The sequence below is a fragment of the Leuresthes tenuis genome, unplaced genomic scaffold (genome assembly GCF_036924035.1).
Source record: "Leuresthes tenuis unplaced genomic scaffold, fLeuTen1.0.hap1 SCAF_5, whole genome shotgun sequence".
Taxonomy (NCBI): domain Eukaryota; kingdom Metazoa; phylum Chordata; class Actinopteri; order Atheriniformes; family Atherinopsidae; genus Leuresthes; species Leuresthes tenuis.
Genome location: NW_027325359.1, coordinates 17,483,612 through 17,624,846, shown reverse-complemented (window position 1 = coordinate 17,624,846; position 141,235 = coordinate 17,483,612). Strand labels below are relative to the sequence as shown.

At 41.1% G+C, this 141,235-nt stretch overlaps 6 protein-coding genes across 10 annotated transcripts; 4 read left to right on the top strand and 2 right to left on the bottom strand.

The window, feature by feature from the left end:
* Positions 1–1,505: 1,505 nt before the first annotated feature.
* On the top strand, positions 1,506–6,957 carry rlbp1b (retinaldehyde binding protein 1b). Its single transcript, XM_072385263.1, has 8 exons — positions 1,506–1,679; positions 2,380–2,423; positions 3,800–3,928; positions 4,997–5,201; positions 5,420–5,598; positions 5,710–5,868; positions 6,044–6,154; positions 6,358–6,957. The coding sequence occupies exons 2-8, from the start codon at positions 2,412–2,414 to the stop codon at positions 6,484–6,486; spliced, it is 924 nt and encodes a 307-aa protein (XP_072241364.1). The 5' UTR covers positions 1,506–1,679; positions 2,380–2,411; the 3' UTR covers positions 6,487–6,957.
* Positions 6,958–7,661: 704 nt separating this feature from the next.
* Positions 7,662–17,505, bottom strand: LOC140307441 (monoacylglycerol lipase ABHD2-like). Of its 2 annotated transcripts, XM_072386336.1 has the most exons (11): positions 17,489–17,505; positions 17,086–17,134; positions 16,353–16,586; positions 15,115–15,290; positions 14,610–14,777; positions 14,214–14,397; positions 13,921–14,013; positions 12,004–12,105; positions 11,840–11,909; positions 11,492–11,576; positions 7,662–9,204 (listed from the first exon to the last, which is right to left on the bottom strand). In XM_072386336.1, exons 3-11 carry the CDS (start codon positions 16,562–16,564, stop codon positions 8,978–8,980), a joined length of 1,317 nt encoding a protein of 438 aa, XP_072242437.1. In that variant the 5' UTR covers positions 16,565–16,586; positions 17,086–17,134; positions 17,489–17,505; the 3' UTR covers positions 7,662–8,977. The 2 variants fall into 2 exon arrangements, with proteins under 2 accessions (XP_072242437.1, XP_072242438.1); XM_072386337.1 differs by lacking the exon at positions 17,489–17,505 and having other exon boundaries at positions 16,353–16,583.
* Positions 17,506–21,938: 4,433 nt separating this feature from the next.
* On the top strand, positions 21,939–42,455 carry mfge8b (milk fat globule EGF and factor V/VIII domain containing b). The gene is made up of 10 exons (XM_072386335.1): positions 21,939–22,107; positions 29,972–30,100; positions 30,378–30,509; positions 36,141–36,254; positions 36,511–36,692; positions 36,992–37,147; positions 37,404–37,548; positions 38,660–38,844; positions 38,953–39,108; positions 40,366–42,455. Exons 1-10 carry the CDS (start codon positions 22,038–22,040, stop codon positions 40,507–40,509), a joined length of 1,413 nt encoding a protein of 470 aa, XP_072242436.1. The 5' UTR covers positions 21,939–22,037; the 3' UTR covers positions 40,510–42,455.
* Positions 42,456–56,238: 13,783 nt separating this feature from the next.
* Positions 56,239–62,059, top strand: hapln3 (hyaluronan and proteoglycan link protein 3). Its single transcript, XM_072385262.1, has 5 exons — positions 56,239–56,344; positions 57,016–57,217; positions 58,079–58,477; positions 60,393–60,695; positions 60,779–62,059. Exons 2-5 carry the CDS (start codon positions 57,085–57,087, stop codon positions 61,054–61,056), a joined length of 1,113 nt encoding a protein of 370 aa, XP_072241363.1. The 5' UTR covers positions 56,239–56,344; positions 57,016–57,084; the 3' UTR covers positions 61,057–62,059.
* Positions 62,060–64,579: 2,520 nt separating this feature from the next.
* On the bottom strand, positions 64,580–80,608 carry acanb (aggrecan b). The gene is made up of 18 exons (XM_072386334.1): positions 80,484–80,608; positions 76,621–76,699; positions 75,548–75,931; positions 75,122–75,296; positions 74,192–74,319; positions 72,692–72,985; positions 72,332–72,577; positions 71,702–71,876; positions 71,301–71,428; positions 70,890–71,183; positions 70,436–70,546; positions 70,193–70,297; positions 69,268–70,086; positions 68,872–69,030; positions 68,601–68,683; positions 68,257–68,401; positions 67,711–67,893; positions 64,580–66,579 (listed from the first exon to the last, which is right to left on the bottom strand). The coding sequence occupies exons 2-18, from the start codon at positions 76,691–76,693 to the stop codon at positions 66,488–66,490; spliced, it is 3,594 nt and encodes a 1,197-aa protein (XP_072242435.1). The 5' UTR covers positions 76,694–76,699; positions 80,484–80,608; the 3' UTR covers positions 64,580–66,487.
* An 11,879-nt stretch (positions 80,609–92,487) lies between these two features.
* On the top strand, positions 92,488–137,472 carry ppip5k1b (diphosphoinositol pentakisphosphate kinase 1b). Of its 4 annotated transcripts, XM_072386327.1 has the most exons (31): positions 92,488–92,670; positions 97,168–97,693; positions 98,412–98,607; positions 100,072–100,162; positions 101,669–101,754; positions 101,966–102,120; positions 102,378–102,479; positions 102,607–102,768; positions 104,046–104,167; positions 104,749–104,850; positions 105,517–105,603; positions 105,924–105,999; positions 106,382–106,491; positions 108,645–108,730; positions 109,490–109,615; positions 111,385–111,429; positions 113,272–113,393; positions 113,832–114,014; positions 114,239–114,380; positions 114,550–114,773; positions 114,936–115,063; positions 115,190–115,304; positions 115,501–115,608; positions 115,719–115,835; positions 116,813–116,953; positions 117,171–117,279; positions 119,472–119,621; positions 122,969–123,031; positions 131,144–131,281; positions 132,346–132,459; positions 134,279–137,472. In XM_072386327.1, the coding sequence occupies exons 2-31, from the start codon at positions 97,517–97,519 to the stop codon at positions 134,368–134,370; spliced, it is 3,669 nt and encodes a 1,222-aa protein (XP_072242428.1). In that variant the 5' UTR covers positions 92,488–92,670; positions 97,168–97,516; the 3' UTR covers positions 134,371–137,472. The 4 variants fall into 4 exon arrangements, with proteins under 4 accessions (XP_072242428.1, XP_072242429.1, XP_072242430.1 ...); XM_072386328.1 differs by lacking the exon at positions 122,969–123,031; XM_072386329.1 differs by lacking the exons at positions 119,472–119,621; positions 122,969–123,031.
* The last annotated feature ends 3,763 nt before the right edge of the window (positions 137,473–141,235 follow it).

Here is a 141,235-nt window from a genome sequence, read left to right as displayed (position 1 = left end):
CCGTGACTTATGGGTATGAAACACAGAAGCACATGAACATATGGTTATTTCCTTTATATATGTTCAAATAGCTTTAAATTTAAACCCATTCACCCTCAGTCTCCTGCTTGAAACTCAGGTGTCTATCAGAGACGGACCTTAATACATTCCATCTTACTTAATGTGCAAGATACTTATATCTTTGCCATTTCTATCAAAGAAAAGTCAAGGAAAGGACAAATTACTGGAGCCCAGACGACTGAATCATGCTCATGTGACATCGTTTTAACTGAGGACAAGAACCACTGATGAGTAGATGCATCCCTGGAGAATAACAGTTTTTTTTTTTCTCTTTTTATCCTGTTCTCCAGTGATACTGTTATAGGTTTGAAATGATTGGACAGTTTTGCAGAAAGAAAAAGGACGGTTTCTTTACAGGAAGAAAGTAAGCAGAGTTTACCACATTATACAAATCTTTACTATCCGCTCATGGTAACCCCCCCCCACAGTGCAGCTATCGAGACGACTGTCACGTGCGCTGCGTTCCAAACAGTGTTCTGAGCTCAGATATAATGCATATGTGAGAACTAATCTGATCACAGGGACCTGTGGATAGTTTAGGGGCCATGTTTACTGATATGAGTGCGCCTGAGTCATAATCCAAATCCTGGAGAGGTGGTGGATGTTCTATGTCATGTGCATGTATAGATATCCATAAAGAATGAAGTGAGGTTTGAGGGTTTTCATAGCTTCATGATCTAAGGCATATTGGCTGATCGGTTGCCTTTTCCGCTACTTTTCTTCCCTTTTTCCCCTCTGATGCGTTTTCGTCGGTCAGCTGGAGTAAACGTAACAGTAGCTTGCGTTTCCTGTCGGAGGAAGGAGCGGACAAACACACTAATTCAAGTTTGATGGTAGCTAAGTACCAGAATATGCCAAAAGTAGCAGAATCTATCCACATTCTAAACTAAAAAGCTAATTTCATTCTTTCTAAAATGAACTGATGATGAGCTATTTTGGCACTTATTCGGCACAATATTAAAAAATAGTTAGGGTACACTTGCATGACACAGATACAATTCTGCAGAGCATTCAACCTCTTTTGTAAGCAATAAATGGGTTTACGGCCAGTGGATGAAATGCTTAATAGAGAGACGTCTTTGACGAAAATAAAAACATCTGTGGTATTGATACTGCTAAGATCAATAAATTTACTGATGAGTAACCAGACTGACCTCACTCTCGCCATTATTCATCTAAATGTGAGCAGATCATTGGAAAGGAGGCTCCACCTCCCCTCTCACCTGAACATGTTCACGTTGCTGAAAACACACAGTCACAATGGTCACTTGTCACTCCATTCAAGTCCTCCTGGAATGCCATCAAATCCCTCCACCTGCTAAAACCACCTCCTGCCTAAACTCTATACTTGACATTACATCATCCAAAATGTACCTTGGCTCTGCCTTTCATCACAGGAGCGCCGTCGTCATTGGCCAGACAGTGTCACCCTCACCGCCCCACCCCTCCTTCACACCCGCTGCCACTTTTATGCTGATTGAAACAGGAAAAAAAGGAATCTGTTGGGTGTAATCTGGTGTGACGCCACTAATCCCGGCACTACAAATCACCGGTCCCGTCCACCTCTGCTCCACACAGACCCCTGCGACTCCCCACCAGCTACTTCACATCTGCCTCAGGTAGGACTTGGGAGATGCCTCTCAGCCTCTTTACTGTCTTGGATGCCGTACAACTCTGAAACTCCTGCTGTAATTGTTTGGCAATGACTTAGATTTGGGACACTGTGTTTGTTTTTCCAAAAATACTTGATAATCAATCTAAATTAAAGACTATTGCTGCTCTCATTGTAAGAGGTACAGCTAGGTAATATACTTTAAAGTATATCTTAGGGCTGACACCTGCAATGTGTGAGCCACTCATGCGTTTCAGCATTGAAAAAAATGCCTGCACTCACTGTTTCACAGCTTTGGTTTTTACGATGTACTTAATAATATGCAAACAGCATAAATGTCCACCTAATGGAACATGGTTTTCTGCTAATGGTTATAGACTTTATTAAATGTACATTGATATAGGAAACAATGCAGTAATTAGGTGTAAAGATGCCATTTCTGAAGTTCTGTGTGCATACCAAACACAGTTTAGTCCACGACAGCCGCTGTGAGCCTGTTCATAATTAAACCAAATTACCGTCAGCCACAAATCTCCCAGTAAATCACCCAGAAATGGGCAAGTTCCAAATATAGCATATTCAAAGGTACCCTGTGAGAGCAGAGAGGATGGGATGAAGGGGGATTAATATGGAGCACAACGTTGCAACTGTTCTTTACTGGGAATCACAAATTCCCTCTTTTTTTTTTTTTTTTTTTTTTTCCCCAGACCGTCCAAAGCTGATTTGAAGAGCAGAAAGCATGGCTGTAGTCGTAAGTACTTTCACTTTTACCTGGTTGAAACAGTGTAAAACCGATCTCATAAGTGGTGTTGTGTTTTTTTTAACAGCCGTCTTTAAAGGCTCACCCCATCTCCCCCCTTCACAAACATCTTCCTACAGCTGCAGCTCAACATTTCCCAAGGCCAAAGCCCTTTGTTGTGGATGCCGTCAACAGCTACAGTTGCCTTAGCTGCTAATCTTTGAGCCCTGTCTCAGACCCACAAGTTGTCCTTACTACGTATTTACAGGCTTTACTGGACTCATGTGAGGAAGATTAAGCAAACACTGAGGCCTATTGATTATGGTCCTGCAGCAACTGGTGGACAGGCATTCTGATCATGCGGATTAGAAATATCCTAAAGCTCACACAGCACAACCAAGTCATGTGATAGAACTGACATGCATTTACTGACTTTTACTCAAAGGTTTAAGCCATCTTAAGGTTTTCTTATTGGACAAAGTAAATGGAAATATTTCTGGGCTTGTGTGGAAAAGGTTTTGGCATGGAGGTGTTTTTCCATGAGCCATCAGAACAGCTACCGTGACTTCATTAAAAAGCCTTCACCAGTACATTCACTTTGTCTTCTCGCTGCAGGAAAGGCGCAAGTGAAACGCACGACATCAAATATTAACGGGTTTCCTTTCAATGTGCCACTGAGCAACTGCCAAGGAGTATGAAACCGCAATATCAGTGTCGCAGAAGTGGGAACACCCAAAGGTTTCCATTCATAATTACCCCAACTACAGCTGTACTCCAGCTACTGAAAAAGCATTTTGGTGTTTTCAAAAGTGCAGCAAAGAGTTTTCACCTCAGAGAAAGCACTACAGAACCTTATATTCAGTTACTTTGTCTTTGTCAGTTCCAACAAACCGAAAGGGGAAACCACTAGTTCCACTTGAACCTACTCTAGAATTTTAATGTAAAGCTAAAAAAAAAAAACGTTGGCTCACTGGACTTTATCAGCAGGACGTGAACCACACGTTGTGCACAAATAGTTGGAAAGTTCAATAAAAATGTGGCGATTCAATTTGAATAACACACAGATATTTGAATTACAGTTGTAAAAGCTGGATCTGGTGTCGCTCTGCCAGTGATGGGGCCTTCCAGATGTCCCAACAGCTGAAAGAGGCATCTGTAATCCGTTAAGATTTCCCTGCAGTGACGAGTCAAAGTGTTGGCAGAAACATAGATCATCGTTTTAATGTTTAAAATCTCAGTTTCTTAATGGCTGCTGGGTAACTTACGTGTCTGCGTCATGTATGGAGCAGTGGATGTTTGAACAAGGACGTGTTTGTTGTTCTAAAAGCATTCGCTTTATCGTTTTTATGTGCAGTTAATGACTGATTCACTGCATTGTCTCCCGTCAGAGTGGAACTTACCGTATGGTGTCGGAGGAGGAGCAGGCTCTCAGGGCCAAGCTGGAACGTCTCACTGTCAAGGATCACGGGCCGGTGTTTGGACCATGCGCCAACCTGCCAGATCACACCACGCAGAAGGTAGCCTGACCCGTTTTCTCACCGCTACATACAATTCTGTGAAAAATCGATGAGTACGGGGCAGTGAGTGATACTGTGAAATCACATCACTGTCACATCAGGACATAAAATAGTTCAACAGGCCAACAAAGACGTGCTTTCTTTGGAGTCCAGTGCGCCATCACGTGCTCGATGTTAAATCATAAATAATACGACACTCAAGGTAGAATAGACGAAGTTAGCTGCCTCATTCAGTAATGCTGAGGTTAGCTTCTAGATGCAGTATTTGTGTTTTCACAAGTACAAGAATTGAAATTTGAGATTTGAGACTGGAATAAGTAGATTAAACTAAATTGATCTCTAGTTTTCTTTTTAATGGGTTCCAGGTTTGAAAAGCTAGGTTTGAATAGTTTTGCCATTGTCGGTAAGCTTGGTGTATTGTGGCCTATGTGGAAAAATAACTTTTTAAACTGTCCCAAGGCTTTAAATATCCAGAGAGCAGAGAATGTTGGGTCCACTATAGCCCACATTTGACTCAGCGTGACTGTTCAGCCGCTGTCCATCAGACATGGCTCAAATCTGCATTTTCTTTGGGCCTTAGAGGTGCATCTGGCCAAAAACAACACTCGCCATTACCCCATGTTAGGCCCTGCTCGGGTCATAACTGAGCCATAAGTGCCCAAACTAGCTAAGGTTATGGACAAACTTGTCTGCTATATGGGTAACACTCCCAATAACCCTTCAATACAAAAAGGTGAACCAAAAATCAGTAACTGGGTCACTTATTTTTGTAACTTAAGTTTCTCTTAATATTCCCCTTTAGTACTTAAATGGAAGCCATGAATCAGAAGCTAACTTCAACATAGTATTTACTTTGCTATACAGCTAGCTTGCTAGTCTGTTGCCTTTTCTGGAAAAAGAACACAATAGCTTTGACAGATACAAGGGAAAATATCTAATGTGACACCTAAATGATTTTTTTTTTCTATTTCAAAAAGACATCAATTGCTGAACAAACATTTATTTTTTTTGACTTCATGAAATCATGAGAAACTGTAAACTAACTGTCTGCTCCGGCTCCCCCTGCAGGCCAAGGATGAGCTGAACGAGACAGATGAGAAGCGGGTGTCTGCGGTAAAGGAGCTGCGAGGAATGATTAAGGAGAAGGCAGATGCAGGAGATGAACTGGCTAAGGGGGTGCAGGACACCTTTGGGGAGAAACCAGACAATCTGCTAGTCCGCTTCATTCGTGCCAGGAAGTATGATGTTCCCAGAGCCTTTGACCTTATGAAGGGTAAGCTAAGGTCACCAGTCACTGGCCGACTTGAATTTGCTAACTGTATTTTCATCCTTCGTACATAAAATACAATTATGGCGTCAGTTTTACCTTCAGTTGGGGTCATTAGGGCCCCCATCCTCAGCTGAGGAAAAACTGACAAAAGGGCAGATACTAACTCATGAAGCTAAGTTTAAAGACAAAAATCAAATAATCCTCCCCATGACTCCATCCAGGGTACGTGCGCTTCAGGAAGGAGTATCCCGAGCTGTTTGAAAATCTCACCCCAGAGGCTGTACGGAGCACAATCGAGGCCGGCTACCCAGGCATCCTGCAGAGCAGAGACAAATACGGCCGTGTGGTTCTGCTCTTCAACATCGAGAACTGGGACTACGAGGAGATCACCTTCGATGAGGTACAGGGTTTCACTTCTCATGTGTGAGGGGAGGATTCAGCATTTGTTTTCCTTTGATGAGGTTTAAAACACACCTTGGATAATACTGAATAAATGACTACGTGTGCTCAGATCTTGCGTGCCTATTGCGTGATCCTGGAGAAGCTGCTGGAGAATGAGGAAACTCAGATTAATGGCTTCTGCATCATTGAAAACTTCAAAGGTTTCACCATGCAGCAAGCATCAGGAATCAAACCAACTGAGCTCAAGAAGATGGTGGACATGCTGCAGGTGAAAAACAAAGTCATTCTCGAGCTGTTGAAGAATGGGTGCCGAGTGGTAAAAAGTTTGGTGTCATACAGGTCAAAAAGTACATCAGTGAGGAGGAAATAAAACCTTCTTCTCACATCTCCTGGACTTTCTTAGGGTTTATTACCAAAATGTGTTGCTTTCCGTCTTCCTCCAGGACTCCTTCCCAGCCCGTTTCAAAGCTGTGCACTTCATCCACCAGCCCTGGTACTTCACCACCACCTACAATGTGGTCAAACCACTGATGAAGAGCAAGCTGCTAGAGAGAGTGAGTCAAAAAAAGACCATAAAGGAAAAAAATTACGGCTTCGGCTTCTTTAGACGTACTTAAGAGGTAGAAACAAGGGGTCTAATGTAGACACGATTACTACTGCTGCTCCAACTTAACCGTGAAATAAAACTGTGAAAACCTCCTCTTAGTTTTTAAACACGATGTTAAATGCCATTAAACGTCTGCCATCTTTGCTTCAGGTGTTTGTCCACGGAGACGAGCTGGAAAATTACTACAAGGAGTTTGACGCGGACATCCTTCCCTCCGAGTTCGACGGAAAAGGCTCCAAGTACGACGGCAAGGCCACGGCGGCCAAGTTGTTCGACTGAAAAAGCCTCCATCCTCCTCCCAATGAGGCGAAGAGCCGCTATATATTACAAGCCCTATAGACTGTGGAGAATCAAAGCCCAATCTAGCTGTGTGGTTGTAGGAGCAAAAGTTTTGAATGAAAGACCCGAGTGTGTGCGGAGTTTGAAAAATGCTGTTTCCAGAGGTCCCAATAAAGCACAGTCATACAGGACTGAGTCTGTGGCTTGCAGTCAGTACTTCACTCTACAACACATGACGCTCTGTATAATTCCTTAAACTGACACTAATGGTTACGATGACCACTGGGAGAACTTCAAGGTTTAAGCCACAAACTACAGATGCCACACACTCCACGTATATTTGCCGATCGTTTTCTGAAGCGCATGCTTTTTAAACCGGTTTGGAAAAGCAAATGATTTCATTTCACACCAGCACGGAATGGAAATCACTCTTACAACTAGTTTGAAACCGCTCATTTGTCAGTGTAAACATTTAAGTGCTTTTTTTTTTTTTTTCTATCAATCTTCTTTTTTTTTTTTTTTTTTTGCTCAATAAATAAAACGAGTTCAGACCAGGGTCTGTGTTATTGCCCACACGCAGACTGCTCTTGGGACAGTTTTCTTTTGTTCCCCGGATTCACAACCACAGGATTGTAAGAACAACCTGAAAATTCACCAACACGGAGAAGTTTAAAGGAAAAAAAAAAAGAAAGAAAAAGAGTGAACACTCACAACTGCAGAACAGTGACATAAACAAAAGCCCAACAAAAACTTAAAACCACAAATGAGTCAATGTTCACTGTGGTGGATTTGCAGTTTTAAGCAGATTTTGTCTCACATTCCAATCCAGTGGCTGCCCTTGAGGTAGTACTTAATCAAAAGATTCATGGCATAATTTGTGATAATTCCAATTTCTCCTTCTGGGATTCTGTGAACAACTGATTTTCTGTCTCTCTCCTGTGTTAAATTGTGCTTTGTTTGGACTGAAGTGAACCCACGCAGCTTGTTTTAACACGGGCAGGCTCCAGCTTTCTCAGATCCCACCCTCACGGCTCATATTCCAACAAGTGCCTGTCCTCTTGTGTGCGAGTTGTTTTCCTTTAGATTGTTCTTCAGCACGAATATCGTTAAGTTTGACCCATTATGCTACCACGTGCGCTCATAAGGATGTCAACAAATGTACAATAAACTGTATATAAATGCAAGCTTTGCTCATTTTATTGATCCACAAATTTACAAGAGAAAAAAAACTGGAATGCTATGAACACATAAACAGACAGTGCTGATGAAGATGTTTTATTAATGGAGTAGATTGGGGTCTCTGCTGTTCACCACATCAGAGAACAGCACTTTATCAGATTGAAATGTTAACCCTGTAAGTTTATGTAGGTTATAAAAAGTGATCAAATCCAAAAAAACTGCAAACTAAACAGCTAAACAATCAGGACATATTGCACATACAGATGCAGCGGTGGGGATAGTGCAGGTGGAATTTGAGCTATGCAGGCCGATTGAAGTTGCCACAAAGAACTGGTTGGAGTAGGCTGTGGGTTGAAGGGTGTGGCAGGATGTTTTTACAGGAAACCAATAAATATCAAACCAGCACATGACAGAGACCAAGAAAGTGATGGAACAGGCCAACAAAAAAAACCCTAAAAAAAACAAAGGTCCAACTTCTGCGCGCAAGAAGTCTGCTGGAGTCCTTTATCAGTACATTTCTGATGGAAAATTACATGTTTCATGAGGCACAGCAGAGCTTCGGGCCTTTGATTGCTGCATCTTTCGTTTTTACGTGGTAGAATCCAACTATGTGATATGCAAGAAGCAGCATAAAATACACAAAAACAAAAAAAAAACCCTCTCATTTTCACACCTTTTCTTTTAACTGTGACCAATAAGCTATATATACACACGTGTTTTTAAGGAAATGAGAAGTAGTCAAAGGTATGGACCAAGCTGACAGAACAGTGCAATGCCTAGATTCAGTTAAAGTGCGTGTATAGTTTTAATAATTCAGAAACCTCCTTAAATAAAAGCCCTCAAACAGATTAAGATTTGTTGTTTTTTTTAAATCACTTATAGTAAGGCACTTTTATTTTAGCTGATTTAACGAAAAACTAAACTTAAAAACTTCAGGTATACTGTGTTTTTAAGAGGGATTCATGGAGAAAAATGGTACAGATAAAATATAACCTTTCCAGTGTAGCGGAAGTTCTCCTCACTTTGCTGTTCAAACGCTGCAGCTGCCAAAACGCAGCAGAGGGCAAACTACTGTTTGACTGGAGGTTAAGTAGAAACAAAAGATGGACCGACGATTCCGAACGAGGTCACATTACACTTGCAGGTATTATTTCCAAGACGGTTAGCCGACCTCTTCTCCAGCAGCCTGGTCTACTTCGTCCATATTTTCCGGAATTATTGACTGCCATCAATGCTGAGGTAGAGCAGACACGCAGGGCTTTGTTTGTGCATGTGCTTGTTTGTCTTTGTGTGTTTGTCACTGGACTCGGTGTTACCCACTGAGTGTTACCCCTTTGCTTTGCCGGCAGGAGTCCTCGTCCTGGTGGCTGCTCCTCTGACAGACCGGCTGCTTCTTTTCCCAGTGGCAGATGGCGTCGGTGTACTCCACTATGACTTTGTCCATCCAGGTGAGGGGCTGCGGGAACAGCACAGCTCCTTCAAAGAAGCCCATGTGACCTCCGTGCTGGGTGAGGGCAAATATGACATTGGGCATCTTTTCTAAAAAGTAAGACAGTAAGAGATATGTGTGAGGTTTCAGCTCACCAAATAAATCTGTAAACTTCCAGACAAACTTATGTTCATGCATTTGGCAGACGCTTTTATCCAAAGCGACTTACAGGTAGGCAGTTAGGGTAAAAGGGTCTTGCCTAAGGACCCTACTGCAGGAAGTACCTTTCACGCAGGGGATTTGAACCCAGGTCACCCACACGGAAGGTGGCAATCATACCTCCATCTATCTAACTTTTGTAACAGTCTGAGGGCATCAAAAACAACTGCAATTTCTCCCACTCTTGTCTCACTGACTTGCAACTGGGAATTCCTCAAATTGAGCAATCCTCACTCCCTCGGAGCGCTGACAAATCCTCTGACCGCTGCTAAGAAATATGCGATCCACAGCAATAAAAAGGAGCACAAAATTAAATCCGTGTCACATGTCTGCGCAACGCCGCTCCTGAGTGAGCAGCACAGGACCAGAGTCCCTGAACTGCTTGAAGCTGGTGGGAGAAATGCAGCCTGATGAAAGGATATCAGTTTAGCACCTGGAGCTTTGGTAACACTTCTGAGGCCACAATTCTAGCCCAGCAAGATCCGCTGCAATCATATTGCTGCAATCATATTTCAGCAGCATCACAGACCGCTGCGGTTCACAGAAAGATGACCAGAAGAGGCCGTGATAGCACGTTTTCTCTTGACCAAGTTGTCATCGTCCTGCTACTTCTGGTTTCTGTGTGAATATAATGTTCAGAAGCATCTGCTTACTCTTCTGAAGCTTTTTTGCTTGCAGCTGTTCAATATTCGCTCTCCTCTTGGCTGTGTCTTACATTCCTCAGACGGCTGAGGAAAATGTCTGATTCTTAAGCTGCTGGTGGAGCCACCAGCTTGTTGCATGTTGTCTGTTTGGTGCTAAGTGGGTGCTACAGTGAGTGTAGCAGGTTGTGCAGACAGTAACTGCTGAATAATGACATTTTTCATGATGACGGTGCTTATATTTCTCAAAAGGTGCAATTTTTGGCACTTCGTTGTCTCACTTTGGTTCCTGGATAACCGTCTGCAGCCATTTCATTAAAGCCATCTTGAGCTGGTCCATGTGACGATGAATAATTGAGCCCCACCTACTTTCAACAGGGAGGCGTCTCAGTGACTCACCGTGAGGTCAGCAGGCAATGCGGTTGGTTTCCGCACAGAAATACACCCCCGTCCTTTCCTGCTGTTACTCTACACCACCTTTCCTCCCTCTCATGTCCAACACCCTTTTTATCTTATATTCTGTAAAATACTGAATATTGGTAAGGAAACGTTCAAATCTATTCCCAGGAATGCCTCTATGATGTAAAAACAGATGTGTGCTGCATTTTTTTGTCCACTCGGTTCAAAATGCTTGACTTCAATAAAAAAAAATTAAAAAAAAGGTCTGTGACCTCACAGATCATAACTTGATGAGTTTTGATTTTGAACATCTGAGAGACAGAGAGCGTAAAAGTGGCAAAAGGTAGGGGAAAAAGAGCCAAAATTCTGTGCTCTAGTTTCACTGAAGTACTTGTCAAGTTTAGAATTGTCAAGGTCTAAGTGTAACACACACTGGAGCCACTGCAAGTGAACTAGTGATGCAAGACAAGGCAGCATGCGGGGGCCAGGAAGACCTTCACACACATTGCACGACATACATAACCCAGCAGCCACAGCAGATCACATGGCCCTGAAAAATTCAACAAGACTGCCTGGGCTGAGTTGTGTTGAAGAGCCACTTAATCAACACTCAAAACACTGTCCCCAGGATCCAGCCCCAGGGGAAGGACAACAGGTTTGTTCACTTGTCGATCCAGTGCCACGGTGAGGGAAATATCTTGCCATTCCAGTAATTGTTCTTTGAGAAACGTGTGGAATATGCACAGCTCAGTGAGTATCAAATGCAGCTACTATCCTAACCCATTCAAGTAACAGCGACTTGTGACTCTCATCCGTGAGTGTAGGGTTCCTACATTCATTCCTTTGCAAAATTCCATCATTTTCCATAGGCGCGTGTGTTGAGTCACATGCCGCACCTCCAGCTTTGAATAGCAACACCACTAAAAACTTTTAGTTTCAGTTTTCAGAGAATCTTCTATTCTAAAAATCAAGAAAGGGGAAGAAGTCTGGAAACTAATATTTTTTAGATTCTATTCTTCTTCTTTTATCCATATTAATTCCTACCGAGAAGACTCTAAGATCTAAATTTCAAAGCATTTTTTTCCACTTCTTCACACTGCCTGCTAACCCCGAGGGAATTCTGGAATTAACCACCAACCTGCAAGTGTGCGTGGAATAGCCAGAAGCGACTGATGGACCAGTGGGTCGTCTAAGGAATTTACCAGGAGGAGGGGGACAGACACCTGGAGAAAAAAAACAAAAACACTTCAGTTTATTCCTCAACTTTTCCACACGGCCTGGTTGAACAAGCTGTTCAACGGAATTCTTTAAACCATTTGTCTTGCTGGATTGCCATCTGTGCACTCTGTACCAAGCCATCAACAGATCAACGCTTTCAAACAGTTGCAGTGAACTGGCATTCCAGGATTAGTATTTACAATAGTAGTTAAAGTATAGATTTCAACCGTGGCGGTGGTAATATTAGAGAGAAATACTCGCTGCTTACTTTGTGGATGTAGTGCACACAGCTCTCCTTCTCATAATACTCCCTCAAGGAGTTGTGACCATGGAATTTTCTGCAGTTGAGATCGTATGATCAGCGAATAAGAAAGGAATTCTGAGCACGTATGTTGCAGCGCAGCCAAATTCATAATCTACACAGTATTTCACCTCATTACTTCATCATCAATCTGCATCAGAGAAGTGGCTGCATACAATCTGTTCAGATCTGCATCGCCAATGTTGCTGGAGGTCAGGCCCGACAAGCTGCCCCTGTTGAACAATATGAGCATTCAGACAAATTAGGGCATGAAGCTAAATCCTTCTTTGGCTAAAAGCGCAACCATCCATCTCCATCCGACTCTTACAGACCTTTTCAAAAGAAGCAAAGAAATCAAAGCATGGATAACGGAGTAAAGACATCTGGTCAAATATTTGAGGATTAGGTGGACATCAAAAAGTCTGCCTAGTCTCGTATGGGTCAGAAAAATATTGAGTTGTTGTTGTCACCAACCGTAACAATCAGCAGAGAAACAACTTCAAGCATCTTTAAAGGGGAACTCCAGTATTTTCAAACCGAGACCTTATTTCTGGCATGAAATACGTTCATCTACTCACCGAGAGCAGTTTTTATATTCCTCGAGATCCATATAACGGAGTGAACGGGGGCATTGACAATACAGCCTCGTCTACTGGGCAGGCCCGCATTAAAGCACCATGGGCCCCGGGGCTAACCACTTTCTCAAGGCCCTCCACGCCACCGGGAATACATACTTATAATACATAAAATAATGCTTCAAGAATCACTGCAGGATAACTTTGACTGTAACAATTCATATGACACTATGAGCGCTTTGTTAAGTTATTTTAAAATACACAGTAGAGCCCTGCGCGGGACTGTTTTCTTCATCCTGCTCCCGCTGAATTTCTGACCATTACCGCCTGCTCCCGCAATGTGTTTGTCCACTCCCGCCCACATCTGCAAAACTTTGAGAATTTATGCCCGCACAATAATAGAAATGCATTGATTTAGTGTCTTTTCCCGTCCTGCAGGAGAAAACACGTCATTTTATAGGCTATTAATAAGATTAATGGACAATTGAGAAACTTCTCCAAATGTCAGACTTGCCTTGCTTTGTCTTTGTGTTGTAAAGACCTCCTTTGCGCTTCCTGTCCACATCATTTATTGACATCCTGTCACTAGGCTACATCCTGATTCCGTAGTGTTTTCTTTTTTTTTCAGCCGCCCGCTCCTGCCCGCAGCAAAGTTCATACCGCCATCCCTCCCCTCCCCCTCTCTCACAACTGTACACAGACAGCAGTCAGAGCAATGTGCAAGATTTTTTTCCGCCTTGCATTGGGCCCCCTACGTCGTCGGGCCCCGGGGCTCGACCGTGCATTAATAAGGGCTTACTACTGGGATGATGTCATCGACGCCCGCCGCTGCAGCACAGCTCATTCACTCCGGTAAGGACGTCCATCGTACTCAAAGTTGTCGTCCACGTCATCAAAATCTGATGAATATCCTGCCATGTTGCACAAAACTATCAGTAGCAAACTACTGTGTGAAGTTAGCCGACTGTCACAGAGCACGGAGTAAATAAGCTGTGCTGCAGCAGGGCGCGTCGATGACGTCATCCCAGTAGACGAGTGTGTAGAAAGCCCTCTATAAGGCCCCCGATAGCCGCCAATAACAACAACACAGCAGCTATGAACTAACAGTGCAATAGTATGCATTCATTCATTCATTCGTCTTAAAGTATTGGTGAAATAAAGACAGATAATGCCTTATTTAGAGGCTGTATTGTCAATGCCCCCGTTCACTCCGTTATATGGATCTCAAGGAATATAAATATCTTCCGAAGGACGCCGACTTTCACCAAACTGCTCTCAGTGAGTAGATGAACGTATTTGATACCAGAAATAAGGTCTAGGTTTAAAAATAGCGGAGTTCCCCTTTAAGGAAACAAGATCCAAGCTTTTTTGTTCAGTGACCTACAGAACAGAGTCAAGTGATGCAGCATTTTCTATTTGATGACGGACCCCGTCATTAACATCAATCTGTATCTCAGTGTGTTGTTTCCGCACCTGTGTGAAAGGATGAGTTTCTTCATATTGTCTGCCAACACGAAGTTGTAGAGCCTCCGACACTGGTCCCACTGAAGGAATGTCTCCTGGGCCCTGAATTAATTCAAACAAGCACATAAACGCACGCACAAACAGAATTAGACAAGAGGAGGAGGAAAATCCAAACGCATTTACGCTTAAGAAAAAGTTTTAAAGTGATATCATCTATATTAAGTCAGTTAGTTAATAACAAAGAACCCCCACCCCAGGATCAAATCCAGTCTTAGCTCAGTTCATTTGTCCGGTCTACCAACCTGAGAGCACTATATCCCTGACAGACGCTCACACAGCACAGGACTCGGTCCTGGTTGGAGCGGTTTTCTCCCAGGAACTTACAGACGATGTTTCCTCCAAGACTGAAACCCACAACCACCAGCAGTGTCTGGGGAAAAGCACGTTTGATGTAGCCGACCATGGCCCCAAACTCCCAGGTACAACCTGAATGCAAGAGACACTTTTCAAAATGTATGGCACTGTTTTTTCTTTCACGGGTTTAATTGGACTTATCAGACTTAGAGATGTCAAATGTCTATTGATTTCTGTTAGTTTTGGTTTTAAACAAACTCTTGGTTCTCGTGTAATTAGTTTAACTGAGCAGTATATCAAAAATGCACAAAACAACCAAAACCGCAGTAGTATTCCCTCTTTACCACAAGTGAACATGCGGGGGGAAGTGAGCTCCATGTTAGGCAGAGCTCCCAGGTGGTTGAGGACAGCGCAGCGGTAACCCTGCCGCTGGGAGTAATCCACAAAGGTCCGAATGTAGTTCTTCTCGCTATGGTTACCGATCCCAGGGCAGATTACCATGGTTATGTCATCTGAATCACATACACACACAAAGAAAGTGGGAACACACATGCAAAAAAAAATAAAGTGGAGTCATGAGTGAGTGTGAAGTGGGTACTGTGTGTGTGTGTTGATTTAATTGGCTGTTGTAATGCATGGCATCTTCCTCATGGGAGTTCATTAGAGTTGATTCTGCTCGTGCATTCTTGAGGCTGATATACTCATGATACAAACAAGCACACAAAACTCAGAAGGAGACACATGAATCCACATAAAAAAAGAATAAATTTGCTTTTTAAGATAGACCTTAGTCATCTGATTAAATCCCCAAAGCCATCTGCTTTGGTGGAGTAACTGAAACAGACTGACCTCCTGTGCTGTGGTCCCCAAGAGCCTCAAAGAGGTCAAAAGTCGCTGTGGCTCCATCTTGCATTGGGAGGAACTTGCGAACCCCGTAAGGCGTTGGAGTGTTGATGCGGCCCATTTTGCCGTAAAGTGCCGTCTGAAGATGACCACTCTTCCCCCAAAGCAACGGAGGAACGTATCTGAGGAGGAACACAGACCCCATATTATACAACCTACCCTGAGGATGTTTCAGTAGTCTCAGCAAGAGATAATCCCCCCATAGACTGGCGCACACACCCCTCCAACCAGTGGAGGAGGAAGAGAAATCTAAAAGACCTTATTTCTGGTTGACATTTACATGTTACCAAAGTAAACATCACCAGAGAAACAGTGAGCTCCAAGGTGCGTGTAAATTCGTTAGAAAAGACTGAGTAACCTTTTAGCTTGTATTTAAAAAAACAAACACGTACAGCCCATTCAAGTTCAAAAACCAGCAGCAGTTATTCATTTGGCACAAAGCCTGAACTTTTTACGACCTCTATCAGACATATTCCGGTGTAGATAAAAAAAACGAAAAAAAAAACAACCAAACATCTACAGACTATGTAAACAGAGGGTTCACAGTAAAAAAGAAAACCGTCTCTGCAGGACTCTGCAAACAACTGCTCAGTGTGTTTCAGTTCATATTCATTAGGTTTCTACATTTAGGTTCGGCTCAAATGGAATTCAGTCAATTATTCTTAAAAATTTCTAACTTCTAACACCGTTTCACAGTATAGACGCAAGTTAACCATGACAACACCGATCTGTTATCACCCTTCTGTTGGAGGTTCTAATACTGAAGTCTTCTTACAGACTTCTAACTACCCAGATGATCTTGAGTCAGGCATTACACTTGGGATACAAATAAATCTACCAGCCACAACATCAAAACAACTGATAGACGTGGACAACAGCACTGATATTTTTTAGTCCAGTCTTCACGGAACCTCGGAACCTGGCATTCACATGGATGACACTTTGATACATACCATCCACCCAAAACAAGCAAATATTCCAAAGGGTCAGAGCGGTTTTGTCGGCATGAAGGAGGTCTACACAGTATTAGGGCAGTAGTTTTAAGATTGTGGCCGATCTGTGCATGCGGCAACTATATATAAGACGAAAAGGAGTGCGAAAATGAGAAGCCAAATCAATATTTACGCCATCCATGTTGCAGTCCAAGTCTTTAAAACTCTGAGTAGATAATAAGTAAAGCTCACTCTTTGGTCAGCATTGGGCAGGACTTGAGCAGGTAGCGACTAAGAAGCGTGTCCTGGTAGGTGATCTCTGGTGGCGCCGTCGGGCTCTTTAGGTTCAGACATCGGACAATGACGTAGAGGGCAGCAGCCACTGCTGCCAGCTTCACGCCATCAAACATAGCTGGCAACTCAGGGCCGAGGGTGTGCACGTCACTGTCCTCGAGGATGGTCATTTTGGTTTTGTTGGAGGACCTGCTGTGTGCACAGTGAGTTAGGAAAACATACATAAGTCATGAATTGGAATATCTTTTAAACAACATCCTTGTACATGTCTAATTTAAAAAACTTGACACACATGATCAATAAAACCTGAATGATTTGCTTCTCTAACAGTTTTTCTGCCTTCAATATAAGCTTTCAAGCAGTTAGCAGAAGTTTCTTCCAATTGAATTGCATCTAATCATGGCAGTTCATTTATCTAATTGGAAACCGGTGCCGTCACTTATCACAGGGTCAAAACAAGAGGGAGAATGGAGTCTACTCATTCTTCCACTTCTTCTTTTATTAAAAGGCTCCGGAGTCCAAATACAGACGCATTCGCGGCCCCCTGCGACCTCCGCAAGCTCGGACACAAAAAGATATTTGCTTAAGTCTACAGTACTCATCAGGCTAATGTTCAACTCATCATGAGGAACTTCTTCTAAATAGCTGACCAAACAGCGTTAATCAGCAGTGTTTAAACAGTTTTACTCACCTTGCTGTACGAGTTTGAAGAATGTACAGTTTTATGTGTCCATTCAGAGCTGGAAAATATACAAGCCAACTTTTAAAAATGCATATCTATCTATCATTGAACAAGTGACTGAAAAAACCGCAAATGACTAAAACGCCTCACTGGCGCCAGGTTATTTGCGGTTACGTCGTTCATGTACTCATTTACAAAGCTAGAATAAGGTAGAAGAGGACAGACAGCTCTGCTTCAGTTAGCTGAAATTAGCCTCAACAAGTTTCTTGCTCTCGTTTTGTCTCCCAGGTAAAACTGCTCCAGCAAGTCTACAGTGAAACTTGGGGCTCCAACTAAATAAATGTATCAAGAAAGTACATGGACATCAACGAAAATATACAGTTCTTGTAAAAAAAGACACTTCCGGACTTACCGTGGTATTTTCTTTTTTTTAAAAAAAGTCTCCTCAGGGTTCACACCTACTCGCTCAGTCTCAACGCCGACTGTTTACAGCGGAGAGGCTGACTGACCAGCAGCGTACACAGGATGCCTCCAAGTACCTCCCACAAAGCTCAGACTTTTAGCATCTAAAACATATTTAGTCATCAATTAAAAATGTGACCCTTTTGCTTATTCAAGATATGCTTAACATGCTTGCTTTTCGTCTTCCACACATTGAATTTGTCTTACAAATTAAAACGATAATTCACGTTTACTTTAAATTTCCGATTTATGTCTTGTAGTCTTCGTAGCGTGACGCCAGAGAATCCGACAGTTTGTGAAGGCATCACCACAAACAGCAGTGGACCTCCTTTTTATCCGAAACTTCATTTACAGTAACTGCCCTCCCAACTTGCATTGGTCAAACATACGCCCCCTCTCTGCAGAACAATGGTGTCACAGATACGCAGACTGCTTAACAGTAAATACTTGCATAATCTCCTTTAATGATAGTCAATACCAAAAGTATGAGGGCTGATTAGGATCAAACAACCTTCTAAACATACACTCCTTCGTGGTTATAAGGTTTATTGAATGATTGTAGTAGGATGTAGTTGGTAACAACCTTACTTGCAAAAAAAAAAAAAACAGAAAAAAGACTTAAATGTATATTAACCGAAATGGAACAAATGTTTTTTGATACATTTAAATAAGGTTTAAACAGGTGCAACAAAAGACTGAAAACTAACAAAAGGTTATGTTAGAAAAAGGAACATTTTACAACTAATAAAGTTAACTGACAGCAGATTAGTAATATGGCTGAATGGAGATGGGGAGTGGTTCACAACTCTGCTAAAGATTGAGGGGGTAAGAAATTCAGCAGTCTGTGAATGATATTTCTCAATGTCAAAAAAAGTAGGTATTTCATCACTTACTGAACACAATATCATCACAAGATTTAGTACATGAGGGACATGGGTATGAAGCAATATGGGCCCTCAGACAGCACTGCACCAAAATTAGAAAAGATTCTATTGTCCACAAATGTAAATAATGTAAATGCGCTAAAAACATAGCACACATGGTCCAGAAACACCTTCCTTAATCTATCTATCTATCTATCTATCTATCTATCTATCTATCTATCTATCTATCTATCTATCTATCTATCTATCTATCTATCTATCTATCTATCTATCTATCTATCTATCTATCTATCTATCTATCTATCTATCTATCTATCTATCTATCTATCTATCTATCTATCTATCTATCTATCTATCTATCTATCTATCTATCTATCTATCTATCTATCTATCTATCTAATCTATCTATCTATCTATCTATCTAAAACAAGGTTGCAGATCTACCAAATAAACCTCTGCTAATACAATAATTGTAAGAGGGTAGTGCAATATTAGAAGAGTTACAAATAAACAGTTAGTTCTCATATGGAAGTTGACCAAAATAACAAGTCTTAACAAGTAAGTGTGCACTTACTGTGTCAGCATGCAGTCAGGTCATTGCAGTGAAAACTTTAACCACTGGAGGGTACCATCCACTAACAGACTGTATGACACGTTGTGTCCTTTTTATTTTGATAAGTTTAATTTAAGCTGTATATGAAACTGTTACACTTCATTTGTTAGATAAAATAAAGCATTGTTGCTCATCAGAAACATATCTTTTGATCATTTTGTTTAATATTTTGGACAAAAGCCACTATTCAGGAAACTCAAGCACATGATTACCTACTTAAGATCCGCTTGATAACCATTTGGAAACACAATTAGTTGAATAATGCAAGCTTTGTTGAGGTACAGATGCATTAGTGGTATTCACTCACTTTTACCTTTTGGTATCCACTTAATAAACATACATATTACCTCTTTTTCTGACATAAATACTTCAGAGTCTATGGCACAGCCCAGGTGAACTTTGGGTGATAACGCAGCTGTGCAAACAATGAACGTCAATATGAACACTTCTATACAAATTTTTTCTTTCCCTGTGATGTTTGTGGGTTTATTTAAAAAAATTTTTTTTATGAATGCTGACTCCTGTTTTAAAATGGAATAGGGAAGTGAAAAAAGGTCTGGGTGGATTAGTCTTGTTCCTGCGTGTGAAACAGAAGGGAAACTTCTCTGACACATACATGTGAAACATTTATGGATTTCTTCAGGAGATTCACTTTCAAGAGTAACACATGCTCCTCAGGTTTGTATTTAAAGGATTATACGATATTCCACATTGAGGATTAGGATTAAACAGACCCCTGTCTCACTTAAGTTCCATTTAGCCATCATCTTGTGATTTACATCCGCATTCTCTGGCTCTGACTTTGCAAAGGTCAGTCATGAGAAGAAGCTTTGTCAGATTGTAGAGGAACATATGAAAGCTCTTCCATTGTTTGGTCTCACCACATATGACTGCTGATACACGTAAACCTGACAAATCTGTACTTACAGTTTCATTAATGCACAGGCTTCTGCTTTCTTGAAAAAACGAGACTGTAGTTTTTTTTCCCCTGACCACATCAGATTTGTCACATTTTTCAAAGCATTCATTCAGCCTATTGTCACTGAATGTTTTTTTTTTTTTTAAGGTTGCTCAAAAGTTAGAATTAAATGATCACATTTCTTAACTGGAAGTGAAATGCATGAAGAAGTCATTTTGCAGTTTGTTTCTAAAAGCCTGATATTTACTTTATTGTGAAACGATCATCTTGAGAGGGACTGTTTTTTCTCTGTCCCCATCCATCACAACGTTTTAAAGACTTATTAATCTAAACATACATGGGGGGAATGTCATGGAGATCTAATGAGAACGTACCCTCAAAGTACAGCAGCTTTTCTCTATGTTTGAGCAAGCTGCCAAGTGTGAGACCAGTTTAAGCCGCATTTAAATCACTTTGGCTTGTTACTAGGCTACAGAGGGGTTAGTTTTACTCTGCCAATCAAAGTGTGTTGAGTTTATCTGTGGACACTGTAACTGCTATTGTTAAATGTCTAACTGAGAAACGGAGGGTATCAAATGTGCCAGGAAGTCATGTCCGAGGCAGACATTTGAGTGTGTCTTTCTTTACTGTTGCAAACAATGTAACTGTACTCCTATGTACTTTTGTCTCCATTTGGAGCATGATGAGAAAAAACACAAAGTAATCATGTTCATCCAAGCAAGAGAAGAGAGCTCAGAGATTCAGAAATAGAAAGGGTCTGACATTCTTGGACATCGCTCCCAGACTTGGACCCATTAAAAACAATTCTTCAGCTCTCGCCCACTCCCTCTGACAGAATCTGAAATCAACTCTGACCCACTGCTGGATCTAAGCTCAAGAAACGCCCACAGATGAACCTTTTTGTCTTTATACAATAAAACACTGGCCTTCATCTGCATTTCAGAGGAGGATTTCATGCATGGTGTCAGCATGGGAATTTTCCCAGAACTTTTTAATAAGACAACAAGCACGTCCATAACTAGTGACTTGCCTCTTTGGTTACATGTAAATACATTTTGGATTACTTGCTTAAAAAAGGATGATATTGACAAAAGGCAATTCATACTCCTTGAAAAACATTTCACTGTACAGACAATTTAGAATGATTTAAATTGCATTCATTTGGCTACATACACGATTGAAAACTCTTACTTAACCACTATAGTCAAATGCCAAATGAATTTCAGAGAAAAGTGCACCTGTGAGATCTGGCAGGTGTGTTGAAATTAACACTAACATATAATTAACTTCTTCATATGGAAAAGTTGTTAGCATGTTACTCATCACTATCATCATTATCATTATAACTTTATATCAGTCAAAAGACTGATAAAAGCAATAACTACCTTGTTAAAGGAAGGTCAGTATTCTCTGTTGTTTCTTCTTACACCCAAGAGAAACATATTTTTCTAAATTTGCTAAATGCGTTACCACAGCCAAAATGTTTTTTAAAAAACAACAACAAAATACAGTAAACCAAATCAGCTAACTTTAGGGTTAACATCTTTACAATGAACTAGAATCCATCATTATCTCCTAAAGCAGAGGGAAGCAACATATCTTTGGAGCTTCAGCAACATGAGTAGCCCCTTACGCTGTTGTCATGACAATATCTCAAAGCTACTTAAAGTAAAAACTCCGTGACAAACTGAGTCACCGGTAATGTTTGACTGTAATTGCAAAAGTTGGGTAGCAATTATTTTTCTCTGGGGTACTTTATATTAGATATCTAAATCAAGTTACAGGAGTCAAACTAATGCAACCCATTTACCCTAAGAGCTTCTTGTTTCCAGGCTAATTTACTGCTTTAAGTGATTTTTTTTTTCAACAGAGGGAAGAAGAGGGTGGAGCTACAATTAAATAACACACTGTGATTGGATGAGGGCTGAGGCGCGCGTGCTCCTTCTCTACGCCTGCTGCCTAGGAGTTTTAGTGCTCGAGCCACCGCAGCAACAACGTCCAGACCACTGCTGTGCTCAGACCGCATAGTTACCCCTCTGACTAACGAACTACAGCTTTTGTACGACTAACTAAAACAGCAGTAATGGAGGAGAAGGCGCGTTTCTTCTTTTGGCTGCAACTTTTCACAGCTTGTCTGGTGTTTGGGGTGGAAGGTAAGTTGCCTCTGGGGATTTAGTTTTAGTTTGTTTACAGTTAAATATGCCACCTTTAACACCCGGGCAGTTGGTATTTGAGTTTGCTCTTTAAAGTTGTCCCGCCTGTTTTTATTTTTATTTTTTAAATTGTTACCATACTGTACACCTTATTGAGGTAATTTATCGACCAAGTGTGTTTGGTATGTGATGATTCAGTCACAGCCAGGCACAAGTGGCACCGTCACTTCATCACTAAAGTAACGGAGGGGTGAGCATGTGAGGGTGCACACAAGTTCAGCCGACCGTCGAAAATGTGTACAAGACGTGTGAGACTGTAGGGAGTGAGACGCTTTTTCAATTTTTTTTCCCCAGAAACAGCATGCTAAGGTAAATGACATACATGAAGTACACACATTAACCTTACAAAGACGGTGTAACTTTGACATTATCAGGTTTTGTTGACACTTACGTGACATAATGTATGGTTATAGAATCATTGCCCAAAGGCAGTTTTATTTAGTTGCCCTCTTTTAGGAGTCAGCACGCATATGGGTTTGTTTTTATACTTCCTCTGTTAACCCCATGCCTTTGGCGCCTGGCTTTGTTTGCATTTCCATGCATGAAACACTATTAGGCCAGTGGACAAAAGGTAAAATGGCCTGACTCCGTAGCCTTAATTTCTGCCCATATACCAAAGGAAATGGAATCACATGTCACACTAATGTTTTCCTATGATGATGGATTTTCCAAACGAAAAAATGTTCCTGTTTTTTCATACTTTGCTTTGGGATGTGTGTATTCTTTACCAGTCGTTTGCCTCTGATATTTCTTCCCTCAGGGGCCAAAAGCTCAGGATCAGGGGTCGGGTATATTTTCTGTTTGTTTTTCTATTTCTATGAAAATGTACAATAAAGTGAAAATGGATAACCAAATTCCACAACAGATTAAATGACAGTACTTTTGATTGAAATTGTTCTTTGACACTTCTTTAATTGATTCATACATTTTGCATTTATCTTCGGGTTTGTTGACGTTTGAATTTCCGTGTACAAGTTCGTGTCGTGTATGCAAGTTTGACTTTGCAAGAGAACCGCTTCTTTTTCTCTTCCTCAAGGAGTGTAATTGATGACCTAACACTAAATGATTGTAGTGAACTTAGACTTGGACTGCATTTCTTTTCCTCTTCACCGGTATACATCTCTACCTAAATGTTCGGTGCACTTTTATTCAGCTTTACTTGAATTTGTAGTGAAAACTGCAGAGCCCTAAGAGATGAGCACATCTCAACCTCCAGTTGTGGAGAATAGGTGTGGTTGTCCTGGTAGTGATGATTAGTCACATTTCTGGAGTCAAGTGAACTTCCACCCATAACACAGTTCTCCGAGGCCTTTCCTTTACTTTGCTGGAGAGATGGAGGGGATTGTAGACTTTCTGCTGTGTCCTGCAAAAATGTTTAAAGGGTGTTAAAAGAGCTGAGCGGATGGTTGACCTGATTGGGTTCAATTGACCAGGTTGTGGCTTGCTTATCTTTTCCTTTAGCTGCTGAGTGGAGAGAAGTTGAAAATGGTGCTCTGTGTCAGGGCTGAGGCAGTCTTTTCTCACAACAGGACCACTTAGTGAACCAGGGCTAAATATAGCAGAGCACTGGACCAATGGCATGGCTTGAATGCGTGTATGTTTCTTTGTGTTTGCAGGCAGGTGCACATGAACTGTTAACTGTAGAAACTGGTGCACATGCACTTGTGGGTTAAAGATTTGCAATATGCCATCCGGATATTGGATATCAACTGGGAATTTCCTGTTGATGAATTAATGGTCCTTATCCACAGTTGCACGAAAAGCCGAATCATTCAGATTTTTTTTTTTTGTATGTTCTAATTTGGGGTGTATTTAGAATAATTGGGTGAACTTTTGGGTAGTTTGTTTCTTCTGATTGTCGTGGTCCTTGTTATGGAACACTTGTTACGACTTATTCTGTTGTTTTTCTAGGCTTTAGAGCAGATATGTAGAGGTTTTACTCTACAGAGAGAGAGTTTTTACTCTGAAAACAACAAGATTCTGGGAAGCAGATCGGGTCCAGCTCAGTGGAGTATGTTGAAAATCTATACAAAATGAATAATAAAAACAGAATGCAATAATTTGCCACTCTCATAAACCAATTTTCTAAAATGCACAATAGAACTTGGAAATCAAATGTTGAAAGTGAACAGTTTTTACGGACCTGTGGCCAGTTGACCTTATTGGTTGGAACATGTTCTTCCAGGTTTTTCTTTTTAGCACCGCTTACTTTTCCAGACTTTTGTAGCCCTGTCCCGACTTTTTAGAGACGTGTTGCTGCCATCAGTTTCAAGATGAGCTAATACTTTCTCATCGAATAGTGAAATGTCTCACTTTCAAGCATTTGATATGTTTTCCAGGCTCTATTGTGGATCAAACATGGGTTTATGAGAAGCGAAAGATATTGAATCATGTTTTTATTTTCCGTTTTACACTGTGTCCCAACTTTTTTTGAACTGTGGTTCTATAAACCACACCGGGAAATAATGTCCACTTTGTTCACCTGTGGCAGTGGTTTGATTTTTGTTCAATCTTGTTGTTTCCAGGTTCTCCCATCACTAATGATGACTTTGTTACTTTTCCCACCAAATCCCCCCAAGAGAGGAAGGGTTCTTTTTATTCCTGCTGAACTTTGAATAGCTTCCTTAATCTAATGTTTCATCGGAGTGTGGAGTATCTTCTAATTTGGGCCGCTTTATTAGTGTCTGTCGCCCCACTTCCCAATCTGCTATGTTGAATTTTTTACATGCTGCCTTGTGAGCTTAAACACTGTGCCAAGGAGGAATCTGGCAGCAAATGATACAAGAGCACGAAATGTTTCCACAAACTCTTTGTGTTTGTATGATCCGAGAAAAAACTGGCAAACTAATGACAGCGCTAGCATATGCTGTCGGTGAAACTCTATTCAGTTTACGCTGTTGTTGCTCTGTTTCAGTTACAGTTCATCGGTGTAAAGAGGTGTTTTGTTCGTGGTGCGTGACTCCAGTGTGTATTTTTAGCCTTTTGGAGCGGCAGCAGATGGCTGAGCTCTGGAGTAGCAATTGCAGATCACAGAAAGCTCACCTGCAGCTGGAGTCCTGCTGATCTCAAGATATATATATATATATATATATATATATATATGTTTGTTTAATAAAATATGAAAAAAGACATCTTAAGTTATCAAAAGCCTTTCAGCCTGGCCCTCATCATTCCACTTCCTGTTGAACTTCAGGTTCTTATTCTCTCCTGCACTCAGTATTGCAGTTCAGTCGCTGATCGTCAGAGAAAATGAGCACCACAGGCTCTTTAAACGTACTTCAGCACATCCTTAACCGTTGTAACAAAGCCTGGGAAAGGAAGGGTTACGTTTGTATGTGACATAACCTTCTCTCCTTGGCTTTCTGGAACGCTGAGTTCCCACATTAGCTGCGAGCTCATATGCGCTGTTGTGCCTGCTTGTGCATGACAGGGCAGACCATTTATTGTTGTCAGGTCTTAGGATACAACACGACAAACACACAAACTTTATGTTTAAACCTTTTGAGGGATACCTTTCTGCTGTGATGACACAGTCAGCAGACACTCCCTGTTTTTATTTGGGAGGGGGGTTTCTCCCACCGTGCTGACTGTAAGCAACAGAAACGGTACAAGACACACTGTGTGAAGATCCTTGTCCTAACTACCCCTGAACTCTCAGATCTCAACAACAGAGTCATCACATGCACATATCTCATGACACTCATTGACCCCCCCCTCCTCCCTCCCTCCCTTCAAGTCCACATTTGAAATGATTTACATCTCACTGCAGTTACAGAACTTTAAAATGAAGGAGGAACTTCTTTGGTGGGAGTTTTTTTTAGGCTGATATTTACGACTGTGTCTGGGTAACCTCAACTGATGGTTGGGGAGGAAAGTTAGAAGAACAATCAACTATACCCAAAGACAGATGACCTGATGAGCGGGCAATATAACTGTGTGTTTTTGCTTCAGTGGTCAGAGCAACTCTGTATTCTGTACTGTGTTGTTCTCTCTTGCAAGATATTATTATTAAAGCCTCTTATCTCCTCAGAAGAAAATAACTGACTCAGTGCGTTACTAAATTTCCACCACAGTATCCTTCCACCTATCCTCTCCTGGACATTTGATTGCCCCAACCAAACCGGTAGGTATTGAGCAGACAGGTGGAGTCGTCAACTTTGACTTGGCAAACTTTATTTTTTTATTGAAATCTACACTTTTCCAAAGTTCAATTTAGCAAGCTAATTCTTCATAGCCTTCTCAGTCTGTCTAAGTGGATTATATTTGGTGACCCAGTCATTTTCTCAGTGTCATCTTTGCTAACTCAGGAGTGATTTAGATGAAAGAGATTTTTCTCCACCGTTATGCGTTGCACAGCGAATGGGACTCTTTCAACTAATGATTTCTATGACTTTATTTGGCCTTCGGGGTGGGTTGAATGAAACGAGTCCAGCCCCACCCTTTATGTCCTAAAATGTGTCACCCATCCTCATCCTCACTGCGCTCAGCCCTTCAGTGATTTGTTAGAATGGGTTTAACAATGTCCTGATGTGTTATACCCAAAATGTTTGTCATTGTTTTGTTTTTTTTCTATCATTGTGGCTTGTGAGGAAGTATTTTGATTCCGATATCTGGTTGTAATTTGTAATGACATCTTCTGTGAGTTTCAACAGGAAGTGTTTGCATAGTTTTGTGTTACATTTCATTCAGTTAGTGCAATCATCACAGTGTCTCAAGCCAAACTCAACTCCCTGCTGTAAACTTCCAAAATATGAGCCCGCATGAACATAATCACTCCAGTTTGAACTTTGTACAGAGTTCATGCTTTTCCAGAATCGCATACACCTCTTGTTGGTAGGGTCGCTTTGGGGTCGTGAATCATTTCGTGAAGCTGGCTTTTACAGCTTTTTGGTCTGGTATTTGAGCCTCACTCTTGGGCTGAGGCATTATGGGAAAGGCGCAGTCTATGACTCATAAGGAAAGAAGGAAAAACACAATGCCCTCTGGAAATGGCCTTTCCTGCCAAACACAACTCTGCATATCTGCCTAATCTTTCACTGCGGTCAGGGCAAAGAGGGGCACTGGGCCGGGTACCTTTAACACTGGTATCATTTTGACAAATGCATTATAGATTTGATTTCTTTTCCTTTCTCTTTGCAATTCTTGGTCAAAGGATGTGGAAGTTCACAGGAATAGTTCTTTTTTTCTTTTTTTTAAAAAGCATGCAGAAGACCAGATAGACAAGTGGTTAACTAGTACTTGTAACCAGGAGAGTCTTAAATTGAAGTAATCTTGAACACAAACGTCCCTTTTCTCACATATATCTGTGTGCAGATAGCTTGGGGTTAATAGGCTGAGGTCACAATATCCATTTTTTTAACATCCTTATTTCAGTTACCCTAAATTTGTCAGGAAACTGAAACTCGAAGCTTGGACATTCTCTAAAAATCTGAAGTTGCATTTATTTGTCAGCTGTTAATGCAGATAACATGACAGAACAAGACTGTGGTTTTCCTCTGCAAAGATAACAAACCATAGAGAAAAACACAATTCAGATTCATACTTCAGTGTGTGTATGCTTTATGACACTTTGATTATCAAACAGACTATAAATAGAGGTATATTGTGGGGAAATTAGCATGCCTGTCATCATTCCCCTTAGAATTTAATACACGTGTGGCTTTTGGGGAATTTTGAGCAAAGTTTTGGTGGTTAGATCACTGTCTCTTGACTATGTCGTCACTAATTTAATTTTCTCAATAAATCCAGGCAGGCTTCCAGCTACATTACCCTGCAGTCAGGACAGACAACAAGCAACATTTACAGAGACGGTTAAATGGGATATCCATCTATGTGGTTCTTCTTTTCCTGTACGATTAATGTCAACAATTATCTGAAAGACAGCTGAAGAAATATATATATTTTTTTTCTTTTAGTCGATTTGCTCAGCTTCGTTATCTTTTGGCACTAAGGTTTCCTGAATGGAGCTGATTTCCTAGCGAAGGAAGGGGAGTTTGCATTCCTTCCCGAAGATAAACACGCTGTGACTTTTTGGATAAGGACGTATTGGTGATGCCAGGCAAGCTGGTTGTTTAAGAATCCCACGAGACGCGAAAGTGCTCAAAGGCCTTGACACTGGATACAGCACTGATAACATTTGACACTCCTAGGAAGAGCAGTTCATGGATAAACAGCCCGGCAGGATGTTTGCAAAGCGATTCTCTTCTTTTCCTTTCTTCCTTCTCTCTCAGTGAATGTAGCGCAGATGTACCCAACATCTCCGTGATTGCTTATGAATAATAGATATGATTCACATTTTGAGGCTAAAGATAGAACTGCCAGATGCTATCCATAAACTACACTCTCCTCATTTGTGACTCAACTTAATATCTACGTATTTTGTCTCTCTTTGAAGTTCAGCTAGTGCTTCACTGTAGGCCAAAGTTAGCAGTGCTCTAACCCCTAAATGTTTTTTTGAAGAAGAGGAAAAGATTTATGAGCGTGCATGACAAGGGGAGAGGGGACGGTAATGCACAAAAAGCTTTTTAAATGTTTTTTTTTGTCTCTCTGAAATGCTGTTTTCAGCTGTAGCCTCTGAGAATTACACCCCAAACACAACTAAAACACCCCCTTTTGCTTTTGAGTAGAGGGCGAAAAAGATTATTTCTGTACTCCCATGAGAATGTTTTTTCTTTGTTCAAAAGTGGGGAAGAATTACCCACATCGACACGCTGAAAAACATGGTCTTTAGTCTGTATTCTGTACATCTGTGGTGTGTAAAGGCACCACTTTCACAGTTGGAATCCAACCTCAATTTCCTTAACAATTATCTTAATGATGAGTGTCGCTTTAAAAAAATTTTTTTTTTAAATCCCTCTCTTCCTGGGTGTCGAAGAGCTCTCGGTTATTTAGCTCCGAAACGATCAAAATGGAGTGTAAGGATATAATTAAAGAGTAAAATTAGCTGAATTGTTTGTATCCGTTTGCAGTAAATTTTGATCACGTGTGATTTAGCCTTGCATATAAAAGCACTCGCCGCTTTGCAAGGAACATTATCGCCTAATTGAAGTAGCATACGTAACTTCCATTTGGTGCTCTGTATCGTTTGAATTGTTTCCAAAGAGCAGAAAACTCCTTTTGGAATAAGAATCATTAACAGTGGATTGATTTCGTCCACATGCTTTTCTCTATTTCTTTTCTACACCCAGCTCCAGCTGACACCATTTCCCTGGTGCCCAGAGAGCTGCCAGATTGTCAGGTTCAGGCCACACAGCAGTTGCGTGTGCTGCTGGAAGCTTCCAGTGTTTGTGTTGTGTTTACAGTGTAGCGATGGCTTACTCAGCTGTTCAGGCCATCGCACTCGGCCCGCAACAGGCTGTTTGTTAGTCATCATGCGGCAGCAGGACGAGGCAGTGGAGGAGAAAATGCAATGACGGCCGACAACACGATTTTTATCACTGTTCTCTCAAACGTGTTTTAACACATAAAAAAAAGAGAAAGAAAAACTGCATAAGGAAGAAAAATGGCTTAAACAGCGTGACGAGTATCGTGTCAAATCTGCCTCCATGTTTCAGATGCTGCAGTGACTAATCGGCAGGAAATATCAGACCGTGTTTGACAGGAAGGCATTTCTGACCACATCTGGGTCAAAGCTGTTGTCACACAATAACTTTTACACGGTATTTCTTTTTTTTCCAGTCCAGTTAAAAACAAACTGGAGGTTTTTTTTGTTTGTTTTTTTCAGAATAAAGTTGAGTTGCTTTGGTGTGTTGGTTGTTTAAATGTATGCTCGTACCCAACTTGTCCCTTCACCCTCTGCCTGCAGGTGATCCCTGTGAGGTGAATGTGTGTTACAACGGGGGAACCTGTGTGACTGGGACAGGGACAGGGGCTCCGTTTATCTGCATCTGCCCTGATGGCTTTACTGGAGAAACCTGCAATGAGACGGAGACCGGTAAGCTTCCACCACTAATGTCAATTTATTTCTAACCTTCTAACCTAAAACAGACTTTTCTCACATTTGCTAGTTGCGATTGCAGGAATTTAGATGAATTAATGACATGTTTGTGCTTTAATTTGAGCTACATGGCAGTTTTAAATGGTCACACTGCAAAACTTTCTGTTAATCATACATGCAGTACTGCTTAGTCTCTCTCTTGAATTGGGCTGTCTGCCTCACCTCCATTTATGTTTTGCCACCTTTTGTCATCTTAAAAAAATAATAAAAAAAGGACCTTGCAACCCCAACCCATGTAAAAACGACGGCATCTGTGAGGCGACAGGCAGCTCCCGCCGAGGTGACGTCTTCAACGAGTACGTCTGCAAGTGCCAGCCGGGCTTCGAGGGAGTTCACTGCCAGACCAGTACGCCTGTTCTCCTTCTTTAAAAGTTTTGCCAGTTGTTTCACAATACACAAGAAATATCAGCGCGTTCTACATGTGGGATCATTTTGACAGACTTTTGTGTTCCTACGGTGTAATAAATGCAGTCAAAAAGGTTCTACTTCAGTTGGAACACGATTAATGATTACGAAAAGGAACCTTGATTCTCTTAGCAACACTCCATTACTGTCTATTTGACGCTAAAATGTCTATTTGCTATGGTGCATCTGAACTACTTTTGAGCAAAACTATAGATGCTCACTCCTTTACGACTGATTGAGACATGTTGTGAGGTCCCTGTTTATTTGTGTAACCTGACACGCTTAACATGAAGCTGCTGCGAGTGCTGGCCACTAGACAGACAGCTGCCGTCCAAATGGGAGCTTCGTTCATGCGCCACTCAGACCAGGTTGGTTCAGTCAGGGTCAGCCGGAGAGAGGGAAGCAATGGTGGGAACATGTGCTGCACTCCTCCAAGTGCCTCCAGGCCTGCTCACAGAGACAGATGGCTACTGTTTACATGAGAGGGCATAGAATAGCAGTGGCCAAATGTGCACATTGAACTAATGAACCAACAAGAATAATGTGCGACTTTTCAAAAGAGACTGAGTATATTTTGTGTTTGATTGTGTCTGCCTTTTTATTCTAGGTGTCCAAAGGGCAGATTTAAATTCAAAGAAAGGTAACGATGGAAACGGGACCCGATGAGAGAATTGCTTGTGTTTTGCACTCTTGTCTCTTTTCCGTCTTTAGATCCAGGTGCTCTTATGTTCCTTTTGGCTGCATGCAGAAGCTCATGAAATCAAGAACGCACACAAAGAGAGGGAAGGCTGAGTTCAGCCTGATCTCTGACAACGGGGAGTTGTTTCTGTGTCAAGGCCAGCAACCAAATCTACAGTGAGATCATGTCAGGATTAGGTGCACCACCTTTTCATTGATTCACCCAGACTGACAGGAAGGGTCATGTTTTACCGACATTTTTTACCGTCCTCCCTCATTCCTCAAAGCTTTACTAAACTACACATGCAGCCAGACTGAGGCAGCCAAGCTGTTTTAAGGTTCTCATCTGTTCTGATCCAGAATCCCAAGAGTGTATTTCTGCTGCAGGCGCTCTAATTTGACTTAGAAAATACAGCCAAGTTATTTGTTTGTGTTCGGGTCTGACCCTGAAAGCCACAAATCACAGCTCATCAAATTCTATACATTCAGAAAGTAATTTGGCTGTAATGTTTGCTGAGCTGTCAGAGCGAGAGCCTTGAGCAGAGCAAGCATTTATACTAATAAGCTAATGTCTCAAGGATGATAACGAGGCGAATTAATTCAACTGTGCTGATTTATGACAAGCCTCCTGAGGGCTGTTTGGTCAGAGAGGCCCCTGCTTTTACATGTAATGACAACTGATGTGACAGCTAAAGTGCTCTCTAAGGTTTGTGTGGAAAAGCTATGAGAATGGCAGCAGCCAGCTCCTACGGTTTGTGTGCAACAGAAGAAGACTGGCTGTAGAAAACCAGCACCTGTGGTGAACTCGGGGGGTGCGTGTTGTATTCAAACGTTTAGCCAACGTCCTCACACTCCACTCAAATGTGATAATGCTTGTTTGAGGCAGACGTCTTGCATCAGAAATGATATTTTTAGAAATATCGCGGTCCTTTGTCAAGGTTTTCTGGGAGGTTGTGTTCGGAGGATTGTTCTTAACGGAAAACAGCCAAAATTGGAACCTGGCAAGTAGGTGTGAGCGGACTGGAGCCAAAAGTAGACAAAGCTGTAGTTTTCACACATATCAGTGCATCCACCAAACTATAAATAGAAACGGTAAAGACTTGAAAGGTGGACTCGAACAGAGAGAGGGGAAATGCACAATCTAATCTCTTTCAAGTTTGTGGGAAAGAAGTTTAAATGCAATTTGTCATAGTGAAGATCGTATGTATTACTTCATTGTTGAATGCTGAACTGAATTCCCTTTTGAGAAACAGATGAAGGGAAAAGGCAAGTCTCTGATGGAAAAAGCCCAATCATGTGTGCAGCCTCGCATCCCACATGAACGACCACACATCTCGTGATCTCATATTCTGACTGTTTTGCATAAACATCCACACATGGCTCATCCCTCGTGCCAGTCTAGCCAACAGAAAGTGGCGGTCCACGCTGAGCGCGAGAAACGTCAGCTCCGCTACTGTTGCCGGGCGAAAAAGTGAACATGGAGGCGGAACGTTGAATCAAGTCTGCCCTCCTGACAATGTCACACTCGCTACTCAGGTCTGACTGCAGCATTTCTAAGTGTCCTGTCAAATTGGCCTAAAAGCATTTCTGGGTGGCAGAGGAGGAGTGCGTTTGAGTGCGTGTAGGGCAGCGGAACCTCAAATATGGAGATGCAGAGAAAGAGAGAGATGCTCACTTCAGGCCCGAGCAGATGGATGGGAACGGTGGGGGAAGAAAAGGAGTCCTTTTCTCGCCTATAGTCTTATAAATCCCAGATTTTCAGAGCAGCTTAAAGCAGCTATTTTTACTTCTTGGAAATCACCAAATAGTGTGTGTATGAGTGTACCGATCTGTCATTTGATTTGGGAGAGTTTTCAGCTCCTCCCAGGATGTGGTTGAGTGGGCAGACTGGGCTTCATGCCCCCCCTAAGGAATACACACAGGGTGCTGTTGGCTTGTGTGTCTGCGCTGTCATGGATTGAACAGAGATGGACGTGAATTTTCTGGTTTTCTGCCTGAATAATATAGGCTGTGTTGACTTCTCGGGAGTTCAAAGCCTCTTATCTGGAAAAACAACATGATCTTACGTCACGCGATGCAGCTGTCGGGTGTGTTGATTATAGAGGCTGAGCCCTCGCAGGTAAACATCAAGTTGTAAACAACATACACTAGTAAGGAGTCCCAATGAACCACGTAAGCTTGCTTTAAAAAAGAAAAAATGAAACCCAAAACGGTGATATAACTGAATAAAAATGAAATTGTATGCAATGATTATTTGGTCATTTTGTTCAATTAAAAAAAGAGAAAAGGGGGCAAAAGCTAATGTGCCTTTAAAGAGATTTGGATGAAACTCTTCTTAACTGGAATTCATTTGGTTCATAGTCACATTTGTTTTCATATGTGACTATAAAAGTCATTTTTGACTTTTAAGATGTGGGGACAAGAGTTCTTTGTATTTTAAAAAAATAAATAAATAAAAGCAGCCACTTTCATGTAAATAAATGAAGATAATGTTGTTGATTCTAGATGTTCAGCCGGGGGAAATCCATCTAACTTCCTCCAGCTCCTCCTGTTTTTCCCCTGCGTTAACCGCAGGGACATGAAGTCATGACTTGGTCGCTTTACTTCTCTGACTAAGCGGCTGTTGTTTTGCTTCCAGTACATCTGTTGTAATGAGAAGTTTAAACTCTGGCAGACGAAAACAGAATCAGAGTTAAGGTGAGATGATGTCACTCTTCATAAAGAAAGTCTATTTCATATTACATTAATGCAATGATGTAAGTTAGGTAGTAAAACGTCATCAGAGTTTAAACAAGCACAGCTTTTATTTAGCCGTGTGCAGGATCTCATGTCACCATCTAGTTCAAGTGAGGACTCAGAAACTCTGCTTTAAATAACATGCTTGGTTAAAAAAAACTTCATAACGTCAGAATTATCATCCCAGAACTCTGTATACCTCCAGCAAAGAGGGCCAAATCAGAGTTATTTTGGGTGATACTGGCACTCCCTGGTGAACTGCAGCCAGGAGCAGTGCACAGAAAATAACACATCTGGGAAACTTTTTTTATTTGAGAACGTCATTGCTGTTTAGAGCAACCCCTCGTTGAATGATTCGCAGCAACGAAATGAATGGGGATTTAAAATTTTGCAGCATTCTAATTTATTTCACATCATTTAGTCTTCTGGGGCGGCAACAAAATATCAGGTTGGGGGCCCATCGGAAGCGGGTTGGCACCAAATGCTGCTGCCTGCAGCACAGATCCTGCATGCAGATAGCTGTGCGGATCAAAGGCGCCGCGTCAATCGGGGTTAGGTTTCAAACAAGCCACATGAGATTTTTTGTTACTGGTTTCTGATTGGCGGCCTGAGAGGGATATCGACGCTGTAAATATTGTGGCGGTGTGCTGTTACTGTTGGGGGGGGGGGGTTGTTGGACGCATCATGGACATGTTCTGCCCCTAAGAATACATGTGTAAGCGATCCGTTTACTGACATTGCTATGACACGGAAGACAGAGGTTCTGTTCTTCTTGGTTGATATTTTGACCACGAGGGGATATGTGTTTGACTTGTGCAAATCGAAGCTCACCTCGCTGTGCATCCTGCTGTTTGGATGTCATGTGCTCCTCCTGCTTCTCCCTTCACTACTCTGTTCCTTCCCATGTTTATCAGATTAGAGGCTGGAGCTGACGAGGCTAGACTAGATTCTCAATCCTCTTAGAGCAGTGAGGGCCACCAGCTGACGCACCGATGGACTTGCGTTTTTGTCAATCTGCCAGTAATTACCGATGTAGGTCTCAGGGTTGTGGGGTGTCTGTTGGAAAAAGGATCGCAGCTAGTTGGTGAAGACCATTTTGCCCGCTTTTTACCTCATCGGTGTCTTAACAGACCTGATGATGTCTGGTTAGATTAAAAAAAAAAAAAAAAAGAAACCGTTTTTTTGGGTAAATGTGTTTATATCAGATTTTTATAAAACAGAAACCGAAGAGCTACAGCATGTAGAAAGCCTGAATGTTTCAAATGTTCAGCTGCTCCAGTTTGAAAATCCGACATTTATTCTACACGATCTGGTTTGAGCTCTCATGGTCAGAAGTGTCATGACAGTGGACCTCATTATCCACAGCTCGCTGCTTCACATTTCAAAATTACTATAAAACTCCCATGACAAGTGAAAATAACTGTTTAGACATGGAGCTATTTATAGAAATAGCATGTGGGCTGAGAGATGAAACTGTGTCTCTGCTGGTTGGAGACATTACAGTCGTTTGCCTGCATCGCTTGTGTGCATTTTCCCTCAATAATAAGAACCGTTAATGACCGAAGCTTCAGAAATGTGAATAGATTTCCCCTCCTTTGTCTCCGGCGGTAGTTGTGCTTTGTTCTTTGCAAATTTGGTCAATCTAGAGCGTGCTCAAAGCTGATTTAGTCACACTGACAGTTGTTGTGGGTGAGAGATGAAAGTGAGTTTATTCTCCTTCCATTCTGCTGATTTGTTTTGGCCTCCCTCGCTGTGAAGGACTTTGAGCAGGAGGGAAATCCTTTGTTTGGGCGCCATCAAGAGGCGATACAAAGAATAACAGGGAAATTGCCACACACCGTGCACTGCTCTAAAATGGTCCTTTTATGATCCTCTAGTCTATTCTGTACGGTATTTATCTCGAATCTCTGTTTTATATTCAGCACCATCGCCACATGATCTCCTGAGCCAGCTGGTTTTTTGATACCGCATGTCTTGATCAATACCGCATTAACTCTCCAGCAAGAAACAGGCTCCTTTACAGCTCCAGTCCTCTTGGCTTGACTTCACTATAAAGCATGGCATGTCTAACTGTAAACTGCTTTCAAACTGGCCTCCAGCTGACCAACCTTCTATGTTATCTTCACAGTAAATTACAGCGTGATTTATCTCTCTGCAGATGTAAACGACTGCGCCGGCCTGCCATGTCAAAATGGTGGCATCTGCAGAGACCTGAATGGAGATTTCAAATGCCACTGTCCTTCTCCTTATGTAGGCAAACATTGCCAAATGCGTAAGTATGACTTACTAGCACAAGGAAAAAAAAAAAAAAGGTTGTAATTGAAACATTGTGATGGAAGGAAGTGCAACTGAAGCTGGGAAGAGGGCCAAATTGCAAGGCTTTAGAATGATCAATAGCCAGCAAAATAGGTTGTTCCAAATGAGTAATCAATACTTTATTCAGTTAAGCTGATTCAGTACTCTGAATCCCTAATGGTGTCATGGCCTACACACGTCAGAATCTTTGCTGCTGCTTTTCTCTTCTACAGGCTGTATTTCCCTGCTCGGCATGGAGGGAGGAGGCATCGCCGAGTCCCAGATTTCAGCCTCATCAGTCCGCTACAGCCTGCTGGGCCTGCAGCGCTGGGGCTCTGAGCTGGCCCGCCTGCACAACAAGGGCCTGGTTAACGCCTGGAGCGCAGCTGCACATGACAAGAACCCCTGGATAGAAGTGAGTGTGCTGAAATTGATCGGTGTAACAGGGGTTTAGAAAAGAATTTGTTCGATCGATAACGATAAAGGCTGATGAGAGATGCAGATGGAGGTGTGTAGGCCAGGTGAACCACATGGTAGACTCCTGCTTAGACTTTATGTTATGTTATATCTTTAAAAAAGATTTTAGATGCTCTGGTCCTGCTTTTATTTTGGAAAGCATTTGCCTATCTGAAATGACCTGCTTTTATTGACTGACTTTTAACTTCAGAAACGAGAAAACTTACCTCCTCGTCACATTTTTCCTTCTTTTTCCAGATCAACATGCAAAGAAAGATGCGCTTTACAGGCATCGTGATGCAGGGTGCCAGCCGCATGGGTACAGCAGAGTTTATTAAGACCTTCAAAGTGGCCTCCAGTCTGGACGGCAAGACGTACACCATGTACAGACCAGATGGAATGCGAAAGGACAAAGTAAGAGGACACACACAAGTCTGTTTTAAACTGAATTATTGCGCCTAAATGGCATTGCTAAAATATATAAATGAACCACTAGAGGGAGCAGTAAAACACAAGTTTGAAAATACTTCAGTGTAAGGTTACTGTGACACTTAGAACAAATCTAAAACAGAAATGTTTTGAATACATCATAAATCTTCTTAGAAAATACACCTGCTATTGATCAATTTCAGTACGGTTGACAGTTTGCCACGTCCTCTTCCTTTCATAGCTATTTGTGGGGAACATGGACAATGACAGCACTAAGACCAACCTGTTTGAACCCCCGATCATCGCCCAGTACATCCGTATCATTCCTGTCGTGTGTCGCAAGGCCTGCACCCTGCGCATGGAGCTGGTGGGCTGCGAACTCAACGGTAAACTCACACCGGCGCACATTCTGCATGAACAGAAACACGCTGCTGGATTTCAGTTCACTGATATCAGTGACTGAAATACGCGTTTCGTGTAAAAACTCTGAAGAAATGTTTCCATGGAGGGAAATCCAGCAGCTTTTTTTTTTTCTTCTGCTAGCAATTAGCTCAAGTTTCCTTTCTGATTGTTTTCAGTCCTGCATCCAGTGACTGACTGTATTTCAAAGGATTTTGCTTGGGGAGAAAATGCATCTCAGACAGAGAAAACAGCTGCGTTCAAAGTTAATGAGTTGATTCCAAGATGTACGAAACCATAAGATGATATTTACTACAGCACAGCAGAGTCGGAGGCCAGTAGGTCAAACAGGGTTTACTGCACAGATTCTATTGATCCAGTTCGCCATCTAAATATCAGTTTCTTTAAGTCCCCTCTGCACTGCAGCACGTATCTGTTGGACTTGTTCTTCCTTTTCCCATGTGCCAGCGTGCTGCTTTTGAACTCCCAGGCTTTGTTGCGCCGTCAGATGTCTGTCTCTCTCGTCTCGGTTGTCTTGTTTGTCAGATCAGTGTTTGCTCTCCTCCCTTTGTTTCCTCCCAGTTCATGCATGTAACAATGATGGTTCTGTTAAAGGGTCTCGCGAATCTCTTATGCTAAATATAAACACCTCATGTGTCAGACGGCGACATTAAAGCTGAATATTTTTGGCACAGCATGCTCAGGTGTCTCACTAACCCACGCTCATTAAAAGGTCCTGACCTCCAAGTTTTTGTGTCACATACAGAAAAACTATCAAACATAATCATGCTGTTGTGATCAACTTAAACCACAAATGGTGTTAACAAAGAACTGAAGGTGCTATTAGATACCATTATAACCTAAACTTGCACTTTTACAGCTGTATGTTCACTTGTATGCTAGATTTGACTCCACTGCATCTGCCACGGTCATCTTCCATATTGTCGGTTATTGTAGGGTTTGTTTCCTGCTTCACAATCACTGGCTGGCCCGTCCATCTCCTGTCTATCATGCTTTCTTTCTCTTTCTTTCCATTCCTCTTGTTCTCTGGCTCTTCTTCGCCCGGTCTTACCTCCACAGTGTATTCAAACACTTCAGGTTGTTCAGAGCCGATGGGCATGAAGTCCCGATTGGTGTCTGACCGCCAGATCACGTCCTCCAGCACCTTCCGCACCTGGGGCATCGAGGCCTTCACCTGGCACCCGCACTTCGCCCGTCTGGACAAACAGGGCAAGACCAACGCCTGGACCGCCGCCTCTACCAACCGATCTGAATGGCTGCAGGTAGGAGAGGAGAACACGTCACACCTGGATTTGGTTGTTTTTTAATCTGCCGCAGACTGATTTCTTTAAAAGCTGTTTGTGCCCTTTATTTATTTTTTTATTTTTTAGGTGGACTTACAGTCTCCCAAAAGGGTAACTGGAATTATCACACAGGGGGCAAAAGACTTTGGCTCCGTCCAGTTCGTCACATCTTTCAAAGTGGCTCACAGCGATGATGGCCAGTCCTGGACTGTAGTGAAGGACGAGGCAACAAACACAGACAAGGTTGGTCCAACAGCACAGGGGGAAAACAAAACAAAACCAACAGTATGAATTAATAATAAAGTACATCCTAAAATATATGGAAGATGGAAAAGATTATTTACACAATACCATGACTGCATGGATGATAGTTTAATGTAAAAATGTATCTTATGGTACTATACCCCGGAAGAATATGTGTTATTGAAATAAGTAGGAATATCACCAGTTTAAAGAAAAGGAGCAATGCTCTTGCATATATATTCTTCTTTTATGTAACCTGAAACTTCTGTGGAGTCGGGCAGTTAAAAACATAAAGAACCAGTCAAAGTCATGTGAACTTCCACCACTCCGATGACTCATGTTGAACCAAGCAGAACCAGTCAGTGGTTCTGTCATCGTTTGTCATCATAGCTGTCGCTACCGGTACGGGACGCTCATTGGTCCGAACGTTTGTGTTTCGGCCACGAGCGGAGAGCTTTGAGCCTGACAGAGTTGGATTCCCCTGATCTTGCGGTTCTCAGGAATCCAGCTGCTTTGTTGTATAATGTTTGTCATGGTTGAATCTACACATCTAGACACCTGGAACCATTTCTGCAAAGGCTGGAAATGATTTGTTTTCTGTATGCATTGATTCATTATGCATGCAGAAACCAGTTTGTTTGCCAGATGTGAGCAGCAAGCTGCCAAATGAGGTCATTAAATCACTTACAGTTGCTCTGATTTAATCTATGAAGCATTTATGATTGAAGTGTAGCTTATGACCTGGCTCCATATTTTATCGGGTGGTCGTATGTAGTGCTCACCGTTTCAGCTGCTTTTTTTAAAAAAAAATTTTAAATTTTTTTTTTTACATGATTTCTGCTGGAGTTTGTCCAGCTAACTTGAAGATTTTTCACTTTTGGGCCTCAATAAGAGCTGTCCCAAACTAAGCTGACTAATAACCGTAAATCTGAAGCATTCACTGGTTTCTAGATGCTACACGGCCTTAAATATTTTCATGTGTCACTCATTATCCACCGAGATTTATCATAAAACACATTGTATTTCTTCTGTAAAGGGTGCTTTAATCAGCAGGGTCAGCAAGCAAACTTCAAGCAATTTTTCCTTTTTAGTTTGAATGAAAGTATTTATGACGCATTATTAAGGAAAACTGTCTTTAACTGTAGCTTTATAACTTTCCTGTGTTTAGTTATGAATCAAATAAGCTGTACAAGCTGTAGCTGTTTCGCAGTCTACACTCGTGAAATGCTACAATAGATTTCTTCTCTCTCTCTCCAGATCTTCCCTGGTAACAGCGACAACAATGTTCACAAAAAGAACATCTTCGAGCCGCCGTTCTACAGCCGATATGTCCGCTTCCTGCCGTGGGAGTGGCACGAGCGCATCACCCTGCGGATGGAGCTTCTGGGCTGTGATGAGTAGTGCCACCCTAAGCCCACGTCCTCCTTTCTCTACCTCCTTCCTCCCTCCTTTCCCTCCTCCTCATCCTTCCCTCCTGAGCCACACCTGCACTGCCTTGCTCTGAGCTCTAGGGGGCAGCAAACAACAGAGTAGCACATCGCCACCAAAACCCTGGCTGGTCGGAGGTGGGAGTTGTTACCCCTCACCACTGTTAGCAGGACTGTTATTTCTTCTCTCTTTTTTTTTTTTTTTGTTGTTGTTCCCTGAAGTGATCACTCATTGTTTTTTTCCACCCGAACCAAAACTGGGATCACTTCAGGTAGCAGAGCTGAGGTCAGATCTCAGTCCACCTGTTTACTAAATAAAAAGTATTAATTCCATCCTTCCTGTATCAGAAGTCAGGGGTAACAGGACTGCCGCTGGTCCAGTTGGTGCTGCTTAAACTTTGATCTTAGATCAACTCTACCTGGAACACTGAACCTCCAAGACCCACAGCTGGTGATGTACATAAGCTCCATGAAACAGCTTGCACATGACCTTTAATCACACACCTGATCTCTCCTCAAGACATAGAAAATAGATATTACATTTAGAGGCTACACAGTTGATTTATTAACCCTCATCGAAAGCTAATCTCGTCATAATAAAATCTGAGTAATGTATCTGCCAGAAACCCAAAGTCTGTCCTCTTACCTCTGAGCATCTTTCCTGTGATTTTCTCTTGGATAAAACAAGTCATTTTTTAAAAATCAAAACTCTTTACAACTACAATTTGACACATTTTTCTTTATTGAGTAGAGATACTTTTTTTTTTTTTTTTAAACTAAACGTTTCAAGGTGTCCAAAGATGTGTCAGATGGACCGTAAAAATGTTTCCGCTTGTAGCTTTGCTTGGACTGCTTTATAATGTTTAGCATCCAAGGCGCAAACGTAGTGGTAGAGCTTCAGTAGCCTCTAAAAGGAGAGCGGTGAGTTCTACTGAACCCGAGTTCTGACATCTGGCTTCTTTAAATCAGTCATTTTGTGCCAACCCATCCTCAGGTTTTCATGTCTGTGGGCGTCATTTAGAAAAATCTAGTAAATCCTGCACTGATGCAAACAAGCAGAACAAAGGAGGAATATTAATATCCCACTCGCATGGGACATAATCAGTCAATGAAGCATTATAATCAGTCAGCCAAACAGACGCAATCTCAAAGCCAGGGGAGACACCCCCTGTTGACAGACAGGATGTCGGAAAGGACGAGGACGAAAAGCGTTTAGGAGGCACTTTATTGCTTTCGAGGGAATAACACGAGACTGAGATTTATGAGATCTACTGCTGTGACGTGCTGGTGGGATAATTTCACACTCTTCACACGACATCTCATGCTTGAAGTGTTCCATTAGATTCATCTTTTGTCATATGGTAATTGTTTTAGTCATTTCACCTCTTTTTTTATTAGCGCTTCTCATTTTATCAGCTGCAATAGTAGACGTGCGTATCATTAAGTAATGACGTGCATAATGTTTGGTGGTTATTTAAGAAAAGTCCCATTCATGCTGTTTGAGGTGGAATAATCAAGTAAGGAGCCTTTTTTTCCCCATCAGCTGACCTCAGATCTGGTTCTATTTCTGGATCTATTCCCCCTGAATTTCTTTCTTTGATTCTTGGAATGGCCGACAGCGAGAGAGTGAGAGTGGAGCGACAGTCTAGTTATTAGTTAATGATTACCCAAGAACGATGTGCATCATAGATCAGTTAGCGTCATCAACTGAGAGATTAACGATGTTTGGCTCCGAGTTTCTAAAGACTGATGGACGTTATCATCTCAGGTCAAAGCGGATCTGCTCCTCGAGTACAATAAATGCTACTGAATGCTGCTCTTCACTCACTCACTCACTTTGCTGTGCTTCTGTACCCAGTTTCACTTTCTTATAGCACTTTGACGTTTGTGTTTTATATTTGTTATATTGAAAAAACAGAATGGGGGGAAAAAAAATAATAAAAATCTTTGATTTGTAACTGTGTTGAAGAATAAAGCGTAAACATATTCATTATAACATGTACAGTTAGAATAAGGAAAGTCTTTCAGTTCAGTGTCTTTGTTAGATTAACCTGAGGTTAGAAAGACTCGCTTTGGTTGATAATACGACATATATACATATACATTACTTTTGTACTGAGGTCTGTCGGCGTTAGTTGATGTTAATGTTTGCTGCAGATCTTTTTTTTTTTTTTATTATTTTGGGTCCAGCATAATTCCTCCAGTTCAAAGCTGCAGCCCTGCTGATAAGACGGTAAAAAAAGAAACCAAATTAATTCAGATTTTTACGCTTTTACTGGACCTGACATGACCCGACGTATCATCTGCCTCTGCCGCCCCCTCACAGTATTCTAAACCTTTCCACCCCATGAATTATGAATTATGGGCTCGTGCAATATCATACAGTGTTAAATTTTGATAACAATGAATATTAATTGAAGATCTTTAAAAATGCATGAGGGGACAGCAGTAGTGCTGAGGGGCTGCAGATAGTTTGTTGCTGTCGAACACTGTAAAATATTTATTACATTTGCAGACGACTCCAGAAGAAGTCGCCCATTGTTCCTCATGTCTGCATGCATTTTATTGACTAGTGTTAAGTAAGTTTAAGTTGAACCTATTAGATTTGAATGGTGATTATTGCTTCATTTTCAACATTGAGGTTGTAATTGATCTGTCCCCCTGCTATTCTGCTTTTTTTACGACTGATTAGAAAAGAAATCGATGACGATGATGTGTTTGTAAGGTCCTTTTGAATTGATTTCTTGCTATGCTGACTGTTGACCTCATAGACTTTTGACTGGATTCGAAGTTGAAGTTTTTGTTGTTGTTTTTTTTTTTGTTTTTTTTTTTTTTCAATTGCATTATTGTGTTTCTAACAAGAATTTCTGTTTGGCCTTTGTATCTCCAGATGACAAAAATAAATATAGAATTTTAAAAAGAAAACAGAATCTGTGTGAATTTCTTAAATGGTACTTTTGAGTCTGTGTTTGCGATTGGATAGAATTTTCAGGTTGTATCACTAACCATAATGCAGAATTGGATGGAGCTGCTTTCCATTTAAAATGTGGAAGATTAAACGACCAAAAGCACAGGGGGTCGTTTTGCCTGTTTAGCATTTAAACGCCCCCGGGGGCCCTAATCTCTCTTTGTGTCACTCCGCAATCTTTTAAGGTATCTTCATCCGAGCAGGGCCTGAATTCTTCTCGTCTCATTACGGCCTGTGAAGGTCACACTTCGACAGTGAAATGCTTCTGTCGGGTTCCAGCTGCACAATCAATATGAAAATGCATGCAGACTTTGACACTGTGAAGGTTAAATCCTGTTAGCGGGCATGTACCTTTCTGTGCTGAAACTGCACAAACATCAATCCACCAACACATTTTAAAAGATTTTCTGAATAAGAAAAAAAAAAAAAATTCAGATTACTTCACTTTTTGCACACGTTTGGAAAGTTCTGGGTAATCGTAAAATGCTCCGTCTCTAAGGCATCCCTACCAGACGTCCTCAGTAAACCAGCTGTTTGTCCCCTGGGCCTGCTGGCAGTCGTGTTGAGGACCTAATGACAGCGTTCTTCTCTTTTTTTTGTTTCTCCTTTTAATCTCCACTTTAAGTCTCCTTTTTTTCTCTCTCTCTAGCCTCTATTGTTCTTTCTCTGGATGGCCTGAGGAGGCCTCATGATCTGGAATACGGTGGATGGATGATTGTCTTGTTTCTTTACACCACTCCCTTACACAGCCCACCTCTGCTGAAAATCTCATTTGAACCTTTTTTTTCCACATAATTTCACCGTCAGTGTCAGGACTGAGGATTTCTGCTTTGAATCTGTGGAGCATCACAGAAAGACCGACTCAAACAGTCTATGTTATGATTAAATTCAGTTTCATTTGTGTAGCGACAGTTCACCACAAAATGCCGTCCAATTCTATCCTATTCATTGGAAAGCAGTTATAATAGAATTAAAATATGGTTGAATTCATTGAGCAGCTGTCGCTTCGTGTCCTTGGGCAAGAGTTGCCTGTAATGCATTCATGTGTTTGTTCGAGGAAGGGTGGCCATCTTCCTCAACCGGTTGGGTGTTGAGAGGACAGGAAAGAAGGGTCAACAAGGACCTCAACACCATGCCAGGGATACCTACTGGAAAGGAAAAGAGAAATGCATGTTAATGACAAAAATAACGTCACATGTACATGGAGAGTGAAGAGTGAAGAGAGCAGAGCGAGGAAAGGTGCTCAGCACATCAAGAGAGGTCCCCCAGCAGAGGGTAGAGGGTATCTGCCTTCTGAACCCATGCTGACAGCTGGTTCCCAAAGAGAGTGGCCTGATAACAGAAGGCTCTCCTTTCAGTCTACTTTTAGAAAATCTAGGAACAACAAATAAGCCTGCAGCCTGAGAATGAAGTGGGAATTGGGTGGGAAAATCGAGAGCTTTGATGTCTTTAAGATACAGTGGAGCTTGGTCATTAAGCATTGTGTGTGTAAGAGGAATTTTACTTTATATTCTGAATAGAAAAGGGAGCCAATGAAGAGAAGCTGTTTGTTTCAATCATCTGGAAGCTTTTTGAGATAAATTTTTGGGACCTCCTGATCATGATGAATTGCAATAGTCCAGGCTTGAAGAAACAAATGCGTGAACCGGTTTTTCAGCATCACTCTGAGGCGGGATGCTCCAAATTTTGGCAGTATAGATGGAGGTCCTAAACACCTGTTTTACATGTTTGTCAAAAGTCTGATTCTGGTCAAAAATAACTGCAAGGTTACTCATGGTGGTACCGGAAGCCAAGGTAATGCTGTTTAGAGTAATGTCATAGCTGGTCAGTGTCTTCCTGAGTTCAGTTCCAAAGACAACAACTTTACAAGATCTTTATACATTTTCAATGAACTGTACTTACATTGAGCTTTCTAGTCTAGTTAAGCACTCAAATCACTACGAGCCACATTCACACACACTATTACAGCACTACCATAACTATGGGATGCTTCAGGGTCACCTGAGCCACCCCTAAGGATAAGCTTTGTCAAAAAGGAAAGTTTTAAGCCTTATCTTAAAGGTAGAAATGGTGTCTGCTTTCCAACCATTTACTGGCAGCTGGTTCAACAGAAAGGGGCCTGATAACTAAAGGATCTGCCTCTTATTCTACTTTTAGAAACTCTGGGAACCACAAGTAAACCTGCAGTTTGAGAGTGAAGTGCTCTGTTTGGAAAATATTGCACTACGAGATCTTTAAAGTATGATGAAGATTGGTCATTAAGAGCTTTATACGTAAGTATGTAAATTCTACTCTGAATTTGTCAAGGAGCCAATGAAGAGAAGCTAAAACTGGAGAAACATGATCTCTCCTGTTAGTTCTCATCAGAACTCTGGCTGCAGCCTTTTGGATCAGCTGGAGGCTTTTCAAAGATTATGTGGGACAGCCCATTAATAAATAATTACAGTAGTCCAGTCTTGAAGTAACAAATGCATGGACACGTTTTTTTTTATCACTCTGAGACAGGATGTTCCTGGTTTTGGCAATATTATGAAGGTGAAAGAAGGCAGTTCTAGAAACCTGTTTTATATGTGCATCAAAGGACAGATCCTGGTCAAACATAACTTCAAGGTTCCTCACTGTGGTACCAGAAGTCAAGGAAATGCCATTTAGAGTAATTATATAGCAAGACAGACTCTCCCTTTAGCGCTCAGGTCCAAAGACAACAACTTCAGTTTTGTCTGAATTTAGAAGCAGAAATTCTGAGTCATCCAGGTCTTTAAGACATGCTTGTAGTCTGACCAACTGATTGAGTTCATCTGGTTTCATAGATAAGGACAACTGAGTATCATCAGCATAACAATGGAAATGTATGCCATGCTGCCTAATAATGTTACCTAATGGAAGCATGTATGAAGTAAAAAGAATCGGTCCAAGCACAGAACCCTGAGGAACTCCATGACTTACTCTGTGTGTGAAGAAGATTCTTCATTTACATGAACAAACTGGAATCTATCAGATAAATATTGAGGTACATATCCTGTCAACAAAGGCAGATTGATCAAATCCAATATGGAAGTGTCAATTAAGGGGAAAACCTACTTGAACAATTTGGTTGGGATTGGGTCTAACATACAAGTTGATGGTTTAGAAAAGACTATTGCTAGACAGAAGCTGTCTAAATACAAATCAGATTCTAAAGATACTTATAAAGCTACTGTACTTGATGATATATCTGTGATAACAGTGGGAAGGATTCCATTAATTTTTTACTCTGATAGAAACAATTTTATTGATAAAGAATCTCATGAAATCATGAGATTGAAAGCTGCAACAATTTTTTTTTCAAGAATTTCGATAGGAGATGAAATTTGGTCAACAGAAAAAGTCATTTCAGTGCATTCAGTTTGCCCTATGAAATTTTATTGGCTAAATATGGACCTACACAGGCTGTGTGTTGACAATAATTTGCCTCTGGACATCGTAGAAGTGGCAGCTGAATACATGAAGGGGGAAAAAATTTAATGATTTGGTATAATTTCAAAGTAAAGTTGCGAAATATCCCACAAACAAGCTGCCTGTTGTAATCAGTGATGTTATACAGCTTTGGTGGACCATTTAAATGTCTTTACAACCCCAAAAAAAGCTTTATGGGAGATTGAATGAGAAGCTAGTAAGCTTAGAAGTAGTTTGTTCAGCAGAAACAAGGTTAAGCGAGGAACCAAAGCACTTGGCAAGCAGTGCCAGGGGGCAAGAAGGTTGTTAAGTAGGTGCTTTTCGAACAAGGAGCTAAACATGGAAGCTAGTAGCCCCGGGCGGGCCTGTTTAGATATTGGGAGATGCACAGTTGAAGTTTTTCCAGGATTTATAACAACTGTCGTGGGACTGAAAGAATTTATATCCAATTGTTGTAGTGCTTCAAGGCCATTATTGCTTTTACAAATGTTGGATGGTTAATTTGAGACTTTAGGTTTTAGTATTCGTCCGTGACTTTGAATAACTTGCTGAAGTAACGTGCTGAGTACATTGGGTTAGAACATTTCCTTTTTTTATATTATCTGACTGACTGCCTCTTCATCCACGCAGCGCTGCGCTCCACTCTGTTTGGTTTCCTGGTGTGAGTGGTGACCAGGGATGGACAAAGGCATCTGGACAAAGTGGGCAGGAAACTGGAGGCATCACATCTGGTTTAAACAGGACACTCCTGGACAACAACTGCTATTTTAGTACCATCACAGATAACATGTCGTCCAAAAGAGGACAAAAGCCATGTTATTTCTGCTCAGTTAAATGCTTGAAGGTGGTGACTTGGCAGGTGATGATAGCCTTTTACACGGTGATGTTCAAAGCTTTACTTCTTACTTTTGGATTTTGAATGTTTAGTTGGTGCTAAACTTACATTTGTGAGGGTGGAAAATGTGAAATTGTAGGGTTTGTTTCCTATTACAGTTCATTTGGTCGTCTATCTTTTAATCAAGTTAAAAAATATCTCCCTGAGCTCAGCACTTGAGGCTCCTGTTGATCTTTTATTGAATCTTTCCTCTCTAATCTCTACAGTGACATTGAAACCACACTCTGTCTCAGACTCATACACCTTTTGTGACTAACCGCCCTTTTTCTGTGCGCAATCTCTGCTAATGACAGCGTGCCGTTGCTCATGCTAGCGCAATCAACCCCTTGTGTCCTCAATCAAACCACACAAACGTACACAGGCCATCCTTTCCCCATCTCTCTGGGCTCTGCTCACCTCTCTGGCCCTGAATACCGCTGCCTATCGCTGAAATTACACCCCTCATAGGCCTCAGTCACCCAGCAGTTCACAGGGACTGCTGGTATTTAGAGCCCCAGGCCAAAGCCTTTCATCTGGGGCTTTGGGAAGAGCACCAGTCTGGTCTCTTCAAACACACTTGGAGATAATGGCTTTAGAGACACAGGGTGGGGGGCTGTCACAGTGGCTGAAAAGGGGGGGCTGCTGTCAGTAACAAGCTGAGGGAAGAATTTTGAGAACTTATTGAGAACTGATGACATTGTTACGATTAGATAATTAGATATTGGAATAAAGCAGCTTTATTGCATACCATAAATGCATGCCTTGCTGCTTTTAATGAAGAGCCAAACATTTTGAGCTTTTCAAGACAAGAATGAGCCCGAATCTTGACCTTGAAACAACTCTGGAACTGCTCTGTTGCCAAGCATGTGGCATGACCACATCTGTCTCTAAGCACCAGTTTTTGTTCTTTGGTCGAGACAGAAAATATCTCAAGTTTTGGATGAAGTGCCATGAAATTTTTCAGAAAGTTGCACACTTCAAAGGGGATGGCTGACTTTGGGGATCAGACAAATTTTTGGAACTGTTTGGCGGATTTTTGTGATTTTTTTTTGTGATCCTTACATCTTGCGCTGTGATTTGTTCAATATATACTGTAAGATGTTAGTTACTTGGAATCTCACACATACAAAACATCGAAACTAAAACGCTGAAACACTAACACTGACATTCTAACATAGTGAACATGGAAAACAACAGGCCTATATCTGCTCACCTGCTGACTCTGTCATTCTATTCCCGTTGGCATCCTGTTGCTCAGAGCAGCGCTGTGAGGGAGCGCAGCCTCACTGAGCCACAACAGAGGCCTAAGTCTTGTTATTACTCTGTATACAAAGGAAGTCAGAGACAAGGAAGCGAGGACTTTTTGAAACTTGGCATAAAGTTTTCTCTCAAAACACATGTTTTTGGTAGTAATGAGGACAGTGCAGGGATGTGATGAAGACAGATGAGGGCGTGAGCAGGAAAACTCAACTATAATATAGCTAGGATTCATGATAATTCGTGTCAGGAACAATGAGTTAATGAGTAAATTCTTTATGCTAAGCTTAACCAAATAAAGAGAAAAATGAACTGATGTCATTTTTCAAAACTGTTAAGGCGTTTTTAAAATTCTACCTCTTTAGTTTGTTGTGGGAAGTTATTATTTTTTTTAAGTAGCTCAGTTGTGGATGGAAAGAACACAAAGTAAGAAAGCAGGAGGGAGAGGGAACAAACAGGACAGATGACGAGATTGAACTGGGTAAGCTTTGGGCGTACCGCAAATGATGAGATGCTGCTGGTGCCTCGGATCTGGGGTTTCTGCTGCTAGGTAATCGTCCTCCATCAGCTGTGGCGTTGATGTAACTTGACTGTTCAAAATGCTCATGTAACCTCAAACTGATGTTCAAATGCCTTTGAGTTCATGAGAAAGTTAAAGCACCGCTCGATGAAAGCTTGAAGAGATGAAAAGCAAAGCACGCTTCCTTTTGTTCTAAACTTTTACACAACATGTAAAAACAGCCTCAGATGAACAACAACACACCACTTATTACACGGTGACATTATCTAAATAACAGAATGAAGCCAAAATGTGGAAGCAGCATGTGAAGACTTAAGTTTAAGAGTGTGTAGAGCCACCATTAGCAGCCATAGCTTTAAGTAATCATTTGCTGTATATTATCAGTGTCTCACATTTTTGTGGCTGAATTTTGCACCACTCTTGTTTACAATGTTGCCTCATTTCATTCATGTCAGCAGATATTCATTTATGCACAGCTCTGCTAATAGGCGCAGCATTTCAAACAGGTTGAACTCTGGACTTTGACTGGACCCCTGCAACACTTTGATTCTTCTCCTTTTTTCAGCCATACTGTTGTAGATTTGCTGCTGTGCTTGGGATCATTGCCTTGTTCCATAATCATATTTTTGCCAGGCTGCAGCTGTTGGATAAATGGATCCACATTTGACTGCACAAAACAAAAACTGTCACAGAACCCATCAAATTCCAAACTTAGAAATGAGAATAACAAGGTAAAAAAAACAAAAACATGAAAAAAATCCATACACCATGACACTCTTCCTATCTTAGACAATAAAGGTGACCCTGGTGACCATTTTCCCTGCTCTTTGAGATTTGAAGTACATTTTCTCAGGGTGTCCTGTATTAATTCCAAGTCAAGACGTTTATTTTTCCAAAACCTAAAATCTGATTTCTAATCAGACATCTGCTAAATGGATAATGAGCTTGTTTATCATATCTTGGGTTTTTTTTGTCATAGAATTAACTGATGTGAGCGTTTTACTGTATCTTGTAAACCGTGTATTCTGAGCCTGTTACAATGTTAACAAGTACCACATCATCATCAGTGAGTCTGAACTCAGCCACCAGAGCAGTGATTGTGCATGCACAGTTACACTGAAATAAATCTTTTGGATCAGGCGACATTGCGTTTCAAAGAAAATAATCTGATTGCAGAATGCGGTAAACAAACAAACTGCCGGATCAGCAAAGTGTGCTAAACTTCATTTTCAAATCTTCATTTTCAGCAACCACAGTGATTTACAATTGAACACTCGTCGTCTTCCAGGAAAAGCTCCTTCCTCAACACCCCAACATGCACCACTACACTCGGCTCTGCAGAGTTAGTGGTGGGCTTTGGTCTCTGTTATGCTGACTGGGTGTCAGTCAGAACATGAGTTGCAGCAGAGGGCTGACCACAAAGGAAAGCGTGGCATGCAGAACCCATAAAGATTTTTGGTGAGGATCTTTTCACTGTAGCTCCTTTGAAGAGTGGCAAGGATGGCGTGTCAGACAATAACGTTCAGAGCACCTTTGGGTTGAGCCGGTGTCAGGAGGGCATCTACCAGCTGCACCATGATAACCGGTCTTCACTCAAATATTAGGGCGGTGGCACAGCAGCGGCACATTCTCGCGAGCCCCAGCAGAGGAGTGGAATTGCCCTTGTTTTCCACCACAGCCAGCTGTTTTTTCAACTAATGACTGAAATATGAGTTCATGTGGCAATATTTGCTGTGTTACTCAAGGCCGTGGCAAAGCAGGGGCATGTATTATGCTCTGTCTGCCTCAACATACCAAAATTCAGAGTAATGCAATACTTACCTGCAATACTTACAATGACCAATCCAGGTGGATGATGTCCTTCTTATAGTTTAAACCTTCAGGCAAGGCAAGTTTATTTGTAGAGCACAATTCGTACACAAGGCAATTCAAAGTGCTTTACACCTACATTAAATCAGAAGAAGGCAAATAAAATCATTCCATAAATATGAAAATATAATTAATCAATTTATTGAAAAGTGAAAAGTGCAGAAAAGTGAAGAGTGAAAATACTTTTAGTTGTCATCTGCGCAGCTAAATAGAACTGTTTTCAGTCTGGATTTAAACACTGTCAGAGTTGAGGCCTGTCTCACATCTTCTGGAAGACTGTTCCAGATTTTAGGAGCATAAAACTGAAACTTACCTTGTTTAGTCCTGACTCTGGGCACCAAGCAGGAGACCCCTCCCTGAGGTTCTCAGAGTCCGAGTTGGTTCATATGGCTCTAACATGTCATAGAGGTACTTTGGCGCTAGACCATGAAGAGACTTGTACACAAGCAGAACTGTTTTAAAGTCTATTCTCTGAGTGACAGGGAGCCAGTGCAGAGACCTAAGCACTGGACCAATATGGTCGTATTTACTGGTTCTACTCAGGACTCGAGCAGTACCATTCTGTATGTACTGCAGCTGTCTTACAGCTTGTTTAGAGAGCCCAGTGAGCAGGCTGTTACAGTAGCCTAATGTGCTGGAGACAAAGTCATGAATTAGTCTTTTTAAGTCTGGTTTAGACACTATTCCTTTGATTCTGGCAATGTTTTTTAGATAGTAAAAAGCTGCTGATGTTATTGATTTAATGTGGCTGTTAAAGTTCACGTCTGAGTCCAATATTACCCCTCGATTTCTAACTTGATTATTAGGTTTTAGAGAGAGAGTCTCAAGGTGACTGATAACACTTTCTCTTTGTTTCTGTGGGCCACAGACAATTTCAGTTTTGTCTGAGTTTAGCTGGAGAAAATTGTTTTGCATCCACACACTGATTTGTTCGATGCAGTGACACAATGCATCTACAGGCCTGTGTTCTCCTGCCATCAATGACACAGAGATCTGAGTGTCATCTGCATAGTTGTGGAAGGACACATTACAGTTGCATATTAGCTGGCCCAATGGGAGATATATAGATTGTTCAATCTGTATATGCTCATAGGGGTCCCAGGACAGACCCCTGGGGAACCCCACAGGTCATAGCTATTTGGTCTGAGACACAGTTACCAATTTCAACAAAATACTTCCTATCCTCGACATAGGACTTGAACCAGTTTAAAGTACTACCAGAGATTCCCACCCAGTCTTATAACATCTGTAATAAGATTGCATGGTCAACTGTGTCAAAGGCAGCACTCAGGTCCAGCAGAACTAAGACTGAGACTTTGCCTGCGTCTGTGTTCAAGCGGATATCGTTTGCCACCTTGATCAGAGCTGTCTCAGTGCTGTGGTGGGGCCTAAAGCCTGATTGGAAAGAATCAAAAGCATTGTTAGATAGGAGAAAGTCAGAAAGCTGTTGGTATACAACTTTTTCTAGGACTTTGCCTAAGAATGGCAGGTTTGATATAGGCCAGTAGTTGTTCAGTACTATGGCATCAAGATTGATGACAGCAGTTTTAAGGCCTTTGGAAATGTTCCAGTCTGAAGTGAGATGTTAACAAGATGAGCGAGTTGTGGTAACAAACTGCTCAGCACAGACTTTAGAAATCTAGTGGGCAACTCATCAAGGCAGCATGTCGATGAACTGCAGATGATCTCTTCGACTGTTTTGTCAGTAACAGGTGGGAACTGTGTCAGTTCTTGGTGTCTAGCTGGCTGCAGAGTAGTTGTTTGTGTTGTGGAAATTATTGCATTTTTAATGCCTTGAACTTTGTCATTAAAGAATATTGCAAACTCATTACACTTAGATGTAGAAATGAGTTCTAAAGGCAGTTAAACTGGAGGGTTTGTTAATCTGTTTACTGTAGCAAACAGGACACCAGAGTTATTACTGATTTTATTATTGATTTCAGAAAAATAACTCTCCCTTAACACAAAGTCTGGTAGAACACATAGCTTTTCTTTGTAAACCTCATGATGAGTCTGGAGTTTTGACTTGCGTCATTTCCGTTCGGCTCTCCGGCTCTCCCTCTTCTATGTCCTGACCAACTCTTCTTTTCTCCATGGCGCCCTTTGCCTACTTTTAACCATTCTAACCCTGGCAGGAGCAATGGTATCCAAAACCTTTAAGAGACTTGATGTGTAAGAATTCAACAGATCATCAACATTAGAACACGGGGTGTTCACTGCTCTGGGGGCTGAGTTCAGACTCACTGATGATGATGTGGTACTTGTTAACATTGTAACAGGCTCAGAATACACAGTTTACAAGATACAGTAAAAAGCTCACATCAGTTAATTCTATGACAAAAAAAAAAACAAGATATGATAAACAAGCTCATTATCCATTTAGCAGATATCTGATTAGAAATCAGATTTTAGGTTTTGGAAAAATAAACGTCTTGACTTGGAATTAATACAGGACACCCTGAGAAAATGTACTTAAAATCTCAAAGAGCAGGGAAAATGGTCACCAGGGTCACCTTTATTGTCTAAGCTAGGAAGAGTGTCATGGTGTATGGATTTTTTTCATGTTTTTTTTTTTTACCTTGTTATTCTCATTTCTAAGTTTGGAATTTGATGGGTTCTGTGACAGTTTTTGTTTTGTGCAGTCAAATGTGTATCCATTTATCCAACAGCTGCAGCCTGGCAAAAATATGATTATGGAACAAGGCAATGATCCCAAGCACAGCAGCAAATCTACAACAGTATGGCTGAAAAAAGGAGAAGAATCAAAGTGTTGCAGGGGTCCAGTCAAAGTCCAGAGTTCAACCTGTTTGAAATGCTGCGCCTATTAGCAGAGCTGTGCATAAATGCAATGAGTGCATAAATGCAATGAGTTCTTTAGCGTGCTTATCTTGGGCTACATCCACATGCACATTCAAGTCCCCTGTTATGACTAAACAGTCAAAAGCAGTGCACACAATTGAAAGTAATTCAGTGATGTCATCAATAAAACAATTCTGTGGTGGTTTGTAAATGGTGATATAAAGTATGGAAGATTGTTTTATCTCCATTTTGAATGACACATACTCAAATGATGAAAAAAACCCAAATGACAATTTGTGGGTGGGTATATTGTCCCTGAATATGGCACAAACCCCCCCCCAATTTCTGTGATTGGACAGTCTGTCTGTTCCTCTCTTCACTCCTTCCCTGGACCTGGTTGAGATGGTGTTTACCAACACAGAGGCCCTTAGCGTCCCAGACAACAGCGTTGATGCTGTTGGAAATAACAGTTGTGGGCACCAATGGTGGGGGCCGAGCTGGGGGGGCTTTTGTTGGTGGAGTAGGCTGAGGAGGGAGAGGGGCTCGATGTGCCTTTGAGGATAGAATTCATGATCTTGCCATGTTTGGCGTGAGAGGAACCAAGTACATTACAGAGGCTTGGAAAAGACACAGTATCATTTAGCTTTAAGTTGTAAGTAGCAGTTTCCTTTGGAAGTAAACGTGGACTTCTTACCACTGGATTCCATTGGGAGAGTTTCATGAAGTCCCATTTCAGTTTCTAAGGCAAAAATCTTTGTAGGCGTAAATCTTGTAGCGCACACATTTCTTGTTCATATGTCTGACAGCTTTCACAGGGCATGTTGAAAGGATTGTAGTCGCTGGCTCGTCAGGTAAGTTGTAAAAAAATAATGAAAATTATTTAAAAAGTCTTGGTTCACTTAAAAGAAAAAGAAGAGTGCACATCTGCACTCTTCAGAAGACTCTTCAGTGAAAAAGCAATAAAATGCACCTGCATTGTTAACTGTTAATGAGAATTTTCCTATGCTTTCAAAACGACATTGAACCTTTTGAAACTTGCGATCAGTGTTTTGTAAATGAATACATACATGAAGTTACGTCATGTTTAAACAAAAACTGCTCAGACCAGACCTGTGTAAACACAGCAGTTATTAACTGTTATCTAACCACTCTTTTTTTTGCTTTTTAAAAGGGGTTAAGAAAAGAGAATTAGTGTCTGTTTGACCACACATTTATCAGGGTGAGGTGAGTTCAGGGATAGAGGTCAGCTTGATTAACCTTACACACATTCATTTTACAAAATGACGTCCCAACCCAAATAGCAGCTCCCATCTGTATGCAAGATGTTGAAATGTAGAATTAGTATCTTCGGGTATTTATCTCTCCCCCCCATCAGTCTCTTAACATTTGGTCTTCCCATGTGATAAAACTGTTATGTTTTACTGTGAGATATGTTCTTGACTTTAAACGCCCTTCTAATGTTTAAATCATTTGTAATCTGATAATGACATACAACTGAACGGCAAAAACTGAAGCAATTATGATTTATTCTTGCGAGAATAATTTATAGGTGTATCCAGTACTCTTAAATCCTAACTCATATTTGTTGGCTGACCCTCTGGGACTCACAGAGCACATCACTGGTCTGTTTAACCCACTCAACACCACTTAGATAGACCTCACACGAAAGGTCTGTTTTTTTAATCATATTCATAGTAAGTGGTTTGAGTAAGTAAGTATACAAGTTGGATAAAATAAATCAGTAATGACGGCCAGTATTGCATTGAAAAACCCTCATTGATATTGTTTTGAATAGCAAAATGTAAGACATATAAAGGTAATAAAAAGCAGGAGTAAATGATACTCCAAATCTTTTATGCATACTAAAACGAGACGTGTTAGTGATGTGACTGTATCGTATCTGTATGGACTCGTGACTGATGAGTCGCACAGAAAAACCTCCCCTAACTTCAAAGGGGATGCCTCAACTCGTGACGTAGGCGCGCGCTCCTATGGATGGAAGGACGCTTCGGCCGGCGGAGAGACAGCAGAGGATGAGCAGGAGATCAACTGAGGCGAAGACACGTTGGACGGACAGCTGCCGATCGGTGAGTGTGTTTTTACGGGCGCAGACATTTTCCCTTGGACGGACACTCTAAAAGCACGTTTTACACCGGGGATAGCTTGCATTTTTTTATGGCTTTTGAAGCGGTAGTTTGATGCCGTCGGTAAGAGAGGGCTCAGGTGAGATCTGCAGACCACTCAATGAGGCAGCACAACCGCGTCAGAGAGACTTTTCATCAACAGGATGATGTCTTTACATTAGTCACAGAGACAAGAGACAAGACAAAACTGGCAAAACTTGAAGAGATAATACCTGTAGCTTCATATTGACCAGCTACCCTACTTTCAACATATTTATTTTGCCTCTACAAGGCACCTAATCGATATGTTCTTGTCTATTTCGTATAAAAGCCCACTTAAGTCTACCTGTAATCAAATATGTATTTATCTATTCTTTGTTATTAGCCAATATTTTTCTATTTAAAGAGTAATCAGTGCGAGGGGACTGCAGTTAAAACCTATCTGTTGCCATTGCTTACTGAGGCTTTTGCTTTGCATGTATAGATTTAAGTTAGTTTATTAAGGGCTGGCTGAAACACAAACGTTGGCGAAATATTGGCAAATTTCAAATGTGTTTGTTTTTCGTGAGTTTGACCAACAGATATGTGCACAGCTTAAACCTAATGCTGTCGTTTCTACCCCATATTTACGACAGCTTTTAAGTTGTTGGATCTGAAAAAGGGACCGTGTTTAAGCCAATCTTTGACCTCGCGTAAACAGCGTAATGATGAGTCTACAGCACCCCCTGCTGGCCGTCTGCGTGTACCTACTGCTACCCGCCGGCCAGAGCAGGACCGTCGGCTACAGAGATGGCTTTTTCTACCAGGACATCATTAACGGGAACAGAAACGAAGAGAGTAAGTGCTGTGTGAATCTGTGTGCACATTAAAGCTAAGACCTTTGTGTGCGTGTGGGGTAAAAATGAGCTGCATGCATCATTTGTGTACATCATAACACAGCTGGCTGGAAGTGACCTGGCTGTGAAGACAACTAGTCTGTAATTCATAGAGTTTAGGCAGCCTGCCAGGGTTATCAAAGCAAACTTTGCCGGTGAATGACATTGTTTACTGTTAGGTTATGTGATGAATGTATGCTCAGGATGTGGTTTTATCCTCTTTTTCCTCTGCATCTGTGAGCAAATCTGAGATTCTTTGCCTTTCTGCACAGATCTTGCAGCATTTAGTTTAAAACTAAATGTGGCAAGGAAAATATTGAGCATTTCTAACCACCATTAACTTCACATTTACATGAAAGGCATCGTTGACATCGAATGGCGAGGCTTATTCGAAGGCTGCCATGGCAGTCTGAGATAACAAAGCGGGGGTAAATAACGTAGGGCTTAAAAGATTTTTCTTTTTTTTCAACTTTGACATGTCAGAACAAGAGAAGAAGGAGGACAGGTAATGAGGGGAAAAACATAGTAACGAGAAAACCAAAGGTTTGCACACAAACAAACACAGTTTTAAATAAGAAGATTGTGTATATAATTTCCAAATTTTATTTAAAAAAAATCCTTTTAGCATGGAAACCACATGATGTGAGATAATAGTTTAGTAAAGTTTAGTAAAAAAAATGGTCTACACAGCACTGACTAAAGACCTCAGCTGTTTAGCTTGATTCATCATAGTAAATCATCCCGATTGCTACTAGATTCAGAGACCGATATTAGAATTCTGCTTTCCAGCACTGTGTTTCTGGTGTTTTTCTATCTTTTCTAGTCTATTTCAAAGGGGTTCGTCTCCAAGTGGAATCAACCCTGCCTTCAGTTTCGGCCTCCAGGGGTAGCAGTGTCACCCTTCCCTGTCACTATCGCTACGAGCCTGAACTGAGCACATCACGTAGGATCCGTGTCAAATGGTCCTGGCTGCCCACCAGCAGCATCACCGCAACTCTGTCCCCTGAAGCCTTCGTCAGAGAAACTGAGGTTATGGTCGCCATGGGGAACCATCATCGCAGCTATGGCAGTTTCCAGGGCCGTGTGCGCCTGCGACGCTCAGCTCCGGGGGACATTTCACTTGTGATCAATGAGCTGCAGCTGAATGACACAGGAAGGTATCGCTGTGAAGTGATTGACGGCCTGGAGGATGACAGTGTGACAGTGGAGCTGGAGCTGAGGGGTGAGATGCATTTGTCATGTAAATCTTTAAGGTTTGTTTGTCGTCAATTTTGGTCAGTGGAGGGTTTAGGAAGACCCAAATGATAATTTGATCATTTGCAGGAAGCTTGGTTGACATTGACCAAATGCAAGGCAAGCAGTTAAAAAGATCTACACAGAAATTCTGCAAGAACACCAATCAGGAGTAAATTTCACCATAAAAACCTGTTGGAAAAACTCCTTGACTTAGTTTTCAATGAGAGAAGTGAATTTTTATGTTATATTTTTTATTCGGAGCTCGAGTTATTTTGGAGCCCGTACGTTTTGAGGAAGTATCTCAAAATGCAGAAATACTTTGAAGCTCTTCTGCATTAGCTTATTGCTTCAGATCCAGTGGCCACGGCTATCTTCTATATCCTGTGTATTTTATGACCAGTTTGTCTGACAGGCCAGTTAGGGTGTGGCAACTATAACATCTGACGTGTCCTCAAAGCATGAATGTCATAAATATAGATGTGAAATATGAAACCACAAACATTGCCATGGGCAGGAATGACCTCTTGTACCTCTTACCTCTTGTAATGTTATTCTTTGCAGTTGAGCTGAAGAAGCCTCTGACTGAACACACTTTGTTGTTTGATCGCTATTTTATTGGGAGGGTGTGCAGCATTGAGTCAAGGGCACAGTTTCTTTATTAGTTTGTTCAGTTTCTATGGCTCACTTGCTCTGATGTTGCTGTTCTAAAAGATCATTGCAAAGCAGACTGCACTCTCCACCACAGACTTCTAGAAGATACACATCCTGAAAGACCTACGCTTCCTCAAGAAGTAGAGTCTGCTCTGTCCCTTCCTGTAGACAGCCTCCATTCTAGTCTGTTGTCCAGATGGACACCAAGGTATCTGTAGTTCTCCACCACCTCTTCTCTCAGGATAGAAATAGTGTTTGGTTTATTCCTGTTCCTCCTAAATTCCACCATAATCCCCTTTGTGTTGTTTTTATTCAAGGTAAAGTGATTGTTGCTACACAATGCCACTAATTGGTTAACCAGTTCCCTGTAGCCAACTTCTTGTCCATCACACATCCAACATCTGCAGTCATCTGAGCATTTCTTGAGATGACAGAACTCTGAGTGGTACTGGATGTCTGGGGTGTACAGAGTGAAGGGAAACAGAGTGAGGACAACACTGCCGCTGACCACATTCTCATACACACAACCCTTTAGGCTCACAAACTGTTTTTGCCTGTTTGTCTAAACATCTGTAAAATAGGTGATTGTTAAGCCATTAACCTCTATTTTTTGGCATATTCTCGCATTATAGTGCAGGCTTAATTAAATGAATTGCGCTGGTGAAATGAAATAACATGATCCTCACAGCGCTACCTTCTTTGACCAGTTGATAGAGGACTTTTTGAAATTTGAAAGGGGTTCACTTTCTTACTGATGTGAGCCAACGACAGTCTCTCAACTACTTTCATGATGTGGGATGTTAGGGCAACTTATCATCTTCCAAGGCAACTTCGTCACCGAAGGCAGATCGATAGGATTTTTTTAGGTACCGGAACCAGGCAGGATACCTTCCTGTGCACTGGAACTTTTTCTTGACTTAGGCTAATATTTTCTGAGGTGCTGTAGAATCCCACATAGCTGTTCGGTGATGTTGATGTAATTCCCATGTGACTCACAGAGTTTATTCCAGTCTGCGGCCTCAAAACATCACCTCAGAGTTTCTTTACCTTTCTTGGGAAAACTTCCTCAGTATTTTTGATCCCAGGTGCACAATGGGTGTAGAGGTGAGGAGTACCAGACTGTGGTCTGATTTTCCTGATGTAGGACAGGCATAGTAGCTGTATGCATCTTTTCCATTTGCATAGAATAAATACAACATTTCTTTTTTTCTGGTGGAGAAGTTGACAAAATGTTCACCTTCTATTTATAGGTGTGGTGTTCCCCTACTACTCTAAGAAAGGACGCTACCATTTTAATTTCTTTGCGGCCCAACAAGCATGCCAGGACCAGGATGCCACTCTGGCAACATTTGAGCAGCTCTTCACAGCGTGGGAGGAAGGGCTAGACTGGTGCAATGCTGGCTGGTTGGCTGATGGCACAGTGCAGTATCCAATCACATTCCCACGTGATGGCTGTGGGGGTTTGAACTTGGCTCCTGGTCTCCGTAGCTATGGACAACAACATCGCTTCCTTCACCGCTATGATGCTTTCTGCTTCTTGGCTTCAGTAAAGGGTCTGTATGTGACTTTTTTCTTTTTTAGATCAAACCACCTCAGTACATACAGTCTTTTCAATAATTATTCTCACCTGCCTTAGGGACTGTATACTTCTTAAAGCACCCAACCAAGCTCAACTTTACTGAAGCGGTCCAGGCTTGTGCCAGTGATGGAAGTCAAATTGCCAAAGTAGGCCAGCTGTATGCTGCATGGAAGCTGATGGGATTGGACCGCTGTGATGCCGGGTGGCTGGCTGATGGAAGTGTCCGCTATCCTATAACAAACGCCCGGGTTAACTGTGGTCCACCACAACCAGGTGTGCGGAGCTTTGGGTTCCCCCCTCTTTCCTTGAAATCTGGTGTCTACTGTTATCAGTAAATGCTCTGACTCAGCACAACGCAACAATTGGCTGTAACAGTGAACTGGTTCCAAGCTCTGCAGGATGGCATTAGCTATTGCCTGGAGGCAAATTAGCAGTCAGCCAGGTTGTTAATCTCTCAGCTATATTACAGTGTCATCACTTTACATCATCACAAACCCAATCTATCTGTCTTGAACTTGACTACTAATCAACAACGGTGTTAAACTCTATACATCTCTGACGGGATGCCATTTGAACTTGACAAAACAGAACATGGTTAGAAGTATGTGGACACTGGAACATTACAGCCACAAGTCACAGACAAACATGTCATTCCAAAACAATGAGCAATATTACGCTGCTATACAAACCTTCTCTGGTTTTGTTAGAACAGAATTTGAGCAAATTCATTTAGCACAGTATTAGTCAGCTACATCCATTGGGTAATATGTGTTTGCTCACAGTCGGTGCTCCAGCTCATCTTAAAGATGCTGGGGTTGAGGTTATGGCTCTATGGGCCAATCAGGTTTGTCTGCACCAAGCTTCAAAAACTATTTCTTAATGGACCTTGCTTTGTGTCATATTGAGAAAAGAAATTGTTGCTTTTACGTTGGCCACACATTGGATAAAATGCCTTACCAAAGGCCGCCTTGATTTTAAGGTAATTCCTTGTTATTTTCCTGTCAATTTTTTCCATTTGATCCACAGATTTCCATCTCATGGTTGTAATCTGGTCAACTTGTAGGATACTAAAATTATTATTTTGATTATTATTATAATTATTTTGAAATTAACTAATTGGATTTCATTGGATTACAATTACAATGAATTGCATTCCAATTGGCTTGAATTGGACTATATTATTTAAGTGTCTTGATATGACAATTGTTGTAATTTGGCGCTATATAAAGAAAACTGAACTGAATTGAATTAACACCAGGAACTCCTTTCTTTTTAACAATGTAAAATATATTGTTTACCAGTTTCTGAAATATAATGTCAGTTTTTTTCTGTATGTTAATGAGTCTACTCTGTATCGTTGTAATATATAAACTACTTTGTTTAGATTGTACATGGAGGAAGACAGTGTTTCATTATACATGTTTACCTTTTTTAAAAATCTTTTTATTGTGTCTATGCATTTGTACTTTTTTCTACAAATTAAAAATAAATACAACTATAAATTCTTTTTTTTTCCTAAGGTACATTAACTAGAAAACAAACTTCTAAGATTATGCCAATCTTGACAAATCTATGCGATGTAAAAATCCCGCCGATTCGCCTGGACACATGGTGAGCGAAGTTCCTGGGATCATCATGGGCAAGACCAACTCAGCGTCATTCTCCCTACTACAGGTGACCCAATGGGTACTAATTAGATACATAAAATTACATTTTTATCCATAAAATGCCACCTGGGCTGTCGTTATCCAGCTATCCTGGACAAAATCTTTAACAAAAAGACAAACAAATGGGTCGCACACTGCCTGCAAGCCAACTGCTAAGACTGACAAATCTCCAGAGCAGGCACAATATTAAATAGATTCTGAGCATTTCTAAAATAAGTCAGCTGTATGGCTGCTGTTTGAGACCTCCAATTAGCCATGTAAATGCAAATTTAGCTTCCTGGATCACAGCAGTGACAGGTGAGTGTCAACCTCTGAATCCAGTTTGAGCAAGGCCTGCGCAGGACTGTTATTACCCATTGCTCTGTCTCAGCATTAAAACTGCCTGCTTGCTGTGATATCAGGTCCTGAGAGACACAAATCCCAGTGCAGTCAAACCAGACTTTAACAAATAAGGTCCAGAAAAAAGCACTAGGACAAACCACTGGACCACAAGCATGGCCAAAGCGATCTGCCATGCAGATGTGAGCAATTTGCGTTCAAGCCTTTCTTTTTAGAAAGATCTGTCTACTGTGATATCCTCCCCCTCTCCTCCAAGGGCCATTAGATTAGAACAAAGCCTTGACCAGTAAAGCGCTTCTTCTACTCTGCACTTCCATTATGATCTTGCTTCCGAGAGCAGTCCAAGCCTTTTTTTTTTGCTCCCTACCAGCTATATAGATTTTATCCCAGATCTCCCAGAACTCGTTTAATTGGAAATGTTACATGAAGAGCGAAAGCAATCAGTCACGGGTGAGATAATCAGGCAAAACCGTACAGGTAAACTGAGTTAGGTAATCAGGGAAAATGGAACAGGAGGAAGTGAGTCTGGAGAAAAGAGAAAAAAGTGAGGAATAGCATCATGGTTTGCATGTTAGCAATGATGATAACAAAATTATACCAGTGTATAGTTTGCATTGAAAGACATCAAATCTTCACAATAACAATGCTGAAAAGGCTAAGATGCTAACAGATAAATAATTTATATTAGCAATTTCTATCTATACATTTTTAAAGCTGCCCTGTCATTAATTGAATTAATTTTGTTACCGTTTTTCCGGATGAGCTAACGGACAGATTATTTTAACAGATTATGCAATGGAGATGGGCTTTAATAGAAGGCTACTAAATAAACAACATGTTCATGAGCATTCTGGACCTCTGAATTTGAATTTGAAATGGTTTTGTTGTTGATAAGCCATCATTTGTCAAGGTCCTCACAAATTATGTTATTTTTCAGTCAGGAATGTCTATGATGATGGGGTACTGACCCATACAAAACAGCCACTGTATGTAAAGCTAATACGCTCCACTCGGTATGCGCACAATGCACTTTTTAGATTAGCGGAGTCAAACACTTCACTTCAGCCCCCTACATCTGGCTGTGAACAGAGATCCCACTTATTAAAGGGCCAGCAGATTTTGTAAACACGTCCTATTTACACCTGCTTGCAAAACATGGATACACACAAACACATTCTCAACCCCCTTACCCTAACACTAACCATCACAGCTCAATGCCTGACCTCTAAACTTGACTCTAACCCTTAGCATAATACCTACTTTGGTCCTCATAAACCCCTTTAAACACACAGGGAACACCATTTTGGCCTCATAAAACTTGCACACACAAAAACACATAAAAATTTTACACACAGATTACATACCTGCACAGTCTGCCACATACACCTCAGATTATTGAAAACACATGGAACGTAACTGCTAAGGTAAATACATCTATGGATGCACTTAAACATGCAAACACACATGAGCTCATACACCCACACACAACACTGCTCACCCTGTTAAGACACACACATGCACACAGAGCAGGTCTGTTCACAGTGACTCCAGTGATGAAGGTAGCTGCTGTGGGGGCTGATGAAGGAGCTATTTATCGTATGTTGTTTCATGATTCGGTTGCACAGGAAGGAAAAACAAACAAAACGCCAGGGTTGTGCATGTGGCTCCGCCGAGTTTACCTCAAGTGTTGCTGCTCTAAGGAAAACCGTTTCCAGGAAAATAGCAGAACATTTTAGCACACCACTCTCAGAAATGTAGTAACACACAATGCAAAAAGCCCCTTTAAAGTTGTTGTTTCAAGGGTCAAAGGGTGATAGGTTTGCAACTCAGACAATGACTTCACCGAGACCGAGAGTTATTCCAAGTTTTATTTGGTACGGCATAGTACAGTAAACTGTGTGTTCACATCAGGATTCAGAATCAGAACAAAGTCACAACAGAAATGATGTCTATGTGCTCATATCGTGGTTTATTTGAAATGTTTATTTAAGAATCAGTGAATCACAAACACTGATACAGACCCACACACATTTCTAAGCCATTTATTTTAACACAATGCCTGAGTTACCTCTCTCATGGTGACACATAACCATATTCTGCACACACTCACACATGCCAGTTTCAACCATGTGGACCTGCGTCTTTCATTTGCTTGTATAAATCAGAAGTTGTACATTCACTGTTATATTCTGAAGTGTTTCGTGAAATATGTGTGTGTCTATTCAAGACTGTTCTGTGAGACGTCAGATGCGGACTAAAGCATCTGTCTACTCTTAGAGTTGAAGAAAATCTTGACCATAAAGGGCCATCGTCAACATTTTACAGCCTCTTTGTGCACGTCGAGCTGCCCCACATCATTTTCTGAACTTCCACTGGCTGTACTGCTTCTAATTTCTTAATTGTTTCAGAAACGTGTTGATAACACCATGAAATACGGCCAGAAACATTTCCACAAGGATGCCTGAGGCTTTAATTCAAAGAAATAGATCAACTTGTCTTGTTCTGTACAGCTGGCTCTGAGAACTAACCAAGTCAACATATTTGTAGACGATGAAATATTCTGCTCTGTAAGTTGTCAACAGATCCTGCTGTTCAGATTGGATGTGAGAATATTTACAGTGAGGAACACGTCACAAAACAAACACTAAATTCATGATTCTCCTGCCAGTGTTGACAGAGGGCAAACCACTGGATTGCTCCCCAACCAAGAAAAATGAATGTGCATCTTTGATACAATTAGATGACCTGCTAAGTTGGAGTTGTGCACCATCCCGGTGGCCCCCACTGGCAGAAATCCCCAATAGTTCTTGCTTGATTCGTCAAAGTAACAAAAAATGGGATTTTTCTTTTTTCTTTTGCACTGTTCAAAGTGCACTGAATTCAAATGATCAGCTCAAAAATGGAAGAAGTCTTCAAAAGTGCGTAAATGCTGATAATTTCAATCCAGGTTCTTGGTACTAAGATCATTGTCGTGAACTTGGATTTATATTCATCATCAAATGAAACAGCACAATCATATTAGTGTATCAGATACTGTGCTGGTCTTATGACAGAGTAGATGTCAAACTTGAGGATGTGACAAGATGAAATGCTTGAAATGTGTTTGTGTTTTTTCCCCTGCCCCTTTCTCAGATTTAAAGCAGCAGGATATGTTGTGAGCCTCAGGGCCTCTTCTTACAGTTCAGATGAAACAACCATATGTGTCCTGTATAAGTGTCACAATCACAATGGCTGATCACTATGTTGGCCTAGGATCGATTTATTTTACCTATCTGAAATTAACCAAGGATGTCCTTCGAGTCTGAGACCAAAAAAGAAAAAAAAAAAAACTACTAAGAAACAGAGATCTAGAAAGATATCCCAGCAATACAGCAAAATCTGTTTGAATTTGAAAGCACTAACTTAAATGTTTTGAAACTATCAAGTGATCACTAGGATCGTAGGATTATTTGACAGTTTCTTTAAATCTGCAGTGCTGAGAACTGATTCCAGAAAAAAAAGATCAACATGTGCAGCGAGCAAGAAAATGTCAAATATTGGATTATAGATTAGGTGCTATTGAAGAAAAGAAGAAAATCTGCTTTCAGAGGGTTCTGAGTGACAGTCAAAGATCCAAAATGTCAGTCAGTTCTACTATCACTTTCTAAATGTGCTTTAGGTAGGGCATGCTATCTTTTTGGTCGGCCATTTGCATTAGTGTCCATGCGCTTTAAAAGAGGGGTCCTTTGTGGCTCTCTGCTGTATGTCCTTTCAGTGCTGCTCAGAGCAGTTTCCCCTGTTTCTGTTGGCTGCTGACACCTTTACTTCTCCTCTTAAGAGACCTTTTGTGTAGCTTGTTACTGTTGGCGTTGGCTGGTGGGAGAAAAGGTTTGCATACTGATGACATCATATTAACATGAATCGCCAAAAGACTTAGAAATGACCCAGAGATAGGATAGTTAGGAAAATTCTGACAGACATTAGTGTAATTTTAAATGTTAGGCTTACTCAAAGTTAGTTTATTACATTATACCTACCTTTTCCACAGAGTTCTATACAGTTAATAATTCATGTACCATTTGTATCAAGATTTAAACCTTCTGATTTGGTTTAGCTTCTCCATTTCTTGTTCACCAATCAATAAAAGCTGAGCAGGCTTCTTCGGGATTTAGTTTGTTGGCAGTAAGCTGCAATAGCAGGGTTTTCATTCAACAGTGGAGCAAATTGGATGCCATCTTTTAAAAAGTTGCAAAATAGAAATCTGAAATCTGAAAGGGTTCCAGTGACTGAAATAAACTAGGCTGCATAGTGTCACCAGAGGGTGGAGGGCAGATAAGTTAGCACTGGTTGTAATTTAAAAGAAGTAATTAGAACTAGAGCAGTTACCTCAAGGATTAAGGGGGACAAAACTGACAGCAAACACTGTGGTGGACATCCACAAAGAGAAAAATATAAAGAGGTCTTCTGCAAGAATTACTCTTGGTTTGGGAATATCTGGGACAAAAAAAAACGGGAACGGCTGGTGAATCGTGTCTTTTTAATGTCAAAGTGGATTTTATTCCCCCTAATGTACATTAAATCTTTCAAAAAAGGAAAAATCACTTGATACGATCTGGTCTTTTTTCTGAATGTGCAACAAAAAAAAAAGAAGTGGGCCTGGCTGCCACATGTGGTTGAGTCATAAAACATAACCCAAATCCAGCTCCATCTAGATCCAATTTGACTGGTTAGGGTTAAGCGTTAGGGGGCATTGCTTTTGAAATGACAACATAAATTATTTGGATGTGGGTGACCATTTAACTCCCATAGGTCACAGAAAGAGACTACTAAGGAATATGGTGGTGGAAATTTGGCTATTGTCTCCAGCCTCTGACCTACCAAGAAACTTTGTTACATGTGTTCCCCTCTGTCTGTCAATTCTGTACAGAGTGCACATAATATACAAGCAGCATTTTCTTTACCACTATATGCTTGGTGAATCCATATATTTCCCTTTAAACTCACCTTTTGTGCACTCCACTTGTGGCTCTTCCCACTGCCCGTTCACCATACAGTGTATGATAGGCAGGCGGCGCTGTGTGTAGCCTGCATCACACTGGTAACGCACTGCAGAGTTGATGGGGTAGAACTCTCTGCTGCTGCCCATCGGCCTGCCGTGTTCTACCTCGGGAGGAACTCCACACATGACTGACACAAGAGACAAAAAAAAAACTGAAAGATGATTAAGAAATTCTATGTAAACTCAACCAAGGTTTTTTTTTAATCTTGAATGTATTTAGTCTTTTTTTTAAAGAGAGCAATGGGGGAATTATTTCTCAAGTAAGAGCTAGTTTACATTAGCAATTGCGCATTGCGCTTGATACCTATTATTTTGCTTGGTGGTCTGCAAGGCTCCATTAAGGTTTGCATGGTAAACCCATTGAGCTACATGACGCTGGTTTGTTTTTCCAAAGACAGTGGGCAAAACTGTGGAAATCACATGTTTCCTGCTCGCACAAATTGCTATAATCACATATTCAGGAGAAATTCCTCCCAAGCGAGTAAGCTCACCGGGACTCATCTTGCAGGTGAATGGAAGCTGGTAGTTGCAGGGCACATCATTCCAACGGCCCTCCTCATGCAAGGTTAACACCACACAATCCTCCCCTGGACCATAGTAGTTATCTGGCTGGTTTGGCCTCCAGTTTTCAAAGGTCTGATCAAAGCATTATAAAAACAGGATTTTGGTGAAAAAAGCAAAAAGTAAAATGCAAATCAGCAACTTTTATACGATGTAAAAAGTGGCAATTCTATGATGATTGTTTCTCTTGACACAAATAAATTCATTCAGTTAGAAATACTGGGTTCCTGTGTACACAACTAAACAGTCAGCAATGTCCAAGCTCCAAACTCACTAGAGGACTACCATCTGTCCAGCGGAACTCATTCTGCACATCTTGGTCATTAAGTCCAATCCATTGGTAGTCTTGAGCATATGCTGTGAAGTAACAAGAAAAACGTGTAACCTCTTAAATAAGCAAAACATGTTATCCCCGCGGGACCCTGCAATGTGTTTCCTCTGACATCACATTAAAAACATTTCTGTTAACATGATCCCTACACCATCTTCCCACTCACAGGCGTCTCATGTTAAGGGCACCAGTTTGCGCTCAAACAGCTACTCACAGTTGACAAACTGCTGCTCTTCCTGGGAGTTAATGCTGACCAGGTGGGAGTTGAATTCTTGACAGCGTTGCTCTGCCTCAGACCAGGTCTCTCTCTTCTCAGAGTGGAAGTAACAGCTGCCCCTGAACTCCATCCAGCCTTCGGGACAGGCCAGCACATCTGCACACATTTGGACAAAAAGGAACATCTTTCTTTTCGTCTTATCATTTTTGGCGGCAGAGAGAAAGTCACTTTAGTTTAAACACTGTGGCTGATTATGTAGTGACAGTTTATCAGAACAGTTCAAATACAATGGTGGGCAAAACGTGAAGAGGACAGTTAATATTGCTGAAAGGTACATGATAAGCTACAGTGTGTTGTCACAAGAACGGAAACTGAACCACCTAAAACTCATACCTTCCGCAACTTCAGGCTGCTGCACAACAGCAGGAGTTGCGAGTGACACTGATGGTGCTGTGGTGGGGCTGGCGTAGGCTGTGTCTGGGGTTGCTGTAGGTCCTGCGGGACCCTCCGGATCACCAGAATGTGGGAATGAGTCTCCGGAGGCAGAGCCACTACCTGAAACACCGGATGGAAAACCACTGGGGAAGCCACTGTAGAAACTCGATTCAGAAGGACGATATCCAGACACTTCTTGCTCTCCAGACGGTTGTTCAGTCAAGTCAATGCCACTTTGGTTGACCAAAGTGCCAGAAAACTCATCAGAGCTGGACCCAGACATGTCTCCTGATCCGGATTCTAATAGGCCACTGCTAATATCGATCCCTCCCAAGCCTAGTTCCTGCTCAGTGGGCTTTTGCTCAGTTTTTGTTAACTCCACAATGTCTCCATCCACCATGATAACTATTGGTCCCACACCACTACCACTACTGTCCCCACTTCCACTTTTAAAACCTGATCCTGATGTGATGAAGCCAGAGTATTGTCTGTCAAGTCCCTGTCCGGATCCAGATGCAGATCCAGATGCACTTCCCAAATCTCCAGATGTAAGGATATAGGCACTTTTCCTCTCTGCCTCCTCTGGACCTCCAGAGGCAGACTGGTCTCCTGAGTAGACATCAGTGTGTCCACTGAAGGTGATGTCCAGTCCCGACCCGGACGCGTCACCGCTGGCGCTCGAGGTTATGGATTCGCCGGAGGTCGCCCCGCTGCCTGAATGTTCAGCTGAACCAGATCCTGACATATCAACTGGGATCGGAGGCAAACTGGTTCTCACTGAGAAAAAAAATGTTGTGAATACAGAGAAGGACATATTAGATGCTTTTGGTATCTATTGATCGGTTTAACTGATCGATACAGACTGTGTGTCAAGCTTTCTCACCTGTAGGAGCCACGGCTTGAGTTGTGACGGTTGTCTTGTTAAAAATCTCGGTTTCGGTTATATTTATACTGGTTTTAGTTTCATTGTAGCCCACAGGTGTTTTATCTACAAACAAACGACAGAAAAGACAGATGGCAGCACTTAGATCAAACTAGTAATCACCAAAATTAGAATCACCAAAAAAAGAAGAAGAGGAAGAAGTATATCAACTTTAATGACATTAAAGATAAACATCTGACTTACCAAAGGGAGCAAAAACATCAACTGCGATTGATGTCTTGTTGATGACATCATCAGTCACCAAAGTCAGATTTACTCTGGTTTCATTTTCAACACGAACAAGTGGAGTTTCAGCTGAAAAAGACAAACAGCAGGAATAGACTCTTCTCAAGAATTCTGATTGTTTTGACACAAAAAACATTGCAAAGCCAATTTACTTGACTAATATAACTCTGATAACAATGTACAGCTTCTATTCACTACTTTTAGTTAACTTTGTATTTACTGTATCTTTTTTGTGCCCTTTATTCCAAAGTTTGTCTCCCTATTTCAACTGTATATCCAGTTCTTTAAGCTGGGTGTTCTGCACTCTTTCTTGCATGGCCACTTAGGGGAAAAAGTTAACTTCCCCCACCCTATCATATAGATGAGGGTTTTTCTGATCTGTAATTAAAAACTACATCCAACCCATTCCTACCTCGAAAACAGTAGGCATCGTAGCGTGAGTGCTCATCAGGGAATCCCGTCTGGTTGGGGAAGGCATAGATGATGTGGACGCCGACCTGGCCGCCTCCGCATTGAGACCTGGGAGTCGTGATGGGGTAGCGGACGCTGCGGTCCATCAGCCAGCCTGGCCGGCACTTGTCGAGTCCCTGATTCCAGGCGGCGTATAACTCCCCAGGGGTGGCGAGGGTGGTATTGAGTTTCTGACAGTGCTGCACAGCCTCCTCATAAGAGAAACTGTCATAGTCGCTGGTGAAGAAAACCTCACCTGGCAGAGAGAATAATGGAGTTTAAGTATTGCTGCAGTTGACAGGTATAGATATCAAAAATTCCTTCCATTGTAAATCATGGTAATTTCATTTCTTTCGGATTTGAGATTGTTCACCTCTCAGGCGTTCCACGTAACAAAATACATCATGACGTTCAGTAGCTGGTCTCAGGCCATAGGATCTCACTCCTGGGAGGTCAAGCAGGTTACCAGCACAGTTTTCTCTTGGTGACACAATTGGGTACCTGAGCATAAAAATGAATGACAGTACAATTTATTAAGGATTTTTTCCCCCATTTGATAATAAAATCTGGAATCTTTTGCGTTTTACAAATATGATAATCTACACTTCTCATTTACAGCCATGATGTAAAAGTGCTTGAATGATTTGGTGTCATGATTTGAGTTGCAGTAAGGATGCTATATGATTTGAAATTTATAGTCAATATGAATCATATCAAAGGGAAGTCCCTTTGATGCAGACTATGGTAAGCTGATGTATTGGTCCTCACACTCACTGGACAGTTTGGTCACGCAGCCAGCCTGCATCACACTGGTGCAGGCCTTTCTCAAAGGCTGCCTGCAGCTGCTGAGGGCTGGCGATGACGGCCCCAATACTCTTGCAGGCCAGCTGAGCCTCCAAAAAGGTCAAAGTATACCGACCGGTGATGGGACGGTAGTGGAACACCACACCTTGGATGAAAGAAGGAGGGAAAGTGTCATCTCATTCAGAGCTTTTAATTATTCTGTTCATAGATTTACGGAAGTACATCACCATATTTATCAAGACCGGCCAATATCTGAGCAATAAAACAAGGAGTGCTGCTCTCAAATTGAAAAAAATTAAGAATTTCTAATAAAAGACAGGAATGTATCCAGTGTCTTGCTCAAGGAGGACACTTTGACGTCCTGTCTGGAGTAACCATGGATCAAGCCTTTGATCTTCTGTTTGGTGGATGACTGTTAAGCGGTAGTCTGCACTACCAGCAGTAATACATCCTTCTGAGAAATCAATCAAAATGTCCTTGAAGTTGCTTGCATGCTGTTTTGTCCTGTTATTGTATGACTCAATTTTTTTTCTTCCAAATCTAGAAAAATAAATGAGTTGCAAATGATTTTATCATTGATCAAGGACATTTTAAACGTACCTGTGGGAGCCATGGTTACAGCTACATCTGTCAGATCCAATCCATGTTCGCGTATCACAGGAGTAATTTGGGCGTAAATGTCTGTCACACTGGGTGGAACTGGCAATGGGGAGAGGATTTCCACATTTCCACCCCTGCTCTCAACTTCAGGTTCGCGGGTTAGGCCTGGATATGGGTGAGGGGCAGGTGTGATGCGGATAATGTCTGGGAAAGGTGTGGTCCTCCCAGTCACAGCACCGTCACCAGCTGAAGAGAATAATTTGCAGGACTGACACATTTTTACAGTTTGGCTTTACTATATAGCAGACAGATGTTGAGATCTATTATCAATCATACAAACAAATATTCTCAAGAACTAACCTTGAAAGCAGATGGCATCATAGTGAGAGTCTGGGTAGGGGTATCCTGTCTGGTTTTGGAACAAGTAGACAGTTCTCACTCCCAGGAGCCCCCCTCCACACTGAGGCCTGGCGATGTTGATTGGGTAGCGTACGCTTCGGTCTGCAAGCCAGCCAGCGTTACACACATCCATGCCACCCTTCCAGGCAAGGTAAAGCTCTCCAGTTGTGGCCAGCCTGGCACCAAGTTTGATACACTGATCTTGTGCTTCATAGAAGGTAAACTTCTTCACAGACAAAGAGTAAAAGACTCTACCTGGGAGGAGAGAGGTTTGAAGAGGAGAGGAAAACACACTAATGTGTGAAAGCAGGGCTGTTTCTAGCTTTGTGGGGGCCCTAAGCAAGATGCTGTTTGGTGCCCCCTAGTTTGTCAAACTACAACAAAAATATTCCTAACCCTCAGCTCTATTACACTTTATGAGCAAAACAGGCTACAGTTAAAATTAAACATCTTAAGTTGAACCACTCAGGCAAGTTAAACTGATTTAAAAAAAACTATAATACAAAGAAAACAACAATAAATAAATAAACCAGATTTTGAGTGTTTTTAAAAATATTAAACATTTTTAATGTGCAGCGTCCATTTGAAGCTTGTACCCATGTTTCTGCATTCATTTACACACTGTACTCGTAAATAAAACTAAGAAAAATGATCAACTGCCACAATATTCTAAAAATAATCAACATGATGCCAAATATTTATATATCACTTAAAAAACAAATATTATATCTACCCAATATAAAAAAAAAAATAAAAATTTTAATGATAAACAGTAGCACACTTCTAATTAGAGGCCTATAAATAACACACCAAACTTTGTAAAATAATCCTAAATAATACTAAAATAAAGTTAAGTGTCAAATATCTGAGGGACAACTTCCACTGAACAATGGCTGAGCAGACCACAACAACATGCCGAAACAACAAACAAAAAAAAGCGTTACACCTCCAGCTATCCAGCCCACATCGCCCACATTTTTCTTCCTCCGTTTTGCCGCGCCAGTAATATATCTTCTTTTAGATGCCATTACGGCGTTTGTCTTATTTACTTTTCTCGCTAACGGGAATGATGGATAGACGTCAATCATTCCCGTCATACCTGTCGGCCTCCCGCTACGCCACTCAATGTGTGAACGTGCTGTCTAACAAATGTGACCTAAGAATGCCACAAAACACCAGCCACAGTTTATCTTTGCAGTTTATTTTATATATGTCCTACGTTTATTTTTTAAGAATATGATGGCTGTATCAAATACATGAGATAGCTACAGATAATTACAGGACATTTTAATACTCCTCAGATGAGGCTGAACATGCAGCTTTGGCGCCCCCTAGTGGCTACGGGCCCCCTAAGCATTCACCTAGTTCGCCAATAGCATGAAACAGCTCTGTGTGAAAGTATCCACTTGTTTTGACACTGATGAGGTTTCAGAGGTTGTTGCACTTGTTAGATGGCCGTACCTGGCATTTTCTCAGCAAAACAATACACGTCGTAGGTCTCGTTTGCATCTCTAACACCATAGGTTCTCACTCCAGGGAAGTTTCCCTTGTCTCCATAGCAACGCTCCCGTGGCTCATGGATCGGGTACCTTGAGACGACAAAAGAGATTTTGTACACTTTAGTTGTCTGATTTAAATTCTTAAGCTGCATGATTTATTTCTCTGATCTTTATTACATCAGGATTAATCAAAGTATGAATTATGATGGTTAGGTATGAGTTCTGATAGCCAAGCAAAGTATCAAAGCTTTTAATTATGATTCTTCAAAACAGATATAAACCAACAATCAGCAGCCAATACTTGGCTAGGCATAAAGACTGAAAAATCTAGTCTGGCTCATGCATATGAAGAAACAATATTCAGCAACTAGCATCAACAAATCTCAGTAACTAACAGGTTGTATTCTCTCCATTTGTCTGATATGTAGAAAAAGCGATTTTCAGTTTTATGGAGGTGTAATGTGCCAGACTAGATTTTAGCCAGTCTCCTCTTGTTACCTGGCAACCTCAGAGTTGACAAGACTCCACTGTAATGTACCCAAGAATAGGTCTGAATTTTTTGTTTTTGCACAGAATCCTGACACTACCTTTATTTCTATTTTTAAGTATCTCGGTCCAGAACAAATGTTTTTTAATGCTAATAAACAGGATCATTGAGGATTGACATTTAAACTCACAAGAAAGTTATTAACATCCATCCAACGGAGGGACTCCCTGTGTCTTTGTTCACCACCTCTGACCAGTCTGGTTTACTCACACAGGCCAAAGGCGTGGAGATTAGGTAAATCAGAACCTCAAAATGAGTTGGACAGAGCTATCTTGATGGCGTTCTTCAGAAACTTTGGTTAGCAGTTTAGAACTTTGATGGGTAAATGGGTGAATTGTACTGTACCTGACCGTCTGATCGGAAAGCCAACCAGCATCACACTGGTCGTATCCGTCATCGTAAGCAGCCTGGAGCTGGGCTGGAGTGGCAATGGTGGCACTGTTCTGGATACAGGCAGCTTTGGCTTTCTCAAATGTAAGGGTGTAGCGAGTGGAGATGGCACGGTAGTGGAACACAATACCTATCAGATACACAAAGTGAGTAAATGGTAACTTTACTGTGCCTGCTGGTGAATTCTCCATTGAAAATGACTTTTCCCAGTTACATCTCTTTTTGTGTATTACCAATCAACAATAAAGCACAGCTGATATCTTGGAAAAGGTTTCGAAAGGTATAAAAAGATTCTTCTGTTAACATTCAGTGTGAGAGCATTTAAGAGTTCAACACAAAGTGATGACACATGGGACTGTAGTGAATATTTCTGAAACATACCCTGAACCTCGATGTCCACAGAGTCATAGCTGTCCTCGATGCCATGGATCACCTCGCACCGGTAGGTGCCAGAATCTTTGGACCTCAGCTCTGTGATTTCCATGGTGACATCTGTAGGAACCAGCGGGTAGTTGATCAGCGTCACTCTGTCCAGATACTCTGTCTCCACTTGAACCTTCCCTTCAGATGCCACCAGTATTGTGGCAACTTTCTCCTTGGTGGAGTAGGTCCATTTGATGCGGTGGGAGAGAGGAGTGATGGAGGGGGCTCCAGGGTCATTGACAGTGTTGTCCTGGAAGTAACATGGCACCACAACCTTTGCACCCAGCAGAGGACGGAGAGGCATCTGTACAGGGATGCTGACCCTCAATGTACTATCCATAGCTGGGGTGAAGATAGAAAAATGTTGTTTTCTCAGTATGCATTCAGGGTGCAAACTAACACAATGTCCAGTCTATCAGAGATAATGTGGAATGGGTAATGACATAGAAATTTGGGGATTAAAATATTTGAAAACACAAGAAGTTCTGACATGTTCAAGAAGAACAGATTTTTAAGATACTTCTAGATGGTCAATCAAAACTTAGCAAGTAGTGGCACTGACTGTGTGAAATATTAACTTAAACTAACTTAAGACCATTGTTAACCTGGAATAAAAATGGTTGTTTCTTGTGGGAAACATGGGAGTGGAAAGTGGGAAAGTGGGAGATATATAAACATTTCACTACAATCCATTAGGCTTGAATGTTCATTGTAGATGTCTGGATGTGAGTCTTATTTACTGACTTATCTAACTTAGCTATTTGATCATATTCAAACAACATTTTGAATCCTGGCTAACTCAAGATATTATGAACTTTACCTTCACTTTTAGAATGAAATGCAAATGATAAGTCTCTTTTCCAGTGATTTAAGATGTCATATAGTAAAGGGAATAGTAAAGAAAACTTCACCTGTGGGGCATGTTCCAACCAAGGCATGTTTCGTTCATCTACCACCCGTGTTATCATTTATAGATGACCCATACTCACAAAAGTCTGCATTAATTCAACACTTTACCAGCATCCACTTACCATCATGGAGTTCAAATGGTAATGTTGCAGAGATGATGGGCAAGAACACGCACAGCAGAAGCAGCAGTGTCATGATTACCTGACAAGTACAGGAGACAGGAATTCAATTTCTGTAGATGAAAATGATTAATGAACGACTCCTCTAATAACAAGTCACATTGAAATAGAATAAGAGAATAAACAAAGCAAAGCTAATCTGGAAAACAATGATAACTTGTGAGATATTTACTATCAAAAATGGACATTAGTGTGAATAACTAATGACTCAAGTGTTAATGAGTGGTTTGATTTCTATATCCTCTGCCTCTGTGCGCTACTGTTTTCCAACTACTGTACACTTATATTCATACTCCACGTGATTCCAAAATAAACAGCTAATTTGGTTATTACATCAGCCATATTTGCTAAAATGGAAATAGAACGGCGAGGGTATCCAGAAAGGTTTAGAAAAGCCTGCTATGGAATGAAAGCCCCTCTGTTTCTGTCCACAGGAAATGTATGTTTAGGTCTTTATGAAATGTTGTCTATGTGAGGAAGTCTGTGCCATTCATGAGTGAGACAATAATGGTTTGTAGTGAAGTGTCTCAACAGCTAGCCTATAGGAAACTCTGTATATACCATTTTTGTATGAAACTTAAAACAGTATATGGTAATGGCATGCATGTTCCCAATGGGACTTTTTATCAAACATATTCAGGTCAGTACTTGTCTTATGACCAAGTATAGACTTGCAAAACGACCATCTACCTAGGGTGTGTTCCTTCTGAAGCAAGCTTTAGCATGCTAAACTAGCATAATGTGAAACATCAGCATGTTAGCATTGTCGTTTCAAGTATGTTTATATCCTCATGAGAGAGAATCAGGTTCAGTTAACTACCATAAATCATCTTTCTGCAGAAGTCTGAGAGTCATATAATGTATTTATGCACACGTGAACACACAATGTCCAAAAACAAAAAAATCCTACTGTCCCTAAATGCATGATCAGAGTTCTGTTTATTTATTTATTTTTTTGTCAATTCTTTTGCTATTAGTCAGAAAACATATCAGCAACTGGCACGTTAGTTCTTCTCAGGCAGGCTTCAGTATCACAGTCTCACTTCTGTCAGAGCCAGGTTACCACATTGCTTATTTTGTCTCAACTTTCCGTTGCTGTGACGTGCAACACACTCAGGCATATGGAGCCGTTACAAGACTCAACTGAACCTTCATTGTGTTGCATTCACAGGGCCCTGGACAGGCTGCAGAGCGAACCCTGGGATATTTATAACCAATAAACCTGAAGCGTTTGCACTGACCCACCTAAGATTGAAAAAAAGGAGTAAAAGAGAAGGAATCTAGCGTAGTACATATGCTATAGTACATATTGAAATGCATTTTTTTTGTGGTGAGACATTGTGCTACCTTTAATACTGCATGAATGAATGTGTGTGTGTGGGTGTGTGTTTGTGGGATGCTTCCATTCTCAGAGTTCCATAGATCCAACACATACAGTTACAGCAGGACTCATATTTGGCCTGCTGTCTAATATTTGTCTGAGAATGAATGTTGGCCCAGTTATACAGGAAACATGAAAATACCACAAAGCATATCGCAGACAGACAGACAAATCCACCCTGGAATAATTGCACTCTTGCTTTTGTCAGGAATCTCTTATGAATCTCCCATATTTTCACAGTTTCTTAAAGATTGTTGGACTGATGCTCAGTTTCTGTGGGTTACTAGCATAGTTGTGATTTTCACAAATTAACTTCCAACAACATTGTCCCATGCACATTTTTCACATGTGTGGTGCAAAAATAACAGCAAGAGTACATTTTGAATCTTGGTTAAAAATATTTAGTACAAAAAACAGTCTTTTTTTTTATATACAGCAGAAAATAATATGCTGCAGGTCATGGGGAAGTTACTCTTTGGTTTCTTGTGTCGGTGCGTCTTATCTCCTGAGAGCTTGATAAGAAGTTGAATTGGACATGCCTCTGTAAATGTAAGGTGATTCTTTATCAGTACATCTCTTTATCTGTCCGAAAAGTGCTGCATTTTGAATTAATTTACATGAACTATAAATCACTGTAAGGGTGGTCTTTTCAGTCATTGTTAGAGGTAGCCATAACCAGCCGACAATCAAAGTTTGCCCTCTATCTTATGATGCATTAAGACACCAAAAGCCTCTGGGTAAGCCAACCAAATCCTTGCCTCTCCAGTTCATGCTACCCAAACATTTAGCTGATCCTTCGCTCTCTTTAAATGCATTATTTAAACTGTGCCAACTTTGTGACGTGCGCTAGCATTAGTGAGCATATCTCTCCAGGCCAGTTCAAATCAATGAGCCACTTCTCCACAGTGTGCCCATTCAGTCAGTGAGGTGGCTGCTGCTCCCCAAGTCTGCCACTGTGGTATGTCTTGCTCCCAGCTGAGGTGGAGGGCAATAAGGCCTCTGTCTGTTCCAGCAGTGAACAGGGGCGGGGCCCTGAAAGGTGCGACCCTGCCAAGGTAAACACAAGGCGGGCATCCAAAGACAACCCCCTCCCTCCCAAACGCGCACACATCTCCACAACCTCCCCATCCACCCACTCTCCTCTAACCTTCCGCAGCAGAACAGAGCTGACATTGATATGTATACGCAAAAAGAAACACAGACCAACACTCATAGATCACCAAGGGGATGTGAGGGGACGCACGTCGGATGCCTCTGGTAAAGAAAACGCATGAGAGTATGTGTGCATACTGTAAGGCTTGTGTTTGTGAACACACACAGACTGTTGTACAGTGAACTGGACAGAAAGCAACAATTCACAGTCACAGGTGCTTACGGGTGTATTAGTACATGCTAACGTACTAAGCAGTCGCAAATCAAAGACATACTTCAGTAGAGGAACATGTCAAAGATATACACACATGGACACAGGCACACACACACGTGCACGCTGATGGGTGACGGAAAAATATCTAAAGTCCTAAATCATACCAAATAAAACAAAAACATAAGGGATTTGCTTTAACTGAACCCTTTGTCAATGGTTCATTTCAGCATCTGAGAATTACAATTCACAACGTGTGCTTGTGCAGCCTGATGTAACCATAGTAACAGGATGATACTCTTTGCCAGTTTCTCACAATGCCCCATAAGTAAAACTGTTTTAATGGTGATCAGACGCTAATAACGAAAAACGATATGAAACTGTAACAAACAAAAAACTGTTATATTTTACAGTACATTTCTCTTTATCTTTCCAGTAACTGTCTAGATAAATTCATCTTCTCACAACTTTAAAAGTATCTTTAAAACAAAATAAATTGCCACTCAGTGAAGGTGGTTAAAATTCTTAGACCCCCCCCTGACCTTGCCACTAGCGAGGATTTTTTTTTGCTTTATGTCATCACACGCTATAAACTGAATATGATCTCTTAATATGCAAAGTGACTTTTCAAAAATGGACAACTTTATCACACAGTACCACAAAGAGTGACGACATGGACTTATTAGTAATCTAACACATAACTGGCAACATTTTTTAATACAGTAGTGAAGCCATCTGAAATACAAACTCCCCACATAAATGTGATAATTGTAGCTTTTCCATCAAAGTAGTAGAGTCCAGCTGAAATTAATCAAAATATAGATATTGATAATGATTTGTAAAGCAAATTGTTGATGAATCCCAAAGTATTTCTGTTATGGTTAACTTACCATTGAACAGAGGTACTAAAAAACAAAAAAAAAAGTTACCTTTCGCTCAAGGTCTGAGCACTTAAAACATTACCTGTCTTCCAAATAGAGGATGGGCAAGTGTGAAAGTATCCTCTTATACCTTCTCACAATATTCCTTGTTAGGGAGTCCAGTGGTGAGCTGTAAACGTACCGTTGATGCTGCAGCACTCCCGGTGTCAGCGACTCCAGGTGCCTTTCACTCTTGCCTGGGTAGGAGCACAGAAAGAAGCTCTATTCAAACACCACCACATATTTAGATGTTGGAAAGTGAGGGAGGGACTGAGAGGAGGAGAGAGATGTGGTATTCCTCTGCCAGTTAGTGAGGTCATGCAAACAGCCCTGAAATTCAAATCTGAAGCGGAGAATAAGAAAAAAATTTTAAAAAAAGAAAAAAAAAAGTTGCCATAGGGCGGAGGAGCAACCAGAGGAGCAGTTACAGGGATTTTAAACTTATCTTGCTCCAGAACCATTCTCTGCCCCTGATGATGATAAAATTTGATCCTCATAGTCAATTAAATCAAATGGATTGTTGTTTGCATGTACTCCACCATCTGCTGTTACTTCTGTTGTTGTTTTAACATATTTCTCTTTACAGAGTTGGATAAGTTGAAATAAGAGGGTGTCTGTCACCTCATAAACTGCCAGGCTGTGGTGGAGGAAATATTCAGATCTCATTCAGAAAATGAAGAATGCCCTATACCAGTATGAGTGTTTAAGGGAACATAAACGTAGCTGAAGTATTAAAGTAAAATTACTGGCTTAGTGAGTCTATATTTAGCATATGACATCATATGATTATTGATAGAGATCAATGTGGAGGTGGAGAAGTTTTATTCTGTAAACTTTTTTCTTCTCTTTTCTTCTTCTTTCCAAGAAAAAAACAGTAGTTTCTGATGCAGAAATTTGTTTCCAGTTTCTGGGCTCTGGACTCAACTATGAGACATCAGATCATTTGAAAATTTATTGAAACAAAAATAGCTTAATCAGTCCTCAAAGGGAAATTATATTGTCAGGGTGTAACAACGACTGATTGAAGGTTTAAATAAATGGTCATCGTAAAGAGTCAGAAAGACTGTTGCTGTTAGCAAGAATGACCTTCCATACAGCTGAGGTGAAGAAGCCTCTGACTGAAGGAACTTTGTTTTTGCTTCACTATGTTGCATAAAGCATGTGCTGCACTGTTCATTATGTTTGACATCTTTTTCTGTTATCCATTGTGTAAATTCTTCTTCTTTAGATTGCCCAAACTACTGATCAAAGCTGTCAAATGAAAATAGCCTTCAATTTGCATTCCTTTTCACAAAAGCTGCACTAAGATTTATTTGCAGAACAAAGAAAGAAAAAGTTAATTATTGGTGTTTGCATTCAAGCAGATGTTGAATTAAGGGAAAACTGTAAGTTTGGCATACTTGTCGTAATAGCATTTAAATAGTAATTAAGTAGTATTTAAACACGTTTTACAGTTTTAAAGTGTGTAAATTATTTTATTGATGCTGCTATTGTTGAAACAGGGCTTTGAAATTGAATTAAAACATGTGTTTCTGTAGAGTCATTGCTTTTCCTTCATCACAGTATTTCAAATACAGCTTAATACTGCAAAAATGGGTTTTGAGGTGAATTCCCGACAATCGTCTACAAGTAGTTAAACCTCTGGCATTATGAGACTGTCCTCTGCCTTAAAATGTCCCTTTGAGGTGTTTGTTTATAATAAGATCTATAATTGAGTCCCAGAATATGCAACCTCTTTGGGTCATGAGAGAAACTGTCCTTGAATTGTAAATATGGCCTCCATGAAGGTCTCATTGCAAAAAGAATGTATTGTATTTTTTACCATAAACAAGTAGCTTTGATATCTAACTCTCACCAGGTGAAGTTATTGGATAATGTTATGTTTGTTATGTTTATGCATTCGGCAGACACTTTTATCCAAAGCAACGTACACGTAGGCAGATAGGGTAAGGGGGTCTTGCCTAAGGACTCCAACTGCAGGTAGTAAATTTCATGCAGGGGATTTGAACCCAGGTCTCCCACACAGAAGGTGTTATCGTTTCAATGTCACTCAGACGTGAAAAACTTGTGTGTTGGTCTTAAATTCCTGTTATGAAGACACGAACGATTGAAAGAGCTGCTGATTACTCCCTTCTTAAAGGAAACACTTGAGAATGACATTTGCTCTGATGTGGAAACGCTTATATGAGTTGTGTTTTCCTTCTACTGCTTGTTGGTATGAATATTCACATCATTATGGGTTAAACAACTTGATTGTTTCAATTGGAGGACTTGCTGTGCCTTATACAGTACATAAAAGTAAATTAACGTCTTGTAGATTAAAACAGTAACTTGGGTAATGTCTAATATTGCTTTATTATATCAAATTGCCAATTATTATTATTATTATTAGAATAGAATAGACTTTATTGCCATTGCACACCAGGGTATAATGACATATTATAACTATTCGTCAATAGATGAAATCACTTTATTTGTGTTTTGCAGTGTTGCGAATAAAAAAGGAAAAAAAAGTCATCAGCTGTATTTGTTTGAGTTTGTTTGCAAGCATGTGGTTGCCCGTTTCAACATGCACACAGTACTCAGTGTGTCAGCTGCTACTTTCTGTGTGCATTCAGCTTAAAGTCAAACATGCTAAACCTTGGCCTGAGGTTGAGGAAAGGTGTGTCTCCCACTCGTCTCCGCCAACCTATATTCAGAGGTGCCAACACTGGCTCTGTGTGCCGAAACCCTTACACTCACCTACCACCGACATCTTCAAAGGCGTAAGATTTAACAGCTGATTTGCTCTAATTTTGGGTGTGTTTGTAGAGTCAGTATTTATCCAGCAGATATTATAGAAACACAAGGTTTACTGACCATCATTCATGTCAATCAGCTGTTGCATGGTGACATATCTGAGGAATGTAGACATCTCAAAATATCCAAAGCAGTTTATGTTGCAGCTTTTTCACTTTTTAGAGAGAAAGTTCACCTTAAGGTATATGTTATTTTTGTCAATCAACATTGTCTTCCACATTTATGGAACAGTTATGTATTTACATACACCTAATATTAGTGACTCTACGTGTAAGGCTGCGGTTCTTGAGATTCCAAATTGGTCATAAATCTGTTTTATTTAAAAGTTGATGAAAAAACGGTATCATAACTCCAAGTGCCAAGAAACAGAGTAATTGTCTACACAGATTATGATTCAGACATAAAAATCCGACAAAGGGCAATCAGATCGTGCATCTTTTGCCCAAGCCGATATACTATTTCTATAAGGTTCCATTTGTGCAAAAAATACGTTCACATGTGCAGTGCTTTTGTCCTGCTGAACATGTGACAATGCAGTTGTATGTGTTTATGTAATTTTGAACCATACTCCAGTTGTGCCAAAACTACTTTGTCTACATAGACAAAACTAAAAAAAAAAAAAGTTTAGCTGTTTAGCAAAAAAATGTTTGCTAAACTGGTAAAACATTTGACAGTTTTAAATCAACTTTAGTTTGTACTTCTGTAGTCTTCTGTGGACTCTCTGTTGTCTGATTTTATCCTCATGAATGTAACAGTCGCTATGAAATGATTGTTGCCATAAAATCTGTGGGACAGACGAGTGAGCAGCAGTGAGTGCCACCGATTTGCGCAGTTTTCATCAGTTCTCGATCTGGAAATGGCTTTTATCAACTTTGCTATCCTGTTGGATATATTTTGGTTCAAACAGGCCTGGTTCTAATTTGCTTGATCAATACTAAGACTAATGATAAAGTCAAATCCAAGAACTTTGAATAATTTGGCCCCATGGAAGGCAAGGAATTGAACCACTGTTGTGTTTTTGTTCAAGGTAGTAAAGAAACCCTCTCTTGGAAATGATAGTATCATCTGTCTGAGATTTGACCAAGGTTGTTAAAATGTTGAATATATGGGCTTTTTACATTGGACAGACTATTTATCAAAGCACAGAAGGACTCTCCTACAGGAAAAGTGGTGTGTTTTCACAGTCTTGGTTGTAAAGAGAATATGTGTTTATGGCTATAGTGCCGAGCTGACTCACAAAATCAGCAATGTTCCATTTCAATGACTGTAGCATCCTGTCTCCTACCGGTTTATACAATACAACATGCAAATTCTACCTTGAATGTCCCTTTTGTTCTTAAAGAAGTTCTCAATCCAGCTATTTTCTTTTAATGAGTTGCTTGAGCTGTGCTCATGTTCACTGTAAACTGTTCTGTATACATGTGTGTCTTGATGAACCTACACGTGTGTCTTCGTTGACACCAAGCGATGGGCTTGCGTGACTAGCTTTAGTTCATTTAAAGTCTCTGTGAGTGCCGGCTTGATCCGCAACAAGATGCATTACACAGCAGAGTCTATGTGAAAGACCTCACTGAGTGGACGAGGGAGGTCAACACAGAGATGCTTCTGTTTTCTCTTTTCTCCGACTCAAATGATTCAAATATGAGACGCCCCGTGCTGGAAACAACCTGGAATATTGCTGACACAGGTTTACAAACAGGATCAACTGCAAGCAAACTGAGGCTTTTTCTTCAGGGTGACAAATTTCAACCACAGGAAAAGTGCTGAGGCATCTGTTTCAGTTGACAGACTTTCTGTTTTCAGACAGGGCCTTTCACACACGCCTATATTTCCACTCACATAGATACTTTCATACACAACATGCCTGAGCATATTGATGATAGGAATCTTGTTGTGGTTGCAGATAATTAATTAGACATTTCAGCCTCTCTCATAGGGAATTTCCATCCTAAGATGAGAAAAAAATGAAAGCATATTTAATATTTATTTTTAGTCATGCTAGTAATCTCGATGCCATTCTCAGCCTGGTTCTGTCATCAGCTAATTTCTTTGCTCCAGATTTAAATACCTCAACAACTCTTGCATTAAAACAGAATTTGATAACCTTAAGAAGAAGGTGAATAAATGGAACCTGTGAACTTTTCCCCATCCCTCTCTGCTGTGCTTCAGGTCTCTCCAAAGCCAGTACAAAAGGCTGTCATGCACACATATGCTGGTAACCATGATGACTTTCAAAGTTATAGTGATACTGATTAACACTGGTTAAAGACACTATGAAGTTTATGTTTGTGAATGAGTGAAATACTTTAAAAGCTATTTAATGAATAAACATCTCATGTGACACAGTCTAGGGATGGTAACTCTGGGGATCTCTGGACCTCCTTGACTTCAATGAGAGCAGATGTGGTAGTATGTGATCAGTGCCATTAATGTCTGTCTGGCTTGGCTGGCAGAATGAAAAGTTGTCATTTTCCTTCTCAAGAAATACAAGATACAGTACATGTGATCTCACCATTATTCCGTATCACTCCCTCTTCATCACATAGTTACGCGATCCTCCCCCAAACCTAATAAAAAAGTTTTGTTGCATTCCGGGGCCCTAAAAAAAAAAAGAAAAAAGCTTTTGCTGTTATTTTTCAGCTGTTTTCTGTAAAACTGCTGTGCAAGTTTCTGTGATGTAAAAAATGCTGGACAGAATTATTGAAACTTTATCATAAAGTGAAAAAATGGCAAAAGAAGAACCCTTCAAATTCTAACAATTTGATTTATAAAACACTACTTGCAGAGCTTGTAACGCTGATCCTGTTTCCTGAGCCTAAGCACCACTGTTTGTTTAAGTAGACATTGGCAAGCTAATGCGTTTGTCTAAGATGTGTTAGCATCTTGCCCAAAGCACCACAGTCTCACAGCTTTACCCACAAGGCTGCACACGGAAAAGAGAAATCTTTCACAAATCACATTCACATGACTCCTGAGACATAAAAATGACAGCATCTACACATATGGAAGTCTGGAATTAGAGTGACCCCTTAAACAAACAGACTTACACTTACAGATTTAGAAATTAAGTAAGTGAAGAAGTTTAAATACAACACAATAATGGACAGAGGCAGCGTCCAGTAGGGTATAAATGAACAGAAAGATGAACACACCTGTAATGTACACAACCACTTCCTTTGCACCAGCAAATATTCTATATTAGAATATATTACATTATAAATGTCAGCGGTCTGTGCATCAGAGCACCTCAACAGTTTACAGAGTAAGGATTTTGCACATGACCGAATATGCGTAAACATAGACAAAGACAGGCTCTAAGACTGCCAGGGGAAATAGAAAATATATCAATGAATATAGATTATATGCTTTTGACAGGATATTTTTCAACAGTTGATATTTCTTACATGTGTTGTCCCAACAACATCCCAGGGCCAGGCAGCTTGTTGGAGATGCCAGAAAATGATCCCAGAGTTCCTTTCTGTGACTGAAATAAGCTCAAAAGGTTTGGTATTTTAGCTGATTGTACATAGCAATAATTGTAAAGAAAATGGAAAAGAAAAAGATGATATACATACAGATGTTATGGCGTCATGGCCCTGTGATGGACTGGCGACCTGTCCAGAGTGTACCCTGCCTTTCGCCCGATGACCGCTGGGATAGGCTCCAGCGCTGTTGGTTTCCTTAGCTAGGAAATTGTTTTTGAATTGCCTCTGTATGTATGAATTGGACTAATTTTGAATTTAAGGAATTGGATTTGATTGGATTATGATTACAAAGAATTGGACTCTAATTGGATTGAATTGGACGGTATCCTGAAGTGCTTCGAGATGACATTTGTTGCAATTTGGCGCTGTGTGTGTGTGTGTGTGTGTGTATGTGAAACTAAATAGTTTTGAAATTCTCTCACAGGCAGGAACATTTCTCTGAGCCCCCCTCTATATCTAAGGGTATATTTCTATGTATATTGAAATATGTCAAAGGAACCATTGAATCCTTTTTCTGAAACTCTGAATTCTATGAGAAAACCATTTGACCCTTTTTTTAAATGAATTGTGCTATATCTATCCTTGGTCAGAAGATGGCACCAACTTTGTCTCAAGACAGTTTTCTTCACATGCACTGATCTCTAATCAACAGGCGATCTTGCAGTTTGTCACTCACAAAATACATATGTATAGTTAGACATTAAGACAAAAGCTTTCCTCTATCTTAAATGTAGTTACAAAAATTCTTAATATAAAAATGAAGGCTGCTTCAAGTTATAAGGGGTCCTTTCAATCAGTCCTGGCTTGGCATCTACCCCTACTATCCATTACAAACAGGGGTCAGTGTGTGTGTGTGCATGTGTGTTGACACAGTCTCTTGCAGCCTATCAAGAGGGAGGACAAATTTTTTTTACAACCTCTCCAAAGAAGTGAATGCTTGCTTTATAGCTGCCAGGGCTGGCTCACTAAATATGTGTGTGTGTGTGTTCGGGACACATTGGCAAATCCGAACAAAATTTATGAAGAGATCTTGTGCTCAATTTTCTCTGCTTTTTTTGACAGTGACAGTATTTTTTTCTAAAAGTAAATCAGAGATGTAGTGATATGTCACAGTCACAAGCTCCAGGACTCAGAAGAACAATGAGTTTGGAGTAACTTCCACCCGTGGCACCAGTGCAAAGACATACATACTGATGACTTACAGCAGTGTGGGGAGACTAATGAAAATGAGACCTTAGATCTTTAAATGAGGAGCGCTTTACCACACACCTTAAATAAAGAAAATAAAGGCAATGTATCTGGTTTCTAGACTTTCTCTATTCTGGGATCGTAGTCTTACACCTTTGTAGGTCAGGCCGAGAAAGAATAACAAGTAACAAAGTCTGCTAACATGACAAAAAGTCCAGGAACTCCAATCTGGGGTTTCCAGACTGCACAGTAAAACTACTGGAGCACCCAATAACTCCTGCAGTTACCATAAAACTGTATTTAAAAGTTGTGAAACACACTCTGTCTTTCAGTCATTTTATTGCCATTTACTGGTTCAGAATCACATTTCCTGGGTCTCTAGGAATAGATTTCTTTAAAGTTAAAGTATGTATTTGAATAAAATGCACCCAGACAGACCTCAGCCCAAAAGGGACCCCACTGGCCAATATCGTGATATGATTTTGTTCAAAGAATATCTTACCTCCAAAAATGAAGACAGCAACTACATGTGAATTGTCAAAATGGCTCCCATCAAGTAGATATCAGCATAGTGCAAAGGATGTGTTTTAGTCCCAGCCACGGTGCGTTTTTAAACCTAAGCAAAAAGTTTTGATTTCAAACACTATCCAGGTGATGTTATTGCCTAAGCCTGAGGAGAAAGTGATGCTGTTACATGTTGTTACTGAGGCAAGCTGCACAATGGAGTCCATGAAGGTGACAGTAGCTTGTAAAAATATTGTATTTTCCCTCTTTTCACAGTTTTAGTCACATGACTCTGTTTTGTGTTCAGGGGCACGTCTGATCATTGAAGGCTCTGCACAGAACTGCACCTTTTTCATTTTAGTTGATTTGCCTCCTGTTTTTGTTTTCTGTTGAATTTCTGGTTCAGTCTTGGTCTTCTTGTGTTCATTGCTCTGATAAAGATCCATCTCTCTCTTTTAGTTGCTTTTTTTTTCTGGTTTACGTGTGGTCTCTGCTTTTGAAACATTCCTGTTGTAGTCCCTGTCATGTCCTTGTCTGTCAGCTGTTGTTTTGCTCACTCTTTCTTCTTGTTCTCTGTTGCTTCACTTGTGTCTTTTTATCCGATTAGTTCTCAGTGTGTATATACAGCCTCGTCTTTCCGTCTGTGCTTTGTTAGTCCATCTGCTCAGTCTGCCTGTTTCTATACACTTCCCCCGCGTCTCCCTGCCATGTCACCAGTTGTTTTTTTCCTGTCGTTGCACTTTTTGTTTCATCACATCAGCTTTAATTAAAGCCTTGGCAGCTTCTTGTGCTCTGGTCACTTACCCTGATCATTAATAACCAAAAGAAATAATGATAAATATGGTGATCAAATTAATCCTGGTATAAAACAAATAAAGAAAATGTGAATATATGGGTGCGGTGATATCACTTGATAAAATGTAAATTCAGAGAAGGACATTTCTTGCAAAGGACGGGCTTTTTTTTTCTAAATGTCTTTCAGGAGATTTTAAAAATTCCTTTTCTGTCCACTGTTTGCATTCAGATTAAAGGCTCAGATATCGGACTGAATGAATCGCACAGCTTGAGTCAGATAACAGAAATGATCTAATGAAGCAGCAGCCCTGGTAACTACATGGCAGCATTTATTCAGCACTCTGTGGAAAAAGGGCCCCTGAAATGAAAAAAATGTTGCATTATGAAATAAAAATATCCTGGAATAGTTTTTTTTTTTCAATAAAACAGACATTTTCTTGTGTATATCTATTTGATTTATTAATAGGTTTCTACATTCATATTTAGGCCTGTTTTTATTGATTTAAATGCCATCCCATACATAGCTACATTTCACTGATAGTTATTGTAATATGTTTTTTTTTTCTTTAGTTGCAAGTAAAATTGTTGCATTGAGCGTTTTTAAAAATCATATTGGTTTCATCTCCATGACTACTGTAATAAATGGCTGTTTATTTGCTGCTACACTAATGACATAAAGTGAGAAATGTGAGTGGAATCTGGTATAAAAACCAGTTGGATTTTCACAAACTGTGGCAGAATCTGTGGAACAGAAACGATCTTCCCTTTTTTCAGGAAATCTGTTGAAGAAAGTGAGTATGAACAAAAGTTTAAGGAATATAAGACAAAAATGGTAAATCAACTATTCTCACATAGTCGACCACTCAAAATGCTTCCACACTGCAAGTCACAGTCACCCGTTCACACACAGCATGTATATACAATGTTACGGAATATGCAATATTGTTTTCTCCATCGCACACATTCACACACCGATGGATGCATCGGAGGCATGTGGTCCAAGGAAGTCAGTAATCAAACTGCTGACCTTCTGATTAACAGATCAGATCTTCCTCCTGAGCTGCCTTATGTTTTCTCAGAAGGAAACACAGAGAGATGCTGAACGAACTCTTTCACCTCTTTAGTGACTGTGTTCACTCTTCATCCTTGGAAAGTACAGAAGAAAAAGTTTCCTGTTGTGTTTGTTTATTTTCTCAAACTATTTATTTGAGTACGGAACAAAATCAGTCCCAGTGCTCACATTTAACCGGAACGTCTCTGTAGGTGCCTATAATCTGGCTGCTGACAGTTTGATAATGTTCCAGTGCTGCACATTTTGAGCCAATCTTTCTCATTTTTCATCTTCGCCTCAGTCGCCTCATGAGCTGAGTGTGTCCTCAAACAGAGAAAGACTTGTTTTTCATCAGGCTTTTAAAATTCAGGAGGAGCATCAGTGATATGAACCCACTAACTCAGTGAAGACAGAGCTCCTCAGAGAGCATTTAGGCTTTTTTTTAATGCATTACATAATTTCAAGTGTTTAAAAGGAGTTTTTTGGATGCTGGTTATTTGGTGAGAGGGGGATGACAAGACAGGCAGAGGGAGGCGTACTGGTTCTTAATGAACACTGCTTCCTTATGTCGCAGCACAGACTGGCTTCTCTTGTCCTGCGGTATGACGGAGCAGACGCTCCACATTTCCTTGACAGGTTGCCAGACTCCCATCACCTACACCAGGTTGGTTGTCCGGCAGCAACCAGGGCTGAACTGACTCCGGTAACAGCTCAAAAGGAAGCAAAGGGAACTCTGGTGTTATGGAAATCTGTGAGACTTGTTTGTGACCCCTTTTCTTTTAACCTAATCAAGGGGTGTTAAGTTGCTTTTTCTTTTGTCCTTAACACAATATAAGAGATGCTTTGCATATTTTGAAGAACTGCAGTTAGGAGTAGTCTGATCTAATCCAAGAGAAAGGCGATAAGACAAAGATAAAAGCATCAGACAAATGCATGAAGCAATATATTTCATGATGTTGAATAAGACACCAGTAACAGGTTTGAACATCTTAAATCTGTTAAGGATAAGTGGCAGCAGGTCATTAACAAAACTGGGTCTGTGAGCCTGAGGCCTTCAGAAGTAAAGAGTGTATGAGCAAGTATTTCAATAAGTGCATGCTTTGCATTTTTTGGTGTAAAACTTAAATTAATTTGGGGACACCACAATATATAATAAGAGACTTCAAAGAAACTTCCGCATACAAGTGTCAGGGACTGTGGTGAGGTAGGACCCAGATGCAGCTCTTTGGATTCAAAAAAGGTTTATTTTCAAAAACAGGGAGCAAAAGGCAAGAACAAAAAGCGTGGCAGAGCCCGATTCAAAAATACTTAAACGTTGACAAAAAAACAAGACTATGAAATATAAAACAAGACTATGATTAACTGTGACAAGACTATGAATAAATAACTATGAACAGGACTGTGATAACAAGACTATGGCTATGAGGCAGGAAACCAGACTTATCTTCAGTGACTGAGGCATGAAGGGTTGATGAGGATTCTGCAATGGGTGAAAGGAAACCAGGAGACTAAATACTGTGGGAGTGATCAGTGAATGCGGTGCAGCTGTGAGCAATGAAGCAGGTGACGTGAGTGAGACTAGGTGGCAGAGGAAAAACATGACCAGAACATAACCTGAAAACAAGACTAATAAAAGAAACTGTGACATGAACATAAACTGTGACAGAGAAAACCTAAACTGTGACAACAAGGCACAATACCAAATAGTAATGGTCTTCGACCCTCAAGCGGCATAGCATTGAAACATTTTTTTTTAATACATTTGTGATAGCAGTGACAAAGACACTGCAGAATGTTGTTCATCATGTTTTTAACGTGATGAACAAGAAAACAACAAAATAAAAGCAAGATGGATGCCATGCCCTTCTGACTAAAAAGGAAAGGGACCATCCTGCTTTTTATCAGCACATATTTCAAAAGCCTGCATCTGGAATAACATGGGAGCGCAGTGCCTATGGCATTTCTCATACATCTATGATTGCACTGTTAAAGCTTTCAGAGAAAGCTTTGCTCATTTTAGCAAAACATTGCACACCACATTCTGAACATGATAACTGCAGTACTGTTCCATAGTCTGAATACAGGTGCTTAACTGGCCTGCCTGTCTCCCAAATTGAAAACATCTGAAAGGTTTCGAAATTCGAAAAAGTGCAACAGAAGAAGCAAACATTTTCCCCATCAATTTCTTTGAAGCGCATAGTTGTAGTGCAGCCCATCGGCCGCTAGGTGGCAGCAATGGCGCTGTTTTTGAAAATTCAACTTTAATGTTCAGTACGAGGTGAAGAAAAAAAAAAGAAAAAGAGAGCGAAGGAAGGAAGCTGGCGGCGATAGCAGCTCAACACGGCAGCGGTGACCGGACGTGAACTTTAACGTACAGCCCACAACTTTATCGTTAAAAGAAAAAAAAAAGAAAACCAATTGAGGCAACAGCCGCTTCCCCTCACCACAGTCAAGTCAGTGGAAACAAGGAAGTGAACAGCACACTGACTTCCAGTTGTTTTCCGCCGGTAAGTCTTACACTTAAATGCTTTTGTGTGTTCTCACGCGCGGCTTTTGGGTCCTGTGGTCCAGGAAAGCAGGTTTTTTTTCTGTTGTTTTGTTGGAAATGGACAAAGGCAGACCACCGTTTCACGTTTCATAACTAACGTATAGTTTCCAGGAGTTGTGTGTAGTGAGCAAACCGTCACACATTTCTAATGCGCCCATTCATTGTATTTTAAAGCACTTTGACGCGCAGATTGTGTTTTGGAACAGGCTGCTGGACACCTGTAAACCACGGGTGCTGATTTTGAAGGCTGAATCTCCAAGACAGCGAGCGGTCTGGTGTGTCGACGCTGATTCGGCTACTTTCTGGATGGAAATGAGAGAAGTGAATCTGGTTGTCTTGACGTGTGCTTCTGATGTGTCAAATGGAATACTTTATATACCAGACAAACTAAAGTAGGAAATCCACACATCCGTTTTTACATTTCCACGGCTGAGAGCGACGTGTTTTAGGCTGTGACGCTTTACACGTATCGAATTCAATTTCTTAACCTCTTTATTTGGCATGCATAAGGGAGGTCCGATAACAGGCATTGTGCCGGCTGATGTGGACCTAAAGAGAAAGTTGTGGTAACAGACGAGTTGTTATTGAAACATCGAGGGACTCTTGCATGAGAATGAGATGACACAATACAGGTAATATAACAATAGCACTATAAATATGGCAAATAATCTTTCACAATATGATGGAAAAGCTTTATTAGTCTGTTATAAGTCACATGGAATTAATTGATGAACAAACCCGTTCATTCCACTTCATTTGGCGTGTTTGGTGTCATTTATGAGCTGTTGTCGTCTTGAAATAGCCACCTTTGCCCCATATTTGAATTGATCTGTCAGGACCACATCTTCCCCTGGTTATCCATTGTTGTTATATCTGGTCTCAGTAACATTTGCTGCTGCTGAGATGCTCCTGAGGGGCCCCAGAAACTTTCGTTTCATTGTAACCCAGGAGGCTTTGCACTTGATTTAAGCTACTGTATCAATCAAAAGCTTAGAAGTCCTGTGTCTGTCTGTGTATTGTAAATCGCCTCGTAAACCCTTCAGAGGTCTCCTCTGCAGCGAGACTTGTTTGGGTTGATGAGTGAGAAATGATGGGGCCGTTTTGCACGAACCAGCAAGAGTTTTACGCGCTCAGCTTTCAGTTTCTGAAAGCTCATTTCTCAACTACTCAAAGCTTACAAAGAGCAAGTGTAGCTGCTGACCTGCTGGTGGTTGTATCCTGATAACCAGCACTTTTTATCTTTGGCTCTGCAGTCATATTTTTGAGGGATGAGAATCATCTGCTTATCAATAATTAACTGCTTCGTTAATGATTTAAATGTCTTCAGATAACAGACGGGGAGAAAAGGGGTGACTTCTTCTTCCTCTTAACTTATAAAGGGACCTACAGATGTTAGAATTGATCCCTGTGTGTGTGAATAAGACTTACAGAGAAACTGTTGCACAGTGTGTCGGGTTTCTCATATGTTATCATGGAAAAGCTAATGACCCGCTCCTCCCTGCCATATCCAACACTCTATCTGTGGTAGATGTTGTCAAAGGTTAAAAGCCTTTTTATTGGGGCTGCGTTGTGATGACGGAGGTGAGTCTTCCCTGGAAGACGACCCACAGGTGACAGCTGGGGATGGTGTTAATCAGCCCCCTAATTTATTCATGAGTTTTATTTTTCAAGGGGAACAATCTGCCTGGCAGACAGGAGCTGGCGCTGAATTGACTTTCTGTCAATGTTCTTTGTCTTTTTTTTTTTTTGGTTTAATCATCACTTAAAGGATCATTAAGTAGTTTATGACTTCAGTCCAGCTAAATGGTGTCAATATGTTACAGCTTATGTCGCCAGTGCTGTGATAATTCACTTTATCCTTGGGTGACAAAGCAATACTTGTTTCTGTGTAGTTTGAATGTGAAATGCAGGAGGATTTTTGTTTGATTGGTTCTTGAGGACATGGGTCTAAACTAAATGCACATGGTATCAAGAAAACTTTGCTGGATTTGAACGGGTTCTTGTTTCATCAGTACATCATCGTGGGGGGGCACAATACCACACAATACCTTAATAATAGCCCCCCCACGGGGTTAGTAGGTGGACTCCAGAACAAATGTTGCACAGTCAGACATCCGCGTTCTCTTATGCGGTCCCTCCGAAATATTTTTGGATTGCAGTGAGCTGTGTGCTGACGGCTCCAGTCAGCATTGTGTGAAGTTTTTCTTATGACCTGAACACCAGTCAGCCACTACATTAAAACCTTTTACATGTCAAACCGACAACCGATACCTTATTCGTTTATATGTTCTCTATGTTGCTTGCTGACGAGCTGTTGACTCTAGAAAGAAAATGTGTACCAGATACTATCCGCACCGCCATGTCACGACACGTAATCATCTCTGATTGAAATATGAATCGTTGCCTGCGTTTCCTGCCATGTTTTCTGGCTGCACATAATGTTAGCAAGACCTGTCCCTGAGCTATGCGCTGCACTTTAATACTATCATCTGGGGGACACTTGGCATGAAGTGTCGGCCTGTTGAGGTTTCTGTGATTTCCCTCTGGTGCGGGGGCTTAATTTTCCAGCCCTAGTAGCGCCTTAAGTTTCATGTACATGGCGTAACAACGTCTGAGTAAACTCCGGCTCAGCGCTCACAGTAGTAATAGGTATTTATTTACGAGTTTATCTCTGTTAGTGGTCTTCGACCTCGGTCCGGCTCGAAGGGCCGCGTCGTGGTTTAGTGTGGCCTGTCATCGCCTCGGAGCTTTGTAGTGATGAGTTATCTTTGGGTTCCATAGCTGGCACCTAACACCCTGGACTCCCAGTTTCTGTCCTGCAGGAGAGGACAGTTATTTTTGGGTACCAAGGTTAGGCAGGACGGCATGCGAGACTCAGCTGAGGTATGTCCGGGCAGAAAGTCCAGGACACGTGGAGGTTGTGCCTGCTCTTTGGCAGCCAAGTGTGTTTAATGGGCCCAGTAAAATCATCTGGGCGGCATGTGAGTGGACTTGACTTTAAATAAGTTCCCCTGCTCCGCTCGCCTGCTTTTGAAGGCTTTTCCCCTTCACTCAGCTGTTTGGTGTGGGTGGACGGCATTGCACTGATGAGAGACACATGAGCTGAATTTGGCTGTGCGTTGTGTTTGATGCATTTCTGCTTCTCGTTTGGATACGTCGCTCTTTGGCTGTGGCTCAGCTCAGGAAATGACGCAACAGTCACGTTTCTCTGCCGTGTACAGTCGGACCACATCGCAGATAAGCACGCTCACCAAATAAAACCTGTAAATGTATGAATGTTTTTTTGTTTTTTTTTCGATGAGAGGCTTGAACTCCCGATGAGAAAAGTGCACGACAGTCTGCAGCTCTAGTATGTGTGCAGCAGTGTGTGTAGTCACAGCATATTATTTTGTGTTTTTGGGTCAGCTTATGTGTGCGTTTAATGATTTTTATTCGTTTAACTTGTGTACTTTGTACAGCTTTGTTTTTAGAAAGGGACATTATGAGGTTTGGCTGAATTTTTTCTTGTTTTTATTCTAAACTACCAGTATCCATAAATCAAAAAAAAAAAAAAAAATGGCAACAAATCTATTTGCTCTGCTTCCCAGAATGCCTCTGTCTAAACAAATTCTGAGAAACGGCTTCAGTGTTGCATCAGCACGTCAGGGAAGCAACTTATGGCTTAACTGTATGAGGCAAACGTCAAAGGAGGCTTAGTAGTGACTATATATTTGTGATCTGTTGACTGAACAACGAACAGGACTGACTGGACTTTATAGAGACCCACATTAAGATGTAAAACAACAATGTGGTTGTGATTTAACAGGGAAAATAAAAGCTAAAAGAATAGATTAAAACTGCATTTTACACAGCCCTTTTAATGAAAGACTCAAAGGGGAATGCAGACCAGAGTTATGTAATGCAACTTGTGTTTCAGTAGATGGACAGACTGACTGAAGCGCAGGAGCTGTCACCATGACAACAACTAACATAAAACATGGGTGATTTACAAAACTAAGGTGTCAGCAGTGGGCTCGCATCAAGTAAATGATGCTGTTGTGAGTAGTAAAGCTGTCAGGAGCGAAAGCCTCTTCGGTGAATTTGACTGGAACGTCTGTTTTGTGCATATGGAGAATCCAGCATTAACCTCAGACATGCCACTCAGAATGTGGAACTGAATTGTGCTTACTATGTGCTTATTTTAATCCTAACTATGATGCATGTCAGATGTCAGACTGTTGTTAATTTGATTGTTAATGAATTGAGCTTGGTTGAGCCTTAACGTTTCTCAGTACTTCACTATAAGGAGGAGTCACTTGCTTGTGTCATCCTTAGAAATTGGATTAAAAGGGACCACTGCACCAACCCACACTGTTTTTTTTTCTTTTTTTTCTTTTTTCTAATGTTTGTTGAGTTTTACCCAAATGACTTATTTTCAACCAGCTGAACAACTAGTTTCTTTCTTCTGTCTTCCCAGGGTGACCTGAATGGTGTGCAAATGTTGACCTGTTAGAAGAGAAGTTTCCAGGCTGGGACATGTTTTTTCCCCAAGCCTCCTCTGTGCTGAAGCGAGGACTTTCGTTACCAAGATCTTGACTGTGTGCCTCAACACTCCTTATTTTCTACCTCCAAGGAGGCCGCTGCTCTTTTTCTACCTCAGCCTGTATTATGAAGCTGCAGTAGCAGTTCCTTCGCTTCGTCTACAGATCTCAGGTGTCGTGTAATACGGCTGACTGGGTTTCTCCCTGCCTTGCCACCGTCATCACTACCGTAACCCCCCTCTGGGAAGGGCCTCCTCAAGCAGCTATGCTACTCAAGGGTTTGTGATGTCCGAGCCCTGCAAGGGACGAGGACCAGCGAAAGAACAAGGGCGGATTCACAGAAACGTTCCTCGGTTTGTGGTTGGTTGTGAAGATGATGAGCAAGACATGGGTCAAATGGAGGCTGGGATGAAGAAGGAGATGTTTCGAGAGGAGGACATGGAGGAGGATGAAGATGAGTCGGTAAGTAGCGTGTGTAAACTGATATAATCGCAGCCGAGCTGAAAGTCTGAAGAGTCTGAAACTGAAGAGCTCATTTCTCACATAGAGCAGATGGAAACCCATTGATCAGATGGGGAAAAGTAATTTCAGGTTTGGCCTGATGAAAGGTCATACTGTTACCCAAATTAAAATTAAAATAGACTGAACCTTTCAGGGTGTCTTAAAGCAGCAAAGGTATAATCAATATTTTTATATCAACAGTGGATCAAATGACTCTCACTTACCTCAAGCTTGTTAGAGCCATTAAGTGGTGTGCAGCTGGTTGCATTTAGTAGCTGAAACCTAGCTCAGCCCCCATTAGAATCTTTTCTGGGAACCAGGGTCTTTAGGGGGTCCTTTCCTCAGCCCCTCTGGTTTGATCACAGCAGCCAGGTGCTAAAAAGATGTGATTAAGTGCAATAAAAGATTCATATCCGATTTGTTTTTAACAGTGGTTACGCTCTAAGACACGAATAAAAGCAGCAATAAAAATGTAACATGGACAAAGTTTATGGTGGTACAGCTGAAGCGGATTTCCTGGTTTTGCTGTAAGAGGGGAACATTGGACTCAGAACCCCTATTTGACCAGAAACATTGACCAGCATCTAGTAATGAGTTTGTTAACAATGTTCAAAAATGAAAGAAAAAAGCTGGATTAATATTTCCTCTCTCTCTCATCGTCCCTGTCCTCTTCCACCAGCCATCAGAGCGACAGATCATTGTGGGGATCTGTGCAATGATGAAGAAGTCCAAGTCGAAGCCCATGACCCAGATCTTGGAGCGACTTTGTAAGTTCGACTACATTGACGTAGAGATTTTTCCTGAGGAGGTGATCCTGGAAGAACCTGTGGAGAAATGGCCCCTCTGTGACTGCCTGATCTCCTTCCATTCCAAAGGTAAAATTGACTATTGTTAAGACGTCCTCAGGGGGTATGTTGCCCGGTATTTTAACACTTTGTGGCTTTATGAACTTGAACGGCAGTGACATAGCGTCACCCCAGGTTAATGTTGAAAACAACAAATAGCTTTTTATATAAATCTTTTACTATGTCCGTGAGCATTGAGAGATTTTGCCAGGTTTGTGTCAGGCTGACAGAAACCAGTGCCAGTTTATGGGCAGCAGAGAGAACTGTGGGGTTGGAGGTATCCATTTAAGGCTTGAGATGAGCTCAACTCCTCTGACTAGTTGGGGTTGATGAAAACAATCACAGACAAATACAATCAATGCACATTGCCACGAACAACACACACACGCTCTATCATAAATGATATGAACACAGTGAGCAGATGTGCTCCGCATGCATATTTACTTTAAGGCTTGAGGAGTTCAAACAGTACAGTCAGTTTATGTTTCCATCTCTAAAAGCAAAAACAGCAAAGGAGTAGAACAGAGCACCTTGTTCTCTTCTAGGTATCGACCATATTGTCGAATTAACCACTTGTAATGTCCTTGCTCTCTGGATTTGATTCAACTGGACAGCCTGAGGAGGGCCTGTTTCACAGGCACTGAGAGCTCCTTTCCCTGCATGCCGTGTGTTCACAACAGCCTCCAAATGCAAATGTGACACTTAGACTTACTTCATTGAAGAAGAAACAATGAAGGAAGACTCCACAATTCGCCATGAAACATTAGAGCATGTGAAAAAGAGGGATTTACATTTCAAAGAACTGTAATTTGAACCCTCTCTCCATATTTGGATGTGAATACCCTCTTATCATAGCTGAGAGTCTGATCTTTAAGTCCATATTCATTATTTCAATGTAACTATACGACTATAATGATAAAGAATTATATCAACATGCACATATTTCCCAACCGGACTATACATACATGATATATATCTCTACATATAGAGCTATATCAACCATTCATGCTTTATTTTTTCCTTCCTGTGTGTGTGTGTTTGAGTCAGTCTGTGTCCCAAGTTACTTTTTCCATTCTATTTTTAATGCCATTTCTGGAGTGTTGCTCACATAGGCATGGGAACATGTGAGTCCAGTGTTTACTGTGTTCATTTTTACTGGAAAGGGGGAAAGCTAATATTTACTCAAACATTTAGAGCAGACATATCTGTTGTGCTCACAAGCATGCCAGTAGGAATTATTGAGTACATTGACTTTATGGTAAGGTATGGTAATAATTAGCAACCTGTGTTTATTTATGAAGATTTGTGGCTGTACTTTGTTTCTCGGCTAATTCCAGGTTAAAGCTAACGATAATACGGTATTTCAAACTGTTTCAGAGACAACAAAAGGAAACGTATTACTTGCTGGGTGACAAAGTGTTGTCTGTCACATATAAATGGAAGGTGAAGACTTTTGATCTTTGAAATGTATGTTTTTTTTTTTTAAATCTTCAGGCTTCCCTCTTGACAAAGCCGTGGAATACGTCAAGCTCAGGAATCCGTTGCTCATCAATGATCTCAACATGCAGTATTTCATTCAGGACAGGTACAGATTGAGCACACAAAGTTGAGAAAAGTGTTTTACGTGCTTCATGTGTTGCTACTTCCTGTGAAAGGTGGATCCACATACTACACATCTAAGGCTTAACAGCTGACACGCGTTACCAGAGCCATTTGTGGTGTTTTTCTCTTTTATATACCTCAAAAGTGTAAAACTTGCTCTGTAGAAACCAAAGAGATCACTAATTATAGTACAACTACTATATCAAAACAACTCTAAGTAAGCACATTTAGATGAAAAAATGCTTTTAAACATGTTGGTCCAACCGAAATCATTTAAAATCATGGATACGCTCAGCTGGACTCAAATGGCTATGGACGCCTCACACATGCTCCATATGTTTTGTAAAAATGGTAAAGTTAAGTGTATGTTAAAACATTGGAATTCCCAGTTAAGCTGCTATTTTTCGCACATTTCTCTCTTTCAGAAGATTAAACGCAAAAAAAAAAAGAAAATGTGATGAAAATCAGCCCAATGAGGCTACATGTCAACTCATGACAGCTTAAAGCGTTTTCCGGACTGTTGTTCTTTGATGACATCCTGATTTTATGATAGAATAACCAGTCAAGTAACCTAAAGACAACGTCTGTGCAAGCGAATCATTTATACTTGAGTGTAAGAAAGTTGGAAGCAGCAGAATGTCTCGAAACGTTTTACTCCCCCCCGTACCTCAGTCAAACTATGGTGGTTCCTCTCCCGTGTTTGTATATTGGAGCAAGGACAGCGTTCCGATTAAATTACCTTGGCGAGCTGTAACCATATCTCGATTAAACTGCACCTGTGACTTCGCGCTCGTCATTGTCGTAACCTTGGATGTTGCTCTTAAAGCCAATGATTAACCCTTTTAATGCACGAGTTATGAAAGACTCAGCCAAAGTGTTTTTATTTATCTTCAAGCAAAAGAAGAACAAATTATTATTATTATTGTTTTTTTATTTTACACCAATTATTTAGGGAGTTACTGAAATGTCACATGCAATGGACATTGTGCATCTGAGGAACGGAGAGAAAACGTGATGCTTTAACGTTCACTTTAGTGGCTTATGTGCAACTTTGACCAAAAAAAACATTTATTAAGGAAAAAATGTATTTCCGTCCACTCAAGCAGACATCGTGCATGTAAGGGTTAAAGAAGAATATTTTTTCATTACAAAGTTATCTTTTCCCTTTTCATGTCAGTTAAGTTCAGTTAGCAGCTCACCTTTGCCAGTAATATGGGAATAATTTTCACTAATTTGCATCGCTGACATGCGCCTCATGCAAAACGCACACCTTCTCTGACTTTATTCCCATTCTCTTGCTAAAAAGACACATAACTACCTTTTTTTGCACTGGCAAACTTTATCCTTGCGATGAACGTGACACAATTGCTGTTTTAGTACACTTTATGTAGTGTATTCCCTTCTGACAGCAACACACACGTATTGCACGACATTCACTATGGGATTTGCTCTTAGAAGCTGTCAGTAATGGTATGTGATTTTCTGTCAGGAGGGAGGTGTATCGGATCCTACAGGAAGAAGGCATCGACCTACCTCGTTATGCTGTATTAAATCGCGATCCGGACAATCCTGAAGGTGAGTTTTTACTGTGGGAGGTGTGGCTGTTTCTATACCACTATAAATCCCAGATCAGAGGTGAGATTTAATCCGACTGTGAATCAATTCAATATGCAAATTTACTTTTATGTTCCTGTTTGTATCATTAAAGACCCTGATTGAAGCATTGCTGCGTGCATGCAAGCTTCTTAAAGAGTCTGATTTAATACTTAAGTCGCACCCTGTGCAGAGTGTAACCTGGTGGAGGGGGAGGACCATGTTGAGGTGAACGGGGAGGTGTTCCATAAACCCTTTGTGGAGAAGCCTGTGTGTGCAGAAGACCACAATGTCTACATCTATTACCCAACATCTGCCGGAGGAGGCAGCCAGAGGCTCTTCAGAAAGGTAAGTGTCTCCCACACAAAGGAGTATATCAATAATCTGAATATCTAAATATGACCATATTCTGATTAGAATATTTATACGAGTTGCATCTAAGATATTCCATTCATGTCATCGGTTGCATGTTACTGAGCATAAACAGGTGACAGGTATTGCTACATTTCGTGACTCAAACAAATGACGGAGCGTTACAGTGACAGGCTCCATGGCTGCTAGGTTAGATTCTGGCAAAAAGACATTTGTATGTGTCTTTGCTGTAGATAGGAAGTCGCAGCAGTGTGTACTCCCCAGAGAGCAGTGTGCGAAAGACTGGATCCTACATCTACGAGGAGTTCATGCCAACTGATGGTACTGATGTGAAGGTACGGTGGATTCTATTGATTTTCATTAGTTTTATTCCTCACTGAACTGTTTCATGGCAGCAGGGGGGGGGTATTAATAGTAAATCCTGCAGTTGTCCAGTCGGTAATTGTGGAAATTCGATATCAGGTTTACACGGTGGGCCCAGACTACGCCCATGCTGAGGCCAGAAAGTCTCCAGCACTGGATGGAAAGGTGGAGAGAGACAGCGAGGGGAAGGAGATCCGTTACCCCGTCATGCTCACTGCCATGGAGAAACTGGTGGCCCGCAAGGTCTGCCTGGCCTTCAAGGTAAACTGGAATCCTATTGATCACCACATGGTGCATCCAAAAGCTTGAAAACTGCAGCTTCTGTTGCATATATATTCTGCATATTTGTGGAACAACTACAAACTATTTTTTTTCTGTGCGTTTGTCAAACAGTTGAGATTAAGATTAGGAGGCTTTTGGAAAAAAAAAAAATCTTTGTAAACTTAATTTACAAAAGCTTTGCAAACACAGAGCAATCTGATCAGCTGATTTATTTAGTTACTGATTAACATGCAATTCCACTTTAGAAACATCACATTCTATCATGGGGGAAAAAAAGATTAGATTACCACACAGCATTCATCTGGCTCTCTCGGGGCTTTCAGGGCCGACAACAAACTCCATTTAATGTAGAAAAGAAAAGGAAGCCTGGTTATGACAGATGTGGAACGGGAAAACCTGTGTGTGCTGCTATGGGAAAACTTCCAGCCCTCGCACTGAAAGTTCTAACTGCTGGAGACAATCTGCTTTCTCCTGAGACAAAATGTTACCACGCACGCCGGTCTTTTCTTTTAACCCTCTGGCAGGAAAGTCCATGAAGTTTAGCCAAAAGTATTCCAAATGGACATTCCATTTGAATTACCGTTCCTTTATTCTGGCTCGCGGCCTCCTCATAGCGTCGCTCCGCGTTTGGATTATTTCAGAATTGAAATGGAAAGCCGTTTCTAGAAAGAGACTAAAACCAGAAGCACCTGCAGTTGAAGATTGGATTGATATTATTGATGATGTAAAGAGGATGGAGAAGATGTTGGATGTTGGATCAGTTGTAAAATGCAATCTTAATTCAATGTTTTTGTTCATTTGCTTTTTCCATTTGAATTTTCTGAAGGCACTCTGGTCCTGCTCAGTTTTGCCTTTCTTTTGTGTTTTTTCTTCTTCTCCTTTTTCCCTTCTGCTTTACTTATTTACTTTTATGTATTTGAGTTGTCCTTAAGTGTCTTATAGTGGCTATTGGTCATAACAATATATTTCTTTCCTTTTATTACTGAACCTTATTGTCAGGTTGAAGATGTGCTCTGTCAATTCTTTTGTCTATATACATTAATAATAATCGGGGTAAAAATAATAAGAATAAATAAATATTAAATAAAAAGCCTCATAAATACTAACCAGTCAGATCAGCTGTTACATTTGGCTGCTGGTAAAACATCTGATTATATCTTCTCTTCTTCTCTTTTACAAAGCTGCTTGGCAGTAAAGCTGCTTCTGACTCTAATGAGGTGTGTGAATTTACTTGAACTTTTTTGGGGGCTTTTTAGCAAACAGTGTGTGGGTTCGACCTGCTCCGAGCCAACGGTCATTCCTATGTCTGTGACGTGAACGGCTTCAGCTTCGTCAAAAACTCAATGAAGTACTACGACGACTGTGCCAAAGTCCTGGGGTAGGTGCTTTTACATTTCTCTGCTCTGTTTCAGTTTCCAGGTGTTTGGCCTCAGTGAGAGACGCATCCAGAGCTGAACCACGATGAAATGTTGATATTAGATTAGTCTCATCTGTGATAATCTCTTCTTCTTGCCCTGAGGGGAGTTTTCTTGGCACCACTTTAAAGCAGATATTGGTGTTAAGCTGTCATGTTTTGATTTATCCAGAGCTCTGGGGAACTTTGAGGGTCCTGTTGTCAGTTTTGTACCTCTAATTTGTTCCTGTTCAACCCAGCTGTAACTGAGGCGTTGCTACTGAAGACTCCCTCACTTTAGAAATCTGTTCCCTGCTGTGATGACGCTTGTGTTCAGCTGGCAAAACGCCTTCAGACTCAGCTGAATGTCCTCATTGTACAGCGCGGGGCAAGCAGAAGTGACAGAAATAGTTTTGAGTTTAGAGATTTAATGAAAGCTGTTGGTCCAAGGAAGAGCTTGCATAATTGATTAGTTTTGTGTTAGTCCTTTTCTTTCACCTATTAGTCTTCAAACTAGACTCTTTTGCACTTTTTAACTGTGTCACTGCTTTTCTCTGCTCTACCAGGAACATGGTAATGAGGGAGTTGGCTCCCCAGTTGCACATTCCCTGGTCCATCCCCATGGAGGCTGAAGACATCCCCATTGTCCCAACAACTTCAGGAACCATGTATGTACTAAACATGTCGTTCAGTTGTGGTCAGCGTTCCTGGATAGCATGGAAAAAAACTGTCTAATGTGTTATTGAATTAACAGCTGGGCTGTTTATGTCTTTAGAAACTATTTGTGTATTATATGTCTACCTTCAAATTCCTTAAAGACAAAAATAGTCACTAAAGGTCCTCATATCTTTTGCTAATCGTCTTTAAAAAAACTACCGAAGTCTCTGTTGCTACCAAAAGTATAAATCAGTTTTGAACAAATACTGTTAAATCTTTGAATGTGAGCCGTTTTTAACATGACTTTTCAAGGTCAAAGACAAAGGTCAATGGAGCGCATCTGAAAAAAAAAAGTTGACCGAAGTCAAATTAAATGTACAAGTAAATCAACAAGGTGGTTAATTAATTTAAATATGATATTGACTTGATATCTGGAAACTTAATATTGTTTCCCAAAACAAAGCTCAAACTTGACATATTTTTCTTCCTCACACATTATGTCGACCTGCCTCTCTACTTGAAGGCTCTGCCATCAGTTTGAAGTCTCATCTGTGCAACTAGTCCGTTACATTCTGCATCAAAATGGCAGACATTTAAGGGCTGCTTAAGTTTTAGGGCTCATATCATCACATTGGCCACATTTAGTTTTGTTCTGCCTATTCCTCAAACCTTTTCAGGATGGAGCTGCGCTGTGTTATCGCCATTATCCGGCATGGAGATCGAACACCAAAGCAAAAGATGAAAATGGAGGTCCGACATCCCCTGTAAGTCTCTTGGACTTCACCTCAAGATTTCTCTTCTGCTTACTGTCAAAACACCGTTTCAGTTGAAGATTCAGTTTGTTGTCAAATACTTGTGTCGGGCACAACTCTGTTATATTTAGATTTGACACAATACTGTCTGAGAAGCAGAAGAAGGATCAGTTGAAAGACATTACTCAGACTGAAATTAAAGCACCAAAGGACTTAAAAAGACCTTCTCATGTTGCTCCTTACTGCAGCAGTTTGCATTTAGTCAGTCGTCTGAGTTCCTATATTAAATGTCTGTATAATGTGCATCGGTTTGCTCTGTTTATCATGAACAGATTCTTCGATTTGTTTGAGAAGTATGGAGGATACAAGACAGGCAAGCTAAAGCTAAAAAAGCCAAAACAGCTGCAGGTGAGGAAGACTTTTCTTATTTTCCCAGGCTCGCTCTCTGTCGCCCGTCTCTTTTGGTTTTGTTTTGGTTTCTTTCTTTTGACAGATTATAATTAAAACCTCTTTAAGAATAATGAGGGGTTTTTAGGCTGGATGCAAACATTTTCCCTCATGTTAAGTTTTATAATTACCATGCAAGACAGTACTGTGGTTTTTGTTGTCTAAATATGAAAGCTTTAGCTCACACATACTCATGCTGTGTTCGTGGACTCCCTGTATCAACATTTATAAAACAGTATAAATGGGGTTTGTTGCTCTGTGACGTTCCACGACACTGTAACGTTCAGAGATAAGTTCAGAAGATAAGGCCTGCCGTTAAGCGTCAAAGCCGCTGTGTTTCCAGGAAGTGCTAGATATCGCCCGCCTGCTGCTGCTTGAACTAGGCCAGCACAACGACTGTGAGATCGAGGAGAAGAAATCCAAACTGGAGCAACTCAAGACTGTGTTGGAAATGTGAGTTGTCATTCCACACGAGACGCTGACTCTCACCAAAACGCAAACCATCAGTCACCCCCCCCCCGTTTCCCACCACCGCCATTCATCTGCGGTTTCATCTTTCAACACCTCACCAGGCCTCAGTCATCATTCTTGTACTCACAATCAGACACATGTTCAACCATGAAAACGCTCCCTCCCTCTCATCTTGACTTTGACTGTTTTTTTTCTTTTTCTCCTCCCTCTATCCCTCTTTTCTCCTGCCCACCCATTCGTCCTGTTCTTTCTCCAAAAGGGAATCCAGCTTGAATGACACTCAGTACGCACCCTCTCCCTTCTCACTTTAAAGGATGAGGTTTTACCACCCTCCTTTTCTTTAGTCAACCTGGAGTGTGTGTGTGTACAAAGTATTAGGAAGATTAGAAAACCCAGTCGGGTCAACTTTGGCAAAAGTTGGGATATTCTCACAGATTTAACCCATTCTAATTGAGTTTAATGGGTAAAAACAGGGTGGAGAGGCTAATAAAGTCATGGCTGGTGCAAGATCAGAGACTTAAGCTAAAATTTACAAGGTATTCCTAATATTTTGTACACTTACTGGCTCATTTTCTTTCCAATCCATTCATTTTGAAGCCATTAACATTTTGACATATACACAGTTAAATGATGATTTCACTGTGTTTCTGTGTGTTTAGATCTGAGTGTGCTGTGTCTCACTTAGTGTGCATGCTGCCCTCGCCGCAATCTCCTAATGTCTTCCTTCCTCTTATCTACATTTATACTCCTATTAGTACTTTTCTGTTGCTGTTCTCTAAACAAACTCCCTTTGGCTCCACCACTTGACCCAACCCATAACTGTTGTGGGAATAAGTTGCTCCTTTTCTTTTGTGGATTAAGCAGAGGTGGTCATCTAGCCATCCAAATGCCCCTCTCTCCATTTTTTTACCTTATTCCTGTAAAACAGAGCCGCGTGATTTTTTAAAAAAAAATTTTTTTATTGTAAGCGAGAGAGTAAAGGTTAAGTTTACCCACTGTAGTGGAAGATCTTTGGCTTCTTACTCTCACCAGCTTTCATACCACAATCGTGACTCTGCTACATTTTGAACTGCCTTCTCTGACACCAGCTGATCTGAATTCTGAAGAAGCTCCATGACACTGTGCTGTTAAATCACTGCTGTGGCTTGGGTTAAAAGGTTTGGGAAGATGTTTCTGAGCACCTCACCATTTGAACATGCATCTTAAAATCAGTTCCTCGCTGTTCTCTGGTCCTATAGACGATGCATGGCCTTTCCGTGGGTTTGTGGGAAGGTGTGCGGAGGTGTGTCTTAGTCCCTCAATGAAAAGACTGACAGAGCCGACGCAGAACTGAGGTTTTGTAGCTGAGCAGACGCAGCAGACTGAGTTTTTGCTGTGATTGAGGGTGGCCTCCCAGCTTCTGTTTAGACAGGAAACGCATAAATATGCAAACACCTGTAACCCATTATGCAAACTTCAGCTGCACATTTGAGTCCTTTGAACAGCTGGCAGCAAAATGTCATATCTGTTAAACCCTTTTGTACTTTTTTTTAAGGCTTAGACAAAGTCTCCTAAACCATTAAGCCCTGCTTGTCTGATTTATTTCTTTTTTTCTTTTTTTTTTTTTTTTCTTCTCACACCAATCCAAATTTTCTGGCTCTCATTTACTTCTCCTTGTTCAGGGTCCACTGTGACATGACTTTGAGGCGCCTGCTCAGCTGCTCGTCCCTTCATAGAACACTATGCGGTCATTAGTCCGCAGCATGTGCCAAATTCTTGGTACAGCTTAACTTGATGGACAAGTGGAAGCATTCACTTCATCTTTTTCCTCGTATGCGTGCACACGTGTACAGTTACTCACTAAAGCCGTGTCTGGAGTTCCACTGAAGCCACTGGTTTTCAAATGTTTAACTCCAACGTACCTGATGAGTAATCTAATTACCATTACCACCTTCTAATACTGGCACTTCAGTGTGTGTGCGTGTTCTTTCCTTCTTTTAAGCTTGTATTGTAATGAACATGGATTGGAAGTCCAAGATATGTGTTTAATTTTGCACATTTGCACATTCTTGACAGTGGAATGAATTATTTTGTCTGTCTGCATATATCAAACTTGGCGTGTGCTTGATGAATGTGTGTGTCTTCATATCCTCCAGGTATGGTCATTTTTCAGGTATCAATAGGAAAGTCCAGCTGACCTACCTCCGAAACGGCCAACCTAAAGCCTCCAGTGAAGAAGAAGGTACAGATAAACACACATTTTATATTGTGGCGTGTATGTGTGTGTGTGTGTGGGCTGTGTCACAAGTCAGTGCTCTGTCACGTTGTGCAATAGATCATAATGACATGTTGACACCGCAGGTTTGTCCAAGTCAGAAGGGACAGAATAATCACCTACAGCAAAGGGATCCTGAAACGTTCCAAGATTTAAAGGAATTGCAGGCAGGAAAATTAAAAAAAAAAAAATCATGTTTAATCGTCCAACAAAAGAAACAGATAATATGTGAATAAGAGCAGCTTTATTGCACACTCTCCACTGGGGTTCTGCTTTGAAGTTAGTGTACTTTTTTGCCGAGGACAGTTGGAGTCTAGTTGAGCAGGACTGATTTGACTCTCAACCGCATTATCCTGGTGTGTTAGTGCAGCTTTGAGAGGTTGGATTGCGTATGATTCCAGCTCGACTAATGTGTTCACAAATGCGTTTTTGATGTCTAAGACAATAATTTGGCACTTAGCGATCTCTTTGGTTTTGACAACCATTTATTCAGACGTCGGGTCATTCTCTCTGTGCACATAGAGGAGCTTCCAGGAAGAAAAGAACCTGTGACCCCAAGCGACGCAAATTCCGTTCAGAAAATAGAACGCCTGGCGTAAAGGCACCACTCTTAGAGGGTGTTCTCTTCAGCTGTTGCAATTTAGGAAAAAAACATAAACCTATATTATATAAAATACTTGTTGTTTTTATTATATAAAAAACTGTGTGCTGCTGCTGCTTTTCCAGACTTTAAGAAGGATGCTCCGTCTCTGCTCCTGGTGCTGAAGTGGGGTGGGGAGCTGACGCCTGCGGGCCGGGTTCAGGCTGAAGAGCTGGGCAGGGCTTTCCGCTGCATGTACCCTGGAGGTCAAGGTACCAACCAGATACGCATGCGCACACACACACACACACACACACTTGATGCAGTCAGAAAGGATTAACTCCCTTTACTCTTACATTCTGCAAAAAGTTTATTTTCTTTCTTGCTTTTTTGTTTTGGAGGGAAGAATGCTGCTTTTCTTATGAACTATTCGTAAAATGAAATGTATCTCTTTATGGATCACCATCTCTGATATTATCTGAGAGAAACTGACTTGTATAGACTTGTACAGCACCATTCAAGAGAATTTCGAAATTGTCAAGAGGACAATGGATAATTGTACTCATTAGCCAGTGATGCCACATGTGTGTTACTACCTTTTTTTTATTAGATGTGCGTTTTATAACCGTTCATCTTAATGTTGGGGAACGCTATGACCTGTCAGCTGACATCTCACAGAAAGGTGGGCTTCGGAGGTTTATTTTAGAGGCAGATTTCCAGGCTTTTAGCAGCCAATGCGTAATTTTTGGTAAAGAGTGAACTACAAATACAAATTAATTTAAACCCGTTCTTGAATTAGAAAATCAAAGTGAGTTGTAACGATAAAACATAACATTATGAGTTCCAATCAGGCAGTTGGGCTAATTATCTGTTTTCGAATGCAAGAAAGGATTCTTTGGAAACCTAAGAAGGACGCAACTTGACTTTGAGAAGCATCTATTGTTTCGTACTCTTCAGATACTTCCTTGTTTAACCTTGACTGTTCCCTCCTTACTTTGTCATTCAAACTGTTGTCCATAAATGTGACCTGAATAAAGTTTGTACGTGTACGATTCCATCGAGCTCAATCTGCAGATGAAGACGAAGGCTGACCTTGAGTTGAGATTGTATTATCAACACAGGCTTTGACATTCTGATTCTTTTTGGAGTCACAAATAAATGATAGAGATAGAGTTTAACGGCGTTGCAGCGCAAGACAGAAACCGAAATGACACAGTTGGTGCTTTATTGGTTAGACCTGTCAAATGAAACGCAATCCTCTACATAATCTCGGCTATAGATGTTACCTTTTACAAAGAAGGAAAGCTGAGGTTCATAATGCCATTTGAAATTGATTATTAGTCCGGTTTAACACACTCGCTAACAGTGACCTGTCGTAAATGTATAATTACATTAACACTGGTTTCATAAAGCTTTCTACATGAGAAATGAGAGGCTGAGCTGTTGAATTGGATTTAGTAGGAATAAACATAATGAGATGGTAAGGGAGTGTAGGTTCTAATTCTATTTTAGGGAGTTTCCAGGTTCAAAATACTACTCCCGCTGCCATCGAGCTGCTCCTACATGTTGCTCGCTACTTGCGCAGCACTTGCTAGTTGGCAGCTGTGCATCACCACGGTACAGTTGGGTGTGGACTGCAGCACAGCGTTACAACACGCAGTCTGGTTTTCCCTTCATTAAAGATTGAGTTTGGAGACTCTGACCCTTTTAACCTAAGGAAAATGTGATAAATAAGAGAAGAAACCTGTCAGTTTTTTTTTTTTTGTTAGTTTTATCTCCAGACTTTCCTTCTTAATGCTTTGTTTTATAGCGCATGCAAAACATCTCCCAAACTGCGCAAACAACCTGAAGCAGAACTAAAAGTGCAATGCAATGACGAGATGCAACCTGCCCCTTTGTTGCTTCTTTTTTTTCCCTGAAAAGAAGGCAGTTTTTCCCATCCCAGCCACTGTTTTCATGCCTCTTTCTTCACCACAACTTTTGAACTCAATTAACTCTGCTCTTCTCTTCTTACCTGTCGTTGCACTGTGTTCACTACTAGCCGGTAATCGCCGGTCCCTTGGCTGCGAGTCCCCTATTGACTTTGGTAAGAGAAGGGTTTCCTGGCTGTCACCTCTCCGCCACTCCTCTCTCATTATGCGCGTTTGTCGCTCCGTCCCTAACGTGATCTGTGCTCATCATTGTGATTTTTGGTTAATCACTCCGGGCGACTTGTCCCGTTTGCCTGACACTGAGATTGCTGTGGATTGCTTGTGTTGTCGTAAACGTGCTGTAGAGGTGATTCACGCAGCAAACGTTGCTTTGTTTTACTGGCTCATGCATCCACGGGCCGGTAAAGCGAGGGCAGTTTTGCTAACGCGGATCATCTCGCACTAATCGAATTGCATTTTTAATTGAACTGATTTTATTTATTTTTCCAAAATTTTCTTTGAAAATAGCCAATTCATCTTTGCCTGCATTGGAGCTTAGAACAAGTCCCCATCACATTTGATTTCTTATTATTTTTTTGGTCTAAAAAGGAATGAAAGCACAATATACGGATAGGATTACATCAGGCTACCTGACTGTATTCTGGAGGGAAATGCATGAAGCATCAGTGTGATTTGATCTGTGGCATTCGTCTGCATCCACCCCCTAAACACTCATAATGTAAATAAAAGCAGAATTCGCTGGTTTGCAAATCTCATAAACCAATATTTCACTCACAATAGAACACGGAAAACACATTGAATGTTGAAAGTGAGACATTTTGCTATTTCATGAAAAAGTTTAACTCGTCTCAAATTTGATGGCAGCAGAACATCTCAAGAGAATTGGGACAGGGCCGTGTTACTCATTGTGCTCTTCTTCTTTTAACAACAGTCTGTAAAGTAAGACCTTTGGGAGCAGAATGCTGTCCCATTCTTGTCTGACTGGGCTTAACAGTCCTGGATCGTCCAGCACCGGGACTCTTCTATTAGAAAGCCACGCTGTTGTAACAGATGCACTGTGCGCTTTAGCGCTTTCCACAACAGAATCTTGACTTTTGAAGACTACAGGCGCCCAGTGTTGATTTTTGCCTGCGTCCCTTTCGCACAGAGATGTCACAGAGATTCTCAAAATCTTTCTATGATATTATGGACTGCAGATTATGGAATACTCTACAGAGGAACCATATTCTTAAATTGCCTCACCTGTTCTACACACAGTTTTTTGCAGAGTGCCGAAAACCTTTACTTCTAAGAGACTCTGCCTCCATAAGGTGCTCTTTTTTACGCCCCGTCATGTTAATGACCTGTTGTCATTTACTATAATTACTTGCAACATTACCGTCTTGCTGTTTCTGTTTAGTACTACTTACTTTTCCAGCCTTTTGTTGTTCTGTCCCAACTTTTTTTGAGACGTGTTGCTGCCATCAAATGTCTCACTTCGAACATTTGACAGATTTTCTATGTTCTATTGTGTATAAATATAGTTTTATGGTAGATTTTGGATCTGGTTTTGTATGTTAATCACATAAAAAAATATATTTTGTCTCTTACAAAAAGGTAATCTAGTGTATTTGGTTTAACCTGCAGGGCTGCTCATGAACTGCGGGGGTTTACTCGATGTGTATTCACTTCACTTTCACTTCATTTTATTCACAGCCTAAACCACACCATTCAAGTTTACATTTAAGGGAAATGAAGCATCAAAATCTTGCAAAGCAGTTTGAGAATCATGCATTTGAACTGAAAGTGATGCACAGGTGCTGTATGTTTATTGTTTAATGGAAATCTGTGGTACTTTTGGGCGTAATCGGCACATAATTATTATTTTTTTTTTTAACTCTCTCATCTTTCAACTACCTATCGACTCAGCCCTCTCTTGAAAATTACTGCACTGAACATGTCACTCCTGAGAGCAGACCAGTAAATGGCCGCGCTCCGCTTTCTGTGCCATCTATCAGGTGACTATGCTGGGTTTCCGGGCTGCGGCCTCCTGCGCCTGCACAGCACTTACCGCCACGACCTGAAGATCTACGCCTCTGATGAGGGCCGGGTGCAGATGACAGCGGCAGCTTTTGCCAAGGTAACCCCGTCGCCCCGCCAGGGGGACTAAACTTTCTTTTAAAAAATATTCAGTGCCTAAATGTGAACCTCTTGTAGATTTCCAGGAGTACATGTTCAGCAGCACGTCTCCTAAGATCTGAGACATCCTCTCGTTTCACTGTATTGTTTTATATATCGTTTGAATCTATGTGTTTTGTGATGAATCGATAAAAATGTGGATTCCGCAGAAGGAGATGCTGCTTTTGTAGCCTTAGCAAAAAAAAAAAGAAGAAGAAATTTCAGTTTGTTATATAAAAACAAACGGGAGAATAAGCAAGAGATCCACAACAAGAAAAACGTAAATTTCTACAAAGTCAAATGTCCCCATCTTTTCTCTTTTTTACTTTTAAGTTATTTTGTCTTTGCTCTATATTTCTCACATTATAACTACCGTGCACTTTTCCTGGTGTCTCTGCAGGGCCTGCTGGCTCTGGAGGGGGAGCTGACTCCAATCCTGGTTCAGATGGTGAAGAGCGCCAACATGAACGGACTCCTGGACAGTGACAGTGACTCTCTGACTGACTGCCAACAGAAGGTGAAGGCCAGGCTGCATGAGATCATGCAGAAGGACCAGGACTTTACACAGGAGGACTATCAGAAGGTATTTGTCAAGCACTGAAGCGTAAAATGAAAGTTTGAATAGCCTTGTTTGATAAAAACGGATGTTGCAACTGCCTCTGTTTGTTTTTCTTTTTTTAAGCAAGTCTCTTTTAATTCAGTTTTTCAGTTTAAACAGTTAGACGTGCTTCTTAAGTCTTGGCTGATAAGATTATCCAAGTCACTCCATGTTTAATTCTTAGAGTCTTTGTTTTCATTGTGTCCCAGTTGGCCCCAACAAGCAGTCCATCGCTGGTGAACTCCATGAAGGTCATAGAAAACCCAGTCAAAACCTGTGACAAGGTGTATGCGCTGATCCAGAGCCTGAACTCACAGATCCGGAAGAGACTGGAGGACCCCAAGTCTGCAGGTAGGGTGAACCAGCGGAACAACTGAAGCAAGCCTTCTCTTTTAGCTTCTATGGCTCTTTTCAGCACGAATGAGATCTATTCAGGAAAGGTTAAATTCTCACGACGTCGTTTATTTTAAATCTAAGTGGAAGATGTTATGATGATCGATCATCCAGTGCTTTCCTGCAGACTTGCAGCTTTATCACAGTGAGACGTTGGAGCTGATGCTGCAGCGCTGGTCCAAGCTGGAGAGAGACTTCCGCACGAAGAACGGCCGCTACGACATCAGCAAGATCCCAGACATCTACGACTGCATCAAATACGACTCGCAGCACAACGCTTCGCTCGGCTTGGAGGACACGTTGGAGCTGTTCAGACTGTCTCGAGCTCTGGCTGACATAGTCATCCCACAGGTTAAAGCACAACAATGTTGTTGGTCTTTGTTCTTAAACTTTGTTCTTAAACTGTTTCCAAGGCTCCATCCCCCTTTCTCTGCCTCTAACCATTTATATGTTAAAAAGAGACGGATGTCGATATTTGAATGGCTCTTTGTGTTTCCACATAAATCGTATCAGGAGTATGGCATCAGCAAAGCAGAGAAACTGGACATCGCTCAGGCTTACTGCGTTCCCCTGATGAAGAAAATCCAGCTGGACCTGCAGAGGACGCATGAGGATGAGGCCGTCAACAAGCTGCACCCTCTGTGAGAAATCAAAAGTCATCGAAGCACACATCTTGATCTACCAACCAACCAACCAACCCCCCCCCAACCCCCGCGTGTCTTCAAGCCCTAAACTAATGATTCCTCATATTACTTCTTGGTATTCAGGTACTCTCGGGGGGTGATGTCTCCTGGTCGTCATGTTCGCACTCGCCTTTACTTCACAAGCGAGAGCCACGTTCACTCCCTGCTCAGCATGTTCCGCTATGGAGGACTTCTGGATGTATGCATTGTTTTTTTGTTTGTTATTTGCATATCTGATGGTGATTTTACAGGACTATCCAGGACAATGACTAACTTCTCTTGGATTATAGTAATAGAAAACATTGGGCTGGCTGGACTAACTCGTGCATGCTTTAATCAAAGTCTTTATGGCTGTATGTGCATTCATGGTTCTCTGATTTTGTGTGGGTTATCAGGAGATAAAGGACCAGCAGTGGAAGCAGGCAATGGACTACCTAAGCGCTGTGACTGAACTCAACTACATGACGCAGATAGTCATCATGCTGTATGAAGACAACAACAAGGTTGACCTAACGCGGGATGTGACACTTATTCATGCTGCTACAGCTTCATTTTCTGGTTTACAGATTCCTTCAAGGAGTCCCTTGTGTGTTTGTGTGTATGTGCTGAGCAGGACCCGTCCTCAGAGGAGCGTTTCCATGTGGAGCTTCACTTCAGTCCAGGAGTCAAAGGGTGCGAGGATGAAGAGAACGTGCCTCTTGGCTTCGGATTCCGCCCTGCTTCCTCAGAGGTGTGTCGATGTGTTTGTTGGTTATAAAGTGCTTGTGCTGCCGGTTGGTCTAAAGCTGTGCAGGTAATGTTTGTTCAAATAATCGTAATATTTTATTCTTTTTTTTTTTTGTAGCCGCGTTTTGGAAAATAATTTCTTGTAATCTAGTTACTATATTAATATTGTTTTCTTTCACATTAGAAGGTGCATAAGGGTTAAGAAATGATATGAACGATCCGGTCATTCATTCATTCATTCCGGTCACCACTTTTGCACATTTTGGTAAACTTTGCACCTAAAATCAGGCCAATTATTGCGAACTGCTGCAACAACATGGACAAAGTTTAAAGGTGTTTCATCGTTGCATTCGTTTCTTGGTAAAAACCTACCATCTAACTCAGCCACTAGTAGAGATTCCATTCACTCGTGAAGTAAAACTCAAAGGGGAATCAGATGCGTTTCCACTGACTTGTTTGAAGTCACTACAGGGTAGTAATATGAGCTGTGTTGCTCGTGGTTGTAAGTCTGTCGAAAAAGAGAAAAACACAGCAAACAACTTAAGTGGGCATCAGTTGGAGGATAAACGGAGAGGGCTCTTCCTCAGGGAATCACTGGGAATATTGTATCATATCTATAAGTCATGTCATTTTAATCGTTGCTGGGTCAGACACAGTTTTCAAAGTTGTTTCCATCAAGAAATAAACAGAGCTGCATGATCCATAATTCCATCATTATAGAACAGTTTAGCTCTTCAGATAAGAAATCAAGTTTTAGTCGTGTTCATCCACATAGAAGTTTAAACTAACGTGGCTGAAAACGTTTCTGCGATAAACATTTTTTGTGATAGTTTAAGTAATTATGTGTTTTGTAGTTGACTGATGCTACTAAGTGCACCAGAAACCTGTCACAGGTCTACTTTAGTGACTTTTTTTCGTTAGATAAGACTTTTTTGAAAGGTTCATCTTTTCCTTTTCGTTTCATATTGTCTAACCAATCAGAATGAAGACAAAAAGCCCGATCAGGGCAGTCTGGAGGACCTCTCCCAGGACCAGACAGATGAGGCACTTCCTGTCTCAGAGCCAATTAACATCCAGCGAAGATCCCCCATGATTCGCAATCGCAAGACAGGCTCTATGGAGGTATCACACTGTAGTGCTAGTGTCTTAGCAATAGGCAGCACATAATGACTGTGTGTTTTCTATGGTTAGTACAGCATAGCATTTTACTGTGATCTCTTAAGGTGTAGCACTTTTTTGTTTTTCTTTTACGTCACTAACGCAGTGGCTTTATTTAGACATTGGGTGCCTGATTTACTGTGGTAACCATCTCAGTCTTAATATCCATGGCCCCTCTCAGGTCCTCTCTGAGACCTCCCCTACCCATTCCTCCAAAGGCTGCACCTCCCATCGACTCTTCCAATCGTGCTCGCGCCAGTCTCCTGAGATCAAACCAGCCGGTGGCCTAGGTGGGCATCTCATTTTTGATGTGTGTGTGTGAGGGGGAGTGTTTGTTCTTTACCTGTGTGTTATGACTGTGTTACAGATACTCTTATCTCATAGCACATCTGTTTCCATTCCTCATCACAAGCGCCAACTGTTTTTTTTTTTTGTTTTTTTTCTTCACTCCTCCGCCTTTCCATATCTCTTTAAGACCCTCCCTCATTTCTTTGTGCATGCATTAGCACCCCTCCTCTTTCTGATGGTCAAATAGCTTTCAACCCAGCTTAGTTTAAGAGCAAACAGGATCAGACTTCCAACTATTCAGGCAAGAGGTCAGCAGGGAGGAGCTGTGTTCGCAGTCAGCTGCAGGATTTCTGGTGTCACATGGTGTTCATTGACGTAGTGATATTCCCTCTGGGTGATGAAGTGACTACATAGGGAGCGTGCTATAGGTGCGTCGAGTTCTTATTTCCAAGGCATACACAGGAAATGAATGTCAGGGGTTCTGACTGAAACTGCAATGAGAAGATTTAAAAACGTACATATTATAATTTCATGTAAATATTGCATCTTTGTATTTGAAAGTCTTGACCCTGCCTGGATGACCAGTAGCATTACAAATGCTGTTTTTTTTTTTTTTTGTTTCTTTTTTAAGTGCAGGGGATGTAATCAAAAAAGCTTCTCTAAAGAAATTCAAAGATCTATCCTACAATGAAAGGATTTGTGTCAGTGCAGCAACTGTATGTGCATTCTAATAAGGGTTTTTCCTATTTGATAACACCTCAAACACAATGAAATGATCACCACACTATTAAAAACATATTTTGTGCTTTTTCGACTTCGGCATGGTTGACGGCTGATGCTTTGACTTATTCCTGAAATTACGTGTTTGTTTGTTTTGATACAAAGATGCAAAGTTTAAATGTTCCGAAGCTGAATAAAATCTAGTTTCGTCTAATTAGCTCTGTGGCTCTTGATGCAAATCAAAGAACCAATTAAGGAATCTTCTCTGCAAGTACAGTTCCTAAGAGAATGTAAGCACTAGCGACCCACTAAGAAAATGACGCTCACAAGCATGAGCGGCTGCCGTCTTAATCAAGACGTATGGAGAAAAACTGTGACAGCAGAGAGCGGAATAGATTTGTTCAACATTTAACTGTTTTCTGATTTTTAAACTCAGTGTCACCAAGCAGTATACGATATCTTTTGGAAAAGTTCACATGCCTTAGATATTTTAGTAATCATTTTAGTCACTTATTCCTGTTTACGTTTAGCATTGTTAGATAAACTGAAATCTCTTTTATGTGTAATCACAAGCACTCCATTGCAGTTCTAAAGGAGATTCTGTTGTATTGGAACACTCAAACGAGTTTATCTACTGTGTTTTGTTTTTTTTAAGCATAATTAGAGCTATAATTTCATAATTAGAAATCTGAAGAAGGGAAAGGAAGCCAGTAATATGTCTATGAAAAGCAACTGGAAACGGCTCGTGCCGTCAAACGAGCCCTGTGCGACGCCTGTCTTTAGTCTCGGAGTGCAGCCTGTCAGTTTGTTATGTGCAGTCCGCTTGGGGCTGCTGAGTGATCCTCTGTTCTGCAGCGGCACCAGCAACACTGACAAGAGCAGCAGGTGTCGCCTACAACCCGTCGGCATGCTGGATTTCATACCTTCAGCCTGCTTTTAGAGCTGCGTTTTAGATGCAACACCATCATCTTCATCATTCCTGTCTTCTTCCAGTTCAAAAGAGAAAACCTACTCTCCATGTGATCTATAAACTAAAAAAATGTTTCTCACCTTTCTGAGGCTTTTTTTTTTTTTGCATTCACAACTTACACATTCTGTTGTGCAACCGTGTTTTACCCTTATTTACGTCAGCACACATGCAGGCCATACCGATGCTGTCACTGTTGTGAAAACCTCATCACTTGCATGCAAGCCCTTCCATGAATAAGTTGTTGGATTGTTTTTTCACTTGGACGACAATCAGATTGAAGTGTTTTTAACTGTGTTTTGAATTAAAATGTAAAAAACAGTCATCCACACTGTAGTTGCAGGGCTTTCACTCGTCTTCCTTCACAAACCTTATCCTCTGCAGTGTAAGCATACCCATAGCTACAGGTTGTTAAGAACAATACCTGCATGGTGTGTACATAAAAAATACTCACCACTCACACTTCCATCCCTCCTACCCGCACTCCCCCGGCTCCCCCTCACACAGGCTCACTCTGCTCTGGCCTCTTCAGTGCCTCTGCCCTCGGTGTGTCCTGTAGCGCCCCCAACCTGCGGGACTACGTCCGCACACACCACCACCACCACCGAAAACCACCTCTGTCCCCCGGCAGTCTGCCATGCAAGTTTGGCATGTTTGGTATGTTCACTGTGGTGTTTGTCCTCTTCCGTGGGGGCGGGTGTTCTCATCTCCACCCGTTTTTTTTGGGGTTTTTTTTGTCTTTAAAACTCTCCAAAGTCTTCTTTTTTCTGACTTTTGTTTTCCTGCTGCTTTTCCCTCCTCAATCTTAAAATGATTCGACCTTCCGGAACCCCCCCCCCCCGTCCTCTTTCTTCCATTTACTTTCCCGGAACAATCCAGCAGTTTAAACACGCTGCATCAGATTCCTTGAGTGATTCACTTCTCACTGTGTACAATGACGACGGCACTGATTTGACAGCAGAGTGATTGGCTGTGCAGCCAGATGCATGCAGGCTTATGTTGGAATGTGTGATGATTGATACTTTTCCACATAAAACACGATCACATCTCTGTCGGCTTGGGTTCAAATGTGTGGACGTGTTCCCTCTCTGTGCATGTTTTGGTTCTGTGCGCACAAGATCTTTGAAAGGAATTCCATAATCCGTACTAAAGAAGTTATTGTGGCGGGAAGCCAGAATGTTTCTTTTTTTTTTTTTTTTTTTTTCTTTGTATTAATCACAATTTGCAGTAATCCTTACAGTAAGAAACTCGGCCTGTTATTTGGAACAATATCCAGTAATCCATCTTAAAATAATCCACAGTCTTGTTTTCTCTACATGGCTCTTTCCTTCATGCTGTTAATGCTGAATATAACAGCGCCATTTTCACATCCACCGAGGGTCCTTAGAGCAGGTTTTACTTTCCAAAGATAATTGGCTTCAGGTTGAGCGAGAGAAGATCGTTTTAACTTTTGAAATATGTTCTTGCAAATTGATCTGAACGTTGGCAGAGCCGCTGGGATCTTTTGTGCTCCTACTGCAGGATTTAAACACATGACTCTGAGCTGCTTGGTTTCGTCCACTGGGTGTCACTGACTGCAAGGCGACACGCTGCCGGTAACAAACGAGCACTTTCCTTTCCCAGTTCTCTTGCATGGTGATGCGTGCTGCTGTCTGTGAAACAGGTGAGGGTTTGGACTGACGTCAGGGCTGTTCACTTAAAGAGAGACGGCAGCATCAGCACCACGAATGAGCTTGTTGTTGCTTGAGAGGCGATAGAGTACGAGTCAGACCTGAGGATGACCTGCAGTGTTGGTGGTAAGCGTACTTTGAAGAGCTGCCGATTTCCAACCATTTTTCTCTGCACCTCTTCCCAAACAAAGGAATTCTTTTGAATTGATTTTCTACTTGAAGTAATGTGTCCCACCTTGTTATGTTAGAGTAGATTTTGTAGACATTTTATATATTTATTGTCATACATCTGTTGCCCTGTCGCTGGCCTGTCTTTTTTTTTAACTTCCAAGCCTCTGTAATCAATATTTGTGTGCATCACGGTTATTTCCACAAGAAAGGGGCTGCTCTCAAAATGAACCCACAGACAATTATCACTCAACAAAGCAGGGCCCTTCAGCTCTTCAGAACCTTTTAGAACCTGAAAAACGTAGTGTATTCATAAAAGATGATTTAGTCTTATTTTTTAATGGCTAAAAATATTAGTTAAGTTATGTATGGACCTGCTGTTTGTGTCATTATAGTTAATGCAGCAAAAATGGGTATTACATAATGCTGCCGGTAGGCCTGTCACAATGAACAATTAATCTGCAGTTATTTGAGATAATTGTTAACCATTTTTTTGCATAATTGTCGTGATCACCTTTAATTTGCTTGCTTGAAATAAGTTGACAAAAGTCAAACTGACAAAAATGTCACATTTCCACAATGTTTTTCACCGTTTAACCGTTTTAAGAGTTGTACTGACTAACCGATAGAGTTGAGAACCTTCTAATGATGTCATCTTTATGCATGTCAGAGACGGAGACGGTTAAACTGCCCATCACAATTATTTTTTTGACAGATATTCAGCCCCTAACGTTTCATAATTGTCACGGCCTTTGGTAACTGCAGGTATTCTTGTGGTTTTCTGCAACTGGATCGTTTAGATACCTTCAATCTGGGCTTTATCTTCAGTTTTTCATAAACATTGCCTTACTCTCAGGTGAGTTATTAAAAAGATGGTACTGTTTTTATCAGTTTAGCCTGATGTTGCTCAAGATAACTGGTTTCCTCTGTAAAGCCACCAGTACAGATACTCCTTCCACTCTCAGCACAGCCACGTCCCAGCCTTTCCCTTTCTGCCTGTAAGCTGCTGACTCACTTACAGCACGTCATGGTTAACATCTTAGTGGCTTTAAAAAAACGAAAAAAAAGCTATGGCTACTTTATATTGAGGAGGGCCACCAGAACAGGCCTGCAGCTGCAAGGTGTCACATTCTGAGAGCAATGCAGGTGTTGTACTGGTTCGAATAACTTCCTGCTTTTGGCGTTTACAAAGGAGCGTTGATCATTTCCCAGCAGCTTTGAATGCTCACCTCACTTTCAGTTTCTGGAAAGTAATACACGAAAAGGAGATTTCTAGGAAAACCTAGCCTAGTTTTATCTGCACACATTTTAATTTCTGGCTTTATATGTGTGGATGAAGAAATGTACATTTTCAAATCTGGCCCTCCTGAGTACGTAACGGATCAGGCCGACCATAGACTGTTAATGAAAGATGGATGTAGCCTCCATCATTGAAAAATTAAACCAGTGCTGAAGTGCTTTAAGTTTGAAATCTCAGACTGAACAAAAGCGCACGGGAAAAATTGCTCTACTCCTAACTTGAGGTGTCACCTGAGTTGCCAGCTTTCTATCTTCAATACAGCATGATGTTTGTTTTGTAGATTCTGGTTCTGTTTAAGAGTAAAATCAGCAATAAATCAGAGTATGCATTAGGGCTTGGCTACTCAATGATTGTGGTCTTGTCTACGGTTCTCAGTCAGATTTGATCCTCACTAAGGCCCAGCTTGAAAAAAAAACATGTCAGCAGCTTAAATACTTCATTCAGGCCAGCATGTGGTGTCGCAGTGGCTGTGATCAGTTTGTGCTTTAGACTAAGGAAAAAGTCAGAAGACATTAAAAGCATGTTAAAGGGAAATAAAGGCGGGATGAACAATTTCTGCCTGTGAGACATGTAATTTAGATGAAGACTGAAGGTCGCACTTCCTGCACGTTTACTGACATCCATCAGATTTACTCCACAGCCTCTTCTGTTACTTTCTGTAATTGCTTCAGTTTACTCAGTGATGACCTGAATTTTCTTTCATAATAGCTGGGAAGCATTCCTTGATGAACCGACAGGCCCTGTCTCTCTTTTTTTTGTTTCTCCTCTCCTCTTTTTTTTTTTTTTTTTGTCATCTCAAAACACTCACAGGCTGACAGAGATACCAGCAGCCCCAGTAATACCAGTTACCTTTCTTATCTCCTCAGAGCTGTTCTCTATGCTGGCAGTAAAGAGATTTTCAGTGTCGTTTGCCAGGCATCCGACCAATGGTACGTCTGCTTTCATTCAAGTATTTTTCGACAATCCTCAAGTTTCCCTTTTATCTTGCATGACCCTTTTTGTGGGAAAACATTTTCTCATGTTTTCTATTTTGGGGGTTTTGACATTTGACTGCGATAATTACATGAAATGGCTCCAAGTTTGTTGTTTTGTTTTTTTTTTTCCCCCCCAAGAGTTTCTGTTTCACCACACACCCTCGGTGTTTGTTGTCCCTTGTCTTGTTTTGGGCCCCTCACCTCTAACACCACCTGCTCTGCCTGCACATGTGTAATTTGCATTTCTGATCCTGCCGTTTCTTCACAGGACTTGTCTCATATGGAATGTATCTGCTTCCTTGGATACATTTCCATGTGTAGATAATCAAACATCATCACGTATCCTCACTTGGACTTTCCGTTAATTTTGAATCACTTATTTCATTCTTTGTTTGGACTACAAATTTAAAGTGTCTGTCTCCATTCTGGCCACTCCGCGGAGTGCTCCTCGACATCATCGACGCAGGGTTTAGAAATGAAACTGGGAGAGCTCAGTAAAGATTAGATCCTCGGGGGAGTTTTAAGCTGCTCTTTGATCTGCATGTGAGCTTCATTTCGACATGACGAGGAGGAGCTCTGCACAGTTTGAGACAGAAACATATACTGTACGCTTTGTGGATTTTATTTCTCAAATTAGTTTTAGAAATGATTTGGCAAATTCTGGTTTCAAACCTCCAGATGGGGCCTTCCTGTTTGGAGTTTTATTGTTCACCCGGTGCCAGTGTGGTGCAGCTGTTAACTGTTTTTAATGGTTAATAGGCGATTCCAAATTGGCTCATTGTTCCTTGTGTTTTGTTTAGTTTCGTAGTGTGCTGCTGTGTGTTATTGAGATACAATTTGCTTGCATGTTTTAATGAATTCTCTCACAGGTTTGGGCTCATTTGTGCTTCCAGGTGAAAAGCGGGTCTGCTGTATCGGTCCTCTGTATAAGCACCTGCGCCCTGCTGCACAGCTGGATCAAAACGTGCAAATGAAATGCGTGAGAAAATTGTTGAGGCCGTGTAAACGAATTGTATTTCATGCCTGCACAGTAGCATTTTGAGTACAAGCGTCCAATCTACGAACAGAAAGGTTTGTGGGTTTTCTAAAATGCTAAAAGGCTTAAATCCGTCGTTTAAAAAAAAAAAAAAATATATATATATATATATATATATATATATATATTATTTGAACTTTTATGTAACGTACACATTTCCAAAGAAATGATTTATCGTATTTTCACTGACCAAATTCACTGGGAATATAAAAATCTTAAATGTTTCACTTCTGCACAGAGTTGATATGCAGCTTCTTCGTTGCTTAATACAGTTTCATGTTACATTTTGGATGTGTCGGTGGACTGTATCGAGTGAAAACTGTTTGCCAAGGTACGAATCCATGTGGCTGTACTGATGATAGTGGCGTGAGGGCTTGAAGGTCACGTGCAACAAACTACACTGTCCTTGGACTTTAGGTAGTAGAGCTCCCTGAATATTTTCACAAAATGATGCACTATAGATGTTGAAACACCAAAGTTCTTTACAATCTCGCATTCAAAATGTTTTAATGGAAGTTAAGAGTTTTAGCATAAAGTGGTGAGCCCATTCCTTGAAACTTAAGACTTAAGCTCTTGATGGATTTTCCTTTTATACCCAATCTTGACACCCTCGCCTATTGTGAATTGTCACTTTTATTACTAAAAGTCTTCATCTTCAAGTTTCTTGTCACTTTCCTCGACCACAGCTTTGTTTTGAGAGTGTTGCTTACATCAAATTTGACTTTTTATCAAATATTTTTAAGTAAAATTAATTTTGATCAGTGAAGTTACTGAAAATCTCCATCTCCAAGATCCAAGAAGTCTTTTGAATACTATTCAATGTAATCTGAATCTGTATCTGTAGTGAGAATACTGCACAATCTGCAATGCAAAGTTTTTATAGAGGTACAAAAATGCACTGAAGTCTTTTAGTATTTTCCACCAGTATCCGAGAAGTAGTCTGTTATCTATCAGCCGTTCGATTAGTGCTGGCTGTTCGGACTGAATGTCGTTCGGACAGCAGGATGACCACATCTTCATTCATAATGACGAGCAGAGTCTGGGTATAACCCCACTTGCACTGTCTGTGAAGAAAATGATGGCTGCGCAGGTCTATAAAACACTTTCACTTGTATATTTTCTTTAGGGTTTAGACATGCAATAAGTTACAGTTTTTGCTATAGAAGTGCTTGTTTTTTTGGGCGTCAAACACACCTTTAGATGACTTTGAAGAAAAAGAAACACACGGACACCCCCGGCCTGAATTCTAAAAATGTTCAGTGTGAAGTAATTAGCACAGCATGTTGGTATTATACAACTGTAAAACAGCACAAACAAAACTAATTGGGGAGAAAATGAGTTACTCATAAGAAAGGGCTTTAGGTTTGTTACCTTGATGCAATCTATTTTTAACTTGGTGTGTCGTTCTCATTTAAACTTGTGATACCACAAGAAAAACTATCCTGTTCAAGGTCAGACCCGTTGCCTATAACCAAGAACAGGCTGCTGTCGATTAAAAGGCTGAAAAAGACGCACATGTGTAAATCGACAGCTGTCAAATCATGATGCCTTCTCCTCTCTTCATTTAATTCTTACCAAGGAGTGATGTAAAAAATAGATAAATAAAAGTACATTAACATCTCGTTCAGCTGCCTAATTTTCATAGCTGGTAAAGAGGCTTCGTCAGACAATACTGCTTTGGTGGCACAAATCCAAAATAAACTGTTTTGACAGTTTAATGGTTATATAAAACGTTCACAATACATTTCAATATCTGCAATCACATAGCTGGAACACATCCCTGCAGGGGGTTCATAGTGACCGATGTCGTGTTTGAGGAGTATTACTGATAACTGAAAGGCCCGCTGGGTATTATGTTAAGTAGGTCGATGTCTCTGATTTGCTTTTTTTTAAGTAATCGCAGCTCCCGTTTCCCCTTTCTTTGGTTTTGCAATGGAAAGTTTGGGTTCATTCAGTTTGTGTGTAGCTGAGGCACAGTGACGTGCTCTGGTGCGTTGGCCTGCTTCAGTCAATGAATGGATGGCTCGTATTGATCAAATGAAGGCAGTAACTGAATCTAAATGTGCTTTTTTTTTAAAGCCTTTTCCTGTTTAGACACTCAACTTTAGAGACACTCTTTAACAAATGAAAGCTGCCCTGCTCTTTAGCTCTGAGCCTCTATGCGGCGCAGCTCCTCCCACTCCTCCTCCTGCTCCACTGTGCTGTCTCTTTCTCCTCTTCCCTTCGTGCTCTGCCTCTCGTCCCTCAGAGCCCTCAGATGAACTCGCTGAGCTTGCACTGCTGAGGTTTACCCCTCTGGCTGTGGATTGGGCCATGGCCCACCACCTGCACCACTGTCCCTACCACCTCCACCTCCGCAAGGCCCAGCTGATGTGTGGTCAGGAGCTCCCAGAATCTCTCCACGGTCAGCCTCTGTAGCCCCTGCATACGTCTTGCTGCTGTCTCTTCGTCAGTCTGGGCCCTTTCAGCTGGCGAAGGGAAAACTGGGATGCTGCTAATGCCAGTTGAGCTTTGCTTTAGTGCTTTCTGTTTTTTTCTAGCTTGGTTTACTGCCTGTGTATTCTTACATATATGTTTATGTCTGCCTGTAGATTACATCCGCAGCCCTGCATCATGCTTCGCCTCCTATCTAACAGTGAAAAAGCTTGCGTGTTTGCCAGAGGATGCAACGCTTTCCACTGCATATTTAAAGTCACAGTGAAACCGCAATTACTGACTTTATTGTCCGTAAACGCATGTATTTCTGAGAGAAATGGAGTATGTGATTACGTTGTGCGAGAGGCATTTTATTACATCAATATGATGTAACTGAATTGTTCACAACAGGTCATGGGCTAGGGGGGTAGAAATGACAATCAGCCTGAGAACTGATTGAATCTCAACTGCATCTACAGGAATAGTATGTCATCAAAAACACAAGTTTTCTGAAAGTCTGGATAATTAAAGGAAGAAAAGAATAACTTTTCTTTCTATTTGCTGATTTATAGCTAATGCTAGTTAGCTACAGCTACAGTCCACTACAGGAGAAGACTTCATGTCATTTGAAGGGCTTCAGTCAACCCGCATGATAAAATATTTTTCATTTTCTGCCAAGCATCTTTCGATGTTTCTGTGTTTCTGCTGAAGTTTAGTGCATAAGTAACACAACCGGACGTGCAGTGAGAGGACGGTGAGGAATTTGCATGTAACATATTGAAAGGATTAATAGGAGTTATTAACTTATTTTTACACTTATACTTGGCAGAGAGAGACAGTTAAAACATACTGTAACAACTCTGTGTCTTTTTCAAATTCCTTTTGTTAAATTATTATTCATGTCCTTCGCTGCAACGTATTGGACATCAGTTGAGCATTTACAGAAGTAATAGATCATGGAAAACCTTTTGTATTTTAATGCAAGTGATGAAATGAATCTGCACAAGTAGGACTAATTGTGCCACATGCATGCTGGTGAAACTTGATGAAATGAGTTGTGTGCATGCTGCAATCTGAGCAGTGGATGTAGAGAGAACGCTGTTAAAACCGCGCATTTGGTCAGCAAAGATGTCTGCTTTTAGACAAGCGTCTGGTGTTAATGGCATCAAATTGGCCTTCGCATTGGGAGGTCACAACTGGTCTGCACTGTCTCCCTCAGCATTCAATTAATATGCTTCCTGGCCATGTGGCAGACATTTGAGCATCTGTTGAAAGATTTGAGCCATTATCATGTCTTTGCTAATTTTGTTTGGCTAATTAATTGGTAGTCTGTCTAAAATCTGCTGATTTTTGTAAAGCTTTTCGCAGAACAGATCCTGGTGCATTGTGTCAGCCTAAAACCACATACCGGTAATTGTTCTTTGCACTCAACAGAGACAGCAGTCTCTTATTTGCTACCTCATTAGGTAGATGTGACATATGCTTTTATGTGAGAATAAGTGCTTTCTTTCCCGTTTTCATGGCTTTGGTTTTTTGCCATTGTGCTGAGTCGGTGGTATAGTGTAGCGCCTGTGTTTTCAGCTCCTGCTGCGTCTGATGTGTGATCTAAATTTGATATTCAGAAAGACGGGACACTGTAAAGTGGAAATAAACACCTGATTAAAAGATTTGCCAGTCTAATACACTTTTTTTTTTTTTTTTTACACAATTAAACAGAAAACATCAAAATGTTAAAAGCGAGATACTTTAGTTTTATTAAAACTGTTGGCTCATCTTAACATGTCAGCAACAAAATGCTAGAAAGCAAGTAAAGGAGCATTTTGTACTCTATTGGGTTCAAAGTCAGTGACCTAATTGAGTGCAAAAAGAGCACTTTAGAGATCCGGAGTCTCTCAGAAGCAAAGATGAGGTAAGGCTCAGTGATCTGAAGTGTGTACAAATTATGGAACTTCAGAATGTTCCTTAAAGTAAAATTATAATAGTTATAGTATCGTCATAGTTTCTAAGACTCTCAAGACCTCTCTATGCACAAAAGAAACAATCTTTGGGTCCTCCAGGGGGGACACTGCATTAAAACAGACATGATTCTTTCATGGAAATCACTGCACGGACTATGGAAGACTTCCTGAAATCATTGTGAACGGTTCACCGTGCCATCTGCAAATGCAGATTAAAGCTTTATAACGCAAAGAAGAAGCCATATGAGAAAATGATCCACAAGCACTGCTGTCTTCTCTGGGCCAAAGTTGATTTAAAATGGACAGAGGCAAAGTGGAAAACTGTTCTGTGGTCAGAAAAATGGTCATTTGAAATTATTTTTGTAAATCATGGGCTTTGCGACCATCCCGTGACCATCTAGTTTGATGTCCGTACTCTGTTGAAAGGCCTACATCTCCGATGGTATGCAGGTGCATTAGTGCCTATTGAACTGGCAACTTGAGCAGCTGGAAAGTCAACATTAAGGCTGAAAGATGTATGCAGGTTTTAGAGCAACATGTGCTCCCATCCAGGTGACATCTTTTTCAGGAGAGGCCTTGCATATTTCAGCAAGACGATGCTAAACTCGCTTCATAGCAGAAGAGTCCAGACCTTTAACCAACTGAAAACGTTTGATCCGTCACGAAATACAAAATACAACAAAGGGATTTTTGAGCCACTAGAATCCCATATCAACCGAGAACGGGGCAACATTTCTCTCCAGCGGCTGGTCCCCTCAGTTCCCCAGATGTTTACGGACTTTTGCTAAAAGAAGAGGTGATGCTACACAGTGGTGAACATGGCCCTGTCTCAGTTTCTCTTTAAACATGTTGCTGCCATCAAAGTCGAGATGAGCTGACGTTTTACATTAAACTGTCTCACTTTCAACATTTAAAGGCTTTTCTTGTGAATGAAATGTTGGTTTAATGAGATTTGTAAATCGCTGAATCGTGTTTTGACACCGCGTCCCACCTATTTTTGGATACGTCATCATTCAAAATCAGAATCTGAGGACTTTCTTGATGTTCATCATAGGTCCAGAATAGGTTTAGAAATAAATCTCTCGTGACCTGGAAAGGTTTCTGTCTATTAAACACAGACTGCATTTTGTAATGTTTGTGCTGCTCCATTGCTCGAGTTGTTTTTGTGTGAATAGCCACCTGAAAGACGAGCTCTGCATGGTTGCCATCTGGTCTGAATAGATGGATGAGATGAAAACACCACTTCAGCCTCCATCCATCCCCTTATTTTTCTTTTCTCCTGTGTATTGCTGTGTGCTCTACTGCTCATACTGCGTTGGAAGTTGTTGAACTTTTTTCCTTTGGGTACGTTTCTGTGTCAGTCAGTTAAAATCTACAGTTAAGAGCAGATACATATGTGAATACATCCTTATACAAAATAAAATAGACTTCAAAGTCACTACTAAGACAAACATTTTCAATAAATAGAGTTACACAAATCATGTGTAGCACAAAACTACAGCTATATGCTTTTGAATTAAACCTGAATTAAAGACCTTTTATTGATATTTAATTTTATTGACCTTAAGTGAGGCTTTGATCCATTAACTTTCAATCAATTATTTATCGAAACTCGAAAAACTAATTGCAACACACTTGACAATCAAATAGGAGTTAAGTGAAAGCCCTTCCTCTGTATTTCGAGTGGCATCGGCACCAATTATGAATCATTAGAAGTTACAAAGCCTCCTGATTTAATTGCTGCAAAGCACTTACCGACACCTCAGCAACGATAACAGCAGTAACAGTTTCGTGCTGTGTAAGCAAAAACCGTACTTTCATACCTCTTCTGTTAGCTGTAGAGACCAAGGCTGATGCATCTTGCTGCTGTTCTAAGGGAAAATGCATCAACGTCAAGCGTTTCTTCCCTTATCGTGGAGAGTCAAAGTTCACCTCAGGGTTCTGAAGCAATCTGAAACTAATAATTTTTTGGCCTTGGCTTTTAGCATTTAATGAACAACACTGCCAATGTTTTTTTTTGTTTGTTTTTTTTTTGGTCCAGTTGATGATGAACCTTCTTACGTCTTCATGGATGTCAGTTATTTTCCTTGTCTCCAGCTGGTATATCTACATGTTGATTTTGTTCGGATACACTTTATGTAGAAGTCATGTTTGACTCTCACACTTTAAAAGTACGTCCAACATAACCTCAACATCCTAGGGTTAATATTTTGTGGTTTGAATTGGAGTGAATTGATCAATCACCTCTCATATCCACGGTATGACACTTTCCCAAATAATCAGAATCTTTTCTTTTCTGTGGTTCTTACTAACCAATCAGGGACATTAACACCCACTAGGGAATTGTAACTAGTGGCAAAAGTAACTGTTAATACTGCCTGAAGCTGGACAGCAGGTAGAATCCACCAGCTGCTGTCTAAGGTAACAATTCACTTACTGTTGATCTTACAGTTGCTTAACAGTTTGTGTGGCTAGTTAACAAATAAAAATGGCTGCCAGGTTTTGTTTTGTATGGCATTGAAAGATTGAGTTGATACATGGAGAAGAGCCAACATGCACAGAGAGTGGTAGTGTCGTCGTCGCCCCCCCCCCCCCCTTCCTCCATCTGATGAAGTGGTACGATCGGCTGTGTTTCTCTCTCTCCTGTCTGGGCTGCAGGATTCGAAGGCTGCTCCATGGTGCCCTCTATCTACCCACTGGAGACGCTGCACAACTCGCTCTCCCTGAAGCAGGTGGAGGAGTTTCTGAAGTCGGTGTGCGAGAGCAGCAGTGAAGCCCACGCCAAAACCATGAGAGGTAGGTCTGCGCGGTGAGGCGGCCACGACGACATTCTGGTTCCTAACAGAGCAATAATCCTTCACCTATGGACAGGAACTAAACACATGAGTAAAAGTCAGTCACCTGACCTTAGTTAATCCAATTATGTGATCAAGTACAGACCAAACTGAAGGCAGAAATCTCCTGAATCAAAAGAAGACTAAACCGGAAGCTCCAGTTAGAGGTAACCTCTGAAACGATGGTTGTCAACAAGCCCGAGTTAATTCAGGCTAACCAAAAATAGGTGTTTGAGGTATCACTTGATGTCAGTGACCTGACATTTATTCTGGTAAAGATGAGCATTGCTGAAATGGAAAGGTGTGAAGAACACAACCCCTGGCAAAAATGATGGAATCGCCACACTTTTATTGTATTGAAATGTTCTAGGTTTAGGTTTGACAAAGCCAGAACGTTCCCTTATTAGATAAAGTCGTTTTGTTTATTTTTGTTAACAAAATAAAAACGGGTAAATAAACTTCCTCAGTGTGGTGATTCCATCATGCAGGTGTGGTTATAAAGAAAGAGCAGCTGTTTGAATTCGTAAGTGAAAACTGGGTATTTGGTTTTTTTTTTGTTCTTGTCGATGCTCTCTTAAAGGGGACGTTCTTTTTTTTAAACCTGGACCTTATTTCTGGCATAAAATAAGACAGTTTGGTGAAAGTCAGCGTCCTTCAGATGCTATTTAGATCTACGTATATTCATATAACGGAGTGAACGGGGCATAGACAGTACAGCCTCTAAATAAGGCATTATCTGTATTTATTTCACCAGTACTTTAAGACAAGTGAATGAAAGAACGCGTACTATTGCACTGTTAGTTCAGAGCTGCCGTGTTGTTGTTATCGGGGGCTTTCTTCACATGCGTCTAGTGGGATGATGTCATCGACGCGAAAGTTTCAGGCTCATCATTTTTCACTAACCCCTAAAATTTTTTTAAAAACTCTTTCCAAACACAAATGAGCATTCTGACACTTCAGAAGGAAAATGAGCTTTGGTTTGCAGCTGATTTATGGAAGCTTCTGTGTTTTTCCTTTCTGTTCCAGCGCTCTCTGGTTTGTTTGACTCTCAGAGCCAGACGTCGCTGTACAGCCCGCAGCAGCCTCTTTCCTCCTCTGGATCCGAGGCATCTCTCCGACCTCCAAGCCAGCCACTGTGGCGTAAGTGTTTATGATATCACTGGAGCAAAAAGTCGACCTGTGATGTCTTCTGATAAACATCCACACAGTTTACCTTCCATGAGATCAAGACCAAATACTTGATGCTGTTTGTGTAAGATAAACTGTCCCATATTGACTGCATGTTTTTAATTTTAGAAATGGGACATGGATGTGAAGAACACTGCTTATAAATCCCTCTTTGATCTGGCGCTTCAGAATTCCAACATTTTTAGTGGCTAGTGAAGATTAGTGGCTTCAAATTCTGCCTTGAACGAGGCTTTGAATGCTCAGCTGCTTTTTTTTTTTTTTTTTTTTTTTTGCTGCACTGAGCGGCTCCCAGATGTGAAAATGAGCACCAGTTTGAGAGAAAGGCAGAGCGTGAAGCTGAGGCAGTCGATGGAATCTCATCAAAACGTACTCCTCCTGCTCCGTTCAGTGTACCCTTCACACCGGTGGTAACAGATGCGACCTGACAGATATCCATTTGTTGGAACCGGCAACATCTTTCGCACTGTTACTTGATAGATAACTTCATTTGAACAAAGTGCGTCATTTGTTTTATCAACTGCTGTTTTACAGAGTCACAAATTCACTGCATCTGGCTCTGTTCTGCCAGTGAGCTTATTGATGGATCAGTTAATTGTTTCAACTCAACTACTTTCTCTAACTGTGTGTGCGAATCCTTCATTGTTATTCCAAAACTCCAAATTTCAAAGTTTTTTTTTTTTTTTTGTACACTAACAAACAGATTTGGTGACCATGACAATAACCAGCAACAGTCGCATGCCTCTGCCTCTGCTCCTGCTTTGGTGCTGGGATGACTAAAGTGTGCTTTCACCAAACAGTGGGAAGTCCACCACCAGCCGCACTCTTTAAAAGCTGAGCTGAGTAAATGTGTGGCAGAGCACCCTGTGGGAGCGTCATCAGTGATAAAGCTGCAGTTAAATAGGACTCAGAAAGAACATCACAGCCCCTTAAACAACCCAGTCCATCCCTTTCAGTGTTGTCAACCTCCTTTATTTCCTCCCTTCTTCTCCTTTTTTTTGATTTTATTCCTCCTTGGTGTTGACATAATTAGCTTGTCTCGTACGTTTGAGATTTCTACAGCGTTAATCTTTCCTTGCATTTCCTCCTTTCGTCCACCACCTGTCTTTCCTTTTCGGACACTCTGGGCTCTGTCTGGATATTTTTGTCCCCTCAGTGTCTTTCTTGTCCCTTTGGTACCTGCTCTAGATCCAAGCTGCTTTAACTTTTCCCCAGCACAGCGCTTGGCCTCGTCTGCCACGCAGTGTGCAGGCAGGGACGGGATGGAAGCTGCATGAATACTGCTCATCATGTGATACCGTGTTCTCCCATTGGCAGTAGTTACAGGGCAGCTGTTATCGAGCGCAGGGCTTTGTCACTGAGAGGGGGAAAAAAAAAAAGCTCACTTTAGTTTAAATTGGCCTAAAAATATTCATGAAATGATGACTAATGGGTTGTGATTGCAGATTACATTCTGGTCACACACTGACGTACATGTGGCGTAATTCATGAAACCTAAAAGTTTCTCCATGACAACAAGTGGTGAAATGACCTGTTTGTGTACCGTGATCCCTCCCGAGTTAGTGTTCAGTTTGCCCACATGACGCACTTACAAAAAAAAAATTATATGAGTTAAGTGGAGTTGTGGCTCGGTGTGGAAAGTTATGATTAATTCTTCCAGTAGGGATTGACATCTTTTGGTGTATGAATGAAGGATGTGGGAGCAGTTTGCACAGATTGGAAAGCGTACTTAAGAAATAACCGATGGATTTCTGTGTTTTGTTTTCCTGTTTAGATGGCAGCATCCCCTCCAGCGCTGTATCCAGCGCAGGCCCCTCGTCCCCCATCACCGAGACCGGAGGCCTGAACTTCAGCTTCAGCGAATAGGCTGAACAACACAAAGAACTTCTGGATATCTGAAGCAAGGTGTGAGCGCTGTTGACAACTTTAGCCCTCGTCTGTCTGCTCACATTCACAATCGGCCCTGGAGGAGAAGCCGTTTCTGGAAGTAGCCACTGCTCTGTGTGGGGTAATCAACTCAGACCTTAACCCGTACTTTAACATGCACTCCTTTGGTGTACACCATATTAACACAGCTCCTCACACCCCGCCGCGGCTCCTCCCCGCTCTGTAAAGAGAGTGAAAACACTGGATCTAAAACCACTGGATCAGTTTGTCAACACATTAATCGAAGATATTTGACATAAAGTCACATAAAGCCAACGTGTAAGCCAGCTGAACCGTTTAATTTAGATGTGGCCCCCACTAAATCAACAAGTGCCTCTTTTTTTTTTTCTCTTTTTCACTGTTTGATTTATAAAATATCTCATTTTTTTTAATCAAGTGAAATTAAACTCATTATTCTGACTGTTGTTTCAGCAACAGATGTGCACACACAGACTGAATGTAGCTTATTTACCTTCTGCCGGAGCGTTGACATACGATCAACATCACTTTGGTATCTGTGTGTTACATCTTAGCTTAGCATCAAGACTGGAAACTGGGAAACTGCTTACCGAGCCCAAAAAATGACAAGACAGCTCTTCTAATTAGAATTTCACATCTCCTTTATTGCATTTGTACTTAAGCCCGATGCAGGGACTGGGGGTCTTTACAAATTGTCATTTGTACACTATTATTTTTGTTGGTATTAAACAAATGGTTAACAGATTGTTGCTTAGTGAGTTTTACAATGTTGACGGGTAGAAAGTGCTACAGAGCCAGGCTGGCTATTTCTCCGTTTCCAGTTCTTCTTCTGAAGTCAGACTTTTCCTTTGAATCTATATTAACGTTACCTCAAAATGAATGTCTAGATCATGAGACGAATTCTGCTTAAAAAGTTGGCAAATTGAAAGTATTAGGCATCATTTGATTATTTCAAATAATCAATAATAGGTGCGTCGAACATCTGAAGGGATATGGTAATCATTTTGATATTATTATTTAGGACCACATTAGCTGGACACCTACTAAATTCACTTGTTGTTCATATTGTTCTTTGTTCAGATCATTCACCAAAACTCCACTTAGTTGTGTTAGAGGTATTTCTTCATATCCGACCCTCAAGCCAGGCTGATCCAGCTGTATTATTGTTTCTTTATATGTACGTTTTCTTTTTAAATGGAAACAGAAATGATTCTGTAAATGTGCCTTCAAGCAGTCTGTGAGATTTGTTTGGGGGAGATTTGAAAATCAAGTTTGATTTTAGGAACTCTGTGCTATAGTGTTATTTTCTAATAGAAGGTAGAAACCACTAGATTGAGTAAATGTAACGATCTGGCGATCAGTTTTCTCACTTGATGCTGCATCCACCTGCTGTTTGCCGTATTATGCCAAATGATGTCATGTTTTTTTTTTATGTTAAGTAATTCAAATGATTGTTTCTCATCGATCATGCTCAGGTAGACAGCCAACCTAAAGACTGTAGTTGGTTTAATCGGCATGATTAATCAGCTGAGCTGGAGGTCAGTTCGCTTTCAGTCATTCTCAGCTTTGAGTTTGCTTTAGAGGGGACCTGCGATGCTCTCATCTGCTGCAGAAACTGTTAATGGAGTCGTACCGAGTAAGGTTTTTATTTTCAGCTCATAACAGTCGTGTCCCACAATAAGCAGTTTGTGAGCTCAATGCTTACCAGACGTCTCTGTTATTGCTGATGCTGTTGGACTCGTGGTCAAACGTCCACCCGCCTGCAAGAGCGTCTACAAAGCCAGAGAGAAAACGGCTTCTATCAGACGGTAAATACGTTTACATGAGGGGGGAAAAAAAAAAAAGAGATAAAATTCTTGTGTTAGTGCAGCCAAATCCAGACTTTTACAGTCCAATCACAGTCGTAGAAAATGGAAGCTGTTAAAGTCAGACTTGGATCCAAATAATGACGCTGGTTCTCTACTTCTGAATGTTTACACTCAACTAGACTGTCGCATCACATAGGAATGGGTCGAGGCACTCTATACATCTTTACATCTTTTTGTAAAAACAGTGAAGTCCACGTTTATATTGATGTTGACATGGACACATTTTTCTGTTTCTTTAAATGTGTCAGAAATGGTGACGACAGAGCAGCCCATTAAGATAACTTGTCAACTCGTGGTCACTTAAAGCGTGTCCAGACCGTCACTCTGCTCTAATAAAATCCAGATTTTTTTTCTTTTTTTTAACCGCTGTGTCATCACCACTCGGGTATCTTAAATGCAACGTCTGTCCAGTGATTTCAGCTTTACCTACATGTGCCATGAACTCCCACAGAGAAAGTTAGAAGCTGCCGAATGTTTACTCACACGGTCCACGGCGCCACAGAGTCGGCCATTTTTTAGTCAAACTAACTCGATTCCTCTCCAGTGTGTGTGTAATCGTGCCGAGTGAGTGAACTGTCGAGGTGGGAAAAGATCCGGTAATGCGAAGCTTCGCAAAACTAGAACGTTACTCTCATCTCAGAATATCAATGTAGTAAATGCTGTAAATGAACATAACGGGCCCCTCTAAAACAACTGGGGTGTTTTTCTTTTTTTTTTTTTAACTCTGACCAAAGTTTTTTCTTTTTTATTGAAGTCTCATGTGGGGGATGGGCATGGACAGTATCCTCAGGCAGCACTGTCTACAGCACCAAAACACAGAGGAAAGGAATGAGACCTCCCCTAGTTTGTTTCAAAGTGGTGAAACTGAAATTGAACTGACCTCCAAAACGTGAAATCGTCTGCTGTAGAACAAATTTGACTGTTGTTGTCATCATGGAAAGAGTTCTAGTTTTTCCTATCAGTAGAACTTCTTCATATTTTTACATCCATGTGGGTTGATGTAGGTAATTTAAGCTGTGTTATTTATGTCATAATTTAACGTGCTGTTCAGCGACAGTTATGAGTTTGGCTTTTTGAAAACAAGGTCGAGCTTTTAACGTCTAAAATGTCTGTCTGGCTCAGTCTCTTGAGGTTCAGGATGGGCTGTGATGTTGGAGAGAAGAGTGGGGTTACAATAAAATACATCAAATAAACAGTGAAAGCGTTGTTTACTGTGTCCACAAGCACAACAGACCACATGTTCACACCTGCCGCAGACCTGTGAAATTATGAGCTTTAGACTGTGTTTGTCTTAATTGCCCACAGAGCAGACGCATAAGCCTGTTATTGCTCCATAAACAAAGCTGCTTGTCACTGCTCTGCCAACACACACACACACACACACACACACTTTTTCTTTTTTCATCCCTTGTTCAGTGCTCTTTTTTTTTCCCGTCAACCTTCACCTTATTTCCCCGTGTGTCCTCTCTTACTCCTCATTTTATCTCCTTGCACTGTGCTCCACTTTCCTCCTTGATGTGTGCCTCCTTTCATCTTCCCGTCTCCTCTCAGCTCTTATGTGTTTCTTCTTGTTTCTTACTCTCCCTCCCCCTCACCTCAGCGTCTTTTTGTCACATCTCCTCTTCCTTTCTCCTCCTCCCTTCTCTTTCACCTCTCGTCTCCTCCTTTCAGTCCTCTCACCTCCTTGTTTTTTCCTCTCGGTCCTCATTTCTGATATTCTCCTTTTTCATTTTGTTTTCTTACCTCACCCCAATTACCTCTTCCCTGCTCCTCTCGTCTCTCCACCACTCTTCTCTGCTCCGCTCTAAAGTCTTTTAACAATAGTGATGACTCATGCCTCCCCCTATTGCTCCCATTCGTTGCCATAGTGACGCCCCCAGATGTAATAGACTCTTCCTCAGCTACGCAGGGTGAATGGAGAAACAGAGACCGCCGACTCACCGGAAGCCAAGAGCTGATGTCATTCTTTCTGTCTGGATGACAGGTCTTTTTTTCCCTACACAAACACACACACACACACACACACACACACACACACACACACACACACACATACACAAGTCCATTCATTTAGCTCTCATACAATCACACTCAACGAGTAAACTCGCCTTTTTCTGGCTTGGACACAAACTGTTGGCACAGTTGCCTTTTTCATTTAGAGCTTTCACATGATGACCGCAGCCTGGCTGCAGCTAGTCATAGAGCGTAGTGTTTAAACAGGGTTTTTAAAGACAGATTTGTTTTCACAAGCGTTGTCAGCTGATTTCTCTCAGGGTGGCCAGCGACACAAGAGGTGGCTCGGAGGTTTTTCCAAATGCAAATGAAGCTTAAATTCGCATCAAAGTTTTATTTGTCCGCAATACAGCCCATTATAGGCATGTGAACTATCGCATCTTCATTGATTTATTTATTTTTTTAAGCTTTTAATGGCCCTTTTAATGGGTTGATGTGGAAGTAATTTTGGTTTGTAGTTTTAAATGTTAACAATGTTAACGGTATGAACCCAGTAGTCCCAGAGCAACATTTCGTTCATTTAAAGCAGAGTTTCCACCTGAATCACCCCGAAGATATTTGGCTTGTTGATGGTTTGTTTTTTTAAAGATATTTAAGAAGTTTGCTCATTTTGTTTAAGGCCTGTATCTATAAAAAATTTTGAATGATAGTTAAACATTGTGTTCCAGCAGATGCTGAGTACCCCCCCCCCCACCAAAATTAAAGAGAGACCAAATTATTCAGTGACAGATATAATCCTGAGAAAACAAAGGTAGATTGATCTACAAACTGATCCAAAACAGCTTACTTCCCCCTAATAAAGGCTTTGTCAGTCTCTTAGAAAAAAATCATTTCTCTTCATCACTCTTTTAATCATGTCTTTCACGCTTAAGAGGTTCAGTAATTGTATTCCAAACCCTCGACTTCCATTCTTGTTTGGTGATTTAACTTAAGTGGGAGAGAGAGACGAGAGATGGGAGTCTATTAGTCATTCTGATGAGAGAATTACCCCCATCTGACAAGGAAGGTGTCCAGTTAGTTCTTCAGCACCACCTCCGCACCCACCCCTTTAAACATCCTCTAAAGTCAAAATGTGTCGTCAAGGTAACCAGGGAAAGTATGGCGAGGAGGGAGGGGAGTTGTTGTGCTTGCAGAGCAGCAGAGCAGTAATGTGTGAAGCCTGGTCGCCCCGCTAGAAATCCAAATTGCATATAATGACTCAGCATCTGAGGTTAAAAGGCCTGCCAGCCTGAGTCGAAAGCAGGCTGCTCGTCTTCACTTTGTTTTCCTTTCTTTGTCATATGAGTTCAGACAGAGAAAATGGAAAAAGCTGAGAGGATCTGACACACTCATCGCAGAAATTTGACGCTATTTAATCGCCGGCTGGAATGAATGGCCATGAATGCACCGGGGGCGCTCTGGGTTTAGGCCTGGATCTGCCAAGCTTGCTTTTGCAGCCCATATTAATATGTCCTGCCTTTCCTCACTGCTCAAAGATCTGCAAGCACAAAAAGGAAAATCACTAAGTTACGTCGACATACCGAGAGAGGAGGAGAGCAGCAGGAGCATAACTTTATTTCACCAGGTCTCCCGACAAGTGGAAGTGTATTAACAAACTGATCAAAGCTGTCGTCTCTGCAGCTGAAGCCAACAGGTTTATCTTGCTGATTTGCCTTTAACATTTAAAATAATTGGTTTAAATTATTGCAGTCTGTTTTTATAAAAGATGGCTACTCTCGCATATCTCAGTGGTCCATGGGTGCTCTTTAAGTTGACTGGAGTCAACCTGGGCCTATTTGAAATCTTTGAGAATAATAAGAAAATACACGATATTGCCAAAAAAAACTACATCCCAATCTTAATTCATCGGGTTTAATATGACGTCGGCCCAACCTTTGCAGCTATAACAGCCTCAATTATTCTGGTCCAGCTTTCCACAAGATTTATGGGAAGTTTTGACCATTCTTCCAGAAGTGCATTTCTGAGGTCAGACACTGATGTGGGACGAGAGGGCCTGTCTCCTCTCTTTGGACCATAAAATTGTCTAACATCTCTTGGTATGCTGAAGCATTCAGAGTTCCTTTCAGTGGAACTAAGGGGCCAAGCCCAGCTCCTGGAAAACAACCCACACCATAATCCCTCCTCCACCTAACTTTACACTTGGCACAATGCAGTCAGAAAAGTACCGTTCCCCTGGCAACCACCAATCCCGAACTCGTCCATCAGATTCCCAGATGGAGAAGCGTGATTCATCACTCCAGAGAACGCGTCTCCACTGCTCTAGAGTGCAGTGGCGGCGTGCTTTACACCACTGCATCCGACGCTTTGCATTGCACTTAGTGATGTTTGGCACGGATGCAGCTGCTCAGCCATGGAAACCCATTCCATGCTACTGTTCTACACACTGTTCTTGAGCTAATCTGAAGGCCACATGAAGTTTGGAGGTCTGGAGCGATTGATTCTGCAGAAAGTTGGCGACCTCTGCGCACGATGCTGAGAAGCTGAGTTGCTGTCGTTCCCAATCGCTTCCTCTTTGTTATAATACCACTGACAGTTGACTTTGGAATATTTAGTTGTGAGGAAATTTCACCACTGGACTTGTTGCACAGGTGGCATCCTGTTCTTCTCTTTCACAAATATTTGTAGAAGCAGTCTGCATGCCAAGGTGCTTGAATTTATACAACTGTGGCCGTGGAAGTGATTGGAACACATGAATTTAATTATTTGGATGGATGAGTGAATGCTTTTGGCAATATAGTGTACATGTCCGTACTGTAAAAGCTTTCACAGTTGTCGTGTATGTCAGAGTGTACACCAAACCATAAGGTCACAAAATGTTGTTTCTAGAGGATCGCTTTTGAGGAATCAGGAGAGACCGTTACAGGACAACTACCACTGCAGAATATTTTTGGTAAAGAGCAGACAGAAGCTATTCCTCACAAAAAAGTCACGAACAGCCTGCTTGG

What these genes read in the sequence shown, in the direction of transcription:
- rlbp1b (XM_072385263.1), top strand. An exon ending in CAGATCACACCACGCAGAAG is followed by an intron (nt 3,929 to 4,996) that starts GTAGCCTGACCC and finishes CTCCCCCTGCAG; the next exon opens with GCCAAGGATGAGCTGAACGA. An exon ending in AGGAGATCACCTTCGATGAG is followed by an intron (nt 5,599 to 5,709) that starts GTACAGGGTTTC and finishes ACGTGTGCTCAG; the next exon opens with ATCTTGCGTGCCTATTGCGT.
- LOC140307441 (XM_072386336.1), bottom strand. Translation starts at nt 16,564, where the DNA reads ATGACCATCCTCGAGGACAGTGACGTGCACACCCTCGGCCCTGAGTTG. An exon ending in TGCCCAATGCTGACCAAAGA is followed by an intron (nt 15,291 to 16,352) that starts GTGAGCTTTACT and finishes GTTCCTCCTCAG; the next exon opens with ATACGTTCCTCCGTTGCTTT. An exon ending in AAACTCATCCTTTCACACAG is followed by an intron (nt 12,106 to 13,920) that starts GTGCGGAAACAA and finishes ATTGTTCAACAG; the next exon opens with GGGCAGCTTGTCGGGCCTGA.
- mfge8b (XM_072386335.1), top strand. Translation starts at nt 22,038, where the DNA reads ATGGAGGAGAAGGCGCGTTTCTTCTTTTGGCTGCAACTTTTCACAGCT. An exon ending in TCTGGTGTTTGGGGTGGAAG is followed by an intron (nt 22,108 to 29,971) that starts GTAAGTTGCCTC and finishes CTCTGCCTGCAG; the next exon opens with GTGATCCCTGTGAGGTGAAT. An exon ending in GGGAGTTCACTGCCAGACCA is followed by an intron (nt 30,510 to 36,140) that starts GTACGCCTGTTC and finishes ATCTCTCTGCAG; the next exon opens with ATGTAAACGACTGCGCCGGC.
- hapln3 (XM_072385262.1), top strand. Translation starts at nt 57,085, where the DNA reads ATGATGAGTCTACAGCACCCCCTGCTGGCCGTCTGCGTGTACCTACTG. An exon ending in AGTGGAGCTGGAGCTGAGGG is followed by an intron (nt 58,478 to 60,392) that starts GTGAGATGCATT and finishes TTCTATTTATAG; the next exon opens with GTGTGGTGTTCCCCTACTAC. An exon ending in CTTCTTGGCTTCAGTAAAGG is followed by an intron (nt 60,696 to 60,778) that starts GTCTGTATGTGA and finishes CACCTGCCTTAG; the next exon opens with GGACTGTATACTTCTTAAAG.
- acanb (XM_072386334.1), bottom strand. Translation starts at nt 76,693, where the DNA reads ATGACACTGCTGCTTCTGCTGTGCGTGTTCTTGCCCATCATCTCTGCA. An exon ending in CGATGCCTACTGTTTTCGAG is followed by an intron (nt 70,547 to 70,889) that starts GTAGGAATGGGT and finishes TGTCTTTTTCAG; the next exon opens with CTGAAACTCCACTTGTTCGT. An exon ending in AGAGCAGCAGTTTGTCAACT is followed by an intron (nt 68,684 to 68,871) that starts GTGAGTAGCTGT and finishes GTTACTTCACAG; the next exon opens with CATATGCTCAAGACTACCAA.
- ppip5k1b (XM_072386327.1), top strand. Translation starts at nt 97,517, where the DNA reads ATGTCCGAGCCCTGCAAGGGACGAGGACCAGCGAAAGAACAAGGGCGG. An exon ending in CGATCCGGACAATCCTGAAG is followed by an intron (nt 101,755 to 101,965) that starts GTGAGTTTTTAC and finishes CACCCTGTGCAG; the next exon opens with AGTGTAACCTGGTGGAGGGG. An exon ending in CAGCGGCAGCTTTTGCCAAG is followed by an intron (nt 113,394 to 113,831) that starts GTAACCCCGTCG and finishes GTGTCTCTGCAG; the next exon opens with GGCCTGCTGGCTCTGGAGGG.